Source organism: Mytilus californianus, unplaced genomic scaffold, assembly GCF_021869535.1.
Source record: "Mytilus californianus isolate M0D057914Y unplaced genomic scaffold, xbMytCali1.0.p SCAF_4, whole genome shotgun sequence".
NCBI classification, from domain to species: Eukaryota; Metazoa; Mollusca; class Bivalvia; order Mytilida; family Mytilidae; genus Mytilus; species Mytilus californianus.
In genome coordinates this window covers 94422071-94563081 of record NW_026262690.1, presented here as the reverse complement: position 1 = coordinate 94563081, position 141011 = coordinate 94422071, and the positions used below count along the sequence as shown (strand labels likewise).

Below are 141011 nucleotides of genomic sequence, written 5' to 3'. Positions count from 1 at the left end.
CCCAAGCAAATGAGACCCATAATATTGAATATGGTATAGAAATATGGTAATCACTGGATTTTCATATATTTGTAAACAAATGCTTAAGAGAGGGGTGTGGCTTTGCAGGATGTATAAGTACGCAGCCACGTTTGCACGGATGCCTCTTGTATAAAGATCTCCATGTTCTGTGAATGTTAAAAAAAACCTTGCAGCACCTCTTTGCTGGTTTCGTAGATGGCCTGTTGTAAAGCAAAATTTCTGTCCCTATTTTTGTGGTGGCATTTGTAATTAATTCCTGCCGGATTTATTGTGAACTTGTACTCGTCCTGAATATGTATGAAATATTTGCAACTGGACGTCAAGCAAACGACAGTTAATCACTTAATAATAAACTCATCATAGATACCTGGATTGAAATTTTGTATTTGCGCCAGACGCGCGTTTCGTCTACAAAAGACTCATCAGTGAATAAGCATATGCTTTGATTTTAATTACTCTTTTTTGAACGTACGTCAGATGGTTTGAAAATGAATACTAAATGATATCAACGAATGTTCATAGCAACAGAAGCAAACTATTTCTTAACCTTGAGATAGTAATCCTGTCACCAGGCTTTAATATTGACAACTGTACTTCGAAGAAGATTTCATACAGCAATTTTTTGAAAAGCACTACCTAAAGACACGATGCAGCGTCCAATGTAAATTCGTACATAATTTCAAAACAGATGAAAATAAAAGACTGTGCGAATTTTGTTCATTAAAAACTAACACAATAATTCAACAACAGCGGTATCTGTGTAAATTCTATAAATAAGCATATTGAGTTATAAATACAAATTTGAAGAACATTACCTATATTCTTTATATTAATTGCCCCACATCAGTTCGTCTGTGCTTCCGTCAATTCGTCCGTTTATCCTAACTACGTCTGCTCGTATATCCGTCTACATGTATATGGTATAAGGTTTGTCTGCCGACCTTCTCATACATGCATATTCAGGACGACAAGACAGTTACAATATGTGGGTTCTGCAAAGTAGTTTGACCGGGATGGACGGCGATAAATTTAAACCTGCAGTTGAACGTTTCTTGCAACAGGCAAACTCTGTATCTGTTAAGAATTGCAAGTGTTCTTAAACGTGCAAAGTGTGTGGCATTAATCCAACTCGAGGCATCGGATTTAATGCCTCGATATCGACCTGGCGTGGCTGCGTTTTTATACATCCCACAAAGCTTAACGGACTTTACGGCGGATTTAAGGGCAGGACGAGAGAATTAAAATATTTCTATACTCCAGTCAAGCCTTTTGGTTTCTGAAATATAAAGTTTTATACAAAATGCTATCGTAGGCGCCGGATAAGCATCCGTATTTCTCGCTCGCATTCCCAGACGAGACAAAACCACAATCTATTTCAAATCAACTATACCAGCTCTCTCGTCTTGTTTGAAGGCTCAATTTTTTGTTTTTTTTCTTCTTCCTTTTTCCCAGGTTTATCAGCTCACACAATTTAATAAAAAAAAAAATTATTTCTCTCAAATTTTGATTTCTCAATTTATATGTTAAAACAAAGTATTGACATGTTCCACGTCCTTGAATGTCTATTGACCTCCAAAGTAACATGGCCTCGTGTGCGAGTACTTTGGTGATCTTTTAATATTGTGTCATATTTATAACTGAAATTTACATTTCATTTTGCTGATATTTGTTTAATGAAGAGTCTTTTCATCTAAATATAAGGAAATATGGTTGCCAATGAGAGAACTATCCACAAAAGTCAAAATGACGTGAATGTAAGCACCTATATGTCACTTTTAGCCTTAAACAATAGGCAAAACCCATACCGTATAGTCAGCTAAAAAGGCCCCAACATGACAAAATGTGAACAAAATGTGAAACAGTTCAAAAGAAAAAACAAACAACGTTCTGATTTATAACAGATAACAACCAACAACGACCATTTAATAACAAGCTTCTGGTTTGACACAGACACATAGAAAACAAGGCGGAGTTAAATATGATTTTGAGCGCTCAACAACCCCTAACCTTGGATAATGGTGTAACAGCAAACATAAAAACACACTGGTATAATTAGTTGGACCTATCATAATGGCAAGAAACACAGCTAAAATAAAGACAAATGACACCAAGAACCGACCTAAGAGTATGCGCATCTCAGGCCTTTCTCTAGTTCTTTGTTAGAATAAAATACTATAAAAATCATCTACCTTAGATTATATGTGTTATTGAAAAAATATATGGAAAAGGAGATTCTTTCATAAGCCTTTTCAAATTGAAGTATATCTAGATGTAGTGATTTTAAAATTGCAGTTTAGTAATTTTTGTGTGTATATTTTCGTTTTCCAGATGGTGATGTACAGGTGGCTCTGTTTTAATGAGAATATCTTATATAATTGTTTCAACATACGATTATTTGCAGTCACGTCTCAGATTTCAAAGAACCGTTCTTTATATTTTCATTATTTACCTTTTTAGCAGAGACAAATATGTCATAAATTGGTCAACATTTGACTCAAGATTTTCACAAATATAAAGATTTATTTCCTAAGAATAAATCCACCATTCGGAATTGAATAAAACGGAGTATATCAATGTGTTTACGTTTTTAATATTTGTAAAACTAAAAAAGTTAAATCCTTCTTTTTGACATAATAGTCTTAAAGTAGTAATAAAAGTCCTAATCATATTTTTGTTTTTCAATTATCGAGTCTGGTATTTCGGACAAAGACTAAAACTATCCGTGTATTTTCGAGTGTCGGTTTTGTCAGATTACCATAATATCAAATCACCACTCTATAGAATAAAATAATCCTTATAACAACAAAATTTATTCATAAAGATTGTAACCTACAGTTTGAAAGTATATTGCGAAAGTTCGAATAAAATGAGGATTAGTTTGTAAAAATTATAACAAGACAAAAAAATGAAGATTTTGTTTACCGATTTATTTCAAGAACTAAGAAATATTCCATCATAAACTCTCGTCTAATGGTAATAATCTAACAGGATATTTTATGCGTCTGATAGGCGTAGGTTTTCCATAGTTTGTTTCCCATAGAGGAGGTTTCTGTTTTTGTTGTTCAATTCGACGCCTTTTCATTTCCTGTTTCAGAATTTCTTCTCGTCTTTCAGTTCGAAGACGAGAAGTTCCAGAATTAAGCAACGTGGAATTTTCCATAGACAACCTAACTACGTCACTTAGTTCCTTTTTCTTCTTTTTCCAAGAAACCCATGTTGTATCTTCAGGTTCCAGTCTAAATCCTATCGTATGGTAAGAATCAGGAGCAGTACAGGGGAAGTGTGGACACTGTCTATCTCTAAGTACTCCATAAACACAAGAAACACTTCTTCGTATACTCTGTCGTGATTCTGGAGTCACTGATAATCTACCGTACATTGAACTGGAAGTTATCCTAGGAAGAGCTACACCGATCCTATTGTTTTCAAATTCCAAATTTTCCAATTGCTTCTTTACTAACTTGATAGAATTGTCCAACTTATCCTTTTGAATATTGCATTTCTTGTCAATCGAATGTAAATTATGTTCCATCTGGTTCTCACAAACTCTACGAATCTTCCTGAATTTCAGTTCAGGACTGATATTCAAAACTCTGTTCTTTTGCTTCATTTTTGTTAATTCTTAATGCGATAAAATCCTTAAATTTATTCAAATTCTCGACCAAACTTCAAAACATTTTTCCCACATGTAACATATTGCAATATCATAACCTTTAAAAAATAGCTTCAAGTTCAAAGCATTTTTGCAGAGTAAAAGTATAAGTTTTCCTGATGCATCCAAGCAAATAAGAATGAAAGTTTTAATTCGCCAATCACTCTCTACCTTTGCTTAGTTTCTTTTACAATAGTCTATCAACTGTCGATAGAAGCAACAATACGTAAGCAAACATTAAACAATTTATATGGTATATACAAACGCAACTGCCAAGTGTGAAAACATGGGGAAATTTATATCTGCATTCTCTATACAAATGTAAATGAACTTGGGCTTTATGCTATTAATCTCTCACTTCAAGGGAATTTATAAAGCTAATAAATTAAATGTAAAATGGAAACTTTGCAAATTAAACATTTGATGGATAATATTGTTTAGTTATGGACATTTTTTGAATATATGTATTGACATAATCTATATAAACCCTGTTTGTATAAAACATTACATCAGAATTTGGTCCTAAATGGTAAACAATATATATAAATTCGATAGTAAATTTAAATATTGAAAATTTGATGCAGAGAGAGAAAAATCAATAAGAGTTTTCTAATAAAATCGTATGTTAAAGGGGAGCACTATTGATTGAGGACAACGAAACAATAGAAATCTATAGTATTGAGACCACGATTCAATAGAGAATTATTACACTCTATTTGAAAATATCATTGAACGTTTGTTGTCTGATGTATACATCACCATAACTTTAACATTATCTTCAGGTTAACTTAAATGAAAGCAGTTAACATGGGGACAATACAAAATAAGGCAAAATTTTATTTGTTTACCCGAAATTTTAAAACAGTTGCCTTATTGTAGGATAAATACAGGTACAGACATTTTTGATATGTTAAATACCATGGAAAAGTGTGGCAAAATGTTTCACAAGTGCTGATACTGTGGATTTAAATTATGTATGCTAATTTTCCCTAATTTTGTAAATTTAAGTATCAAGGTGTCCTGCTTCTATTTCAATTAAGCTGAAATATAGGGGAATTTATGAGTAATGTTTACCCCGGGGTGACAAATTTAATTGTTCATAAATATAAAAGTTTTCTATAGGCTTGTATGAAGCATTTTTTTAAAATCATTAATCGACAAGCAACAATTTTCTCCAATCCAAGAAAATTGTTACCCCCAAAAAACAATGAATTTACAGTATGCAATCAGACAGTAAACTTTAAATGGTATATTTTAACGCGGTGTATTCAAGCTTAGGGTGATTGTTATCGTGAATAATCTATAAGTTTTCTTTAATTTAATTGATATCGTATTTCAGTTGTTGTGGAAGCTGAGCGACCATAGAAAGCAATGTATCCAGGTGTAAATAAGTAATTTGGTGCCAGAATACAATGACTAGAACAATCAATTGAATGTCTTTCTTTCTTTTGTTCATATCCCCTCGCCTATCTGCGAATGATATAAACTACATTATACTAAATAAACTTTTTATCCTATAGATTTATAGAGAAATACTTATTAGATATTTGCTGAGTGAACTTTAAATCTGATTTATAGACTATTGAAAATTTATCTGCACATTTATATACATATATTACTTGTTGAAGTGAGATTGTAAATATTATGACTATTCATCTCCTTGGCGGATGTATGAGAAGGAATGAGGGGTCTGGAACTTTTCCCTTTTCTGGGTAGATTAAAAATAAAAGAAAAAAACTTTAAAAAATAAATAACGCTGGTGCTGACTGTTTCTTCGTGTTAAAACTCCCATAGAAAGTTCCCTTCGAAGTTTGTGAAATCTGCTAATGAAACTGTTCCATAGATTATTTATTCGAACATGGTCATATCATAGATGCATAAACCCATCTATGTCATATCTTCACATTTAAAGAAATCAATTCCTACACCAAAGTTTAAATAAAAGAAAGCATAGACGTGAATAAATGAGAAGTGTCAATGGGAAAGCACCCCCCCCCAAAAAAAAAACAAAAAAAAAAAACTAATAATACAAAGATATTTATTGTTTACGGTCTTCAAGAATTATGCATTCGGTAACAACAATCTCTAAATCACATCGCGTCTAAAAGTTGTGCATACATTTAACCATAGATGTATAGTTTTTTACATCTATGATTTAACAAAGACTTTCAAAGAGTATATGAAAAGAATAACAGAAATAAACAAACAGCTGCGCCATTAGCGTATGATACGCCCGTCGCTTTTTCAAAGAATAAAGTTCAATAACTTCGCAATGTCATATCAGAAATTTATGAACAACTAAAGGTAGATATAACCGGTGTAGATATACACCAGTCACCAATGAAAACTGCTCAGAGCACTTTAAAGATATTGTCCGAAAACTGGAAAATCACCCCCTTTTTATGAATAAAATCCCATAACTCGGAAACGTAAAATCTAAAATTTATAAAAATCGAAAGGGAGCTTACGTCAATAGATATAAACAATTCACCAAAGTTTCTTGCAAATTGGTGAAAGTGTTTTTGAGTTATTGTCCGAAAACTGGAAAATCTCCCTTTTTTAATGAATCTAACCCCATAACTCGGTAACTAAAAATCTAAAATTATAAAAAAAAACGAAAGGAAGCTCACGTCAATAAATATAAACAATTCACCAAAGTTTCATGAAAACTGCTGAAAGCATTTTTGAGTTATTGTCCGAATACTGGAAAATTCCTCTTTATTTAATGAATAAAGCCTAATAACTCGTAAACTTAAAATCTAAAATTTATACAAATCGAAAAGGAGCTCATGTCAATAGATATAAACAATTCACCAAAGTTTCTTGCAAATTGGTGAAAGTGTTTTTGAGTTATTGTCCGAAAACTGGAAAATCTCCCTTTTTTAATGAATCTAACCCCATAACTCGGTAACTAAAAATCTAAAATTATAAAAAAAAACGAAAGGAAGCTCACGTCAATAAATATAAACAATTCACCAAAGTTTCATGCAGTTTGGTTAAAGCGTTTTTGAGTTATTGTCCGACATATTGACGACGGACAGACAGAGGACAGAGGACAGACGGACGGATAACGGTATACCATAATACGTCCCGTAAACGGGCGTATGAAAATAGTCTTCTGAAATTAATATTTGATACAAAAATATAAACTGTCAAAGTTGGCAAGAAGATAATTGTCAATTGAATGAGATGCCTACATTACAGAAAAGATCAAGCCATTATATCCTGGCATCCAATTGATTGAATACATTGTTTTGTACAATGGTTTCTTAGCTTCCACAATACAAAAAAAAAAACGACATAATTTAAATTAAAAAAAATAAATAGATTAATCACGATATAACAACAGCCACGTCAACCACCAACAACCAGCATCTGCAAGTTCACAACAAATTGAGATGATTTGAGATCTGGAGAATAGGTGCTTTGGTTCTATTCGTATTTCCACCCAAGGGTGATTGATGAATAGAAATATGGTCACCATTGGTCTACCTCCGACCGGCAGTAAAACCCTCGCTATAGTGGGGCGTACGTTTGGCTGTGCAAGATGTACAAGTTCGCAGCCACGTCCGGTCAGAATGGGAATTGGGGACGTTAAATCCGATGCCTCGTGTAAAGAGAGTGTCTTGCAACAACTCTTTGGGGGTCCGTAGGTGGCCTGTTGCAAGGCTAAATTTCTTTCCCTATCCAATATACCCGCATTAATTCGTGGCAGTCCAAATTTCCCCGACCTTCATCCTGGACGTCCTCTCTTACATTGACCTATTGCATTTATTGTTAATTTGTTCTTGTTCTGAACATGCATGAATAATTGCCACTGGACGTTAAGTAACCAACAAGCAATCAATCAATCAAACTATTCGTATTTGTATAGTTACTAAAAAACTAAAAATCAACATTTTGTATTACTCGTGACATGTATACTATACTTTCTGTATCTGTATGAATACGTTGTTGATATATAGTTTATTTGAAAAAAAAGTAGAGAGAGGCCTCGGTTGCCAAGTGGTCTAAGTAGTTCCACAACTGTATCGCTAGCCGAACTCGGGTGTGTTCGAGTCCGATCATAATTGACTAGGATTGACAGTTTTCCTGCTGAAGGTCGATGGTTCTCTGAGTCTCTGAATTCCTCCTCAAATAAGAACTGACCACCAGGAAATAGCCAATAGTGCTGACAGTGGCGTTAAACACTATAGACATGCATCTGTGATCTAGAGGTCGTAATTCTGTCTAAATGATGCATGGAAACTTTCCTCAGCATTTAGGATTATAAAAAAAAAACATATATATATTTTAATTGAATTTTGCTTTTAATTTTATCCTGCTGATCATAACATATTTACACTCTACTCAAGGTCACATAAAATGCAGCCAGTGTATGGCGTGACTACAAAACATAATAATTCATTACGAATTTTATTTTTTTCTTTATTGCTTAGTACATTCTATTTGCATCGATTTCCGACCAGTCAATGAATAATTTACTTCGACATAATAGGTAATTCACATTAAATTATCACATTTAGTTTTTCTATAAATTAAATGTAATGTCATAATAATCATCATTAAATTTTATATTCATCTCACATGCATCAATTCTTCAGTAAACTGTCAATTACTTGAATATCTGTATTGATTAATTGGGTGTAGTAAATTTTCAAGTCAATAGTTCGAATGAAAACAGACTTAATAAAAATTTAATTCATGTGTATATATAATTGTATAGGGTAACCAACGTACGTTTGGAAATATAAATAATGAGGGGAGTGTTTGGGTAGGGATAGCACTAGCATAAAAGTTCAAAAGGTGATTTCTATTTCGAAAGATGAAGTATCTTCCAATTGTCTTATAGGAACCGCAAGCACTCTTGATTATTATTTTATTTTATTGTACTGGTACCTGTGATTTGACTGCTATAATACCGTTATAAAAATTAAGTGCTTTTTCTGACCCGATTCTTATTATACGTTCTCCTAAAAACCTTTTTTATTCTAATGATTGTATTAACAACCCGGGAGGGTCGAGTTTAAAAATCTAGTTAAAATCCCGCATCTCGTAACATTGGTTGACCTCTGTGGTAATTCGTGTATCTAGTTTGCCAAACCCTATCCCCTACCAGCCACTCAGTGGCAGCAGCATGTTCAATGTTGTGTTGACCAAGACCATCATTTCTTCGTTCTGAATTCCAACAATTGTCGATCTTTTTTCGTTTGTACAACTGTACATGTTGAGTTAAGTGCCAATCTGCCTAAGAATCAGGCAGTGGTGAAAACATGACAATCAAAAACCCACTCTAGTTGACATTAATGTATGTTCAAATTGTATAATGGTGCATGAATATAACATTCGTTTCCTTTTCTGTTCTGGTAATTCAAGATATAATTTGGTTGAAATGCACTAGAAATTAACAATTAAGGGGAGCTAACTCAGTAATTTGCTATCATTCTAACCAAAAGTTATCTAGAGATTTCTCGAATTACCAGACAAGCAGAAACGAAAGACCTACCGTTTCTAACTCATGATGAGATTAACTTCAAAATAGGATGGTTAGATCGGTGGTTTTTTTTATGTCATGTTTTGAAATTTTTCTAAATTACCTGATTCTTACAAAGACTGGCACTTTAAAAGTTTTGGTTCAGAAGATACAATTCTGTCACTAGATCTTTTATGTGACATGCATCCTGTCTTGCGATTTAATGGTACCAGTGCTATATATTCACACATGCTGCAGGTGAACATTGTATGTTTTATTCTTTTGAAATTGAAATTAAGAATGAGCTGAATCTTGTTTCCATTCTTTTCACTCACAGCTTTTGACAACGGAACTCCTTCCTAAACAGCTTGGTGTTCGTTTTAGGGGAAAATACAAACCATACTACAGAATCCTAAAGCAAAAGCAACACCCTCCCAAACCCCAAAAAGCTGATGATCAGGAAAGTTGTACAGATCCTACTCCAGTAGTAGCAAACTGTATTTGACTTTAGGACGCAATTAATTATATAAAATATAGAAAATTATTTGAAATTTAAAACAGTATTTGGTGAGCTTGTTAACTTTGTTCCTTGTAATTCAAATAACTTAAGATATTATAGTATCAAAGAAATGACTTAAAACCAAATTAAGTGACCACTAAAAATAATCAAAATAGTTCTAGTTGTGTCTTGATCACGGCCTGTTTATCAAAATGCACATGTAATAACAAATATTATGATGCAGGTATTCTCTCCTTTTACCCCTACTTCATCTTTATTATTTAAATGTTTTGGTGTTTGGTGGGTGTAAATTACTTTATCCATACAGTTCAAGACTAAATACAGTGGCAGATCCAAAAATTTTCATAAGGGGGGAGGGGGGGGGGGGGGGGACAAAAGTCAATCGGTTCTTTCTTAGGGTTTAGGATTCATATGGCCCAAAATGTTAAAATCCTAGACGTCTTCCAAAATTGCACACATTTAAATGATGATCGCGGGCAAGATTGTAAATTCTATCATTAATGAAAAGTTTTTGGAAAACGGTATCTCAATTTAACAAAAAAATCTAATGGATTAAACTAAAGTAAAACCCTGTTGTTAATGTTCTTCAACTTTCAACTTTGTATTTGATTCGACTTTCTTTCTGTTTTGATTGATGTGCCACTGTTGAGTTTTATGTAGCATTTCTAGCGTACCAAATTATAAGTTCCATACATTTTTGTACATGAGATTTTGCTACTCATGCTTCTGTATTTTCTGTCAGTATGAAATAATCAACCTTTTTCTTCTGATGCATTTCTTGATTATGTCCACTGTTCATTTAATACATTAAACATGTTTAAGGAAATTTTGATGACTGAGAAATACTAGCTTTTCATTGATGTCTTGTTAAAAAAAAAAGCTATTCATCATGTTCATTGATGTCTAAATTACTTTCCCCCATTACAAATAACTGAGTACATTTTAATTTTTCAGTAAAATACTAAAAAAAATACATTAAAATTAGTTTTTCCTTCAAAATTTAGCCCTTTTGAACAAATTTACCCAATCCAGGTAGTACAATAAAATTCCATGATATTTGGAAAATTCAAATTAATGGAGTGATCGAAGCGATCGTAATATAATGACTGGATTATTAGGGATGCCCTGTATGACATTATGGCACTTCTTACTGCAAACAAAACATTCTTGTTCAAAACCATCATGCAGTTCAACACCACCGTAAATTGACTTCAAAATTTCTACTAGTTATATCGATTTCACCGTGAATCTTCTGAATATTTCGTCTGCATTCCTTCGCTAAATTCTTCTGTTCAAACACGTGTGTACATTGAAAACACGTTTCGTGGAGGGGCGTAAAAGGGGAGGGGGGTGTATCTGCACGGAAGAACGCGAAATAGAATTGCCATTTCACGATGAACGAACAATTAAAAATTTCTTGCACGTTGATCTTTTTATCGATTTCACGAAACACGGTGAATAACGAACCTTTTTCACGGCTGCACGTGAAATAATCAAAGAGCTGAAAGCTCTGAGGAAAAATGACGCCACTGTCTCTAATATTGTGATATTTTTTATGCAAGTCTTGATTTTCACATACCGTAATTAGTTTAACATTCCAACATGTCTCATAAGCATATAATTGATATTCGTATATGTGTGTGTTATGTGAAGATGACAACTGGCTGTTTTTTTAGTACAAATGTATAGGTCAAGACTACCTGAATGATCTACAGTATCCAATGACTACTGGCTGTTTTTTTCTATAAATAAATAGGTCAAGACTACCACAATGATCTACAATATCCAATGACTACTGGCTGTTCTTTTGTACTAATAAACAGGTCAAGATTATTTGAATGATCTACAATATCCAATGACTACTGGCTGTTCTTTTGTACATATAAATAAAGACTACCTGAATGATCTAAAGTATTCTAAGTAATGTGATTTTTGTCTTGCAATAACATTTTTCTAAATCAAGAATATAGACTACTAGTAACCTTTTCAAACCAAATGATTATGAAGAGCCTGTTGTTATCAAGCTCTTATACCCCACATACTCATTAAATAAGTTACTAGTGACCTAGTTATTTCTGTTACTTGAAGCAAATTATATTTCTGTAGATTTAGACAATAGTATAATATTGTTTTACTAGTTTTATTTCACCTTGAAGATTAGACAAATAGGGATACTCCTTTGATTTTTTATTTCATGTCAGTCAGGTCGCTTTATATGAAACTTGAAACCACTTCTCTGCCATATTGTTATTTCATAACAACTCTGCCCTTGACCATGTTGACCCATGTAATTGATATTCATTCTTTAACCATATATCATAGTCAGTTAGTTTTTGATTTTGCACTCCCACACCACCTTTCAGGTCAAATGTCTGTCTCCATTTAAGTTAATGACATTGAACAATCATGGTATTAAACACAATTCCAATAGTGATAATGCTGTTCTAGTAGGTCACCATATATTCAACTTGGGTAGCATTCCAGTTATTGAAATTTGTGTCAGATTAGAACAATGATCTAGACCTTTAGGAATGGATCTTACAATTTAATATGGAGCCATAGTATGGGACCCCTACACGGTAACAAAAAAAAACAAGCTTGAAAAGATACAACGTGAAGCGGCAAAATCTATCACCAGAAATTACAAGTCAAGAGAGGATGGACGGGATACGTCTCTAAAATGCTTGCCTAACTGGAACTACAACAAGATCTCCAGACAAGACGAACAAGGAGTTGAAGCCAGAAGTTAATATTTATGTAAAAAGTAGTTGAGGGGCTGATTCCCGCTATTGAACCATACTGTCATTCTATAATATTATTGCGTAAGTATTTCTGTATTGTCCTTGTTATTGGTCCATGTCTTGGTGTATTGGTCTGAGGCGAAGCCGAAGGCCAATACTGCTGGCCGAGGACCAACAATAAGGCCAATACAGAAATACATGTAAATAGTATCTTTATTAATTAACTACAGTGTTACAATATTTTTTTATTTCATTTCACAAGAGATAAACATTTTTACCTTGAAGTGGAACTATCCAAATCTCAGTTTCTTTTTATAAGATGCAATATCTAATGATTTGGTGCCGTTTCCATGCATCTTCAGCCTTTTCTCATCTGATGAATTTTTCTACCCTTTCCAGTCACTATAAAGTGTTACAACTTTAATTTAGACACAACACATAAATAGTAATTGGAAAGGTACTGCCATTGCATGTGTAATGCAAATATATTTAAAAAAAAAATAATGTAAGAGTTGAAATTGATACAACTATCCATAAGCCAATTGACCAAAGAACGAATATTTGCGCAATTACAGAATGCATATGCCTGGTTCGGGTTTAAAAATAAAAGACCGTTTACAAAACATGAGAAGCGAAAGTGAACAGTAAAAATCGACATGATGAAATTATGAGGTCGTCAAGAAATGAACTTTGTGATAATTTACTCGTTCCCTAAACCTGAAATAATTCCATCGTCTACTTTCAAAATGCTTTTCAAATGAATGGGACCGTCTTTAACCTAAAATATATGCCATACTGAACGTTTCAGCTTGTTTATGGTGAGTAAATAAAAACTGCGTCGTACAAACAACTGTTTACTTTCAGTTTGAGTTTATCGTGACTTACGATCTAAAAACTAGAGACGTTCCGAAATCCTGTTTTGGCCGGATCAGAACTCGGCCAATACGGAAAAAAAAATCTGTATTGGCCGAGTTGACATCTTATATTGCATATGCAGTTTTCATCATTTTAAGTACAATAACAGTGTAGTTAATTTATAATGATACAGTTACAGACTCTGCTGCTGTAACTTTGTGAACAAAGATTCATACGCACCGCGTGGGTATAACCGTATTACTAATTTCCGATTATTAAAATCTTCGTAAATCTTGATAAAGACCAGTTTCTATCCAATGGATATCAAAATGATTCCGATTATTACTTTTTTAATGATTGTAAAGTTGAAATGGCATGAAAGGCTGACATTATTTAGGAGAACTATTTTGTCTAGCGATTGCTGATCATTGGAGGGTAAAAAGTCCAACACCATAACAAAACGGATCTATTTATCATGTATACATACCGATTGTTTACGATTGTAATTAAGACATGTGCATAAAAGTGAAAGCTCGAATAAATATGAAAAATATAACAAAGGGATAGCTCCAAATACCATTTAATAACAAAAAACATATGGACAGGTCAAGATATCTTTTTGGTAAATAAAATAACGTATGTAAACTGGTTCCCGTCCGACTACAACACTTTAACAAAGACTTTGTTCGAGTGTAGCGTAATACAAGCAGATTCCAGTTAGTATGTAAAATAGTAAATATGAAACCGAGTGCGGTAGGCGGAGGCATAATCAACTTCCGTTAGTTCTGGTCAATGGTATCGGAAACATGCCGCTCATAGCGTCATTTTCCAAAAATGGCAAAACACGTTGCACGAAAATAACCCTTTACTACCCTCTTCGTGCTCCATTGCACATGTTAACAAACAATTTTAAACTCCTCCTTTTTTCGCGCCATACGTCAGGATACATTGATCCCATGATGCAGCTTATTTTTAATTTCCGGTTGACCGGCGTTAATGGAGTGATCGAAGTGATCGTAATATGACGACTGGATTATTCGGGTTACTGAATTCCCTCTCTGACGTGATTCTAATATATAAAACCCTAAAAATAAATACTGCTTAATTCTGATTTTCCGTATTGGAAAATAAACGCAAATGAAAAAGGGAGATATCAAAACAGGAGGATTATGAGAAGAAATAAACAGAATGTTGTTTAAATTCAATCTTTTTGTTTGTTTTTACTTTAATTTTATTACAGGACAATCTTAAGAATCTGAGTTGTTCCTACTAATGTAAACACAAAACGGTTGACGTGAGAGTCTGTTTGAAGGGAGTCAATAGTAAAAGTCTACAGATTGCCTGACGGCACTCGTATCCCAACAAATTGCCCCCCACAATTTTTTTCACCTCCGGCCCCTTTAAAAAAAATAAATGTGGATAGTGTCCACATGTGGACACAGATGATGCCCCCGCTTGCATATCATACAGTTATAAAGGGACATAACTGAAGAACGGTAAAAGTGACGCTACCCAAATTTGAACTTGATCTGAGTTTTGTGGTAATAAGCATTGTGTGTACGCCTCATAACATTTGGTTGAGGATAACTTAAGTAGAGAACAGAAACTAAAAATTCAGCAATTTTTCTATTTGGTTGTGTATAAGTTTTATAACATTTGGTTGAGACAAACTAAAGTTAGAGAACGGAAACGAAAAATTCAGCAATTTTTATGTTTATTAAGGGACATAACTCAAGAATGGTAAAAGTGTCGCCACCAAATTTCGTACTTAATCTGTATTATGTAGTAATAAGCATTGTGTATAAGTTTCATAACATTTGGTTGAGGCAAACTAAAGTTTAAAAAACGGAAACAAAAAAATTGTACTTGATCTTAGTTTTGTGGTAATGAATATTGTGTATAGGTTTCATAATGTTTGGTTGGGGCAAACTTAAGTTACAGAATGGAAACTAAAAATTTTGCAATTTTCGATTTATATAGGGGCATAACTCAATAATGGTTAAAGTGACACTACCCAAATTCAACTTGATCTGTGTTTTATCAGTGGAAGTCAAAATTTAACATTGCATTGTATAAAGCATTGATTGTAGTTGATTAAACTATAATCATGGACAAAGGAAGATAACTCCAATTTTAAAAATTACTTGATATTTAGAAGAAAATAAAAATTTTGCAATTTTTCCATTCATAAAGGGGCATAACTCTAGAACGGTTAGAGTGACGCCACCAAAATTCAGACTGGATCTGTGTTTTGTGGTAATAAGCATTGTGTATAAGTTTCATAACATTTAGTTGAGGCAAACTTAAGTTAGAGAACGGAAACTAAAAAAATTGCAATTTTTTCATTTATAAAGGAGCATAACTCTAGAACGGTTAAAGTGACGCCACCAAAATTCAGACTTGGTCTGTGTTTTGTGGTAATAAGCATTGTGCATAAGTTTCATAACATTTGGTTGAGGCAAACTTAAGTTAGAGAACGGAAACTAAAAATTTTGCAATTTATCCATTTATAAAGGGGCATAACTCTAGGACGGTTAAAGTGACGCCACCAAAATTCAAACTCGATCTGTGTTCTGTGGTAATAAGCATTGTGTATAAGTTTCATAACATTTAGTTGATGCAAACTTAAGTTAGAGAACGGAAACTAAAAATTTTGCAATTTTTCCATTTATAAAGGGGCCCAACTCTAGAACGGTTAAAGTGACGCCACCAAAATTCAAACTCGATCTGTGTTCTGTGGTAATAAGCATTGTGTATAAGTTTAACAACATTTGGTTGAGGAAAACTAAAGTTAGAGAACGGAAACCAACTTTGGGACGTACGGACGTACGTACAGACGGACAAGGGTAAAACTTAATGCCCCCTCCGCTACGGCGGAGGCATAAAAATCTTTCCCTCAAGATTAGGTCATAATCTCAATTCAAATTTCCAATGGAGTTTGCAACCATAATTACCCATTTAATTACATCATAAAAGTCTTAAAATAGAAAATGACATACATAATCATGGCTAAAATTAATATTCCTTATACGGTAATCAGCATTTTTAATAGTAACTTCTAAAAATAAATTGACAACTTATCACCTCAAGACAATACAACATTTCTTTATACATAATTTAAAAGCAGTGTAAGGGAGGTAATCCAAACATAATATTGCACTTTTAAGTAATTGTCCATTAACCAGGAAACCCTTGTTTCCCCCCTTTTTTGTCCCTCATTCCTAAATGGTTTGTGCTATAACCCCCCAAACCCAATCCTAGCCTTCCCTTTGTGGTAAGGAAACTTGTGGTCTAATTTCAGAGAGATCCATACACCTTTCCACAAGTTATTGTCTGAAAACTAGAAAAATGCTTACTTGGGCCCCTTTTTGGCCCCTAATTCCTAAACTGTTAAGATCATAAACCCCATAATCATTCCCAACCTTCCTTTTGTGGTTATAAACCTTGTGTTTAAATGTCATAGATTTCTATTTACATATACTAAAGTTATTGTCCGGAAACCAAATGTCTACGGACAACGCAGACGTGATACCAATATACGACCACAAAATTTTTTCCGGTCGTATAAAAACCTGGATACTCCATTTCTTGTATGCAGATGCCTTATGGTCTGAAGTTTCCGTCTGGCATGTGCCCATAGTCCATGACTACATTTTTATGGTTCAAAGGCATGTATTCAGCTATTTAAAGAAAAAAAAATTCAACATTGAAAATGAAACAAGGATGAATCATTTGGTTGACTGAATACACAAAAAAATCTTTCTTCAACAGGTAAAAAAGATGATAAACATACTTCGTAACCTACAATATGAAATCAAACAGACCTAGAAAATCCAATTGCATGTGGTCGCTATCTATTTTATTTATTTATATTTATGTTTATATAGGCTTAAGTGACTGTCAGCATTCTTCGGAGGCCATCTCGATGGTTAACTAGATGGCTTCTAGACAAAAATAAACAAAATGATGATACATATTATCGAGTCCGTGCATTGTCAATTGTTAATCTAAACTTTTTGTAATTTGGATATAAATACATTTTAGAATGTTATAAATCAAATATGAAAATTTGAGTCAAATTGGTGAACATGAAATTGATGAATTTGACAGCTAATGCCGCTTTAAGTTTCAGGATTTGGTCATTTCTTCAGTCACTTTCAGTAATACAATGTAGGTCCTAAGAAATGTTCATTGTAAGATGTACAAGTAATACGATGTATATTACACATTTACATGTACTTCTTTTCATGGACCAATGGTTAGCGCTAAGTTTTTTGAGGCTTGTTCAGTTTCTCAGATATACTGTGAGTAGAAGGTCAACTATGTATATGTAAGAGAATGATTGGAGGTGTAAATATCCGTCTGACAGTGCTCATCTGATCTTGACAACATGTTAATGGTTCATTGTTTGAGTTAAGTTTTCATGATTAGCCTAATAGGTAATTTGTTCAGATAATATAACTAATAGATCAACTATTCTTGGTATATAGAATGAATTTAAGATGTACATGTCGGTCTTACAGGGTTCTTCTGACTTTGACCTCAATTACATATATAACTAAGGTCTGTTTCTCAGACACTAAAATAATAGGTAACTTAAATTTGGTGTATAAAATGATTGTAAGGTGTACATGTCCTGTCTGAGATTGTTACCTGACCTTGACCTCATTTGATGATTCTCAGTTTGATCAATATTATTTTTTATTGGATTTGACAGATTCTTAGTAATGTACAAATGTATAGAATCATTGTAAGTCTCACAGCGGGCTGTCTTATAGGATTCATATGACCTTGACCTCACTTCCATGGTCCATTGATAATACTGTTTTTATGATACTTGTACCGTACACGACGTATAAAATTCAAGCGAATGGTACATGTATACCTAAACTTAACTCAACAGATCGATACAAAGCGCAACTCAAAGTGCTTGTGAGCGATGAAGGGTACAGATTGCTTCAATTTTGCAATTTTTTGAATTTTCAAATAAAACATTGAATCTTATTTTGCTAGGCAAATTATATATGGCATATATTTGTGCTGAAGTTATCGTCCTTACTTTATATGATTGTACATTTGTAGTTGAACCTATTGTTACAACAGATTCATACACCATGCATTACTTACAAATGTATGTAATTTTTAAAAAAGAAATGTTTTCTTGACAAGTATGGTAATTCAAATACACATCATATTATAACTTAAATATCTAAGTATAGCATATTAATCAATAAATTGCATGGAATTCTAAATAATGATCACTTCGGAATTCACTGCCCTTTTTTGTTTAAACTATCAAAGGAAGTGATAAACTTTGGAAGCTAAAGATATCAAGTCAGTACCATAGGGTTTTGATTGCATTTTATGCAATCTTTACCCGAAAACTAACAAAAACACAAAAGACACAAAGTATAGATCTGAGAGTACTCCTACTTTCTGAAAGCTAGTGCATAGCCAATAACAACTAATAAAAAATCATGTACATGTATCTAAGACTGAAATTAGATGAGTTGATACATGAATGTTATTTCTCATGAATGGCTTACTGCATACATGTATCTACTCAAGAATATCACTTGGATTATCGTAATTTTGGTTTTATTGACACAAATGATTTAAGACTTCATGCTCAACATTGTACTATGATCGTTTTGTATTTGCTAGGTGCACTAATATACTCTTAATATCTAATTATACAATGGTATTTCAGTCATTTGTCGTTAAAAACAAAGAACAAAATAAAAGGAAATCATATTATGTTCAAGAAACCAAAATAAATAAACTATACACATGTGATAGACAGTTTATGGATTTTACAACCATCACAGGCAACAAAATATAGATCTTTCACAACATTTTGTAAGCAGTCAATATTTTCTAAATCAATTGATTTCCTATAAGCAAGATTGCCGTCTTGACACAATACTAGCAAAGTTTTATCAGTAAGTATGAGTACATGGCCACTATCCGCACAAGCTATGGCATCTGGACAAAAAATCTCATCGGGTTCATCAAATGGTCCATAATACATCCAATGAACGTTCCCAGTTTTAGATAAACCCACAACTCGATTTGAAACTTCACAATTCCAGTCTAATATTATAATATCTCCATTCAATGGATTTACAGTAATTTCTTGAGGCAAAGCATCAATAAAGTCGGGCGTATCAACAATATTATATTGGAAAGAATTCGTCAATTCACCATTTTTGTTGTACATAACAATCTTATGGAATGGTTCTGCATCAGTCTCATTTTCTATAACCCCAACCACAATATCTCCTGAATCATATGCGTAAATTCCACAACATCCAAGAGGAGACTCGTCTGCAAACTTTTCATATTTTCCTTTTAAATTAATTCGTCCTATTTTGCCATTTTGAGTAAGGTAAAGAAATCCAGCTTTAGAATACGAAATTTCAAAAATTCTGTCAGCATTATAGACACGTTTTACTTTAAAATCCTCTCCCAAAGTAATATAAAAGACAGTTGCATTACCTAACGCCCATAGAGTATGTTCATCAATGGCACAAATAGTTTCGAGTCTTACGTGTTTTTCATCTTCTTTGATTATTTCCTTGTCAGCTAGTGCTGAAAATAAGTCACATATTTTCAACGTGTTTACATTTGCATTTTCTTCTGCGTTTCTTGGTTTATCTGCTGCCGCTTCACGCCGGGCAACCTCGTTTTCACTAAATTCTATTTTGTGGTCATAATGACTTAGATTGCGACATTTTGGACAAAAAAGACTTTTAGGTTTACATGTTGTACACTTGAAACGAACATCGTAACCTGACAAACAGCCTGAACACACCACGCTTTGCATTTGGTTATAACTTATACACATAAAACCAACTATCAACTTAATTCAGTGTAAGCTTCTTTAATTAACCACGGTCGAAATCTTCTTCTTCGGGCGCCTGTGCATTGCTTGAAACTCGAAACTTTTATTTCACAACGTTTGTTTGTTACTGGTATCTGGGAACAGTATATCTAACTATCAATATTTACCTGCTGGTATCCACCACTGCTGGATAACTCGGCCTAAAACAAACTCGGCCTATCACAAACTCGGCCTAACATTATTTATATGAAGAAATAAAGTGAACAAACTCGGACTATGATTTGTAGATTGAGTTGTTAACTGTTTTTTTTTTTACTTTTTAAAAATTTACTTAATTTATAAAAAAATTCTATACGAATTCATGAGATAATGATAAATATTTTTGAAAAAAAACATATAAGAAATCAGGGACTTTCTATACTAACAGTATAGAAAGTCCCTGAAGAAATGTATTAAAATAAATTAAGATCCATCAGATAAAATATGTGTTTATATGAGATACAGTTTAAGGATTTTAAGTGAAATATAAGTTTGAATTTAATACTTTTAAAAGAGGATAATTAACTTCTATTTTAAATATTATTGTGAATTTCTCTATTGTACTTTTATGTTTAGAGTATGTTTTTTTTTATATTGGTAAATGGTGTTTTAATGATTGTATTACAAATAAATCACAATGAGATACAATCAATAGAAGCATGACCAGATACACATCATTGTCACTACATTGCCTTATAATTTCATAAGAATTGTAATCAAAGTAAAAAAGGACATAATTCAAACGTCAGTTATACACATATCGACCCAAGCCGTTACTGTGAAGTCGCTGGGTATTTGGTGTTTCATGTAATTATATATAATTACAGGTAGTTTTGATTTCACTGGTGTCCACAATACAAGTGCCTGTTATTATTTTGAATTAAGGTGATTAAAAAGGTGGCAACAATACATTCAATCAAATAAGTCATGCATATGATGAATTATTTTGAAAAGGACATAACAATAATATAAAAGAAAAGACAAATAAGTAGTAGCTTTTCATTGCTAACTGAATTTAGTCTTACTTCTCTTTTTTATATCTTGTTAACGTAATTTATATTTCTTGCTTGTAAAATGTTCAAAATAAATTATGTAATTATTCTAACTAAATGATATATTTAAAAAAAAGTACTGATAATTAATTTCAAATAAAGAAAATATCATCCATCATCAAACTTATATTCTTCTAGTAGTCCGAGATTGTTATAGTCCGATTTTGTCCAAAATAGGTCGGATCCGGGTTCGCCCTAATACCTGTTCGCACTGGGTCCGTTCGCTCCGATTCTTATTTTTATTTTGATCATGATGTCTAGTTGTATTATGCCATGATGGTTAGTCCTATATAAGACTTCGTAGGTCCATATCGTTAGTATTTAACGTTTTCTATTGGATATTTTTTTACTATCAAAGAGGTGGTTCATCATTAATTTGATACCATTGATTGTGACGGAGAGCCTATGTTTTGTAACTGAATATTACTTCCCTTTATAATGAACTGTTGTAAAATTAACAAATATTAGTATTACTGTTTATATAGATTATGGATACAAATGATTGCATGACATGTCAAAATGAGTATCCTTATCTGTTTATTGTGCTATAATCTGGGAACAGTATATCTATATATGTCAATATGAAATAAACAGCTGCGCCATGAGCACATGATACGCCCGTCGTCTTGTGTGTGAATTTTTATGCAATAATCATAAATTGTTTCTGACATACGGCGCGACATGCGAAAACCCCCGTTTTTTTTACAAAAAACTCAATATCTCTAAAATAAAATTTTGAATCAAAACCAAAAGTATACAGATCTTTAGATTAATATAACTAAGAAGTGTGTAAAATTTTAAGCAATAATCATAAATCGTTTTTGAGATACGGCGCGACATGTGAAAACCCCCCTTTTAAAAAAAAAAAATCAATATCTCTTAAATAAAATTTTGAATCAAAACCAAAAAGTATACAGATCTTTAGATTAATATAACTAAGAAGTGTGTAAAATTTTAAGCAATAATCGTAAATCGTTTTTGAGATACGGCGCGACATATGAAAAACCCCTCCCCCTTTTTTTACAAAATACTCAATAACTCAAAAATAAAATTTTGAATCATCACCAAAAAGTATACAGATCTTAAGATTAATATAACTAAGAAGTGTGTAAAGTTTTAAGCAATAATCATAAATTGTTTTTGAGATACGTCGCGACATGTAAAAAAAACACACACCTGTTTTAGTTACTAAGTCCCGTAACTTAAAAAGTTTTAATCTTATTTTCACCAAAATGTATACAGATCGTTTGACCATCATAAGAAACAACTATGTTAAGTTTCATGAAATTTGGATAAGTCGTTCTCAAGTTACGGTGCGACATGTTTACGCCGGACAGACAGACGGACAGACGGACAGACGAAATTTGTATACCATAATACGTTCCGTCAAAATTTTGACGGGCGTATAAAAACAGAATGAGTCCCTACCATCACTTGTTTCCAGTAACTCAGGCTTCAGTACATGACTCTTACAGTTTTAAGGAATTTAATCGCTGAGAAACTGAGATGATATTGTGATATAACCAGCAGACAAGGGAAGTGCCGTTGTCATAATGGACAAAGCTAACTACATCCCGGAAGCAGAGCGTCAGCTCTCTGATGAGAGATTTTATTAGAAGCTTGACCATGACCCTACTTCCGAGTTTAGTACCAAAATCATTACTGCGTTACAAACCATGCACAATGACGGTCACATAGATGAGGAACAATCGGATATTTAAAACCAAAGAACGCCAAGCCTGATCGATTGTATGTTCTTCCCAAAATGCACAAGGTTAACAACCCTGGTAGACCCATTGTATCCACAAACGGCCACCCGACCTTCCATTTAAGATCTCATGTAGAAAATCTTCCTTCTCACATTCAAGACGCCACAGATTATACCTTCGTAAACTGGAATCTATGAACCTCTCCCTCCGGAAACTCTCCTTGTCACTTTGGATGTCACCTCATTGTATACCAACATACCTCATGATGACGGAATACAATCGTGCAAGGAAATATGGGACTCGCGCAACATTTTAGAACCAGCCACCGAACGTTTAGTCCAGCTGCTAATGCTCTAGTTCTGAAATGCAACAATTTCACCTTCAATGGTGAATATTACCGTCAGATAAACGGGACAGCGATGGGGACGAAAGTGGCACCGTCTTACGCAAATATTTTCATGGGCAAATTAGAGAAACAAATCATTTCAACATCTTTATTTAAACCTCTGCCTTGGTTCCGTTTCAACGCCCACCAGTCAATTAAATACACATATGAAATTTCCGACTCTAAAATATCTTTCTTGGACACAACTACATCTATAAAGGACGGTGTCATATCAACAGACCTCTACTGTAAACCTACAGATAAACATCAGTACCTTTCTCCCTAAAGCTGTCACCCCCAAACACTGTACAAAAAGTATCCCGTACAGTCAAGCTCTCAGAGTAAAGAGGATTTGCTCCTCTGAGGAAGCTGTCACTAAACGGTTACAGGAACTTCGCGGATTTTTGACCAGAAGAGGTTATAAGAAATGGGACATAGATAAGGGGTTTGTGCGTGCTAACAATAACAGCCGCAATGACCTATCACAGTACAAACAGAAAAGGCGAAGCGAAATAGTTCCGTTTGTTTTAACATACAATCCCGCCTTTACTAATCTCTCCCGTTTGATCCGTGGCAATTGGCAGATTATTCCCAAACATCCTGTCTTAGCTTTTCGGTGACCAGCAAGTCTGAAAGACTTATTTGTGATGAAAAAACATAGAATGAGTCCCTATCATCACTTGTTTCCAGTAACTCAGGCTTCAGTACAGGACTCTTACAGTTTTAAGGAATCTATTCCTCCTCCAAAACATCAATATTGAAAAAAAATACCAGCGTATTGATTCGTGATAATTTGTATAACGTTCAAGATTACTATTGCAGTGTGACTACCATATGTCAAGATAAGAATCATTTGACATCTTACTGATGAAGGATATTAGTTATCCGAAATATTTAATATTTAACATTTGTTCATGATTTTTTTTTTGTGATGTACCCTTTTAGACTTGCTTATTATATATGTCAATTGAATATATATGTTCCTGTTATAATTCAATGAATATATCCACAGATCGATTTTGTTAAATTTGCAACTTATTATTTAGTTATCAACAAAAATACCGAACTCCAAGGAAAATTCACAACGGAAAGTCCCTTAACAAGTGGCAAAATCAAAAGCTCAAACACATCAAACGAATGGAAAACAACTGTCATATTCCTGACTTGCCACGGTACAGTCATTTCCTAATGTAGAAAATGGTGGATTAAACCATAATAAATAGAAAAAACATAAAAAAAAAATAAAAGAACACTATAACACGTATATAATTAAGATGATATTCAACGTCAGTACCTAGAATCTATATACATCAATACAATCACGTGTTAATTGTGAAGTTGCTACGGAATATTTATCAACAAGGTCTTGGTATCTTCCGATGAACTTTTTTTTAGAAAAAGGACGAGCCGTTCTTTGACATAACCCTGGTTCATCAACTTTCTGCTCAGACATTGGTGACGTTTTACAAAGTCAGAGTAGCAGTTGCAAGCTCTTGAATACCGAATGAATTGGGGAAATGTATATCACATATGCAGGTGAAGTTTGTAAACCCACTATGGGTTTATATATCTATGGTTATATAGTGTTTCTATTCAGCTAGCTTTTTGTTAAATAAGTTTTCGAGATTAATAATTGAACTAGGATTAAACCATGAAGCCACTTGGTCAAGATAAAAAAAAATCACAGAATGTGTGCTACTATTTATAGAGAAGAAATGACTAGCTTTTTATGAAAGTCTTACTGGTCTTTGCACAGACCTGACTGTTTACACCATATAGAAGATGACATTGTTTTGCATTTTAATGCATCTAGACAAAATGTCATTCTTCTGTTATACATTATTATTAGGGATGTCAACTCGGTGAAGATTTATTAATCGAGTACTCGTTGGATTTACCGAGCGATCGTGACTCGAGTACTCGCTCGGAAAAAACATCTACATAATATTGAAAAACAAAATTATACCCATTTAACGTATAGTCCCAGTAATTTTATACCATAATTATTAGCTCATTTACCACATATGTAAACTGGCAATAACCTAATCAATTAATTAATAAACATCTATAGAAAAATTATTAGTCAAACAATAGTATTTAGGAATCGTTAAAAAACTCATGTAATGATCAACAAAAGGGTAACACGTGATGATTAGGTAACCATGTTCTGAGGGTCGACACAGGGTGCAACGAATTTTTTCTTATTTAGAAATATTATCTTGTCAACTTTTTCTGTGAGGAGTTGATTTCTCAACTTTGTTACGGAGCTAACAGTCCTGCTGATGAAAATATTTGCTCTGACGGTAAGGAGGTGGTAGAATGACTAAGACACGATTAGCTAAAAGTGCAAGTCTTGGAAAGGTGCTCTTGTTCATAGCCTACCTATGTTCGGAGGAATTTAAATGACAATTAAACGCAAACATTCGAAACGTATTTTGATTTTGATTAATATTTAATTTCCCGGGAGGCGCTCTTAAGGAAAATATTATTTCTTCAAGAAGGCAACAACATTCTAACGGGAAACCGATTAGTCGAGTATCATTTTGGTATTCGATACTCGGTACTACCGAGCGATAATGGAGTACTCGAGTACTCGTTGACATCCCTAATTATTATGCATCTAGACAAGAGTTAGAATGACAAATTAAATATTGTTATTTTCATGTGAATTTTTAACTGCTTTACTTTTGAATACATGTATCTCTACAAAATGGTTCAAGTGTTATTTGTCAAATTATTATTCATTAATAAACTTAAAACTTTGCTGGTGTTAAGTCTGCAAAGCCAAATATGAAGGACCAGAGATTCAGGTTCTGGGTTCGAACTCTTTATGCAGACAGGGACACAGATTTGGATAAAATATGTCGAAAATGGCACAGACAACACAAAACGTAAAAACCACTCCTGTGAAACTGAGACTACTATAACAGTAGTCTCAGTGTTAAATAAAAAAAAATCCGATAAAAAACGTTGAATGCAAACGATATTGACATACGAAGTCTTACATTATAGGACTAGTATAATGGTATAATATATATGCTCTTATGATTGTGTCCTGTTATCTATTTCTTGTTTGCAGAGATATTTCTCGTATCACACTGCACGGATACGAAAACTGCGTTGATTTTGATTGGCTTATTCAGCATCAGGAGACAATATTACGACATTTCCATTGGCTATTAAGAATGTATCCCCAATATGTACATTGTGTAATACAGCAGATGAAGACCTAGAACACTTCATACTCTCATGCAGTAGACATAAGCATACACGTGAAAGGCACCTACAGAAAATAAAATCATACCTGGAAAACTTAAAGAATGGGCTCTATCAGAACTTAGTTGACTGTGACATGCTTATACAAATTGTGATGGACTGACTGTACTCACAAAAGCATTAACTATGGATTCCATATGAAACAACAACACTACACAGAGCTAGAAAACCTCACACGGCTGTTCTGCTACGATATGCATACCAGTAGAATGAGACAGATGGCAGGGTAGGGGAGAGGGCGCAGTGACGGCATATGTAGAAGCATTTTATCTTTTCTAAAAGAACAACAACCTGCTTGAGAAGTGCTTTTATATATTTATATAGAACATATCTCAATCTATCATCCATCTTAACCGATATTGCACTAAACATATATATTGTAAATGACAACACAGTATTTGTACAGCACGCCAAGACGGGTCTAGATCACCTATCTGCTGATTTTGCACCATTAATCTGCCAATTTGGCCCCTATGTAGAACAACTAAAGTTGCTTCCCTCTGTACATTAACCGATTTTAAATTGAAAATAAATGTCATGTTACTTTATTAATTAAATCAAGATAAATACTAGCTAGATTCAGAAATTAATTATGTAAGATCGCAGGAAAGTATAATTTAAATGATTTATAAAATTTGAATACACTGTTTAAAGTTTTGTCTTTTTTATAGTTCACAATAAGAATATATAAATTAATTGGGAAAACAATGGTGTATAAATCTTGCAAAGTTAAAAAAAAAAGTGAAATAAAATAATTTGAACTTATAGCAGGAAATAAACTTATATTCCTTTAAAAATATGACTGTTAGATTTGTTTTTGTCAAAAAAATATTGTTTGGACACCACCAAAAGAAGTTAATTATACAAATAATATAATTTACACAATGATTTTATGATAAAAGCAAAACGATAGATTTCAGTAATTGACGAGGGGGGTCGTTCTAAAATTTGACCATGTTTATGGTGATCATGATTATCATGATAAATATAGGGTATCCTTTTACTTTCAATGTCATCATGGTGCAAATGTATTTTATAATTTGTATAAATACCTACAATTATTACTTTTTTTCATTACATAGATATATTTTCTAAAGTTTGCTTCAGACATAATCTCTAAATCATAAAATTTTGTATGAAGGTTTGACAAAGTAATTGATGTGAAACAAACTTTGTCCCCAGACTGTATCTACCTGTTAACAGTAATAAAAACGAAGTCTATAACTGGATACTATATTTTGGTCATAAACAAGCTTCAGTCCAAATTCCATAAAATTCCATGAAAGTTTAACAAAGTTATTGATGACTGAAATCCTCAGATTAAAATTGAAAGTTAAGTGTAAAAAATCTAAGCCCATTTATTAGTAAAATACGGAAAAATGAAAATAAATATTTTCAAAATTTTGCTCTGGATACAATTTTTTGGTCATAAACAATTATATTTCTATCATAATTTCATAAAATTCCTTGTAGGTTTGACAAAGTTATTGATGTCTCCCCCCCAAAAAAAAATTCAACCACAGACTGAACCTAAATGTTGACGACGCCAACACCAACTCTGACACCAACGATGGAATCCAGGATAGCTATGTTTTGCTTTCACGACATAAATATTACAGGCTTGACAAAAATGCCTCGAACAACTCCATAATATCATGTGCATAACTTCAATATGTGTGCAATTGTTCTGTAAGCTTTCAAGGGTCTTGGTTAATAGTTGGAAGGAAAAGTTGATAACATAAAATTGGTACAGCCTTTTAAAAATTTTGCAGAAAATGACAATGATCCTAGTCTGCAAAATGGACAAATTTTCCTTAACCAATTCCTTAATAGATGTTCCAGGGATCTGGGTTGCAGATTGTAGGAAAAGAAAAATTGGTGCTATCTTCTGAATTAAAGCCCGACCATCCGCCTGACATTGCCAGATTATAAGCCGGTTTTGTACTTTGTGCAACCCACCAAAAAAGGAAGGAAAATCCAGAAAGCAACTACACAAAATATATCTCTTACTTTTTATTAATAATATAATATACATGTAAATAGCACATTGTAAAAATATCAGTAAAATATCACAGAATATTCATATCTAAGATCCACTTTAACCTACAACCTAACAATACATTATTTCAACCTATGTTTAACCTGAATTGTCAAATATCATAACTGCTTTTACACTAATACACTTTTAATCAATTGAATTGTAACATTTAAATTCATCAAATGTTATTTCTTCTTTCGTTGCAATATCATAATATTCAGGATTTTTTTTATAAAATGGAAAATTGATTCATTTATTAATTATTAATATAATTAAAAACACAAATAAAATTTAACCTCTACTTTTCTGATAAAGGTATTTTACAGGTAGTAATCATTTTTTAAGTTCTAATTCTATACTAAATATTCTTACATGAAAAGTTGCATTTAGTATTCAAAATTACAAAATGTATATATACCACAATTACTGCTTGAGCTGAACCTGCTAGAACTAAAAACTCTTTTTAGATTTCAAGGCAGAATCACTTCCTTTTAAAGCCTAAATGCACTTTAACAAAAGTCATTTACTTTCAAACAATTATGTTTGTCCCCTAAGGATGTCATGTTTTTACAGATTCATCAAAATGTACACGTTCCTTTGGACCTGAGAAATAAGCCTCCTTTTCCTCTGAATTTACCGTTGATATAATTTCATCTACTAAAGGTTTGTTCGATGATAAAAATTTGTTAAGATCTTCTTCATTTGATTTGGCGATTTCCTTGCGTAAAAATTCCACTTCTCTAACAAGTAACTGTCTGTCTTTCATCAGACGACTTTGACAGGCTATAAGCTCTAAAATCTGCAAAAAAATTTGAGTTCATATAAAGATAAAAATATAAAGAGATTAGAAATTCTTATGCAATTGGTTTTGATAATTTTCATTGGACATTGACAAATATTTTAAAGGGTTAGATTCCACGTTCTATCAGTGCGTAACTAAAGAAAGCCACCATTTTGAATTCTGATTTTTTTTGGTAAGTAATTTCTCAAATAATAAACATAAAAGTCACATTTTGTGCCTCAAAATCTTCTTTTTGTCAATATTTAAACCATTCAGAAGCATACTAAAAGTATAAATATGTCTCATGTTTATGTTTGACATCGGGAGTATACCTATAACATGACATTGTTTTATATAATGGTCTGTCAAATCCAATCCCATTTGTTTTTGTAGGTTTTGAGTAGAATATTGTATTGTAAAGATATACAGTAAAACAAAATGAGTCAAAATAATGAGTAACAAGAACTTAAACATATGAAAGAATCTTGTAACTGGAATTTCTTCAAACAATATTAAGAATGTACTTAGGTAAGGTTTAGGAATTTTTGTCAGATGTTTGGACTCCTTGGTTTTTTCCTACAATATAGGGTAAAATATTTTGCCCCATAACACCCATTTTTCTTTTCATATAACACTTCAATAGCTCATAAAGGTCATTTACCAAAATTTAAGCAGGTTATAGATTTCTTTTCTTTCGATTTGAGACTCAAATAATACCAATGCAAATATAAGGTAAAAGTCAGAGTCAGCCTTTTCTAGCCATTTTAAAAGAATAAAATATCTCGGAAAGGAGTTCCATTACCAATCGATATTTTTAGCTTATTTTGTTCCTTAACTAATGCTCTTCTGACTTATAGTATCAATTTTAAATTCTAGATTTTTTTAATTTCACCTAAATACATCCTTAAAACATAAACTATGTAACAAATTGTAAATACCAAACAAATGCTAAATTATACCAACTGTGCTATAGTACAATGTATCAAAAAAGATATGGAATTGAGTTTAAATAATGTTAAAGGTTGCAACAATTATATAACACCTTTTAAAAAAATATTGACAATCAATTGTCAGTTCTTGTAAAACTACAAACCACTGTGTGTACATCTAAAATGTAATCTTTATGCATTTTTTTCTATTTAGTTATCTCCCCTTAATGAAATGATTATGAATACCATAAAAAAGACAATGAATAAATGCAAACATAGCTCCATCCATATTTTTTCAGTTTTATGAGGTCTCATTCATAGAATTTTAATGATTTTTTTCAACTTTTCTTTTATTCAAATACTGCTGTAGTGCTCACTTTTGGGTAAATCAAACAGCTGCAGGGGAGATAATTAATTCAAGTTTTCCTGAAGATTGAATAAACAATTGTTTGTCCAGATAACATTGCACATCTAATTTGAACTTATAAAGAATGTTACTATTTTTCTGTAATTTTCTCAGATTCGAAATAAGGGAACTGGGTAAATCATCAATTTTTTCTTCTTCTTGAAAATGTAAAACCTGACATCTAGTAGCATACATACCTGTTGTGACTGATTTTGACCATGGTCATCCAACATTTTTAACCTCTCTGTCATTTTCTTGTGTACTCTGTCATGTTGTTCACTCTGTTCTTCTAAAGTGGTCATATGTGTTACAGCTCGTTCTAATCGATGTCGTAACTCATCATTTTGTTTTCGTAAATTACCACACTCACTCCTGTAAAGTAAATACATTATAAAATAACTGCCTTCAAACATATGCCAAAAAAAAAAATTGTATATCAAATGTATTCTTTGCGTTAAATTCAGGTTATAATTGTTTTTAAATGCTCGATTCTACAGAGAATTATATGAGAAAAATGTTGATGATACTACCCGTAGCATCCTTTGAAATGTACAAATCTACAGAAAAATGCATTACAAATTTTTATTAGATTTAATCCTTTAGTTTTCTCTCTTGATTCATTTCACATGCTGTTATCCAAGTACCTATTACAGCTTACTATAGGGTATGGGTTTTGTCCATTGTTGAAGGCATGTACTGTAGTTGTTTACATCTGTGTCCTTAGCTCTTTGGTGGATAGTTGTCTCATTGGCAAAAATACCACTTCTATTTTTTATATATTACAAACAAACCTATTTTTCTTGACTAGTTTTTCTACTTGTGCTGCCTGTCGTTTACATTCCTCCCTCAACTTTCCAATCAGCCGATTTTGTTTCTTTAACATTACATCCATGTCATGTGTTGTTCTGGCTACAATTAAAAAAAATTAGTTACACGTCCTAAATTCATTTACTTTGGATGATAAAAGTAAAAGCAGAGCTTTTGTATTCTCTTTTTAATTGTTTTCACAGCTTGTCTAGACTTTGGGTAATTTAAAGTTTAACACTTGTCCATTGTTGCAAATCCTTTGTTGACCACTAAATGGTTTAATTGTGTCGATTGGTTAATGACACATTGATATACACACCTACATCTCCTTTTATTCAAACAATTGAATGTGGTTCTAAAGCAATAATTTCTACAACATTTTGTTTTAGATAAAATTAGGGAGAGCAATCACTATTTCTTCTGTCCTTTTCTTACATTCTTTCACTTCAACATAGTTTTCCATCTTAGTACATGTACCATATATGTTTACAAAATTTTCTATGTTATTCGACAGATATGACAATACATATAATACCATTCAAAACATGATTTTTGTCGAGCCTTCGACTTTAGTCGAAAAAGCGAGACATAGCGATCCTACATTCCGTCGGCGTCGGTGTCGGTGGCGTCCACAAATATTCACTCTGTGGTTAAAGTTTTTGAAATTTTAATAACTTTCTTAACTATCCTGGATTTCTACCAAACTTGGACAGAAGCTTGTTTATGATCATAAGATAGTATCCAGAAGTAAATTTTGTAAAAATAAAATTCCATTTTTTCCATATTTTACTTATAAATGGACTTAGTTTTTCTGCCTGGAAATATTACATTCACTCTGTGGTTAAAGTTTTTAAAATTTTAATAACTTTCTTAAACTATCCTGGGTTTGTACCAAACTTGGACAGAAGCTTGTTTATGATCATAAGATAGTATCCAGAAGTAAATTTTGTAAAAAAATAAATCCATTTTTTCCTTATCTTACTTTTAAATGGACTTAGATTTTCTGCCAGGAAACAACACATTCACTCTGTGGTTAAAGTTTTTAAAATTTTAATAACTTTCTTATACCATTTTAGATTTGTACCAAACTTGGAGAGAAGCTTGTTTATGATCAAAAGCTAGTATCTAGGAGGAAATTTTGTTAAAAAATAAATCCATTTTTTCCGTATTTTACTTTTAAATGGACTTAGATTTTCTGCCAGGAAACAACACATTCACTCTGTGGTTAAAGTTTTTAAAATTTTAATAACTTTCTTATACTATTTTGGATTTGTACCAAACTTGGACAGAAGCTTGTTTATGATCAAATGCTAGTATCTAGAAGGAAATTTTGTTTTCTTCCAGTTAACATTACATTCAGTCTGCAGTTAAAGTTTTTAAACATTTATTAGATTCATAAACTAATTAAAACTATCCTGGATTTTTACCAAACTTGGACAGAAGCTTCTTACAATCAAAAGATAGTATCAAGAGGAATATTTTTATTGATTTACTTCCTCATTTTTGTTGAGCCTGCGATTAACAGAAAAAGTAGGCGAGACACTGGGTTCCGTGGAACCCTTACGAATTTTTCTTCATGTAAACTCTGCTCAAATTAGCCTAGACTAAAGGGGTTCAAATACTGAAAGACATAAATCTTTTAAAATCACATTTTCAAAATAGAAGAATCATCATCTTTATCAGATCAAAAGAGTAACATACCATTTTTCTCCTCAACATCTTCTATAAAACTGCCCAACTGTTCTTCTCTCTGTTTGGCACGGATAGAAACAGCTTTCATATCTTCATTTCGGCCCCTTTCTATACTGTCTCTGGCTAACTTAGCCAGATGCAGCTAAATATAAATATCAGAATAATTTTAATATATGTAATAGAAAAAAGGTTATTGAAATTTAAACTCTGTTAAAGTATAATTTCTAATCATGCAAGAATAAAATTAACAGTACCGGTATTATGGAATAAAAATTTGCTAAGATATACACTAACATTTCTTTTGACTGCATATAATTATCTATTTTCTTTCATTCATTTAATTGGTAAACTTTTATTTCTATACATTACTAAAAACACCTTCATTTTAAATCAAAACATTATTTGGAATTACAAATAATAATGCCAGTTTAACTTTCAATAAAACAAAGTTTAAAGGACATGCCTAAGGTTTCTGAGATTTCATTTAAGGTGTAGAATACTGTCCAAAATTATGAATTTAGTTAAAACCTACGGACATTTAGCTCCTTTTTTCTTTTAATTTATTTTTGACACAAGAAAATTATAATGTGTAAAGTGTTCAAACTAAGATGATTCCTATAGATAGTTACAAGTAGTGAGCTCAACAGTTCTTCGGTGAGGGTTTTCTAGCGTCCTCTAGATAAAAAACAGCGCTAAAGATCCTATTCCTTTGAAAAGATAAATGGGTTCTTTTCCAGTACTTCATAAGATTGTTGTCTCATGTTTGTTTGTCCCATATCGTTCTTTTCCGATCAACAATCGTTATTAAAAACACTGTACAGTACACAAAAAGTGATTCTGTAATAAATCACTCTAAAAATTTTATAAAAATGCTAAAATTTTATGTCACTGAATTATTGACACGTTTTCAACAATTTATATTCCCATTATTTTTCTACAGAAAAGCACATAAATAAAGCATTCACAAAATCATTTGGTATACCGGTACAGTATCTTCTCATGTAAAATTTGAATTAAGCTGTTGTATCAGAATCTAATTAATCTATTTACCTCTCTTTCTAATGCCTGTGTATTTGAAGTTAGATGAATACATTCTTCTTTACTGTTTACTAAATCTCTTTCTGCTTTTTTCAACCTTCTCCTTAAATCTTCAATTTCCATTGACATTCTGCTCTTTTCCTAAAAGTACATATATGCAAACTTATATGTCACAAATAATTATAGATTCCACAACAGACAAAGCAATGAAATTGTGTAAATGTGGTAACTTCTATTCAACCTCGTTTAGGTCATTATTAGTAAAACACAGTAGTTTCAAAATGATCTTGGGGGTCATTACGGAAGAATCCTGTAATAAAGGAATTATTTTTGGAAAAAAAAGATTATGGCAGGTAGGTCTATGATAATACAATGATAACACATTTCACTTTCTCAAATACAATCAACCGGTGTCACTTTTTAAATATAGTGTTTTGTTACTTTTGAAATATATATAAAATTCTGTATTTTTCATCATTATACATATTGTGCCCCATATTACTTATTTTTACCATATTTCTTTATTTATTTCCTTATGCAATGCATGTATAAATTTGATTAATAAATTATGTTGCAATAAAAGAAAACTTTATCATGTACATGTATTGGTGTATTTATATCATAACCATTTAGAAACTGATGAATTATTAAGACAATTTTATAAATGAATGTCATTGTTTTGTCATTAGTTGTATGTTAAATGAATCGATTGAATTGATATTAAATTATTGAAAATAAAACCACTTGATTTATTTAATAATATCTTTATAAATAAAAATGAAACTACAAAATGATAAATATACAGAAAAGACAGATAAACTATATACCTATAAAGTTGGAACAAACTATACAATTGTATCGGCGTTTTGCATTTGCGCCGATTTTTTCTTTCATTTGCGCTGATTTTTTTACAGGTAAATTACAGGTAAATTACAGGTGAATGTTATTTTTTATTTATCATTATAGACCTCTTCCGTTCGCCAGTTGTACAAATGTTATGATTTGTCAATCATAACATGTATATAACTTTTGTCCTCTGCTCACCACGGGGAGGTGGAAGTAGGATTTTGAGCAGGATAAGTCAATTTAAAAGCACTGTGTTCACATACTTTAAAATCAAGAAGTAAAAACCTAGTAAGATAAAAGCACTGTGTTTTTACTCTGTTTACACTAAAATGACGAATTAAAAATCTATTTACAACATTAAAATCCATAAAAACGGAATACATTAAAATCATAAATCTGTTCTTGCCGAGTATTTATAGGCAACACATCTAATATATTCCTTTCTTGTGATTTCGTCTCTATATTTGTCGAAATTGTCAATAACGAAGTCCATCTTTTCTTTCTCTGGCTAACGTACTGATGCGGGCATTTCTAGAGTTCGCATTTTAACATACGTAACGGCCTGGATTTTCTTAACTTAAACATATTAAGTGAACAACGTTTATAACCAGATTTTACCAATATACATTCAAGGTTTAGAATATAGCAAAGTGCTCTCGACCAATGAAATTGTAGGATTTGATGTCTCTTAATTGTGAAGAATGAGTGTAATTCATGTTCTTAGTAAGGGATTATCCTATTGTTTAGGCCTATTTACAGTTCAAAACAAAAGAGTTTCTATAAATGAGTAACAACTGCCCCCGAAGCACATTTATCAGATTGAAAGGATTTATCACCAGTGATTGAAACTGACTGGTGCAGTAAAATTGGTAACTTTAATGTTATTATGAAATATTTATAACTTCAAATTACTAAAAAAATAAACAATATTAAAGCAATGCATTAAAAGAAAAAAAAAAAAAGTTTTAAAATAAAAAAAAAACTAAATCTTTAGATTTCCAAAACTCTGGACCAGCGGTTGTGAAGAATCATTATAGTTATTTCCAATATTCTGATAAAATAAAACAACAAAAACAAGAATTTAATTTAAGTTTTGAATATATTTAAACTTTTAAAGGCATTTTATTTTGACAATCCCCTATCATAGTGAAATAGTATTTGATTCAAAAAGCCGGACCAAAATATTGGATGTGAAATGAAAGTAGTTATAACTCAAATGTATTTATTGATTTAAACTGTCAATAAAAAAAAGGATAATTCCTTACTAAAATATTACATAATTTACATTCATACTCACAATCAGGAAACATATACAATTCCTACCTTTTCTTTGTACTGTTGTGTCACCTAATGTCTATAACGCATTTTTTTTTAATATTTCCCAAATTATAAGAAAGTCCTTACATCACTAAAACTAATCCATAAATGAAATGCCGAAAAAGGAAGTCATGCATCAATTAGAAACATTGCACTGACAATGAAGCTAATTCTTGAATAGTCAACCAATCAAGAGATTATTTGAGCCTTGAGCACTTTACAATATTCTAAGTTTGTAAGAGAATGATAATCCCTTACTTCATGATAAGTACTCGCTAACGCTCGTACTTAATCATGAAGAAAGGGATTATCATTCTCTTACCATATACATAGTACATGTACAAATATTTACTCACCTGTGTTAAACTGTAAATGCAATTAGGAGCAAATATAAAATCGGCGCAAATGAAAAAATGAAATCGGCGCAAATGAAAGAATGAAAATTTTAAAAATCGGCGCAAATGTCATACGCCCAATTGTATGCTTATTAACCCTTTTGTCTTTTTTGTTTTCTTTACTAATAGATAATTGGTATAATTAAATGTGGGTAAACCAATCAACCAGGCCTCAGCTATTCAGAAGCAAAATATCAACATTATCTTTATTTCATTTAAAGGTCAATAATCCTGACATTGGCATTACATGTAACGAAGGATTTTAAAGATAGTGGCCATTTCAACGTTAAGGTTAAATAATTTATAAAGGGTTCCATAAACCTCCTATTAGCTCCTGTAATTGCTGCTGTCAGTGTAAAAGTAAAAAGCTAATTGCCAAAAAACAAAGTCCGATCATTTGTAAATTACAAATAAAAAAAAAACCCATTTAGAAGCTATTTCTTGATCATGAAGAAACTTGTGTTAAAATTTTTAACATTCCATGAAGATTTTTCTTAGTTATTTATGTCTTGCTAAAATAAAAATTTAACTCAGACTGTATGTATATATTAACTGCAAAAAAAAAAAGCTACGCCCATTTAAAAGTAAAATTCTAAAAAATGAAAAAATATGTTTTCATAATTTTGCTTCAGATGTTATCTCTAACATTAAATAAGTTATTCATCTCTAAAAAACTTTAATCACATACTAAACCTAAAATGGTGACAATACTGAAAATGGAATGAAAAATCTTTAGGTCTTGTTTTGCCACTTTTGTTGCAGGCAAGACAAAAAGTCTTATCATATGTCATATTCCAGGCATATGCCTCAACTTTCTCACAGGTCACTTAAGCAAATGAAATAATTCTAACAGATATCCACCTAAAACATTCAACCACTTTTCTGTTTTGACCCCTCAACCTGCTGTAAAGGTATGGTTAGATGATATTACCTATCGGTATATATGAGGGTCTGGATGGGGTTTACAGAATAGAGAATAATGGACAAAAACGTGCAGAATAAAAAGCCAAAAAAAATAAAGAATAGTGAAAAATGAACCAAAAGAATAAAGAATGGAGAATAATCAGGTGCTAAAATACAAAGAATAGAGAATGGGCCAAAAATACAAAGAATAGAGAAACATGTGCAAAATTTTAAAGAATACAGAAATCTAGGGCCCCCATCCACACCCTCATATATTAATATTTTCTGCAAATGATGTGTTGTTGATCACAACTATGGTAACTATTTGACATAATCATGTGACTACTGGTAGTGTGTGAAAAATTAGATCAGATCTATAGAAATGAACAGTCTCAGAAGCATTGTATTTCAGTCATTCAGCCTTAAATTAGACCATAAGACATATATTAAAATATGATTTTTTTTTGTTAAAATGAACTCCGTTTGTATTACTAGTTTCAAGACTCCTGATTGCACTAGGCTACTAGTCTTTTGTTTAATTATAAATGTTTTGTTACTAACCTGTTTTGTCTCTACTGCAAGTTCATCAAATGCCTTCTTTGTTTTGCTAAGTTCTAGTACAGCATGACTCTTTTGGATACTAGCATGAGTTGATTCTTGTCTGAATGTGTCATGAGCCTTGGAATTTAAAGAAATACAAATCATTCATACTTATATATATATATATCCTTTTTGCTTGTAAAAGGCTATTAAGAAAGTCACTTGAGAAATTTCTTTACTTTTTCAATATGGATTGAATTTCACTTAGTCAATGTTATCTTTCTTTTAAGAGACATATCATAGACAAAAATATCATGTTACATGTGTACATTTGAGTTTTTGTTTCAGCAATAAAAGATGACATCAAATGCGCAAGCTTCTATTTCAAATCATTCACATAAAACAAAATGAAATAAATGGAAAATGTGTCCATGGGACACAGATGATGCCCCCGCTTGCACATCATATAAATTTATAATAGGACAAAACTGAAGAACGTTAAAAGTCAAGCTACCCAAATTTGTACTTGATCTGAGTTTTGTGGTAATAAGTATTGTGTATAAGTTTCATAACATTTGGTTGAGGCAAACTTAAGTAAGCATGGTTTGAGAATGAAAACGAAAAATTCAGCAATTTTTCCATTTGTAAAGGGGCATAACTCTAGAACGGTTAAAGTGACCCCACCAAAATTCGAAATTGATCTGTGTTTTGAGGTAATAAGCATTGTGTACAAGTTTCATAACATTTGGTTGAGGCAAACTAAAGTTAGAGAACGGAAACGAAAAATTCAGCAATTTTTCCATTTGTAAAGGGGCATAACTCTAGAAAGGTTAAAGTGACACCACCAAAATTCAATCTGTGTTTTGTGGTAATAAGCATTGTGTATAAGTTTCATAACAAATGTTTGAGGCAAACTAAAGTTAGAGAACAGAAACCAACTTTGGGATGTACGGACAGACATACGTACAGACGGACAAGGGTAAAACTTAATGCCCCCTCCACTACGGCAGGGGCATAAAAAAACCAAAATACTACAACAATTTAAAACTAAATTGTTGTCAAATCGTAACTGCAACATTTTTTTTCCATAGATAAATTGAGCGCATTTATTTTTATGATACTAATTAAAATAAAACCTGTTACAATTTCATTTCAAATGTTTAAGAATTTCGATTCTAAAAATTAGCACTGAAGAAACTTTTTTCTAAATTCATCAAGAAACCATCATTTATTCCTTTAAATTTTTTATCAACTCTGTGTGTGAGGTAAATGATAAGTAACTTCTAGGCGAGAGGCATGGATTTTTGTATCACAATCTTTATTTTCAGAATATCAATAACTTACAATAGACGATTCTTTGTCAAATCTTTTAAGTTGTAACTTTGTTTCATCTAATTCTCCAATCAATGCCACTTTGTCTCGAGATAACTTCTCTAACTCTGCGGACCATGCTGCATTCTTTTCTAAAGTCTCCCTCAGCTGTAAAATAACAAAACTTTACAACTTCCTTATACTGCAATTTAATTTCGTTCAAGACCTTTTTTTTGATAAGGGTAAAAGCTGTCAAAAGGTGTTTTGAGGCTGTTATTTGGGAGAAAATTATCATTATATCATGTGTATTTCAATAAAATATGCTGTACCTCTGCTCTTAATTTCATCATAGCTTTATTCAAACTTTTTCATGGAAATTTCAGGATTTTAAGTCATTTCTTTAGATTATTATTTTGCCCTTTTCGAATTAAATTCATAAGGATTTTTAGGATATCAATTTACATCTAAAAATTGAAAACACAGCATATTATTACTTTAATATTCTCTTTTCTTGATTGCTCTATTTTTTCTATGCTAAATAATAAAATTAAAACCAATCACAACTTGTTACTTTAAAAAAATAAATAAATTCAACATTACTTAAATTATTTCATAAATAAATAATCAATACCTTAGCATTCAGTTCGTCTACCAGAAGTTTATTTTCTCTACGGACAGATTCTCTTTCTTCATGCAGTCTAGCCTGAGTATCAAGAATACTTCTGTCAAATCTCTCCTTCATATTATTTAATTCTTCAGCTAATTGCTCCTTCTGTACTAATGCCTGAAATATAATATAACTCAAATATCACATCAACATTGCTTACAATGAAATCATACACACACTCACTAGTTTTCTTGCATCTAGTCAGTTCCATTTGAATAAAATCAAAACTGATTAGTGTTCAATTTTCAAATTAATTTTCTTATAGGTTCAGGGTAAACATTTTATTTAGCCGTTTGTGATTTTGCGCAGCTCTGCTGGTTTGCTGTCTCATCGAAGTATACACTACATCTTTTTTTTAATAAATAATTACTTGTCTCCAAACATCTGGGAAGGTATCATAGATAATAAAATATCTGCAAACAAACATAATTAATGTTAATGAAATATTATGATTTCCCAGTAAAATAAAAACTGGTAATTTCACTCCTCTGATGTCATTTAACAATGGGTGTTGATGAGACAATGTTGATGACCTTGCATCAAAACAAATATTCAAAATGCATAGAAAAAGATATAGTTTCTTTCATTTTCTATATTATTTCCGTTAAAAAAGTCCATGGTCAATGTAATAAAAAAATAACTAATCCAAGAATTCAAGTATTGATAAATATTCTCCTGCTGACCGAGCAACACAGATAATTAAATCATGCACTACATGCATTTGTGAATAAATGTGTTGTTTTTGTCACTTGTTAAAATATTATTCTATTTTTTTAATTCTTGGACGATTTATTCTATAAGTATCATAAGTAATGTGACATTACTTGTGTTTGTTCAAGTTGAGCTTGTTCTACCAGTTCAATGCCTTTCTTCATTTGCCCATAAGCTTCATCCTCTCTATGGCTCATCTCATGTACACGAGTTTTTAAACTGGTAACCTGATCCATTAATTCATCTCGCTCCCTGTATAATATCCAAAATAAAACACATGATATATCTTGGTAGTTTAGAATAAATATAGAATATTCTGCCATGTCTCAATGTAATAACCTTCATTCAATGTTGATACTTAATTTTGAAACCACCACTATGAAATGAATTTAGTACGTATAGTTGTCTGCAAACTAAAATCTATTGTGTTTTAAAGGGGCATTAGCTACGAGATATAAAAAAATATTAAAATATGATTTTTTTTTGTACAATCATTAATGAAAGTGAAATAGTGAAATAATGATTCGCTTTTAGCAGCCAGTTTGGTTCAATTTTGTCAAAATAAGATAAGAAACATCGCTGATGAATTATTAACTTGCAAGAGAATAATTTGACCTCATTGAATCCGTATTTATGTGATCTTCAATTTAACCCCTTAGCTAGAGATGGGGTTTACGCATGAATTAGGCGTGTTTAGTTATTAAAAGAAAAAGAATGTCAACATTGAAAGTGAAACAAGGGTAAACCATTTGATTGGCTGATTCGATCCACAAAAATTCATTCTTATACAGGTAAAAATGATGATTAACATATATTTTTAACTTATAACAGAAAAATCCAATTGCACGAGTTTACTATCTATGTATATCTATATTTATGTTTATATTGGTTTAAATGACAGTCTACAGTCTTCGGAGGTCACCTCAATGGTTAATTAGATGGCGTCTAGACTAAAATACACACGAAATGCTGATACATATTATCGAACCCATGTATTGTAAATTGTTTATTTTAGACTTTTTATAGTTTAGATATATGTTTTAGTATGTTATAAATCAAATATGAAAATTTGAGTCAAATCTGTGAACATGAATTTGACAGCTAATGCTCCTTTAAGTATCTGATACAGAAAAACTTTTACTTCTACAAATTTAGTAAATTTTCTTTTTGCATTCTAAACTTGTTTAACTAATCTTTTTTATAAATACTTTTTATCCTTGCATATTTAACCATTGCACCAAAATATATATTAAAACTTATAAAACTATACATAACAAAATTTATCAATTTACATGATTTCAATATTTCTGCTCATATAATATGTGTCTTCAAAACATTTGGTTTGAGTTTTTTACTCATCACGGAAAAAATTTCAAAGATTAAAATCAGCAATAAAAGGTCTTTTCACATGCTGGTCTTGCTAAATACATTGTGTGGGTGTTGCTATCTCATGTGACTTTATTCTATTTTCTTAACATAATGATTGGTTAAGTTCAATAAAAGACAAATGCTAAGAGCATGCTGAACTTGTTTTTGTCCTGAATATGCTTGAAATATTTGCCATTGGAGGTTAAACACCCAACAATAAATCAATCATTGATAAAATTATATATTCACCCAGTTTTTATTGGGATTAAAAGTAGATGATTCTTTGTCATTATATTCACTCCAAATTTTAGTAGGTTGTAAGTTTTCTGTGTAGTGTTTTTAATGTTGTTTTCTGTAATTGTGATTTTTTCATCATTTTGTTAAAATCGAAAAATGCAGACGCAGAAAGCAACTCATGTGAATATCCAGGCAACTAGAATTCCCTTTTGATGGTCAGAAAAGGGAAGTGATGGACAGGAAAGGGACTTCCTAGCCCATGTCGCCCGGTAGGGTGAGCCCTGGTGAATTTTAATTGTCCCCTAGGTATCTTCTCCAATATTCAAAGTAAAATAACTACCTTGTTAACGAGTTTATAGTATGTACATGGAAAGAGTTGTGTCCATCAGCATATGGTAAGAATCCATTATCTCTCGTTGGTATGGAGTCATGAACACGGAGTTGTGATTTGTAATCTTCTATCATCTGTTCATATTTCTGTATTTCTGATCTATAAGAAAAATAATGAGTTTGATAGTACTCACACATTTCAGCTATTATGTTTTGTTAAATACCAAAGGTATTGGCATTCTTTCATAAAATGATTGAAAAATCTGAAATCTTGCTTAATTTTTGAGAATCTTATTTTTTATTTTAAATGTTTATCTACGCTTAATAATATTATTACATAACAAATTTGGAACAACTCAAAATATTCATGGACAGTTTAAAAGTGGTTTGCTTTCTTAATACATTTTCATACACAGGTATTCTAAGGTTTCATAAATCAAAATGTTTCAATTTAAAACTGGGTTTCTATTTGTAGCACAATACATCACAATTCCTTCTGACCAAATAAATGTTTCTTTTAGTTTTAACCTATAAGGAATGCACTGTTGTTTTCTATTAAAATAATTTTTAGCACTAATTCATTAAAGATGATAACTGAACAATCAGTTGTAATGATGTCTGACCTTACGTAAAATCAAGAGGAAAGGAACATTCAAGCAACAAATACACACCCTTATAGTTAACCGCTCTTTGGGAGGAAAATAAAAAATTTATGAACCAAAGATGTACTCCATTGCTGTTTAGACTAGAGAGCTTTGTCATATCTATGATTGGTTAAAATTTAAACTACTGTAGATTCATTATTATTAGTGGGAAACCAATTTTTGTGAATTTGGTGAGGAAAGGGTAAACGCCAAATTCAAATGTTCAACAAAATACAAATTTGCTATAGATTTGTATGCAGATTTTGTCAAAACCACGAAATTGAATATCCACAAAACTATAATTTTTCTTCAATCCACAAAATTTGATACACACGAAAATAAATGAATCCACAGTATACACCTTAAGAGTTTATCACTCTTTTGGAGGAAAATAAAAAATTTAAGAACAAAAGACGTACTCATAATCTATTGCTATTCAGACTAGCGAGCTTTGTTTATAAACAATAGATTGGTTAAATCATGAACTATTCTATAGTAGTAAACAATAACCAGAAACCACACCTTGAATGTTCTAACTGTGCTTCCAATCTGTTACATTTAGCTGCATGTAGAGAATTTAATCTTTCCTACAACATACAAACATACTGGAACTTGAATAAAAGTTTTCTTTTATTTGTAAAATCATTGAGCCTTGCCTACAGGTAAAAAGGAACACAAATATATACGTTGGATCTCTGTATTTGTTAAATTTCAAATCAACTATCATCATTTTCATAATATAAGTTTATTTTGTCCAATAATTAAACTGACTAAAATTTAAATGTAAACTGTAATTAGCATTGTTGGTTCAAGAGACATTTGTATAAATTCAATTATCATATTAATCCAATAAAAATAAAACTTTATAAATCTTTTGTATTTGAATAATTTCTAAAGTCATCAACAAAAAATTAAAAAAAAGCTATAAATCATGTCAATGGTGATGCAATGACGTTATAGTTGATTTAACAGTCCACAAGCAGCAGTATTGACCAAGTGCTAACTAGAACTGTGAATGATCCCACAAAGGATACCAATAAATTTGATTATCTCCCCTTACACATGTTCGACTGAGATAATATTCCTTTATGCATATTCTCAGGCAGGGTTCTCCAACTTAGTAAAGTTTCATCAATTCAGTTCTTAAGAGAGGCTTTAACCACACATTGAAGTAAGTTTGCTCATCTCCCCTTAACATTTATGATCTGGATGATATTCCTTACTGAACATCCTCAGGTAGTGGTAGCATCTACAACCGTGTGTAACTGTTTAAGAGAAATTGTAATTACCATGCAAATGGACAGATGGACTGAGGGAAGGACCATGTGATTCCTATATACCCCAAACTGTGTTGGGGTATAATAAATAAAAATTTGTAAGGGTTCCGCGGAACCCAGTGTCTCGCCTACTTTTTCTGTTAATCGCAGGCTCAACAAAAATGAGGAAGTAAATCAATAAAAATATTCCTCTTGATAATATCTTTTGATTGTAAGAAGCTTCTGTCCAAGTTTGGTAAAAATCCAGGATAGTTTATGAATCTAATAAATGTTTAAAAACTTTAACTGCAGACTGAATGTAATGTTAACTGGAAGAAAACAAAATTTCCTTCTAGATACTAGCATTTGATCATAAACAAGCTTCTGTCCAAGTTTGGTACAAATCCAAAATAGTATAAGAAAGTTATTAAAATTTTTAAAACTTTAACCACAGAGTGAATGTGTTGTTTCCTGGCAGAAAATCTAAGTCCATTTAAAAGTAAAATACGGAAAAAATGGATTTATTTTTTTACAAAATTTCCTTCTAGATACTAGCTTTTGTTCATAAACAAGCTTCTGTCCAAGTTTGGTACAAATCCAAAATAGTATAAGAAAGTTATTAAAATTTTAAAAACTTAAACCACAGAGTGAATGTGTTGTTTCCTGGCAGAAAATCTAAGTCCATTTAAAAGTAAAATACGGAAAAAATGGATTTTTTTTTACAAAATTTACTTCTGGATACTATCTTATGATCATAAACAAGCTTCTGTCCAAGTTTGGTAGAAATCCAGGATAGTTTAAGAAAGTTATTAAAATTTCAAAAACTTTAACCACAGAGTAAATATTTGTGGACGCCGCCGACGACGCCGACGGAATGTAGGATCGCTATGTCTCGCTTTTTCGACTAAAGTCGAAGGCTCGACAAAAACAACATTTTGTAAATTTCTTGTGTCTGAATTATAAATTAGAATCTCAGTAAAAATTTAGGTTATGAATGACAAACATCTGAAAGCACACAAAATGATATTTATTCTTTTATCATATCTTACCATCTCAACTTGTATGTTTTTTAATTCTCTCTGCTGAAAGATTCTTCCTCCTGTTTCTTCCATGAACAAATCATCCAACTATAAAATTAAAAGAAATTTAGTTGAAATCAGAACTTTTTCTAAATGACTTTTGGATTTTTTTTTTATGCGTGATTGAGTTGCTGGCTCAAGGGCATATACCTCCATCTCTTTTAATTCATACTTTCAAGCCAATTGCAGACCTGCATTTGGACTCAAGATTTTTTTATTATCTGTTTATTTTAGTTGGTTTGGTATTTTCACCTATTATTTGTTATATATTCATGATTCCTTGATTTAAAGTTATTTCTTTAAACCAACCTAGCACAAGTGTAAGCTTAGTATGAAATTCTTTACAATGGTTTTTTAGACTACAAATTCATTTGTAACAGAAAAGAAGAATTACAGTGTATTAATTTATGACACAAAATCCCTTCAACAAATCAATATTTTTGTGCAATGTAATCCATAAAATAGGTTGTTTGAACATTTATGTAACCTGTTATTCATTATAATGCACAATTGACATATGTTATGTAAAACTAACAAAAATTTATTCCCTCCATTTTGTGTTATACCTTGTTTATTTCTTTCTCGTCTCCCATGATTTCTTGTAAAACACTTGACTTCAGTTCTTCATGAAGACGTTTATTTTCTTCAATCAGCTCACTCAATCTAGCTCTCATTGCAAACAGCTCATCCTGAATAAAACAAATTTTTAACAGTATAGTACAAACTCAAAAAGACTTTTTCTATATTTCTTTTGTTTCTTTTTTTAGTGTCATTGAGTTTGATATTGATTTTTTTCATAAAGATCTGTTTGCAATAAATATTTCCATATTATCAACATTATTGATATTTTTTTACTTTTATAACAAATTTGATGCTTTGGTTCTCTCATAAATACTTGGTAGCTGATGAGACCTCAGATAGACAGGACAACCATTGTATTCCTTATTGTCGGTGGTAAAGGGTTATTTGCATGTAACATGTATGCATTTTTTATTTCGTCTGTTTTCATGCTTGAACCTCTTATTCACTGTGCTTCATGCAAATTGGTAAGAAAGCAAAGTGTTGACAATTTTTTTTATTTTTCCTTCAACATGTACAGAATTTCTGGATGCATGTTTAGGCTATATGTTTATCAAATCCAAATCTTTTTTTTTTAAATCCCTTTATCCAGAATGGAACTGTGTAAAATATATTTAAGCATGAATATGATAATAAATGTTACATACTCATAATGCTATACAAATTTTCAATGTGAGTTTATATTTCTACAAACCATATCCCATAAAAACTTGTGCAATAATATAAACATTGAAAAAATTTTAATTTACAATACAGAATTGTTCTAAAACTGATTTTTAAATTTCTCAGTCAAAAGTATGCTGTCAGTTTTTGCATTTGATGCTAAACAGAAATTTTGCATAGATTGTCTCCAAAATTTAGATCCTGAATGAAGATTATCAAGGTTATTCTATAATCATAGTGTTGCACACAGTTATTTGTATCATATTTTATCATTACAATTCGTAGTTTTACCTTGCAGTATCTATTTTCGGCTTCTAGTTGGTACATATAATCTGTTTGTGTCTGCACAATAACAGCCAACTCTTCTGGTGATGGCAAGCCTGACCTCTGACCTGGACTGCCTGATGGTGGCAACCTCTATAAATTATAATGAACATCTTTTTTCTTACATAGAAAAAGTTATCAAATTCAATTATTGTACTTGTATGAAAATATCAGCTTCTAGATTTCAGACATTTTTTATACAAAGTTTACATAAAATTAAAATGTAGTGATTGAAATAGAAGTCATATTAAATTGGGCTACTGTTCCACTTATATTCATGGATGGCAGATCTTTAATAGTCTATATAAAATAAAATGACTAATTTTCTTGACTTGGTTTGAAAAGTTAGAAGTCAGTCGATTCTTGTGCAATTAAAACAGATTTTAATCTGCATTCAAAATGCAAGTTTGACAGTTACCTGTAGACCTATTATACATGGAATATAATTATGTAGTTGTGTTTACATAATTTGTTTTTGAACAAATGACTTGCCTTTTCACAATATTTCAGTACCAAACAAAAAATTAACAATGCTTAAAATGAAGTTTATAAAAATAAGGAGATGTGGTATGATTGCCAATGAGACAACTATCCACCAAAATTCAAATGAAGAGGATGTAAGCAATTATAGGCAACTGTACGGCCTTCAACAATGAGAAAAAAATGAAACTGTACAGTCTGCTATTAAAGGCCCTGACATGAAAAATATGAAACTATTCAATTGAGAAAACTAATGGCCTAATTTATAACGAAACAATTTACGAAAAACAAATATGACAGACATGAACCAACCACAACCACTAAACTACAGGCTCCTGACTTGGGTTAAACCTGTTTGTGAGCACTGAACTCTCCCCTACCTGGGACAGTGGTGTTACAGCACAACATAAGAACAAAATTTAAACATCAGTTGAAAATGGCTTAACTCATCAGATCGATACAAAGCAGAAAAACATCTAACAAAAACACAGACCAGACGTACTTGTACCAACATACCTGTGGTTCATGACCCAAGATTTGGTTGAGTTGACTAGCTGCATCTTTATACTTTGTGGGGCGATTATTTTCTTCATACCATTTCAAAGTCCGAGGATGTAACACAGATTCTAGCTGGTGTTTAGCTTGAGATTGCAGAGTTGTATGTGGTGAAGTTCCTTGTAAAATATCCTCTAGTTCGTGCAGACTTGCATTTGCTCTGTCTAAAAACATATATATATATATTTATATGTGTGTGTAGTTCACTCATGTACAAACTGTTTTTTCTTTTCTTTGTATGTATATTTAACTATTTTTTGTTTTGTTTGATGTTGTCTTATTAATGTCTTAATATATCTAAGAATTGAATGCTTCTTTCTGTAAATTTATTAGGGTGTAAAAGCATTGACCGAAGTACATTTTGTATGAAGCGCAGAACTTCATTCTAAAAATGTGCACACGGTCAACGTTTTTACAACCCTATAAAATTACTAAAAGAAGCATTCAATACTTATAATTACATTTTTTTGCTAGGATCATGAAAACACGATTTCTATCAAGTTTTTCTTTTATTTACCTGTGCACTTTATTGTGGAAGCTTGTGTCATCATGAATGTTACATTTCATTTTGAAATGAAGGTTAATTTCAGAATGACGCGAGATTGCTGTTAGCCAATCAAAATAACATATTATAATGAAACATACATGTAATGTAATTATTGTATTATGGTTTTTGTGAGCCCATTTAATGGAAATAAAACATCTTCTTCTTCTACTATATACAATAACATGTATTTGTATGACACTTGTACCTCTCTAGCAGCATCACTGTAAGCTGGGAAATCTTTGAAAAGGGTCTATTTTCTTTAATTTCATGACTATGAAAAACTTTGAAAAATATCCAGATCGGCTTCTGTAAATTTGATCTTTGAGTAAATCAGAATAAGGGACAACAAAAGGAGAATAAGATAAAAAAAAAATGATAGGTTTAGTCAGACATTTCACGAAATTCAAATTTAAACTCTGCAGAAATAAATTAATTTACAAATTACAATACTGCTTTTGATTCCAGGGATCTTGGTATATGTAAGTTAAAAAAAAACCTCTGATAATTTTCTGAATTTACAGTAGAAAGGAGGATTGAAATTGACATTGTGTGGACAGTTGTAATATGGGAAATATGTTGCTGCCACAGGAATCTTTCAAGATTTCCATTCATTCGTCTTATTTATCTTTTGGTTTGACTGTTTATCAGTATAAATCTTCTTACTCTTATATTTTTGCATTTTGTAGTGTAAGTTATTTGACAATTGTGAGCGTTGAAAATGACTCTGCTATTTCTAACTGTGCCATCTTCAATCATGATCCCTTGATGACCGACTATTCTTTTAGAAAAATGTTTGATTTTACAAATTTGTGTTATTTCATTTTAAAAGACTAACCTAAAATTAAATAAACTGTTGACACAGTGATATGTCTCAACTATCGGCATAAGATTCAGAAAAAGACAATCTGATGGACAGCATCATTACTTATCAATTTAGTAATTTGACCATGATCTAGTGGGCAGGGCCTCAAAATAGTCGTCAAACTGATATGTACTGATAGTAATATTAATGCAACTTCATACAAAATATTATTGATCTATCACAAGTAGATCCTATCAAACTGACTTAAGCAGAAAGCTTAACAATTGTTGATGCCGTCACTGGAAAAGCAATCCCTATGTCTCACTTCCGCGACTTACAGAGACAAAAAAAATCATTTCAACTCCTGCAACTTTTTACTCAAATAAGGTGTTAATTGTTGCTAATGTGAGGAGTTGTTCTCCATATGGTCAGTTGTGTCCAACCAGTTAAAATATTATGAATTGTCTAATAAAAAAAAATTTATGAAATTAAAATGTTTGAATGCACGTGTACTAAAGAAATAATGGCAAATCTATTATAGCTGTTATTGTTGTTCATCAAAATGAGTGTTTCAGAATGGTCATCAATGAACTCATTAAGGTGCTACATTCGGGTGATTTCAGCATAAAAACATATTTATGTTATCAAATTAATACATATAATGTCATGAAATCTGGGAACAGTATACATGTAAGTACCAAGTATTTGACCGGGATGAAATTGAACTGAAAAAATGTGTTTACGAGTGGGTTGCCTATGATATTTTGCATAAAGAGTAGAAGTGTCAACGTATATTAGTACCGCCTAACAGAAGTTCCACTGGAAACTTTGTTATAAACAATGTCATAATATCTGTTCCTGTTGGAAAAAATATTCTATACCATTTATTCCGTTAGGAACATTTACTGTAATATTTATTCCAGTGGAAATAATATTCCAGAATATTGTTTCCATTTGGAACTTATATTATGAAGGAACTTCTATTCCGTGACACAAATTCTTATGACAAGAGAGATTCAACTCTTTCCTACTATATATATATCTTTGTTATGACTTTAATGAAACATGTTCATACATGTCAGATTTTTAAAAAAAGGTTATAAATTTGCAAATTGTTGTGGATATCTGCATGAATGCTGTTTATTTATGTTAAGCACTATGATAATGAAATGCCCCCAGAAATAAGGACAGCACAGTATTGTTATTACTGAATTTTTTATTTTTGTTTCCATGAGAGGTAAACACCTTGCAGTAGTGGTCAACCTAAATTTACTGAATTGCAGACAATATTTTAAAGACTCAAGCATAGAACTTTTAAATTTGCACCTCTCACTGATCTATGATAATTTTCTACGGCATTTTCATCTGTATATGCATACATTTTCACAAATGTAACATGAGTGTGGTTTTCGTTTGTTTTCTTTTTACCGGAAGTTGTCGGCCTGAAATAAATAATCCAATCAACGACCTCGTTACATTTGGTAATACATTAATGCATTTCCTGTGTATTCAATGAACTATTGAAGCGTGATGAAATGATAAGTCACTGTCATATTTTCTGCATAGTGAGCAATGCAGTTATTATTTCTTGAAAATATGTAGCAGGAATATTTTCCTCGTCAAACTGAGATATAATGACATCGGTAAGAAATTAGTATTGACTGTATAAACATCAACAATGCTGCTGAAGTTCAACTTCGTCTGCTATAATTTTAAATGAGTCATTAGTCTGCAGTCAATTTTTTGTCAATTCAGTTATGACAATACAATTATATATGAAATTGTTCTATTGGCATTGAAATTTACATATATATTTGAGTCAGTTTCCTATCAAAAAATTGCAGCTTTGGTTTTGTTTGACTCCTTATCAAAAGTATCACTTACAATGTAAACAAATAAATTTATGTATAAACAAGTTGTGTAATTTGTGTACTTATCAAAGGGAAAACTACCCAACAAAGTCTACTGGTAAAAAAATGTAAACACGAGCTTATGTTAAGCATCCAAAGAATGAACAGCACATAACATCATCCCATTATATCATATCTACCTATACATCTGTACAGATCAGTTAAACTAAAAGTACATGAAGTAATACATGTACCCGGTGATGATAATATGGTTTGAGATGAATGATCCAGTTTTGAAAGTAGAAATGGCTTAGAAAAGCTATCTGTTATATCATGTATATTATTTAAACATATCAATAAATAGTAACATAGTAAGATTCTTTAAAAATAAGGAAGAAGACATCCACAAAACAATAATTTTACTAATTATATGATAAATAAATGATGGTCTTTGATACTTGTACACTGTCAATACCATTTATTATTATTTTTGTAACTGATTAGGTATTTAAGTTGTAAACTATTCATTCTTGTGATTGGAAATCACTACACAACATACTTGTAAACATAACAAGAGTAAAATTTTTATGTTGAACTCCTCAGTCTTCTGAAAGGAGGGATCTTGGTGGCAGAGTGGTCTATAATAAATACATGTAGTTTGTTTTCTGTCTCACTAACCAGTCAACACTAAGGTTGTGAGTTCGAATCCTGCATGTGGCATGTGCATTCTGTTTAACACCAATCTTAATTGCAAGTTTTCCTGCAGAAGGTCATGGTTCTCTACAGGCACTCTGGCTTTCTCCACCAATAAAAGCTTGCCTCAACTATATAGCCTATAGTGCTAAAAGTGGTGTTAATAGCCATCAATCAATCTTCTGAAATATTAAAGACTTTATATAGTTGAAACTTTCTCTGAATGATGAGAAGGACATTTCTATTACAAAAATTTCTACAACATGACCACAGTAATTAAACATCTAACCTGAGACAGATGTTTGTTTTCTTCACTAACCATTCAACACTAAGGTTGTGAGTTCGAATCCTGCATGTGGCATTCGTGCGTTCTGTTCAACACCAATCTTAATTGCAAGTTTTCCTGCAGAAGGTCATGGTTCTCTACAGGCACTCTGGCTTTCTCCACCAATAAAAGCTTGCCGCAACTATATAGCCTATAGTGCTAAAAATGGTGTTAATAGCCATCAATCAATCTTTTGAAATATTAAAGACTTTATAGAATTTATCTAAGCAGTTGAAACTTGTTCTGAATGATGAAAAGGACATTTTTATTATAAACTTTTTACATGACCACAGTAATTACACATCTAACATGTCTTAGGTTTTTACTTTACGTTGAATCTTTGAGTGACCACTTTTGCATAAATATTTGTGATAGCCTGAACTGTACTTCACAAATGCTATCATATGGGTACTGACATTTCCTGAGAACACTCAGCACTGAAGTCCAATTAGTCCATACTGTCACTTCCTAACTACAGAGGAATATAAACTGTAGTCTGTACAAGGTTGCTCCAAAGCTAAATAGATGATTCTGTACCCTTTTGTGTATATTACATGTAATTGCTGTCACATGTTATAACAAAATTTGTTATATGGTTCCCTGTATTTATTTAGAAGGATTAGGTACTGTAAAACCAAGTCCAACCCATTAATTAGTTGATACGTCCTTGGTGTAAAGTACATTTTTCACTGTTTGTTGTTGCATGTTCTTATCTTGAGAAATATAATCATGTTTATTATTGGATCAAAGATTGTGTTGAATACTTGTAAATTTACATATACTTAGTCAGGCTAGTAGAGAAAATCTTGGAACAATACCTGTACCTTGGTTAGCCTAGATACTCTTTCATTTTGAACCTTTTTGTACAACTATATTATAAATTAAAAGGATACTTGTAGTGTTTTAATTGTTTTAGTCCATTAACCCATAGTAAAATTGAATTTTGGCCCAATTTAGAGATCAGAACTTTGAAGATTTTTGGGAGTGTCAAATTAGAATTAGTCAAAGTCCTGGAAACTGGAAACTCAGCTACATGTATGCCATAGTACATGTACCATAAATACAACTGCAAACATATTTATAAAAAATCTCTTACATAACATTGGAAAAAATCCAGCTTCCTCACGGTTGGTAGGTTATTGGCTGTCTACTGGGAAAAGACAACGGCTGTAGAAGATTTCTTTGTACTTGACATTCCGTGAGTGTACATTACTTACAAATAAAAACATGTTATTGCTGTCATACAGGATCACATTTAAAAACTTGTCAGTTTTAAACCCCAAAAGACTGTTATATAACAAGGATGTTGAAAACCTGCATGAGGTTATTGGCTGTCTTGATTTCAAAGAATTTTTTTGTACTTTACCTGTTCTCAGTGTATATTATTCAATAAAAAAGCATATTATTGTTGGCATACAATGTACTACTTGATCAATTCAAGACGGAAGAATTTTGTCAGTTTTTAATCTAAGTGACGGTGTTCTAAAAAAGACTTTCAAAACCTGCCAGAGGTCAACAGTATTTCAGTCTTATTTGAAAAAAGTTTGTTGCATACATCACTAAAGAGTTCTTTTCTGCTGACCAGTTTATCTAATCTAAAAAGATCCATGTACAAAGCATCACTTAATGATTGATTTGCTGCATTCTAAAGATACTTAAATATATTTTTAAATGGTCTACGGGACACAGTAGGTATTTATTCCCCTATTTCTTATAATGTAATAATTATTAAAAAGTAATACATATGTTTTTGAAGTACAGATTTAAGGAAACTCATATGTGCTTCATATAGATTTGTCCTCTTTAAAATGTTCAAGAAAAATTGAAGGAAAATCTTATGTTTTTTAAATACTCTTCTTCATTTTACATGTTTTAGGGTTCATTAACTCTTTGAAAAAAAAACACAAATTTACTTATGTAAAAGTCAAAGTTTTAATCCATTGACAACATCAGAAAAAACATTGGAATAAAAAAGGAAGAAATTTTATTTCTAATTCTGACATCATACACAATTTGTTTCAGTATTTGTATATAAACTTAACAGTTCACTCAAGGCAAACTCTTGCTGGTGGGACTGTTGATTATGAATCTTATTGAAATGTGATTGGAGGTGACAACACTCTGAATTACGACCTTAATGTTTTTTAAATACACAGAGATAAATATTTCAGAATGAATAACCGCAAATCACCTGCATTTACTGTGAGAAAACCACAAGAGTGATTTTTAATGGAATTAACTTATGTACACTGTATTGTGTGATTAAATTCATGTTCTCTGATATTACATAATATTTTATCTTCAAATCAGTAAATGAATGAATTTATTTTGTAAGTGAAAGAGGAACAAAATTGTTCAAACTAAGATATGAAAGATCAAATAAATTTTATGTATTGCACAAATCTATGCATATATTAGTACATATATATGTATATTGAGGGTTTAAAGATAAATAAATATCCAACATGTCCAAGGTATGGGACTGTTGAATATTGCAAATGTTGTAGCAGTTTTAAAATTGAAGTCAAATTGATTTTTGTTGATGGATAATTTTTTTGGGGTTTTTCATTTTAATTCCAAAATGTTCTAGAAACTTTTCATGAACCAAGGAAGACATCTAAGAATCTGTTACCTTTCATGAGCAGAAAAAAATATATACTCATAGTCTAGACTATCACTTAGGATAGATTTTGTAGATGTGTGTGTGTTACTTACAAATATCTCATTATGATAGTGACTTTTTTAAATATATACAGTAGAACTTCCATTTCTATAATGCCATTAACTAAAATGCCCTTTCCTATAACCCCAATAACCAAAAAGCCCTTTCCTATAACACCAATTACCAAATTATCCTTTCCTATAACCCCAATAACCAAAAAGCCCTTTCCTATAACCCCAATAACCAAAAAGCCCTTTCCTATAACCCCAATAACCAAAATACCCTTTCCTATAACCTCAATAACCAAAATACCCTTTTCTATAACCCCAATAACCAAAAAGCCCTTTCCTATAACCCCAATAACCAAAATACCCTTTCCTATAACCTCAATAACCAAAATACCCTTTTCTATAACCCCAATAACCAAAAAGCCCTTTCCTATAACCCCAATAACCAAAATACCCTTTCCTATAACCTCAACAACCAAAATACCCTTTCCTATAACCCCAATAACCAAAAAGCCCTTTCCTATAACACCAATAACCAAAAAGCCCTTATCTATAACCCCAATAACCAAAATACCCTGAGTACACAATATGTCTTCCACCTTTTATGATTATAAAAAGGAAAACTTTTCTGAACATGAATAGTGCATCAAATAAGCTTCGAAGACCATGAAATGACCTATAAAGCTTACATCCATATCATTTGAACTCGGGTGGTTAGTTATTTCATTGGCACTCATACCACATCTCCTTATTTTCATTTTTAGTACTTTTCAATTTTACAATTTTAATAGTCCATTTAGTGTTTCTTATAAGTCAAAATCAAAAGATTTGGGTATCTTAATGCTAAAATGTCTGTATACAAATGTATAAAAAATACACTGCTATGATTTGTTAATTGATGTTCTAGCAATTTCTACTGTAGTGAACATAGATGAATGAATCTACGTGTTCACCACATGTATGACGGCTGTCACATTATGATCACATGTCAAATTTATCAAGAAATTGTGGTATTCTTTTATCTTATTAATTGAAAAATTATGTTTATCGAAACTATGTCATACTGCACTACATAATTTTATTCATCATACATATGTATTTATTCCTGCTCATATGGTTTTGTAATGAAATGTAAAACATTTCCTTGGGGACTGACATATGAAATTACCTATATCAATGCTGGCGAGTTTAAGATATGATTTAGATGAAATATTCTTTTCATGTGAATATCAACAACCTCAAACATTAAACATAGATATGATTACATCATGGTAATAATCTCTTTTGTCTATATGCATTGTGTGCTTTGTATTGGAAGATCTAAATGTTCAGTGAAGTGGATAGGTAATTGCCGGATAAGAAAAAGAACATAATGTTGATAGTATACTTGTGTTAAATCTGATAATCTTGACAATTATAAAGATTAATGAATGGTAGAGTATTTCTGTGTCGGAAGGTCAGACTTTTTGTTGGTATTGAAAAGGCAGAATTAATGTGTTGAATTTACCTATATATATATGTAAAAAAAAAGTCCTGTTTCCAGAACAATTTTATGAAAATACAAAAATACTGTAGTTACAATTGCGGCATGGGTTTTGCTCATTGTTGAAGGCCCTATGCTGACCTATATATATAGTTGCTAACCTTCTACGTCATTTGGTCTCTGGTGGCGAGTTGTCTCATTGGCAATCATACCATACATGTATCTTCTTATTATTACTTGATACTAGCAGTTCATTTTGGGGTATAAAAGTTTTGCTTGATTTTTTTGGTAACAGGGCATAAGCTTCTTTTGAAATCAAAGCTGAGTTGATGAAATTAACATTAAAAGGAAGGATATACAATTACATCATGTACTGTACAAGTTGACATTGAAATTAATGATGTCTCTCCCCCACCACCACATGTCTTCCAGCTATAAATTATGATTATGGAATTGAGTCATGATACATGTACATTGAAGTTACACCTGTATTGTTTTAAACTACTTTTTAGTTTGTCAAGTTGAGAGAAAATGTATATACTTGACAACGTAATCATAGATCTGGAACTTTAGTACATATTTATTAGTCACAGCCTAGATTAAACTTTTTATCCATGTTGACTCTGAGTTGAAAAACATCACCAAAAGAGTTGTTCCCCTTTGCTTTTGCTTTTTTATGACTGTGTAAAGCTTTTATGTCATGCTTTGATACACCATAATATCCTTTATTTTTCATAACTTCAGATAATACATCTTTCTTTAAATCTCAAATGTAACAGGTTTCAGATTTATATTTCTTGTATCTGGCATGATGTCTGCACTTCCAAATGTTCATTTGTTGTGATAGGTAAAACATGAAATATACCCAAAAAAATTTAGACCATTTTGAATTAGAATTTAGGCTTTAATAAATATAATTGCACACTTTTGAGCAACAGTTAAGAAGAGCAACAGCAATACAAAACTGTTCTTGTGATATATACATAGTACTAGTATTTCGTGAGATTTTTATGTCCCCGCCGTCACCAGAGGTGACATTAAGTGTTACCCTTTTTTTGTCCATCCCAAAATTTGTTTCCATTCTCTAACTTTAGTTTGCCTCAACCAAATGTTATGAAACTTACACACATTGCTTATTACTACAAAACACAGATCAATTACGAATTTTGGTGGCATCACTTTTACTGTTATCGATTAATGCCTCCTTATAATGGTATATGCAAGCATGGGCATCATCTGTGTCCCATGGACACATTCTCCATTTATTTTTTCATGAACATGAATCAACAGTTCAAAACTGGACCTCTACGGTAAAAGAGTGAACTATCATGAAAGTTGAATGTTAATTTCTCATGTATACTTAATAAATTACAAAATCTGAATTATTAAGACTAGAGAGCTGATTCTAGACTTCATTATACCTGTACAATAAAAGTACTGTCCAAATTTTGATTAACTGTTTATTTGGGCTTATTGTGTGTTAAAAACAATCACTGAAAAGTGTTACGTTCTTTTCTTGAATATAAATATTTCTGTAATGTTGCAAACTGGAGTACAAATTTGTACTGTTAAAAATCTTTCAGTCATAAATTTTCATCCACTTTTATGAAATAAAACTGACTCCTGTAATTTTCATCAACATGATATTTCATTATCAACTGATGTCAGCACATAGTTAGAATACCTTTACAGCATAAGTGCAAGCTGTTACTCTAATATTTTGAAGATTTGTGATTCTGACATTTTTACATACGAAAATAAGTCACATACTTATATTTACTCTTCATAACTCATTTGGTAATTAGGACAAACCATTCAAACAGTATATGATGATAAAAGCATATCTGATTATTTACTGAATTCAGAAAATTCTACCGGTTTCATTATCTTTCATGGGATACTAATTATTGTGGAATTTTTTCGATAATGATTACTGACGAATTTAAGTGTTCAACAAAATACATGTTGACTGAAGGCTTGCATGCAGAAGTAGTTAAAACAGTGAAAACAAAATTCCGCTAATTTCCAAAAAATCAACGTAAAATTAGAACCCACAAAAATTAAAGAATAATGTTGTAAGAACATTTTGATATTTTTTACAGTTACAAGATGCATTGTGCAAAAAGCCATAGAAATATAGAAACTTTCCATGTTTTTAATATTTATAAGCACCTGTATCAAAGCAAAAAGTTAAAAAGTTAAAAAAAGAGGCAAAAGTTGGTAATACTTCATTATTCAGTATTAAATTACGTATTTTTTGCTAATCTGTTCTTAAATCAAACGAAAGTACATAAAAACTGTATGACATGTGCACTGTATATAATGACCCAGGGCATATTTAGCTATAGTATATCCATAAATTTACTTTACAGGTATATTCGTATTACAACCCTTTTAAGTGTCAGGTCTTTATTACAAACCTTTCAATGGAAAGGACAGAGATGTAGGATGAAAAATGTAATTAAATATGTTTTTAAAAAGTTGCATTTAAGTTTTTAAATAAATTGAATTACATATATGAAAACTTATCATATTGTATTTGAGAAATTGAGCTGCATGTTATATTTGTTAGTTTTTTATGGAATTTTTAGGGAATCTTTGCATAGAATGTATGTGTAAATGTGAGATTTCCTACAAATATTAAGGCTACTGAAAACCAAACTTTGTCATATCAATCAGGTAGCAAAAATACCAGGATGTCAAGGGAGAAAAATAAACACATAAGGGTTAGTTTTTTTAATTGTTGATATATTTTTCATATTTTAGTTCTCTATAGGTGATATGTAGGAAGCATTATCAATTGAAATTGTTTTGAATTTGAAACAATTTTCAGTTTTGTTGAACAATTAATTAATTTTAAAGAGTTACTTATCTGCAAACAATATGAGAAAATGAAATGGAAAATTATTGGGAACAATAAAAAAGACCTTATGGAAAATGCTTGGGGAAAATTGTACATGTATATTTGTCAGTTGAAGGGAGGGGCACTTTTTTACGATTTTTATGTAATTCAACACATTGTACTAATATTTTGATTAGGACAAAAGTTTGATATATAATTCTATGGTCTGTGTAAATATGTGGAAAAGTATGTTTACTGGAAGTTTTTATTCTTCAGGAAAACGATATAGAAATGGTGACCACTTCATTCTAATTAAATAATGACCTTATATTTACTCAATTATTTTGTTCAAATACTTCATGTCAGAAAGTCTCTTTGTGTCCAGACAAGAATTGAATGAAGAAGGAATTATGATATAATTTAATTTTACGCATGCCAGTTTACTTTTTGTTGTATCTAAGTGTTGGTAGATGACGAAAGTGATTTTACATTTCATTTCAAACTCATTATCATAATACAAATTTAAATGATGACCTTTATCTCTTTAATTGAAATTCCATAAATTTAAAATCGGTGCCAATCGTAAAGGATTGTATACTACTTACCTTAAATCTGGTAGAGTATTACAAAGTGAAATTTTATACAAGTTGAATGATAATACTATCAGTGATTTTGCCACGGGGTGAAGAGCCCGCCCTCGGACCATGACAATAACAACAGTGTTTTGATTAATTAAGGTGTTCATCAGATTACTATTATCCCACTGTTAGTTTTGGACAGTGACGTTGATTAGCTTACATGCAGCATCAGGATTTAATTTACTGGATTTAAAAAAAAACGAAAGGATTATTTCGTGTTGGGATATAAATCGTGCGTTTTTTTAACAGCCACCTGTGAGAAATTTCTTTTGTATTGTTTATGAGAATTTAATTAATTGGCAATTTGGCAGTTATTCTTTCTTCGTAGATTAAAAATAATCAAATTTCAAAACTATTTGCAAAATCAAGGACTTTTGTATATATGAATATATACAGAAGTTTTTGGTTAGAATTTCGTCTTGTATATTTGATATGATAATTAGTGTCCTCTATGTATATGCCTTGGTATATATATATATATTCATTTGACTTATCAAATTACGGTGATTGTATAAAGCTTCTGTACAAATTATAAAGACATCTGATAGTTTATACAGTGAATCTAATCCATTAACACCTAACTAATGTACATTAATCTGAATTAATGTGAAGAAATGTGTGGGATTAATAATATGGATAAAGCATTATCTAAAGCTCATATGCTCATCTCCAAACTTCAGAAAAAATATGGATTTAAGTACAAATCGAGGAATTATTTGTCTTCAGATTTGTCTACAGAAGTCATCAGCGACCAAAAGGTAGGATGCTTAGTGTTAAACAAAAATTTCAATCGGGAATTTATGATCTAAAGAAAAATCATCAAACCTGTATATAAAGGTTACCTTTAGGACCAGAAAAAATTGAGACCTTACAAAAGAGGTTACCTTTGAATTGAGGTTAAAAAACACAGGCATTACTACAATGGGACAAGAAGAGGGTGACCTGCCAAGTCAATTTTTGCTGAATAGAGGTGATCTGTATAGCAGGTTTGACTGTAAAAGCATGTACATTTGTCGGAATTATTTCATAAGAAATGACAATTTTTTTGTAAAAAGTTTGTAGTTTTAAAAGTTTACACACAAATTTGACGAGTCCTGGTGACCTAGATGACAAATGTTTCAGTTGTTTTGGAAGTTTTTTACCTTGGTCACCAGGTTAAAAAGATTTTATGAATGATTATATTGTATTACTTCATTATAATGCATTTAGAATAGAGTTATGTCCCTTGAAGTAAATTTTTTTGTGGTATATGCAGATGTCTGGCAGTAATATTTATTGAAAGTGATGTGACATGCTTTTATTACACAACTTGAGCATATGTTGGAAACTGATTACAAAAGTTTTTATATTTGTATGTAAAAACTGTTACATTGATGATGATGCTGTGAGAAATTACATGAATATCTGTTTTAAAAGGGTCTGTTATAGTAGTTATTGAAAATTAAAGAAAATGCTTGCTGAGTGCGGGTGGAAATTTTATTTTACCAATATATTTTTTTTTTTAGTTGCGAATACTTTCTGTTAGTAAAGTACATTGATATCACTATGTATTTGGTTTTAAAAGTCTACATAAACTTATGGAATCTTACTATAGAAACAAGTCTGTACAGAAAAACCTCTAATTCAATCCTTGTTTTTTTTCCCATATCTGCTGTTGTAAGGCTCACTAGTGGACAGTTTGGTGTCTGGGTTTGGCTTTCTTTTGTATTAGGTTTTTGATTTTCAATTTTGATATATCTTGCATCACCGAAGAGACATTATTTGGTGAAATGTGCATTTGGTACAGTAAATTTGATACTGTTAATGTTATTAGATGACCATGTACAAAATGTATCTAGGTTTAGAATTATCAGGTGCTCACGTTAGTATTTTAAATGTTTGAAATGCTTTTGTCTTTTGCAAGTTGAAAGCCGAAATTCTAAATTGCATAAGATCATGACTGGTTTGATTACACATTTATGCTACCCTGCATCCCATATTTTGAAAACCGTTGTAATTAGAATAGTCAATCTTAAAAATAAGGACCAAGATTTTTATAACTAAAAAAAATCAATAAAAAAGATTTGTACAAGTAATTGATATGGTAATTTTTTTAGAAATCGTAAAATTGTAAAAATTATCTTGTAAAGATTCAGAAGACAAAGGGGTCCTACTGTTGAATAAAGGCTAAAATTGGACCAGAGAAATATATAATGTCACAGTTATGGTAACTAGATATCAAGTTCCAGAATTGAAATAGTTTGTAAAGCATTTTTTTCTTCACTAAAATATAAGGCCATTGGCTACAATTCATGCTTTTGAATAATTCTGTGAGAAAATGTGAAGTTAAATAAATAAGATACAGTAGGTTTATAGGAATTACTACTAATAGGAGGGGTGGTTTGTCCTAGACTTTAAAGGATTATTCAGATTTGAGTATTGATATAGTTTGGTCCACTTTTCTGTGATAATGTGCCAAGGGACTATTGTTTTTATTAAATCAGCAGTTCTTTATAAATCATTACAGATCTGGGGGGCCGGTCTATAAATTGCCATGGGAGAAGCAAAAAGGAGTTCACAAGTACATTTGTAATATTGAGCTGTTAGGGAAACGTGAGGATTGGTGTTTTAACAATTGTATCTTTATTAAAATTCATTACATAATTAAAAATAAAGGTAAAAAACGACAACGTTAACATCAATACTGAGTCATTGGTGCAAGCTGTTTACATCTAACAAACAGCTGTACAGGTAATCTGTAGTTAGTTATTGCTTCAGGTATATGGCAGTTTCTACCTGTCCGTTCAACGAAACATCCCTCAATGAATTCTCAGGATAATATCGATATAGATCATCTTGTCAACAAAAATGTGGTCAGTTTGGAAAGATACTGAAAAAGACTTTTATTATATACTAAATATACTATGATTGACATGATTTATTGGACAGAATGTCATATTTGGAAAAATTAATGATGAAAAACAATGAATTTTAAACATACAAATAGCCATTCCAATATTTTTGCCATACATGGTCATTTACAATTCAAATTGTTGACCAGGATTTATTTTGGTGGAGATTCAGAATTTTCTTCAGAGGTGAGAATATATTTTTCTTTCTGTTCTTTGGTTTATTTTTTATTGATTTGAAGAAACATGTGCTTTGTGCCAAGAGTATGTCACATACTTAATTTTATAAGAGTATTGGAAATATATTAAGTTTTCCTGTTTTTAAAGTTTTTATGTGAATTTCATCTTTGCATGAAAAAATATAAGGTTAGACAACTAGAATAGTTCATAGTGATATGCCACACAGCACAGATTTCAACTTGGAACAAAGGACAACTAGCCAAAATCACAACATATTAACAATAGGGTGGGAGAAGTCTTGTCTGTAATAGAAACTTAAAGGGTGCTTGAGTTATCTGGTTTATTAAACATGGTGGCAGCAGTGGAACTAAAGTTCCTATTGGTTTATCAAACATAGTGGATGCAGTGGCACATATGTTCCTGTTGAACCAAACATTTATAGATTGACAAATCTAATTTGTGATATTGATACAAAAGAGCCACTTGAACTGATTGGAGGGACGTTGAATTATTTTTCTTTTTATTCTAATGGAAAGCATTTTCTTGAACATTCAATTTTGAAAGAAAACTAACAATTTCCACAGAATTATTTCTAGTTTTTTGCTGACTCAGCTTATAGTGGTAATATATGTAAAAACAGTTTCAATTTTTACAGAAATTTAAAACATATACATTAAACATAATGTAACACTATATCCTGGATCAGTTACAAAAAGATTTCATTTAGTAAAGACATACTCATACCTAAGGCTAAGATAAGATGACCCTAGCAAAAATGTAAAAGAACAATATATTTTTTTTTTAGACAGCAACCCTGAAAGTAAATACAAGAAGAAGAAGAAATAATGTCTTCAAAAGAATAGACAATTTTCTGAACCATATAATATGCCAAGCTCTTAATGTAGAGAGTTCATACAAGCTATCAATAAATTAAAAAGAGACTACCACACATTTGTAATCAACCACAAATTCAGAAACACTAAAATATAGAAAAGAAACTGCACCTACAAAGTTCTCAACTTGTTACATATGCATAGACATGGGGTCATGGGGTTAGATTATTTATTTAGTACTTAACCCTCCATCTTTTTGTTTTGAATTTTTCTTTTTTTCCACTTGACTGTCCCAATCTTTGCTGTGCCTTTTAACATCAGGAGAATCATTTTAGATGAAGCTTTAAGATAGCAAATATCACAAGGGTACAAAATGTTAAAAATAAACATGTAGCTTTTAATCATATTTTTAAGAACTCTCAATTTACTAGCTAGTATTAAAGCAAGCTATTTATTGATTCCATGCTGCTAAAGACAGGAAGTTCATTGTAATGTGAATACTACATGTAATGGCATACTAATATGAACTTATGAAGAGGAATATGATTTATGGGACTTATTTTCAGTGTTAATAACCTTTAGTACCATACTTTGGTAGATAGCTAGGACAGTTCCATTCTGGAAATGCAGCTATGCATAAAATTATAACCATTTCCTTGCAATAAATAGTTATGATCCTTAAAATTCCAGTTTTCCAATCAATATTCTATTAGGTTCTTTATATAAATCTAGACAGTAAGAGTCGAGTTCAGGATTGTCATTTTAACCAATTGTCGATAAAAATATGTTGTTGGAATATCTTTGTATTGCTTAATTATTTATGTCCTTAAAATTACAACTTCTAAACATCAATTTAGGTATATTTCCTTGTCAGTAACTTATCCTATTAAAAAGTAATTTCAATTGTTGTTTTAAACTATATGAATACTGAAAAATCAATTTTTATGTTTTTTTTTTTTGTGCATCCGTGGAATTGGGTTGCTGTCTTATTGACAGATTGATTGAAATACATGTTCCAATTAACCCAACAGCCAAGGATGTGTAAGTTTCAGACTGATATAAAAATTGCTTTTGATTATGCATAAATGTGTATTAATTTGTTTGGGAGGAACAAATTATATTTGATGACAAGATAATGGTATCCTTGAAATCTTCTAAATATAAATATTCAGGTTGTTAAATTACTATGACATAATATTTGAAGCCTGAAGATCAATGTTGTTCATTGAAGGATGACACCTAAATAGATAGTTTTTGTCAGTATCTTTTTTTTTTTCTTTTCATTCATGACCTTGTAAGGTCACAACAGTCTTAAAAATTCAAATTATAAGGTTGCGGGAATACAGTAAGATATAAAATTAAAATTCTAGACAGGAAATCTTCGTGTCTAGTCTCTGGTGCAATCTCTTTTTAAAAGGTTTTGATGTAAATATTCTAGTACATCACATGCATCACTTATTATTTAAGCATATGACCAAAAGCAGGCTTATCCTGTACATTTATATATGATCATCAAGAAACCGAACATTTTCATGCCATCAATTTATGCATAATTGGATTTCTACAGTGTTAAAAATATTGTTAAGTTTACTTGATATGTGGTTAAGCTGTCAACATATAGATATATAAATATAGGTTACTCATGTTGGGGGAGAACAATCCATCTCAAATGGGAGTCAGATATATAATTAACTTACAGGTAATCCTGGAAAGTTGTAGTGGGAATATTTAGATATTTAGAAAAATGGTTAATAGGCTCAGACCAAGTCACTTTGACATAATTCAAAGCCAAATATTTTTATACAATCCATGGTAAGTATCTTGTTGAAGGTAAATTTGTTTGTACAAGTTTATTTATATAAAATTTATGGAGCAATTGCTCAAGATAAACGTAGAAAGTTTTTCACAAATTTAATAAAATAAGTGTGGACACTACAAAATACCTGGGTGTTTTAATTGATTATGTTACATGTTATAGCCTGATGTCAAGTTCAAATTTTAATTCTTAGTTTTACCATTTGTGTATTTACAGGACCCAGAAACAAGTACAGATGACTGGGGTCTGGTGGACGAATGTGGTCAGAGGTACCTCCTACCCAAGACCATGCTGTTTATGGGGAGAGAGGAGTGTGATATAGTTGTCAAGGTAACATAATATAGTATATATCCTATATAGAACTGATGATGTAGTGCGCAAAATGTCAAAATTGAGCACAAATACAAAAGTTTTTATTTCTTCTGAATTGACAGGTATCTACTAAAATTAAAAAGTGTCTAATGCTATCGAAAAATTGATGACACCAGGATACAATTGCTCTAACGTCTGACAGCCCCCATCAAGTCCTAAAAAAAGCGTTCAGACATCAGAGCAATTTTGGACTAAGTAGAATAAAGATGTTAATTGTTATAATACTAAACTTCAAAACATTGAAGAAAAGTGTATCAATATATACTAGTATACCACAGACCATACATATGTGTACCAACTATCTTGCAACGGGTTAGTTCAGTTTGAATTTGATGTAGAACGGTTTACACAATTGCTAGGTATTGAAATCACTAGTAAGTTAATAGGGTGATGTCTTGATTCTGGTTACCTTACCATAGGTTTTTCGGAGTTCCACTTCAGCATATTTCACTCCCACTCCTAGAGGGGCTATATTGCTCGGAGTTCCACTTCAGCATATTTCACTCCCACTCCTAGTGGGGCTATATTGCAATCACTTTGTCTGTTCATCCATTCTTCACTCAGTTCATCCAACAAATATTTTTGGCAGACTTTTCTTAGAAACTACAAAATTTGGTCAGCAGCTTGATAGTGATGAGTTGTAATGTGTGTGTTATTGTATCTGTCAGAACCTACTTCCTGTTTTCCGATACTGTGACATTAGGAGTGGAGGTATACTTAGCACATCAGCACATGCATTCATCTTTGGTTTTACATTGTAATTCCTTATAATTTTTCAAAACAACTCAATAAAATGGAAAAAGAATGGATATCTTGCAGGAGAACTGTTTAAAGACCAGTATATGGTTTTAAGATATTTATGCAACAACATTTTGAATATTTAACAAGGCACAGTAGCACATTTACTCTGAATGTGATTAAATTCTAAATTTCATCATGGTGTATTGACAAAACAATGGTTTGTGGCCATATACTTTGCATATCCTGTACACACAAGGTGAAAATCTGTCATGCTGTTGGTTTTTCACAGTGTATTTTGTTGATTTGGCTTTTACATAATCAATAGAAACTGTACAAATATAAATCAGAGTGTTACCACTCCAGTTCACCAACAGTCTCTGTTAGTTATTGTGAACCACTCAACATTTCCAAGCATTAATATTTGCCACTGAATGTAAGACACCAATCTATCATCATCCTCATCATCAACACCTTCAAGGATAATCATCAACACCTTCAAGGATAATTGTTTTAAGTGAATCGCTATGTTTGACCTAAAGTCAACATAAAATATTACCACAAAATACATGAGAACTGAAGCCCTTTCAATACAGTGGTACTTTGAATTTTTGATCAGAATATCTTTTTGGGTCCAAGTAGGGATTGAAATATCTTGGCTGCTACTAACGATTTTTTTGAGTTTTTTATCAATTTTTTTTTACTTTCACCAAGCAGTTGTCTTAGCCGTCAAAATTCTTCAGTAGTTGTGATTTTTCTATTGTGATGACGCATTCCTGAAACTTTTCATTCTGTTTTGTATTTTTTAGTTCAATATTATTTTGAATTACATTGCTAGTCTAATGAAAATAAAATAAAAATCAAAGCAACACACAAATTTCACAGATCTAATTAAAGATGATAATACTGAATCTGGTTAGAGTAACTTGCAGTGTTTAGGAATGAAAACTTTATGTTTCAATAAACTGATAATAAATTTCACAGATTTTATTAGCAATATGATTTGTTGTATGCATCTACACATTGATGGAATGTTCATTTGACATGTCTCCAAAATATTGCCAATATTAACACTTTCTTCATTTAGGAAGTAAAGGTAAATTAGAGTTATTCCCCTTTAAATGATCATATGACCTGACTGTTTTTGTGAATTTAATGTTATGTTTGTGATGGAAACCTGTTAGACCACATGTTCCATTTAAACCTTTAATATTGTTAAAAAAATATCGGGAGGATATATTGGCTAAATATCTGTTGAAAGGATAAAAAAGTCAAAATTTAAATGTAAGTACACTAAGGAATTCATTATATTGATTTTCTTCTTCTATGGTTCCAGGATATAAATTATATAGTCAGAGACCTGATATTGGTTTTGAATAAAACGTGTTTATTTTTGCATTTACTTCTGTAACATGTGAAAGTGGAAACAATATTCTTATTGCTTGAGGTCAAGTACCATTATTGTAATATTTGATAGATTTTTCATTAAAGAAAACTTAAAGAAGACGTTGTACCTTAGCATGTATTCATTAGAGTGAAATTTAAAATTTAGATGTAAGGTTTTATGACATAAGTAAGATCCTGCTGTGAAAAAATATTAAGTTACTTTGTGTAAACTTATCATAGAATGAATCAGCTTAGTATGTTCCACATAGATTTTGTCTTTTCATAAAGATCATTCAATATTCAAGTGAGAAAAAAGAGTTTTATGTTCAGTCTTGTAAATTTTTCGTGATTACAATGAATATATTTGTACAAACAAACTGCAGTTATTTGAGTAAGGTATACATTTTTTTTCTATATCAGAATTCATTTGGACACAAATCATTTTCAAGTGTAAACTTGTATATAATAAATTATTCCATTCATAAAAGGATAGAGATCTTATCAGTTTTTGGATCAAAATTCCTATTTTATTTAGATTGCAAGGTACTTTTAGAGTCAGGAGATTGGAAACTTAAGTAAATTTGTGGTTGATTTGTAAGTTAAATGTTCAAAACTAAACAGTAAAAATAGACTAAGGTACAAGTACATATCAAATAAAGGAGGGTGGAAATGGGTATCTGATATGATGACTCGTGTTGTAAATTTAACATGTTCCTGTGCCTCAGTTCCAAGTTAGGAGCCTCATCAGTATTAGATGTTTTGAGAATTCTTTGTTGATTGAAGATCTTTGATAATCTCTGTTAAATTTATTAACTTTCTGTCTAGACTAGGAATGATTTAGAGCTTGACATATTGTATAGACACCCCCACACCCCTGTGGTAGGACATCCTGGTACTTGGTCAAGTAAGAGCAAGCAAAAAAAGTAAAATCAAACACATAAATGGTGCAATTTGGGGGGAAAGTTTACTGTTTTCTGAAGATTTTGTCGTGTATAGAAAACATAAAACAGTTAATTTCCCCCCCTAAATTGTATCAATCGTAAGCTTGATTTTACTTTTTTATGTTGCTCCTACTTAACCGACTACCAGGATGTCCTACCACTGTTTCCAGTAAGAGAAGGTAACCTGTCGAAAAAATATAAACTCCGGAGTCAAAAGTCGGTAATATGAAAAAAGTCTATTGAGGTATACACCAGTAAGATAGTAAGAACCACATCTTCTTTTATAAATATTACACGTGCCATGAGTCCTTTTCTTAGTACCATTTTCTTCTTTGTTTTTTTTTTTGTTTTTCGATAAAACTATTAGAAAATGGAATGTATTGTGACAGAAGAAGTTCATTTTAATTACTTTATATTAACAGCTGTAACGCTGACAGTACAAACTTTCTCTAAAAAAAATATTGACTAATATCAGGTGCTTTGGAAATGCTATTTGTTCAAGCCAAATATTCTCAATAAAACTTTTTATAGAGTTCCACACGAACCCAAACCCATCCAGTCCAGAATAGGCTGTATGAAGCCATGTTTCAAGTCTAAATTGCCCACAAAGTTTGGTCAGAACAATTAAAACGAATGAATTACTATTTACAGATACTTGTATTTTCACACAAGATTCAAGAGCGTTCCATTCATAGTGTTAAAGTACATGTATAGAAACGTGTATTATAATTCCGTAACTGTCTACCCCACCCATTACTACTGTTTGTGTAAGACCGTGTATTGAAATAATTTATTTCCTAAGTCAAACTTGTTGGATAAACATACATGGTTTTCATGTTATGTATATGTATATATCTTTAAGACCATTTAAATTATTGTTAATTTATTTATCAAGGAAAGTTTTTTTATTATTCAAATTAAATAAGCATAAAGCATACAAAGGAAAGGTTAATATTAATGTATTCCATTTAAGCCAGCTTTAAACTTCCATTATGGTGTCTTTGTGCCAAGTAGTTAATGGTGTCAGTATGATTAAATAGAAAGATACCTTGAGGAACTGTTAGGAGTGTATCATCTGATTTTATTATTTGAACTTTATATGCAAATATAGAACAGTAATAAAAGCTCTTTTCTTTTGCCTTGGGGTTTGTTGGTGCATGTATGGATTTTTTGTCATGAATTAATAAATTTTATCCATTATTTTCCATTTATTTTTAAACCCTTGTTTTTTTTCAGTCCTATTGTCTTATACCCTAGGTATATGAATATGCATGAAATATGTGCTGCTGGAAGTTAAAGCACATTTTTGTTTATTGGCTATTTTCTTTTTAATTTATTTTGAAACAGCTTTTATTATTTCAATCATATTGTCTCATACAATAGATATATGAATATGCATGAAATATTTGCCACTGGAGGTTAAACAAACAACATTTAATCATACTCCTGATTTCATTTGATTGGTCATTTTCTTTTCCATTTATTTTGGAAAAGCTTTCTTTTATTTCTATCATATTGTCTTGTACTGTAAGAACATGAATATGCATAAAATATTTGCCACTGGAGGTTAAGCTAACAACAATCAATCACACTCCTGATTTTATTTGATTTGTCATTTAACTGGATTACCTTCTCATCTATTAAGGTCATCAAGTTTTCTACTTGTCTGTCTTTGCATTAGTTTGTCTGGCTCTGAGTATTATCCCTGTATTCTTGTCTACTTAGCATATTCATTGCTTGTACATCTTCACAAGTCCTTAATGGATTGTAAGTACATAATTGGATTACAAGGTACTAAAAAATTTAGTACTTGCTGTATGAAATGTGTTGCTTTCAGTAGGAGACTTAGAATTGGTTTGTCTCTTTTAATTATGTGGTCATTTCTTAAGAAATCAGATATTATAATGTCAAAACTTCAATTTGATACACACATGGCGCTGTGATACTGTAAATTTTAGGTTCTGACTCTTCTCAGATTATTAATTTGGCTATTTTTATTTTAACCATTTTTGTTTTACAGCTCACTTAGTATTCAAGTATTTTTACTCCATTGGCTTGTAAATATTTGGGTTTGAAATTTTGAATATTCATGATAAAAGTAATATTCAGAAAAGTGCTCTAGACACTCTAAAATTCAAGTGTTATTTTCACTTTACTGACAGACATTTGGAATTGCTTGGTAGATAGACAGCTGTATGTTGCCAATGTCAATCAAACTTTTGGTTGTTGCAAATTGAGTTTTAATAGAAATGCACTCGTAGGACAAGTAAAGTATAAAAAAAATTAATTAATGCTGAAACTTTAAGAAAATATTACTACTAAAATCTTATTTACCATTGTCAGATATGGCATTAAGAAGATGAATTACGCTGTGTCAGCATTTTGTATAATAAATCAAAATCAATATTACAATAGAATTCATTTCATTTTACTCTAAATTCAACACATTTTTCATCTCTAATCCATAGAAATTAATTTCATACATTTATCTTTTGAAACCTACAAACGTCATTTCCATGACAGAACTGACAGCAAGAGGAACTGCCGAGTTTACTACAGGTGTTAACCATTCTTGTTTTTTTGTTCAGATCTGTCTGTTCTGACAGTTATATTTTAAAAATACATTAAAAGTTCTTTAAAAAGTTTAAAATAGTGAAAAGGAAACCATCAATTGTCATTAGTTCACTTTAGATGTTTGTTTTTAGGGTCAGAGTTTGAGTTCATATTCTGAATTTTGCAAAAAGTTTGATGAAGACTTTTGATTAAGAAAATAGAAAATAAGTTAGACATATGGCCAATCTAATTAGATTGATTCGTTGATATGATCTTACATATTTCTCGAAGTAGGGGATTTATTATTTCTTTATTTTAGCCTTGATTGATTAAAATTTGAAAAAGTTTTTTTTTGTAAGTCTAATCATTACTTAATCATTGTTGATAAAGTACATCATGCATTAATACAAACAATATAGGACACACATAAACCATCATGGACAAAGGACAATGAAAACACACAATTGACAGTTATTTGTAATGACTAACAAAAGCAGTTCAAATGAGAACAACTACTGACATCAATCTGAAATTCTTTGTTTTTTTTTTCAAACTGTCTTTTTAGTATTTGCTTAGCAGTAGGACAATGGAGAACACTCCATTCATAAAACCTTGAAATTGATGTATCTTTCCAGAATTGTCACTAACCAATGTTTTACAGCTTTCACATTTATTTTCTAGGAGAACTATATGTTTCTCATTTCAGTATCATATCAACTATAGGTTACAATACAACATTAGATTTTATGGGCGCAGCCATTTTATGAGCATAACATGGTATTCAGAATTAAGAGTATAGCTAATCCTGATTGGTTGATATATGCGCCCGTTATTTTTTGTAATTAGAGACTTCGTGCATTCTACATTATACCAAAGGCCAAATAAATTATTTTCCTTAGCCCTAACGGAACTGAGATGTCTTTTAAACGCTAGGATGAGACACGTATTTTTAAGTGCAAAATTGATAGGCATGGGAGATAAGTACAAATTACGCTAAGAAAAGCAACGCGAACCTATATTTTTTGGACCAAAAAATACTGTCCTAATAACTTTTCTTTAATTCTAGCAAGGTTTCGTTAAAAAAATCAGCTTTCTAAAGTCTGTATCTCAAAAAGGGCTTTCATTGTCGCCTATGGGGAAATTAATTGTTTATTATACTCTATACAGCGTCGACATTTCTTTATCATAGTGCTCAAAAAGTGTCAAAAACAGTAATTTTACTTGATATTTGATGTGAAACCGTATTTTTTGGTGACAAATGAATTATTGATTAACTAGTATTTAAGCTATAGTCTGTTTCATATTTGTATAGCGTTTTACCTTAGAAACAAGGGTGGGTTCGACGTTTGACTTACTGTGGAGAGAATATGTCATTTTCTGAACTTCTGCTGATTTGTTTGAAAAAAGCACATACACGTCTAGAGTTTGGATATACAAATCGATTTTTAAACATGACAATCTCGATCCAAGTGCTGTTATCGAAATTACCAAATTCAGTGAAAATGTACAGAAATGGTCCCCTTCGAACATTGAAATGTTCACTCGAATGGCAGACTATAAAAATTAGAATAGGCATGACATTTTGTAGTTAACGAATAGTTTTCGATGTTTCAACACAAATATTTATACATTTTTCATATTTTGAAATGCTATAGTCTGTTTCAAAAATGTACTTTTATACGAAAATGGTTTCATTTAAAACTGTTGTTCAAAATTCACCGTAGTAGTTACATATTGGATCGGTTTTGGTATCAATATAATCAGTACTTGATGACATATAAAGAATCATTGGAGAAAGTGGACATTATCTTCAGGCCCTTTTTAGCAGTACCGCATTTACTAAAAAAATCAGAAATTTTTTTTTCACATTTTTTGACTGGGGTTACCTCTGATAAAAAATTGTGAAAATTCAGAGAGTAATGCCAGAACGTTTTGAAGATGATTTTTGTGTGGCATATATATTTATGCATCTAACGAACTATGAATTGCATGATTCTAGAAAGTATTAAATAGCGTATAGGTTACAATACACCATTAGATTTTATGGGCGCAGCCATTTTATGAGCATAACATGGTATTCAGAATTAAGAGTATAGCTAATCCTGATTGGTTGATATATGCGCCCGTTATTTTTTGTAATTAGAGACTTCGTGCATTCTACATTATACCAAAGGCCAAATAAATTATTTTCCTTAGCCCTAACGGAACTGAGATGTCTTTTAAACGCTAGGATGAGACACGTATTTTTAAGTGCAAAATTGATAGGCATGGGAGATAAGTACAAATTACGCTAAGAAAAGCAACGCGAACCTATATTTTTTGGACCAAAAAATACTGTCCTAATAACTTTTCTTTAATTCTAGCAAGGTTTCGTTAAAAAAATCAGCTTTCTAAAGTCTGTATCTCAAAAAGGGCTTTCATTGTCGCCTATGGGGAAATTAATTGTTTATTATACTCTTAAAGACACCTCTGGGAATCTGAAATATTTATAAGCTTAACTAAACCTCCTGCTACAAAACATATGTATAAATTTTGTCCTTATGGAACTCTACCACTAATAAACATGTTCATGTTACATAATGTTTTGTTGTTGCAGGGAGAATTTTTGGATTTAGATCAAAACTACTTAAACTTGTGAATTTGCCTAAAATACAGAGAGAAAATTCCAAGCTGCAGTAAGGTGGTTCACATATACACTTGTATACAATATTAATTATCAGTCGAGCACTGACCTCTGATCTAACAACTATCGTATACTACATGTTTATTACTTGTTTACTATCTAGTTATTATTGCATGACATAGTTATTCCATTTTCTTTTCGGCATGTTTTTTTTTTATTCTGAAATTTGGCAGTACTTTCTTGAACCTTATCTTTATGAGATAAGACTTTGTTTTTTTTTTAAAGTCTGATTCTGTTTTCACTTTTTTATGCATCTTGAAAAATATATACAGTAAGTCTTTGTCAATTTTTGTTTATATCTATTTGAAATAAACCCAAAACAAGTGCAAAGAGTTTCTTCTCTTTTCTAAAGTATTTGTGTAAAATTTAGGGCATAATTTAAGTAGAGGTCTAATGAAGACATCATTAAGCAAGTACTGAGCATTGTAATTTTACACATGACCAACTTAATTGGGGCCTTGAGGTAAAATTAGATTTTCATGAAAAGTTTGATAATGAGTTACAATTTAACCTTACATGTGTCTTGCAAGTGGTGAGTTTGGGTTAATTCATCAAGAACTATTTATACAAAACTTTAGAAGACTAACTTTGATATGTATTAAATGAAGATAGATTTCACAACTTGCAAGAAAATTGTTGACACGTATATCATTAATGCTGTAAAGATAGTGATCTTTGGAATTCAAGAAAAGAAATTGCAAAATTAGCTAACTAAATCAGTCAGTGTGACTCCATAGTGACATTTAATAAAAACTTATTTTGTTACATTTATTACATTGCATATAAAGTTGCATTTTCAATGATTTTGCATTCTTCACTGTATATATTATAAAAGGCTTACTTGTATATAGGTCACTGTGATCATTATAAAATTTACTTGTAACTAACATCACTTCAACATTCTATTACATTGACATTCTTAGTATAGCATCTTCCAATGTGTAATATTTAGTTAATATGGAAACTCCAAACTTTTACAGATTCCTTTTACTTCGCTTTAGTATTTTTGAATTTTGACTTTTATCTAAATCGAAAAAAAAAACAAAAAAAACCACAGACATACATCAAATTACATTAGTTAAGTAGACAAATACAAATACAAAGCATATTACAAAAAGCTTACTCAAATATAGGATAAAATAGAATGATACCAATTAATGACTTAACCTCTAAGTATTTGATTGATTGATTGTTAGTTGTTGAATGTCCAGCAGCCAGTATTTCAAATGATGAACAAGAACAAGTTAACAATGTATCAACTTGTATTAAAGTTGGGTAGACAGATAATATTGACTAAAAAAAAAAGTTGTATTGGGTTGGATCTGTAAAGATACTTACATCAGGCTAACTACTGTAAATTCAGAAATTATTGCGTGCATTTATTATTGCGATTTTTTAAGAATGGACAAAAATGCGAGATTAATTAATGCGATTTCAGGAAAATCCCCATACATTTATATGTATTGGATATCAGAATGTGAGTTCTAATTATTGCTATTCTCACCCAGTCGCATTATTCGCATTAAAAACCTCCCAATAATTTCTGAATTTACAGTATGATATCCCACCCAAGAGTTGTTGCTCTTGTTCTTGAACTTGCCAAGAGTGAGAAAGTGACATTCTTTCAACACAATCTTCAGTAATGAAAAACTGAAGGTGGTTGATTAGGTATTAAACAGTAAACATGAAATTCCTTCATCAGACTTTGGTAGAGCCAGTGAATTTTATCTGATTATTCTTCAAACATTTAACTCTCACTACAGGTGATCTATGTAATAGAGAGAATACATGTTTAATCATATTTATAATCATGACGGAAATAATTGCAGTGCAGTGGTTGGATAAAGTAGAAATAGCAAGTAACATGATCAATGCCAGGCTTTGATGTGCGATATTCGAAGAAATTGTGTTAGATTTATAAGATCTACTATTAATTTATCGAAGCTTACAGGTACATACGGACTCATATTTATGTAAAATGAAAAGCATATTTTAATTTTCTGTATATCTTGTGTCTGCCAGGGATGGCTATAGTGTGTATTTTAGTACCTGATGTCACGATGAATGGGTGGATTAAAATTGTAGACTAGTAATTGTGACATTTTTCTTTTCAGTCACAATCCGTGGACAAGAGACATGCTGTGATAACGTTCGACCACTACCTGAACAGGTTTAAGATTAAGGATCTTAGTACAGTTAACGGGGTAAGATTTTTGTTCAGTAAATATTTTTTTGTTTGAATAGTGATGATAAATCTTAGTTTGACATATGAATGTTTAATTTGTATTTTCTAGTATTAGAAATTGTCAAAAAAAATAAATGAATTTTGTTAATACCCTTCTATAAAACTTTCAGATTTACTTATTCTGCATAATATTATCTTTTTTCATGACAATTATTTCCTTTTGATACTATGGAATGTACCTTAGGAAATTGTCCCTTCTTTCTTTTTCAATTTATTTGAATTTTGAAATAATCTGCCTGTAAAGCCCTATTCAGAAGTATATGATTTTTATAAGAAGTAGGAAGAAAAGAAGATGTTGTTTATATATGCCAATGAAACTGCTACCCTAAAACACAATAAAACCTAAAAAACATCTAGACATGCAAGAGGGCAATATATAGAAGTCTGTTCCATATAACAAACTAAACTGTCCCTAGTCTTAACAAAATGTCAATCAAACCAATCAGAGACTATCAACAAATTCTATTTCATCTACCTTCCTACCCAGTACATGAAACCAGTTGTATATAAAATTGAGGGGGGTCTGTCTTACTGTTAGGGAGGGTTTGAAAAATCGTCAATCCAGAATAAAGTCTGTTGTCTATTTGAAAATTATGGGAAAAGGCTGTAATTTTTAGACTATCATAAGCTCAGTATTTAACCCACTAGGAAGTTTTCAGAGATGAATAAGCAAATTGAGAAAAACCTGATAACAGACAGCAGCACTTTAAATACACCACAACTTAAGCATGGAGTTTTATGTATATATCCTTGAAAATTGCAGTATTTATTTTATATCTTTATGTATAAATATTCATGACAACAAAGTGTTTTATATATCCAAAAGAAAGCAAAACAGATTTAAAAAGATTTATGTTTTTCAAAATTTCATTTTTTTCAATACATTAATTATAAAGGTGTATAATTCACAAACAGTTATAAATATGTTTGAAGAATAAAACTTAATAGCTTTTTACAGTTTTTTGCAGTTTTATGTATGGTAAAGATATTTAATGAACCATGAATGTATAAAATTATGAACAATATTCTTTTGCAGTTTTTTACTTGGTGTAAGATTTTAAATGAACCACTAATGTACAACTACAAACAACTTTCTTGTCAAATTTAAATGAATATGCAATTTATTAAAATGTTTATGTTTTTTCAAGATAAAGTGTTTATTTTTTGTAGACCTATGTGAATAACATAAGGATTCAAGACCAAGAATATGTCACCTTAAAACATATGGACTCTGTCAGACTTGGAACTGATATCCTTTTTTAAAACATATGTCATTGTTTCCATGACATTGGAAAACAATGAATCATGGGATTTTATATCAAAGTATACAGGTAAATAGCAAACTTTGCTTAAAACAGTTGGGAATAAATCTGAATCATAGTAAATATAGGACAAGAGAATTTCATAGAGTTCATTTATTTTATGTAAATGGGGAGCAAAAAGGGGAAAAAGTGTATGAATTTAGAAATCAATTTCCATGGATTTATATGGATAAAATAAGATATTGGAGTAATTAGACTAGGGGGATTGCCTATAGCAAGTTTTAGGATAAATTTGCTGGCTTACACATGTATCAGAAAAGATGCTTACTGGTTCATGTTTTATTTAAGCTAAAAGACAAATGTTAAAATATTTTAATTAATTCAAGATGCATTCTATTGTTTGCTGACTTGAAAGCTGAAAATTATGTATAACACTAAGCACCTACTTCAGTGGATTCAGAATTCTGTTGAGTATTTCCTATGTCACTTTATTTTTAGTACCTCATTAAGCCTAAGTGAAAACATAATAGTTAATTTGAATTTTAATATGATATCATGTGGTGTTCTAATGATGTATGTAGCGAAAAATGTTAGTTCTGAATAAGATTCACTATAGAAATATTGATGTTTTTCAAATGAACCGTGATTAGTTCATTCTGCAATGATATTTTGCGCCTGACACACTTTTTAACGGTCATTACGATACTACCTTGCCCTTATTGAAGAAGTGTAGCAAGTATTTGAGGCGTTTTTCCTGTATCTATTGTCATTTTATGTCACTAAATTGAAAATCATTTGCAGCTTATGTTATGGTAATGACCACTAAAAATGATGTCAGCTGGAAAAATTAAATTCCCAACTATGATGTCATTTCATTTGTCATAAAAAACAGATGTCACCACGTTAATGTTTTCAAACTGATTGTTGTAAAACTTAGAAAGAAATAAAAGTGACTAATTCTTCATATTTATTTTGTATCCATGTGTTTCGTGTAATTTTCGGCCAAAAATGGATATTTTCCTCCTTAACACTAACTTACATTCTATGGTTTACTACATGGAACAGATTGAAGAGAAATCAGCAATTAATTTGGATGATGACATCAACATTCCTCCCCCTCCTACAATGCCAGCCTGGGCGACAAGAGAATTAGCATCCTTAGCCGAATGTGAGGTAATTTATATTCATAAGGTGAAGGTCACAACCCAGTTTCACAGACATTTCAGCCAGGGCTTAGATTATTCTTTTTGTTAAATACATATTAAAATTGTTTTTAAATTTACTCACTGGTTTAATCAAATGTAAATTTTGTATACTGAACCTATTGTTAAATTTATCCTGTTGGCAATTTGTATTAAACACCTGGGTCCAGATCATTTACTGGCTCCTTATTCTTACGTAATACAAGTTTTAATATACATGTATTAGGAATTACAAATGTAAGTCTTATATAATGTTAGCTACATAACTGGGTTACTATGTTGAGAACATTAACGTAGTAAACATCATTAAGTACCAGGTGTTGTTGCAGATAGCTAATACACTCTCCCACCCTTTTATGATTTTGGAACTTATGGGGACAAAGATTTTGGGGGGGAGGTATGCCCCCTTCCCCATAACTGAAATTCTTGATCTACCCCCTAATGCTTTTCATTGTGCTTGGGGAAAAGTAATACACTGTAAATTTACTTCTATTTCTGGATCCCAGTTTTCATGGATTGCTGTTATTAGATGACAGGTTCCCGATTTATCTAGACTTTAGGGTTTACAGCTTCTACACCTGATACAAACCTAGGTACTAGACAGATTTTACCTCCTATTGCTTTAAGGTTTGAATTTGTTAGTTTTAAAAAAAGATATGGGTCTGTTCACTTCATAATATTTTGATGCTGTTGAAACTGCACAATTAATTGATGAAATATTTTGTAATTGTCTCTTGACATTAAAAAATAAGTCAATCAACCAATCAAGTAATCAAACAAGTAATCGATCTGCTGGGATCTTCTTCATTATTATCAGCAGCAGTCATACCTAACTAAACTCAAAGTCTGCAAATATTTGAGTAATTGTCGATGACAGATCAGAATTACATGTCGAAATGAGTAAGACTATGGATGTATGGACTGACTTACAAAAACAGGTGAAAATTTTCTTTTTTCTAAAGAATATCAGAACTAATAACAGAATGACATATATCAAAGATGAAGAAGATTCCCCCTATCTTATCTTTTGATGTTTATCAAGACAATTAGTATGAAATATAGTTATTTTTATTGACATCTGAACAGGAAGTTTGATAGCATGCAACATTGCAAGATTGAATACATTACAATCCTAAGATATATTTGGCAAGAGGTTAAAGTATAAACATATTATATAACTTGTTGTAAAAAACATTCATAAAAGAAGATTAAGTACTTTTTTAGAAACGATTAAGTACTTTCAGCTTACTTTCATTAACTGGGAGTATTCTTTCATTGATATTATATTATACAGTATTAATCTGTGGCTGTACATTTAATGGGGTGTTTTTTTTCTGTACCTTTTTCATTCGACAGATCGAGGGAATCATGGGAAAGGGGAGGGGAGTGGGGGGGAAACTTGAGAAAATATTCAACCTGTCACATCTTCCTGTGTCAGGAACCGCGTCAGTTTTGTTGGGTTTTTTTTTCACAGAATTTTTGGCCATTCAAGAATTTCATGTTGATAGCTGATAATTAGCTGTCTCTGTTGAATCATCCACAACTTCCCCTTACTCTCAGCATTTTTAAGTAAACACTCATTTATTTTCTTAACTTATATGTTGACCTCTAGATGTCTTTTATGTTGAATTATGTTGTAAGGTTGTTACATCTTTTGCACTTCCCCTTTTTAATAGGCTACAGTGACCTTTAGTTGCTTAAATCCATTTCATTGTGACTCTGTTGGATAGAGTTGTCTCATTGACAATCATACCACATCTCCTTATATTTAATTAACAGAAATTCTTCAACCAGAGTAAAGCCTTTGTCAAGAGATTGAATTCCTCTAAATTATGCAGTTTTTGATGCTAGTGATGAACACAAAAGAGGGCGAAATAGATTCTAATTAATATGTATACAATTATAATGTACATAATTCAACAATTTTGAGTTATGGAATACTGGTTTGTCTCTGACTGGTATAAGTAGAACACTGAATAACCACATGTTTAATTTATAGAAGTATATAACCACAAAGTAATGTAGACATAGGTTTTACCTGTCTGATGTATTATTGATCAAGGATTATTTACCTGCCTTTTGATTAAAGGTATTCAGGTGTAAATTTTCTGAGGCCGAACTCTAGTTCTGCATGAGAGTAAGATTGACATGGATGAAAGAGGTGCTGTTGTTCGTACTTGAAATAGATTCTTCATTCTATTCTATTGTGAATTATCTAAAAATCTTTTGGGATGAATAGAGCTTTGTAAATATTTTATCAGTTTATAGTATTCTTTATAATCGGGACACATGAAAAACAAATACTGTGAGAAGATGACATTTCTGAGTACACATGACCTTCATATTTTTGTGGGTGAAAATTATGGTTTAGAAATTTTGTATAGAAAACTTTTCAAAAGCTGCTATGACCATCCCAGTAAAAAAAATAAAAAAAAAAAAGATCAAAAGATAGCATAAGATGATTTAAAGTACAGAAGTTTAATTCTGTCCTACAAAAAATGGAGAGTACAGTAAAAAAAAAACCTTGCTCCACATCCCAGTACATGTACCTCTTTTCACAAGAAAGTAAACCATTATAGGTCAAAGTACGGATTTCAACATGGAGCCTTGCTTCATACAAGAACAAAAACAAGTCGGCCAGGGTAGTGCACAATTAGTTCCCATTTAGAATTAAAATATCAATCCTCAAATTGATGTCATGTCGATCAAGAGGTCCTGTATTTGTATGATATCATATTCGGTGCAGTTGTTGTTGGAATAAATTGAAATAAGAAGATGTAGTATGAGTGCCTATGAGACAACTCTCATCCAAGTCACAATGTGTAAAAAGTAAACCATTATAGGTCAAAGTACAGCCTTCAACACGGAGGCTTGGCTCACACCGCACAGCAAGTTATAAAGGGCCCCAAAAATGACTAGTGTAAAACCATTCAAACAGGAAAACCAATGGTCTAATCTTTATAAAAAACGAGAAACGAGAAACACTTATGAACCACATCAACAAACGACAACCACTGAACATCAGGTTCCTGACTTAGGACAGGTGCAAACATATGCAGCGGGTTTAAACGTTTTAATAGGTGCCAACCTTCACCCTCCCTGAAACAATAGTGTAACATCACAACACAGAAAGACACACTATAAGATATCAATTGAAATGGCTTAACTCAATCAAAAGACATATAAACAAAAACATGTTCATGACTTACAAGTAATTTTTTTTGTAAGATTTTTTCTGAAATTAATTGCTGTTCAGTAAAAGTATTCTGATGGTCAGTATAAATTATATTACATGAACTTGGTGTTATGGTGTCAGACTTGTCTGACCTCAAGCTTCAGTTATTTGTTTTTATTATTTATCTCATGGACATCTACCCCATATATTTTTATTCTCTAGGCTAAAAACTGCATCATAAATACTAATTTCAATTAGATGACAATTCAGCTTAACCCCAAGGTGGATAAAAATGAAATAAGTGGACATATGGAATAAAAAAAAATTCAGTATTCTAGGTGTATAATGGTACTTGTACCAACAGTTTTTTTTATGGATGGTTGATGGGACAAAGTTTCAAGATTGTATACAAAGTGGGAGAATTTAATCTGTATACATCTATGAAATTTATTTAACTAGTATACATTTACTAGATTGACTTGATTATTTTGTAGTTTTACATTCTTGTATAGATGAATAAATTTACATAGAAAGTTCAAGGTGGACGTTATATAGGCAAACTAAACCATTGTCAAACAACTTTTAAAGGATATTGCTTATCTGTAAAACTAATACCTATGTATTGAACATATTAAAGACAACCATTGTATCAACAAACAATTTTATTTGTAGATCATTTTAGGATTTATCAATGTAGAATAATTGCCTTCTGAGCTAAAAATTTTAAGAATATTAAATTTAAAATTCTTGAGATTTTAAATATGTGAATTTGGCAAGCTTTCTTATTTCTTACTACAACAATTAGATAATGGTTATCATTATCTGAAAAAGTAGGTAAAGCTGAAGTTAAGTGCATACTTCTGAAAGGGGTTGATTCTCTTGAGAGCGAAACATGTAATTTTAAAGAAAAAATTTCAAGCAGCATTTGATGTGAATGGTCTTTCATAAAAGTTGATACTGTTTCAAGGGGGATAACTAACAACACAATAATTTTATTCTTTTATTGTGGAAAGTTGCATATTTAGAGAGAGAGAGAAAAAAATTTTCAGACAAGTTCAATGAATTTACAAAAAATCCAATTTTGAGCACTCAAAAAGGGAATAAATGAAAATGAATCAAAAAGAAGATAGTTTCTATTCCTTTCTTATATAACAAACCTTCCTATATGGCCCCAATGGGTGAGTGGTCTAAGTAGTTCATCTACTAGCATGTCAACACTGAGGCTGTGAATTCATAACAAGCATTTGATAGGTGCGTTTGACTCGTAGCTTTATTGACTAGGGTTGTAAGTTTTCTTGCTGAAAGTCGGTGGTTCTCTCTTGTTTTTTCAGCTTCCTCCACAAAAAAAACTGGTCACCATGTTATAACCAAGAGTGTTCAAAGTGGTGTAAAGAACCAACAATCAATATTCATTCGTAGTATATTACAGTCCTGCTTATTGCATTTCATTCATCCTTTATTTTATAAATCTGCCTATATGCTTTTAATATGAAGTATTTTTTCCCTTATGTAGTAAGTCTGCACATTTAAAATCGTTCCTTTCTTATATTACAAACCTTCTCATATGCCATTAATCATTCTGCATATTTACAAGCCTGCTATTTTAGGACATTATAGATTCCTTACATTGCAAATCTGCTGGTATAATGACATTTTTCATTTCTGATGTTAAAAACTTTTTAAAAGCTTTGCTTATCTAATGATCATTCCTTTTATTACAAGCCTGCTTTTGAAGGAGTGTATATTCCCATACAACCAATTATGGTAGGTATATTACACAACCAATAATTCTCATTTATTGTTTCTAAGTATTTTGTATTTGAAAAAAGCAAAAAGTGCTTAAGTGGTTTACCAATCATAGGAGAATTTAAAAAAATAAAAATGACACAAGCTTGAAATTTTGTCTGGGAACTGATCAAAATTCATTGGTTGATGTTGATCAAATTAATAATGACTTCTAGATTATGAAAAGATAGTAAATTAGCATGTCAGAGGCAGAGTCATATTAAACATTCAGAAGCAAATGTCTAGAATGAAGATTTAAGTTGTACTTTAATTTGATAAGCTTAATGATTCCTACGAGATATTTCCAAATATGCATTATTCAACCGAAATATTACAGTCTGTTACATCTTATTCCCCCCCGTCCTGGTAACCTGCATTACACCTCTGGTGCATTGTCAAAGGCTATGGTGATGGTTGCCTAATTTTCTTTTCAATCTACTTCCTTCTGCCTACTGCCATGCAAAACATTTTCTTAAATTTGTAAAAAAGTATACTACAATTTACTGCAGTTTAATATTTTTTTTTTTTTTACTTACTGATTTAAACACATGACGTATTAATATATTTACAAATTGACATATCCAACCAATTTTTATACGCCTGTTTACGGGACGTATTATGGTATACCATGTCGGACAATAACGCAAAAATGCTTTAACCAATTTGCATAAAACTTTGGTGAAGTGTTAATATCTATTGATGTGAGCTCCCTTTTGATTTTTATAAATTTCAGATTTTATGTTTCCGGATCATTAAAAAAAGGGGGATTTTCCAGTTTTCAGACAATAACTCAAAAACACTTTAACCAATTTGCATTAAACTTTGGTGAATTGTTTATATCTATTGACGTAAGCTCCCTTTAGATTTATACAAATTTTAGATTTGACGTTTCCGAGTTATGGGATTTTATTCATAAAAAAGGGGGGATTTTCCAGTTTTCCGACAATAACTCAAAAGTGCTTTGAGCCATTTTCATGAAACTTTTGTGACTGGTTTATATCTATTAAAATATCCTTCCTTTAGTTTTTTATAAATTTCTGATATGACATTGAGGAGTTATGGAACTTAATTCTTTGAAAAAGCAACTGGCGTATCATGCGCTCATGGCGCAGCTCTTTATTTTGGAATGGTTTACCAGGGTCTATCTATGGTCATAAAACTTTACTAGGTGCTCAGTGTTGGAGTAAAAATTTGTTCTCAAAACACCAAATCCAGTATTTTGATTTTACTGAGAAAGATAATCGTACGGGGACTGGAAATGTTTATGATTGCTAGGCCAGAGGTCATTATGGGGACTGACAAATGCAATATTTGCTGACTGTCTAATTAGCACACATCTTGTGTTTTCATAAATTTAGTACAAAATATTTGGTTGGACATTGTTAATGTATGAGAGTCATTATAGAGTGTGTTCTTGTTTCCAGTTAACAAGTATGGTTGAGAATATAATTGTTACATTTGACTTTGTTATTTCAGGGCTGTATAGCAGAACAGAAATTATGTCACACATGTGGAGGAGAGAGAAAGGACGTTTATCTAGAGGAAGACGCTGAAGATGAAGTACACATTCACACAAGTCATCACAGAGACAAGACCAAAGATTCCAACACATGGCCTCGAAAGAGGGTCAGAAATACTCAAAACATTGCCACTTTCTTCCCGGATAATAGTAGTTTTGATGATTCTGAAAGTGGTCACAGAATATTAAGGGGTGAAGGCAGCATACCCGAAAATCTTCCTCCAGGTTAGATATTATCTCTGTCTTCTATCTATCGATTTTGATTTTCATACCCCCGCTTTAAAAAAGTGGGGGTATACTGTTTACCTCTGTCTGTTCGTCCATCCGTCAGTCTGTCCATCGTCAATCTGTCCATCCGTCCCATGAATATTTTTGTCGCATCTTTCTCAGGAACTACATAATAAGGATTTCTGAAATTTGGTTTCAGGGTTTATATAAGTCAGCTTTACAGTGTGATGCATTTTCAGATTTATCACTCAACAACTTCCTGGGCAGGCGGGGGTATCATCAGTGAGTAGTAGCTCACAGTTTCACTTGTTTTTTCAGTTGAAACCTTCGTTGTGGCAATTTTAACACTTGCTTGAGACATTGAAGATAGGATGAAACAGTAGTTTATCTTAAGAAGTAATGAAAACTATAGATTTCTAGAGATGATTGTATGAGCTTTAAACAAAAGACAGTGTCTGTTCATAAGCTTATTTAGCTCTATACAATATGTTGCAAATAATCTTTCCATCCCAGATGTGATTTTCCAGAACATCACCTTCCAGTTCTATTTTCCGGAACTATGCCTGGGTTGAGAACTCTATAGACTAGTATATGTACTTTCTAATAAATTGATCAAAGGAAATTTTTGATGAAGTAAAATGTCAGCCATTTCCATTTAAAAATGTGCTTGGTTAAACAGATAGTAGCTACGATTTTCATTAAAATTATTTTTCTAATCTATATGCTGGATTTTGTACGCAATCGCAAGTTGTCCCTCGAAGGGAAAATGTCGAACAGAGGAATGTTATCGCAGAAATGGAACGTGTGTTTACAGTTTCTGCGAGAAAAAGAAACAGTAAAGAGGTGCAGACAAGTTATTGTAAATTGAAAATAAATAACAGCGTTGAGATTGGTCATTAGAATCATTTACAAACACCCGTCACGCAGATAAAGTCATTATATAAACAGTCGACATTACGACGGTTTGCGAAATGTAAAAGACATTTCTGAACTTTTCGAATCCAGATCACATGAAAATAAATCGCGACGTGTTCAAATCATTATTGTCCAAAATATCTTTATAAATTTAAGAGCAGTGATCTCACAACTTAGAAGACATTAAAAATCAACTTCTTACAATTTAATATTATTCTTCCTGTGTACCCTGCATGAAGGCCCCAATTCAATTCACAAACACGTGTATACGTTATCGGCATTGTTTTGTCATACAAATATAAAACAAGTGTATAATATCGCCATTGTTGGAGAACCTTGGGTTCGAATAATATGCAGTCATTTGGTATATTTTGTTGTTTACATAATTTGATAAATGGTTTCAAATATGTACGTTTAATCTAAAGAAATTGTCAAATACGTAAGAAAACAAAAGCACATGTCCATATTTATTTATATCTTGGTCATCTCACTCGCTGTGTCGGCAAAGTTCGGGAAGTAAACCCAATGCATAATTAATGAGATGAAAAGGCACGCTACATGATATTAATTATCAATTATTAACATTTTTGTACTTTATATAAACAATCCAGCGATCTTATAGTTAATTTAAAGTACATATCTTTGATTTTAGCAGCTTTAAAACTTGGTCATAATTTTGTCAAAATCGTAGCTACTATCCCTTTAAGTAGATAATAGATACAACTATCTCAACATTTATTCTTGTGCACTGAATATTTACACTGCTTTCACCAGTTCTTTATGAGGGGAAGTAATAAAGTTTTTTTTCTAGCAAAATTCACAAGCTTAAGAATCATTTTCCTGTGAGAGTTTGAAGTTTAAATCCAGAAATATATCTGCAATCAACTTGAGATATAGTTTATTTTAATACTCCCTAAAATTTGCAGATAACTCTTGATAAAAGAAGTGTATAATTGACAACTTACAGGAAAATAAATTAACATAAGTCTAAATGCCTGGTGTCTTTTGGTTATTTATGTCTTTGGGTTTCTGTATGATTGATGTATCCTATTCACAAATAAATGATTACTGGTATAAGATAGTGCAGTAGAAAAAAATGAGGCAGACAATACCAAAGGGGCAATAAATATTATTAGTAAAAGAAAACAGACACTTCCATGGCAAAAAACAAAAACTATGAAAAGACAAACAGCAGCCTAAAAAACTTTATATACAAAACTAAAGACAGAACAACGCCAACCCCACCAAAAATGAGGTTGATCTTAGCTGTCTTTTGTCAAATAAATTGTGTACAGATATTAGAATTTATTTCTATAGCGCTATGTAATTTATTACTGAACATTATCATTTAATTTTTTGTACTTTGACAGATTTAAGCTTTATCAGTTTAAGAAATGGTGCATCTAATTTTATATCACTTTACATTCCTAAAAGTCATCGTTTTGCCAATTTTATCTTTGTAATTTGCATGTATGCCAAATAGAATGTTTGCTCAACATGCATGTTTTGATATTTTGAATTCATTACAAGGCATATTCTTTAAACTAAGCAATACCTAGACATGTCCATATTTATCTCTTGGTGATAAGTGAAGTCTGGTGAACAAAGGAGCAAGGGCAAGACCTTGACTGCAACTTTGCAGATTGGTTAGTTTTAGAAGTTGAATTTCAATACACAAATGGGATTATTTAAAGCTGTTCATTCAAGATTTATGTCATTGATGTATTGAAGAATGCGTCATTGATTACTCATTAAATGAGCTAAAGAAAGTTTTGGAAAGGGATAGGGGTTTTTGTTAGGCAAAATTGTATTAGATTCTAAGTTTTGACATGTGTATGAGTCACTATGAGAAATTGTATGTATTTGTACTTTGCACCAAAATCAGTTCTTTGTATTTTCTTCAATTATATTTTATCTATTATCATGAAATCTGCTATAGATAGAGAAAATCTGATGGGGGCATCAGACATATTCAAAATGTTGAGATCTACCCTCAAAACCGACGGTTCTCTAAAAGAATTTCATTTTAAAATGTGTTTGTTATTTAAAGAGGTACTTTCATACCTCCCGTTCCCATCTAGGAACAGGTTTGACCTTGAACCACTCTGGATATTTCTTTGATGAAAAGTAAAGTCAAAATATCACAGATGGTGTACATAAGCCATTTTTATCTGTCATAATTTTTTATATCCTCGTAAAAATTTTATTGCAAAAATGACAAATTTGGTCAAGTTATGGATCTTGGTAGATATAATCCTCTGTAGTATGTTACAGGAGAATCAATATAGCCCATCAATAGGAAATAAATGGTATATAATAAAACGCTGTGTTGTAATGATACTGCCATCTATAGAATCCCTTCTTATGTTGATACCGTAGGACATTTCGTTGATTACTTAGATTTAACAGGAAATTTCGTCTTTCAGGGTAGGTTATTTCATCCTTTACTGTTATATTCTTAGGAAGTTGTCTTTGAAGACGTGTTAATTAGTGATTTATGGAGTTTTTCATTCAAACATTTTCCAGAGGCGAGATGAGAAAAACAATCTTCAATTTATGTTAATGCATAGCATAATTTAATAATTTTTCAAAAGAAAATAGTCTTATATTATCGTGAATATGAACTATTTTTCATAAAATGTTATCTTCTATAGTATGCATATTAATGGATTAACCTTTTTTATGAAATATATTGTCTTAAAGGAATTTTAGATCAATTCTTGGTTCAAGACATTTTTTCATAAGAAAATTGTCTGTGAAGGAATAATGGATGAATAGATGATTAATGTCCAGCTGCAAATATAACATGCATATTAAGGAAGAAAATATAGTAATGCAATATGACTATGAACCATGCTTAGTCAGTGCTAAAAATTTTAATGCTTTCAGAATAAGCTGCTGTTTTGATATTGCTTAAACTTTATTTTGTGTAACCTAACATGTTCATGTGCCTAGCCTGAGTCAATCTTTAGTTACCAGTATATCTTAATGTTTTTAAGTCTCTCTTATATTCATGTACAGTTCTAATTGACTAAGTGCAGATTTATAGCTTGACATACTGTTAAAATTGAGAATGGAAATGGGGAATGTGTCCAAGAGACAACAACCTGACCAAAGAGCAGAAAAGCCCAAGGCCACTAATGGGTCTCCAACACAGGGAGAAAATCCCGCACCCGGAGGCAGGCCTCAGCTGGCCCCCAGACAAAAATGTGCACCATCCCAGCGAAAATGGACGTCACACTAAACTTTGAAACATATAAATGAACTAAAATTAAAAAAGCATACAAGACTAACAAAGGCCAGAGGCTCCTGACTTGGAACTGGCGCAAACATGTGGCAGGGTTAAACATGTTTTGTGAGATCTCAACCCTCCCCCTATATCTCTAAGACACTTATCTATTATTGAAGACTATATGCTGACATCAATGGGTTTTTTTTTGGGGGGGGGGGGGGGGGGGTGGAAGGGGGATGGTGTCACATTGATGTATTTCTCACATCTCATTTTATTCATAAAATACTTTTTTCCATGAAGGATCATGATTTTTCTACCTTGCAAGTCCACAAAACTAGTATAGCCTGCATTTAAGTGACTCTATGTGGATATAAAATGTGGCAGTATTGTGTTTAAACTAAGGGGACATAAATCAGCGATTTTAATGTTCCTGCATTTTTTTATGATGACACATGATTACCTCGAGTTTTTGTTCAATATTGGTGTACTTGAGCATTTCTTTCTCAATAAATATCCCTCTAAAAAACTACTTAATCATATAATTTTATAAAGTTCGTAAAGTTTTCAGACTTTTAAAGTATTATTGAACTTTGTGATGTAATTTTGATTGTTTGTATTTACCATACATGTAAACAAACATCTTCATAGTCATTCAGAAGACCTACCTGGCAACTATATATGTACTTAATCTAAAAGGATAAAGTTTCAGGGTCAAAGGTTTGAATTTCATTATCGATCACGTCCCATTATTGGTACCGTTCATTCTGAAATGAACACACATTGAATGTGATATTTGAGTAGTCAGCTGATAATTTATTAACTGTCTATTGATAAATATTTTAGTTACCTACTTAATTTAGGATCAGGATAGTTCTTGTCTATTAATCATAGCTCCTTGAACACTTGACAAAAGGGGCCTCCTGCTAATGTGTAATGTAACTACTCTATAGAACGGTCAAATAACCTATGACAACATTATGTTTCATAACTTGTTAATAAAAGAAATTAAATACTATTTTATGTTTGAATATTATATTTGATGTGATTTGTTAATTATGGATCTATTATACTTCAATCAATCATGAAACTTACATACACATAAAATTTCATTCATAATGTACGTTTAAAGAAAATTTCAATAAGTTTTATCAATGAAACATATTATAATTTGTAATTTATTTGTATGAAAGATGAGAATATACATTAAAGATTATGGGAATATAAACTTTGATTTGTAACCTTTTTAAAACCTAGACAACTGACCGATCATGCATAAACAATAAAAAGCCATTTGAACTTTAAAATCTGACAAGAATTATTGATATTTAAATAGAATCACTATCTATATTAGATTTCGACCTAGACTTATTATTTATACTTATTGTGTATTTCCTATGACAAGTTGGCTATCGTCCATACGGTCTCAACCTTGATTGTATGCCTACTACTTTGTACATTTGCTATAATTTGTGATCAAGGACAAGAATAACAATGGATTATGTGTGATAAGGAGGGCAATTATTGACAGAAAATGGACTACTTTTAGGCATTATTACAGCCCATTATTTAACTCATTAGGGTAAGTTATGGTGGTTTTAGATAATGTAGGAAATGTCATTTGTGGGAAAAAGTGTTACTGACAAGGGCATAGTAAACATACGGGAAGATAACTTTGTGTCCTGGCTAATGGCTGAATCGTAGAGAACAGTTTTCAAAATTTGGGGTAAGATGAATGTCAATATTCAAAAGAGAGTACATTTAATAGACACTTTCGGCATATTATGTAGACATACACAGTGCTGTTTGTTTCTTAATTATTGTGTGAATAATACCGTTTCCTGTAAAAATCAATATATTCTATAGGAATATTAAACAGTAAAAATATTCAATCTGTTCTATACTGAAATTATACAGGAAAATCATTTACAGTTACAGCAATGATATCAAAAATCTAGTTTTATAGCCTTTAATATTCCATTCTAAAGTGATCTTAAAAAAAATAAAAGGGTGTCAGTATGAAATTCATGTTTGGGGAGCAAAAAATAAATGATGTGATGAGACGACCTCCACTTTTGATTATGCTGTGTTGAACCATATCTGTTCAAAGCATTCCATCTCTAACATTCAACCCAAAAAATGAAGAAAATGTTAAAAGATACTTAAAATTGATAAGTACTGGTGAGCAGAACAAAAATCAAAATGTTACTGATACGAATATATGAATTTTCATGTGATAGACACGTTTCATTACAACCAAACATATGTTAACCAGTTTTCTTGATTCTGGTCAAGTTCAATTTGAATTTGCTTTCTAGCTATTTAGAAATTGATAGACCTGAAAATCGATATTGCTGATGAGAAATATTTTGTTTCAATTGATTTTACTTTATCCTGAGTTCAACCAGTGCAGTTTTAGGTTCTGATTCTATGGAAACAGAATAGTCTGTATTGTTTTGGTTGTAACCATAGAAATGAAATTAACTGCATAATGATAAATACTTATAGATTGTAAATTAAGATGTCAAAAAATCATTTTCATGTTTAACGTATGAATTCTCAAAATCCAAGATCTAAACAAAAATGAAAATTAGCATAGAGTCAGCTAAAATGTCTCTGGATAATATTAAAATATTTCATGAAAATCAAGTTCAAAGTATATGTTCATTATCAAGACCTCTAATAACTATCTAAACCCTGCTACCAGTTCATGTGCCTGTATCAAAGTCCAGAACTTTGTCAGTTATTGTTTTTATGCCCCTGTCGTAGCGGAGGGGGCATTAAGTTTTACCCTTGTCTGTCTGTATGTACGTCCGTCCGTACGTCCCGAAGTTGGTTTCCGTTCTCTAACTTTAGTTTGCCTCAACCAAATGTTGTGAAACTTATACACAATGCTTATTACCACAAAACACAGATCAAGTTTGAATTTTAATGGGGTCATTTTAACCATTCTAGAGTTATGCCCCTTTACAAATGGATAAATTGATGAATTTTTCGTTTCCGTTCTCTAACTTAAGTTAGCCTCAACCAAATGTTATGAAACTTATACACAATGCTTATTACCAAAAAATACAGATCAAGTTTGAATTTTGGGGGTGTCACTTTAATTGATTTAGAGTTATTCCCCTTTACAAATGGAAAAATTGCTGAATTTTTCGTTTCCGTTCTCTTACTAAAGTTTGCCTCAACCAAATTTTATGAAACTTATACACAATACTTATTTCTACAAAACTTAGATCAAGTACAAATTTGGGAAGCATCATTTTTACTGTTATTCAGTTATGTCCCTTTATAACTTTATATGATATGCAAGCGGGGGCATCATCTGTGTCCCATGGACACATTCCCCATTTATTTGATCATATATCATATCTTAGGGAACAACCATTTAACTTCAAGAGGGGGGGAGGTTTATGGTTTTTTCCTAAAAAAATATTCTGATCCCCAATTTGATGGAAAAAAATATTGTGGTCAAGCAGATGACCAAAAAAAATATTCTGAATCCAGATTTTCCCCATACCTTATAGTGTTAAATTTTGAAAAAAATTATTTGATTGATAGCGTCGAAAAACTAAAAAAAAATGTTTGTGCTTTGCGCACAAAATTTTTTTTGACTCAGACAAAAAACCATAAACCCCCCCCCCCCCCTTTTGAAGTTAAATGGTTGCTCCCTTATATTTTTTGTCATTTGGGATAAGTTAAATGGTTGCTCCCTTATATTTTTTGTCATTTGGGATATTTATACTGTTGATTGCAGATCTTGGATAGTTCCTGATAAATTTATTCCACAACCTTTTTATACTCAAGGTGATTAAGAAACTGACATTGTATAGACACATTGTTGAAGACTGTATGTGGAACTTTAAACGTCTTTGTTCTCTTTGTAAGGTTGCTGTCACATTGCCATCTATCAAAATCTCCTTTTTCTCATACCGGAATGTAAATGAGAGAGAAAAAACAATTGGATTGTGTTTTTATATAACTTTCAAGCACTTAATTCAATTTTTCACCTTATAAGTATACTGAAAAACCTTGCCAGTGTTACATGAAATATGAAAAATTTTCAAGCACTTAATTAATTGTTTGAATATACCAAATTAGTATTTTTGATTTAAGTTTCATTGCTTTGAAGTGTTGATTACCACAACAAAAGAAGGTATGAATATCAAATTTTATTGTTTAAAATTATTCACAGCCTTTCACTTCTGTAGAAAGTTATTGGAGCATAGATTTCTAGCTGTTAGATTATATATAATATGGGATAATTTTAGAAGTTTAAACTTGAATAATAGGATTCAGTTATACTCTATTATTTCAAAATAAACATGGTTGTTTAGGATTTAAAAATAAACACTGGCAGATATTATTTCAATTTCAAAACAGATATATGGATATGAATTTCAGATACAGGTCTGAATATGAAATTTGGTAAGAAGAACCTGTTTTCAACTAGCATATCTTGTTTTGTATTTGCAACACATACTATTTTTTTAATATAACACAGAACTGACTCTTTATCTGATTCCAGTAGGTCAATAATTTTGCCAAAGTTCGTAGTTCACATACAAATATGAAAATTCCTACATGACCTTTTGATTACTCTTTAGTTTCCTGTAAAAAAAACATTTCAGTTTGTTTTATGGGGAAATTATACAGGAAAGTGTTTCAGAGTTTTTATACATATTTGTAATGATACTTTCATCTTTTTGAGAAATACAGATTGCTACCGTGATTAGTGTATTCATCATACAGCGGAACTGATGGAATACATGTAATAATTGATTGTGAATTACTGTTGACTTTTATCAGTACAGATGTACCTGTTAGAAGTGTACTCCTCTTTATGGAATGCTAGACTTTGTATTACTAATAACTTACACATTATTTATGTTTTGGAAAGAACAAGTGACTGTTAAGAAGCGTATTTCTCAGTTTTTACAGAATTAGAGACTGTTAAGAAGTGTACTCCTCTGTATGGGCAGCCTGACTGGTGGGGAGAGGAGGAGGCTTATGACAAGAGTAAGTATTTAAAATCTCAGCAAATAAAGGGCAATAAAAAGTACATTAGTCATAGACAACACCATGGCCTTAAGAAAAGTGTTGAATACTGTGGATTCATTATTATTCGTTGGATACCAATTTTCGTGCATTTCGTGGTCAGAGGGGAACCACGAATTTAAATGTTCAACAAATTACTAATTTTCTGAAGGAGTGTATGCAGATCTATGCAAAACCACGAAATTAAATATCCACGAAAATGCAAGTTTTCTTCAATCCACGAAAATTGATACCCTCGAAAATAAATGAATCCACAGCAGACAAAACACTCAAAAAAATGACCGTAAGCTAACTAACTTTCCAGTTTGTTGCGGACGTTTACAGGATCGTGACATTGATAAAATGCAGAATCATGCAGCACACGAAAATTAAGTGAATTAAAAGAGTGATTTAATATTTTTTCAAATTTTACATGCTTTCCAATTTGTTTATTTAAACTTTTCCATAACAGTTGTTAAATGATTTGGTGTATTTAATTTGTTCTTTACGAATCAATTATTACTATTTACCTTCCAGTGCATGTTTGTTTACTTTCTATTATCATGGTTTTCCTTTGCACTTGCGCTATGCAGTGGCCAAAGTTATAATGAGAGGTCTCGTAGTTAAGGTCACTACATACGGAAAAACATTGGCGAATTGGAGTACTGGAAGACAATAATTCAATAGCAGTACATTTCTGAAGATTTTGATAAGTTAAAGGATTTTCTTTTACAAGAAAGTCCATATACACTTGTTTTATAGTAAAACTTAGCCATTCAAGTATACAAAACATATTCAACTCTTTCTTAATTTGTATCATATGACTTTAATAGCAATATAAAGGAAAATCAACAACAATTTGAACAAATAATAATCACCTTTTCTACCCATATTTTTGTGAAAGAATAATGCTGATATGTTTCTAAAAAAGATTTAGACCATTTTGCTAATTGATTTATTCCTTTCTGAGTATTGGGGGAAAATGGAACAAAATAATGAAATCAGTAATTTTCCAACAGCCAAATACAAATAAACAAGATTTTGTCTGTATGATTGAAGGTTGACCATTTTCTTTAATGTTCTCTAGTTTTCAGTTGTAATATATGGATTATATTCTCCTAGAAATTGAATGTTATGAGACATAAAGCAATTTTCCAAGGCTGAATTACACATAACAAAAACATCCAGTATATTATAATTTCTGGTTTCAATATCTAACTATGTAAATCAGTTTTACATCCACTTGTAAGAGAAAAAAAAATGACTTTCATTAACATACATAAAGTATATTTTAAAAATATGAATATTATGCAATTAAATTTATTTTGTAATAGCACAATATATTTCATAACAATTTATGAAGTAATTTATTTTATCTTTTGTTTATTTCCAGATTCCAATTCTGAAAAACCATCCAATTTAAGTCTTCAGAACAATGTAGGAATAAGTGAAAATAGTCCTCCTAGTGAAATTGACAATAGCAAAGCATCAATTTTGTCAAAAGACAGTTTAATATCTCATAAATCCGGTGAAATGGACACACCTGAGTCTCCTGAAAAAAATTCTGTCTCAACTTGTGCTCCCAAACCAGCAGATGGCAGCATTAGTATGGCTTTTACTGTTGAATTTGACGAAGAATCACCTAAAATGAATATTAGTGGGAAACTGGAAGATTTCATGCCATCCAAAGTTAGAAGAAGTTTCAGAGGTCGTACTGATAAGAGAGCTTCTAAATCATCAGAGGACTCTTTTAAAGAAGAGGTATATATTTTAGACTGTGTTACTAGATCTATGTAGCTAATGAAGATTTCAGTGAAAAAAAAAAGTTTTTCCCCTTTTAAATGAATTTCATATTTTTTTTTTCATAAGGGTATTGATGGCCAATTGGAAATGTACAGTCAGTTGTTCAAAGAATCCCTGATTTACATTTTTTATTGGGTTATCTATATAGACATATTTTACATGAAAAAAAAAAATTATTCCAAAAAATATTGCTGAAACTGGTCTTCACAGGGAGATTTTCAGGTTAAAAAAAATATTGTTTGGTCTAAGAATTGATACATACAGACTTGCCCTGTATATTTACAAAAATGGCTACTCTGGCACACTCAACCTGTGTAGTAACATTGTCAATTATTTGCTGAAGGTCATTGGTTTACCTATGCACTTTTTATTCCTGCATGGTTACTAAATGTTTGAATGTACATAAAAATTAGAACTTGACCGCATCAAACAAAGGTGCATACAATAAATAGGGCTAACACAGAATTTAAAATTATGTAAAAAAATTTACATACAGTTATTTCCCTTTGATTGAGAAAATCAAATTTATTTTATTCCCAGAAAAGTTCATCTCGGGGATCTTCACCAACAAGGAAGAGCTCATCAAGAGGATCATCACCTGCTCGACAGAAAAAGATAGATGAATTGTGGGAATCCTCGGAAAAGTCCAGAAAACCTATGCGACGAAATTCCAGTGGTGCTAGTGATTACAGAGAGGAATCTAAAACTAGTCATTCAATAAAAGGTGATATAATAATTCTTGTTTCCTAATAATTATTGCTTATTTTTAATATATATATTATGATATTTCTAAATGTGAATAAATGGAGATGTGTGATGTATGTCAATGAGACAGCAATCTTACATCACAACACAATTCAAAAGACATTAATTGGTCAAACTATGGTCTTCAACATTTGACAATGTCTATTTCATATGTAAAGCTTTTCATAGTTTTCAATTTAGAGAAGTTGTGAATATATTCAACTGAGACTTTCAAATATCTACCATCAAGACCAGATTCTTTCAAAGGACATTTTTCACAAAATTTTCTAAGAAGACTTTTGTGATACAAGAAATATTTGTTGTGTAAAAAATTTAGAAAACAAATAATTAATTTTTATCTTATTTAGAGAAACAAAGTTGTTGACGACATGCACTTTTCAGTTTGCCGTACTTAATTTGTGCAATGACTAAATGTAAAATGATGTGTTCTGTTCTTATAAATGTAAAGCAGTTCCACAATGTGACAACTAGTTCATGTTTAAGTATTTTATGTAAAATTATATTTTGATATCTTTAAAGATCTTTCAGCCATGCCATTAGGACTGAATTTTACTTTATTCTTTGTTTTATATTTTTTTTAGAGCTTAATAATCAGAAGAGAAAGCTTTCGTCGGGAGGATTAACAAGGGGGAAATCTTTAAAAACCAAAGAAAGTGAAGTAAAACTTGAACCTGAGGTGAACGAAAGTGCTTCATATTTGATAGATAAAATGTTTTCTTCTGGTACAACTAAATCACCATTGAAATCGCCTAAAAGTGATAGATTCAGTGAGCATGCTCTATATAGAGAAGCTAAACTGTATGAATTTGGCAAAGATAGTGCCAAGGATACCGGTACTCCCAAAAAAATTACACGTCAGCCTCTTCTTAAAAAAATACCAACAGAAGAGGAGGAGTCTGTTCCTGCTAAAATCATCCCTGTTGAGGCCCCTAAAAAACAAGAAGACAATGTTAGTGAATCAGGGACGTATACTATTGAGGCTGACGCTAAACCAAAAGAAGAGGAGGAAAAGGCTCGGGAAGATATTGACAAAGCATTCGGTATTACGGATAATTATCTATCTCAGACCAGTGCTGAATCTGGTATAAAAATTCAGGATACTGTAGAAAATGGTGATGTAAAATTAGAAGATATAGAAGACCAGATTGATGAGTTAGAGAAAGTTAGAACACGTGGACCAGAGGCTGAAAGCCTTGATGTCGAAGTCGGCAGTGATATTTTGACAGAACTCAAAATAGTTGAAGATGGGGTTAGTATATTTTGAAACTAGATGGAGCCCATACTTTTTTTTTCTCATCTCAACTGCTCTATACAAGGATTTTTTTCTCCACTTTCAAATTTAATTTTATGATTTTGAATATTTCATTTATATTTTAGCATTAGTTAATATCTACAAAAGATAAATAAAATCCTCCTTTCTTTACATAAGAACGAGTATCTAGAACTTTAATTTTGTTTGGCTTAATCTATTGATAACTGCACAAACTTACTTGCACTATCATGTATTTTCAACAAATTACCTTTACAAAGGTTACAGGTTTGTAATACGCTTTACAAACAAATCTGGGCAAATTTTGCACTGCATTTCTAAAAGTTCATTTCAGTCCTTATTTAAATCTAACAAGGACTTTGCATGAATCTGGCATTTTAAGTGTAAAATGAAGACATCCTTACGCATTAAGGTAGAGAGAAGTATGTTATTGGTCTAGATCAAAGTGTTATTTCAGAACATCTCTCCCGCTACTTGAACTTTTAGAAATAGTCGTAATGTGTATTTTTAGTAACTTTATCACATCTTAAACTTGATATTATTATTTCCTTAAAAATAAGCTTTTGATATTTAAGATCCGAATTCGTAGGCGAGCCAAGAGGCCAACATCATGGAAGGTATTATATGTACTTCTTTAGATTCTTTCCTTTCTCATTCTGTTATTTTGAGAAATTACAATATCCCTTCACATTTTGTTTAGTTTGGACAGGTTTTTACATCCAAATTTGATTTTTGGAAAAGGCTTCCAAGGATTTTTAGTTCATTTTATTCTGGTGAAGATTTTTTTTATATATTTAATGGTGATTTATGTTAATGCTAATCAAAGGTTACATAGGGTCAGATTAATTTTTATAAATACATCAGAATCTGATACAGATATATAGATATGGGTAAAGTATTGTACATGTACATGTACATGTACATGTACATGTACATGTAGTTAATCAAATGGTTTGTGAATGACTTTTATGGCCATACATTTTAAGTTCATCAATTTAATTTTGATTAGAAAATGATAGTCCTAAGCCCACTCAGAGTCAGATGATGTCTAGCTAGCTTAACTGACAGAGAATTTTTGCAATGTATGAAAATAGATATATTGGCAATGGCAAGAAAATATAGGCACAGTACAGTCCTGTTTTAGGACTTTTTAGAGATCATTGGACGCACAGTAGAAGATATATGTGATAGACTTGCAGGAAAAAATTAACGCTTAGTCATTGTCATAAGACAGAAAATGGAATTCTTTACAGGTGACAGAAGCCCATATTGCCAAGACCAATAGTATTTACCTGACCATTTAAAACTGTCCCCTACTGCAGCAAGCAAAAATTTATTTTTCAAATACACCTTTAAATTGTCAATTTATACTAGTGAGAGAAAAAAGTGTAATAATTGGCCTAGTAGTCTATCAGTATGTGTAACGTCAGGTTAAGTAAAGGTACTTAGCAACCCTATGTTTAAAGACCTTTAAATCTGTAGTATCACCGTTCTCATTGTACTACTTTGATCAATACTATCAATAAAACCTGATAAAATTAGAACTTATTTGTCATGTTAGATTTATTAAACTGGTAGATTTGTACCTACATAAGTAGTTCCTTGTATGTACCAAGTAACAAAATTACCTTTTCTTCAATAGAAGATTTGTAATCTAACCATGTAGTTTTTAGATAGGTGTTTAAAATGTTTACGTTCTTTTTTCAACTTGAAATTTTAATTTTAAAAGGGAAAAAACTTGATGTATGATATAGGCACTTGTCTACTATGTGTTTGTGGTTTTTTTCTGTTGGTGTGTTTGGTTGCTGTCTCATTAACAAATACAACACATTTCTTTTTTTTTTCATCTTGATCCCTGAAAGATAAGAAATTGTAGAAAAGTAAAGGTTCATATAAATATTGCAGAACAAAATTCTAATCTCTATGGTTGAAGCCTTTTGAATCTAATGCTTGCTCAGATGATGACTGCATACATAAGAAAAATGATGAGACTTAACTTTTCATAAAAAATCAAAGCCACCCTGAAGAATAATTTATTGACCCCCTTGAGGTTGACACCTTAAACTACCAACTTTCAAGCTGTCATACATTGTGGGTTAATGTAGTAGAGTAAATCATTCAAGGGGTAAAATAATTCTGATCACAGGTTTTGTATATCTACCAATCTTACTGTATATACCTATATTTATTATATATTATTCAGTAATTCAAAGTAACTTCCCCTGGCTACAAACATTATGCCTTCGTATACAGCATTTATAAGTACACCACAGCCAATGTAGATTTTGCTTTTTCCACTCGTCAACATTGCAAGTGGTTATAGGGTAGAGAAAATATGTACTAAACTTGTTCACCTTGCCTGCCTTTTGGGAGAAACACATTGTTTCTTTTGTTTTATTTTGGAAAACAATCTATTTTATACTGCAACTAGTTGTGTTTATTTCCTATATGTAGTAACAAAGTTATATTTTGTGCAATTTCAATTTCATCATGGATCACTTTTTCCACAATCAGGGGTTCATTTAAGGATGAAGATAAGTTTGAAATTTGTATTAAAATTTACATAGCTATCACTGTATTAATTTAAGTTGCAGTATAAAAACAATATTAGTCAATGTCAGAAAAATTTTAACTTTTTTGTATTCGGCACAAAACTGGGGAAGGGCTCGGTAAAACCTCGCCTTTCCCCAGTTTCTCATCCTCATACAAAAAAGTTTATATTTTTCTGACATTGACCTAATATTGTATATATAAATGTATGCCAAAACACATCAAAGCTATCAGGCCTATAAGCATGCAGATAAGCATTTACCTTCAATATTTGAAGAAAATAATATGAGTGGAGATGTGTTTACTACCTACTGTGAAAGATGAAAAAAGCAAACTCTATATGACCTGTAATGTAGATTGTAAAGAGTTCTATTTGCTAGTTCATTAAAAAGTATAGGTCATGTATGTCTGAATAGCCTTATACAATTATATATACCATGTAAACAAATTATATATAATAAGACAAATATCCACCAAAGATCAAAAGGATGAGACAGTGAATAGCCACTTAAATACAGGTTGTAAAATCATATAAGGTCAAATTGAAACCCTACATGTGTTAACCTATTTTCTTGTTAGTGTTCAGTTCCACTTGAATTAAATCAAGAGGTATTTAAATAGTTGTTAGGCATAAAAATCATTATTTCTTTGATGAAATGGCTGGCTTCATGTTACTTTATAGATATAAGAAGATGTGGACTTTACCCATATATTTATCCAATTTCCTCCTGAGAAATTTTCTTTTCACCACTTTACATTGTTTGATAGCTCTCCACTTGATAAAATTATATATTTGTGATAAAATTGACTACTTTCAAAGAAATCAGATGACACATGTTAGATTTCAGTTGTAACTCTTGTTTTTATTTGTTTCATGAGCTTAGAGCGCATTTGTTTCTAACCTAAACGATGTAAACAATTACGCGCGTACTCGTTTAATCCATTCGTTTCTGTCATTTTTGGTCAATGTTGACATCGTTCACATAAACGATGTACGCGCAAAATAGTAGCGTAGTTGTTGATCGTTTATCGTTGAGTCGTGTAAATGATACATTTGTTTTTGCATCTGTCGTTTAAATAATTACGAGCATGTGTTGTTTTCGCAAAGTTCTGGTCATTCATTTCCCGCACTTTTACCTGTTTGTTTACAGTGCGTGTATGTAATCTTTTTCTGTCTTACTACGCATGGTCGATAAAGTTCATTAAACGATGTATTTGTTTCTAGCAGCTTAACATTTACTAAACGATAGTCATCAATGACAAAATTTCGGGTTAGAACAAATGCACTCTTTTCTTAGTCACTTGAATAACATTTCTTTACACACAGAAAGATGTTACCATTGCAAACTTCTGTGTTGAAACCTGAGGAAGCTGATGACATTATCATACCATCTTAACATGTATCATGTCCTGTTATTACAATCAAATTCACCCTCTGGTTGGTCATTATGTAGCCATTAAAGTGTAGTCCTGTTCTTTTGTCATCTTTTATATTTAAATATCTGACAATTATAGTACAATTTACAGGTATATGGTTATAGTCCATAAAATTCTACACGAGAGTTTATAACAATATGGGTGTACAATAGATGTGTATTCAACTTAACTGGTGTTTATGAGTAGATATTTACTGTGGATTTAAACGTTTGATTTTTTCGATCACGAGCCATGTCAGTGAATTTTACTGTTTGTTTCTGCTAATGTCAACTAGTGTGGTTTTCTCCTTTGTCGTACAATTCCCAAATTGCCAACTTGATGTTTTCTGGAACTATGTTTATAACATAGTATGCAGGTAAATAACATTTTGCCCAGGTCAAGTCCCTTGAAAATCTTTCTGGTATTGAAATCATGTAACATAACCAAAAAGCTATTTTATTCTATCAACCATCCCGAATATGTTTGAAATATTTGCCACTGAATGTTATGCAAACAACAAAGAATATTATAAACCTCATTATGACTTAATATAAAGAACAGATATAAAAGGTCTGTTCTATTCCTTTGCTCTTGATTTGTGTCAAGACTCAAGTGCTTGTGTAATAAATTAATACTACATATAACTTCTTCACCAATGAAATTTTTAAAGTGTAATTTATTAGGACACAGAGACTGTACAGCCTAATTAAGGAGGAAGGAAGTTGTAGTTCTAAATTGATCATTACCAGTTATATCTAGTCTACATATTCAATACATTCCTGAGTTACATAGGATCAATATCAGCTGTTGTAGGAATATTTGGTATTTTTTATTATCACCATATTTTTCTCTCAAGTTTGACAGGTTTGTATTGAATTATTGACAAACTTTCTTTTTTTAATAAGCGTAGATTAAATAGGTAAACAATATATCAAGATACATTGGAATTTATTATATTTTACATATGAAGTAAGAAAGATAACTCTTGGTTATGAAATTCAATTGTTTTTAAATTGTAATGTTGAAATAGGGAAGATTGTTTTGAGATTAAGGACTTGGGATTTTCAATTTGTTTAATTTTTCATTTGAAATCTTTAGTGAAAGAGACACCAGGACAGAATATGAATTAAGTGTGGGAACCTTTGAGATTTTCAGAGACAGTCAGACATATTAGTTATACCTCAGCTCACTCGATTTACCCATTTACCGTGGATATGTTTTAGATATATATTTTATAATCTACCTTGGTATTTCCATAACAAAGAACTAGCACACCATGTGGATTTGATACAGTGGTTAATATCTTGCAATTGTAATTTTATCTCAATGCTTTTGTGAACGAGTTTGATGAGAAAAACACTTGAATAAATTTGTTATAGGAAGTGGAGTAACAACAAACTTTTAATGTAAGATAGGTCACCTGTGAATAACGACATTATTCCTCGGGGGAATGATGTTAGGGAAGGCATCATCTACGGCTTATAAGGTAAAATTTTTAATTTGGATAGTGAAAATGTTGAAAATTGAATATTACATAACCTTTTCGGGAAAAGAAACAGATTTAAAATGGTAATTTATAGATATTGATTTAATACAAAGTTAAGCCTCGGTTTTATTGACATTTTCGAGGCGTTCTCTTCTATCTTGAGAATTTAATTTAGAATCATTTAGATTTTTTTTTAATAATAGATTACTTATTTGTTACAAATGTTATGAGTAAGAGAGCATGCATGCGGAATTATAGAAAAACATATATGACAGATGTTACCAAAATGATTATTTTATGCCAGATGTTTGCCTGCAAAAACTATGGCTGCAGACACAACAAAGCGTTCAAAATATAGCTGTATATTTTTCTCCTCACAGATTTGGAATTTACTTATTATGTGTATTTGGTGTTTTACATACATGTATTAATGTTTGATGGATGACCTACAAACTAATGATTGATTGCTATAAAACATATCTCCATGACAGGAGAACATTAGTCATTCTCTCAAGTGTTAATTCATTATTATCACTTTGTCATAACTATATAATTGTTGTATTATTGTGATTGCAGACAGGGAAATAGACTTTCTATTAACCTGTAAAATATTGTGACTTTAGTCATTACTTTGACGTTACTTTGACCTGCAAAATATTGTGACTTTAGTCTTTACTTTGACCTATAAAATAGTGTGACTTGATAGTCTTTATATATTTTGACCTGTAAAATATTGTGACTTATCTTTACTTTGACCTATAAAATTTGTGGCTTTAAACCATGATATAGTCATCACACTGAAGACATGTAGATTTTTGTTTTCTGGTGTCATGACTTTTGTCTTTGGTCAGATTGGTAGTTATTTTCTTCGTTAATGATTCAAGAAAGAGTTTGTTTTGGAATTATGGAAAAGGTATATGAAAAAGTCAACTTTCAAATTCATGCATTTTCCTGTACATTTCCTTTGTCACAATGCTTATGTTGTTAAGTCACAGTAAGAACCTATTGTTCAATGACGTCATTTATGCCAGTTGACCTTGGGTCAACAAGTGTAACTCATTCATAGAAAACAACTTGAGATTGGTCTATAATTGTAGTCCCCTTGGCTCAAAATATAATCTGTTTTAAGTTTAATCTGTTTTAAAAATGTATTTAAGTAGAAAAGATTGCAGTATACTTTATCTTTATATGTTTAGAAGAAAACACTGATAACTGAGTTGATTTCTAAACATTATTGCCCAACATGCAATAGGGTAGGGTCATCATGTTTTTTCTGTCTTTGTGTAATTGCATCTGTCCGTCCGTCCCATATCAGTTTAAAGTTTTGGTAAAAGGTATTTTGCGGTCACATCAACTTGAAATTTTGTACACATGTTCATCATGGAGTGAACTGTTTGATATATATGCCAAATTTGGGTGTTGACCTAGATTTCACAGTTCAATGAACATTGAAAAGGAATAGTGATAGCAGGGCACACACATTCTTGTTAAGAGTATTTTTCTACAAGTATTAGGCTAAGTGTCATATCTGTCCAAAGATATGAATCTGACATTAATGTGAACTTACTAATAAATTATTACACCAGGGTTTATCACAAACTTGTCAAAACATTTACTAAATTTTATCATCGGTACAAGGACATCCTTCCTAAAAATAAATCAAAGTGCAGACATCTTATACGTTCAGGTATTTCACATCCCATCTTTTATGGTAATATTATATACAAAGCACAAAAATGTCATCATTCACCTCTAAAGCTAACCAAATCTTTAAACAGACTTAGTCAGAAAGGATATAGTTACGATACTGTTGTCAAGTCATTAAAGATGGCATTTTTTGGAATTATATTGATTCACTCTTAAGGTCTTTGCATCGGAAATAAACACATTTAATCTTTCAATCAGTTTAATCGAGGTCTGGAGCTGGCATGTCAGTAACTGCTAGTAGTCTTTTGTTAATTTATGTTCATGATTGTCATTTTGCTCAGTTTCTTCTATTACCTATTCTAATATCAGACTCGGACTTCTTTTGAACTGAATTTTACTGTGGGTATTGCTCTGTGTTTGTGTATTCCACATTGGCTAGAGGTATAGGGGAGGGTTGAGATCTCTAAAACATGTTTAACCCTGCTGCATTTTTGCGCCTGTCCCAAGTCAGGAACCTCTGGCCTTTGTAAGTCTTGTATTTTTTTTTAAATTTGGTTCATTTATATGTTTTGGAGTTTAATGTGACGTCCATTTTCACTGAACTAGTATACATTATTGATTTGGGGCCAGCTGAAGCCCGCCTCAGGGTTCGGGATTTTCTTGCTGTGTTGAAAACACATTGGTACGTGGCCTTGAGCTTTTTTCTGCTCTTTGGTCGGGTTGTTTTCTCTTTGACGCATTCACTGTTTCCATTATCAATGTTACTAATAATTGTCATTTCTGCGTTAATTGTGTTATTGGGTTGCTGTCTCATCGATTAATACCTACATATTTGTTAGATAAGATTAGGTCAAACATAACCAAGTTTTAAAACTAGCTTTGCTGGTAGAAGTTTAATTGATTAACGTGGTTTGGTTATTGCTAAATATGCTTATTACTGTATTTTTTACAATATTTGGTCCAAAAGATTAATCTAATTAATCTATAACTGTTTAGTTTAAGCTCCTCAAAAGGGCTAAACCCATCAAATGAAATGTTACCATAAATTAAGTAATCACCTTTTTATTTGATTTTGACAGATGAGATTATAATTAATATTTATCAAGGTATTAATCAATTGTTTACCTGTACTGTGAGGTATGTAGGGAACATGTAATACCTGAACACAAATCTTTGATCGTTTTTACATTTTTCTACCACTAAGGATTCTTATCGAACTAAAAACAAACTGGCAAAATAAATAATATAGATTTATTTGTATTACCACATTTTTTGGCATACCTGTATGTGTTTTTTATGATTAGATAAATAGATGTGTAATTATATGATCTACCTGACAGGTAAATTTCGCTAATTAATATCATGGTTGAGTGATTAGTTATGACAGACAACAGTTTATACATGTCCTGACTACCAGTAGTGATCGTTTAAACCCATATTGACATACCAAACATACTGTAAACCTTTAACATGTTCAGTTCATGAGAGAAGGAATATTCAACAATTATTTAGTGTTAACTATGGACAATAATATAGTGCTAGAATCTTTTTTCTGTGGAGGTAGAAATTTTCAGGTGAGTTCTGTTGCAATATTGATATTTTTTATGGATAGTGGTCGTTGCATGTATTGATCTGTTCTCGGCCTATAATTTCACTGGTGTATTTAAATTGAAATGTACACTTGTATTACACACTATAGAAATTCTATATTTTTGCCTGGAGGAGGTAATGGTTTATGGCCATGGAGATATATAGTCTTTAAAAATAATAATCCATAAATATATAAAGAGTTCAAGAAAGAAGTTTATGTTGTAGTTAATAACTTTTTAAAAGCTGTGTTTTAGAGCTTACTTTAATTGCTGCCCTCACTGACAGTTTTTGTAAGGGTCCTTAGTAAAGAATATTGATGATGTTTATTATGTTTGTGTGTGACTGTTGATTGAATGGAGTAAACATCCTTGTAACAGCAACCCCATTATCCGGTAGTTGATCTTTCTTATCTTTAGTTGTTCAATTTTATGTGGTTAATACTGTGTGTATTCATTTGTGAAACTAGAAAAGTTTGTGCAGTTCAATCACAAATTCCAAATTTGGATAATGAGCAGAGAATTGCCACTGGAAAAATTAGAATTTTGGACAAGATTAGTCATTTTGCCTTGCAACAAGTCACCTACAGACCCCCTGTAAAGATTTGTAACAGTTCTTTTAAACAGGATTCTATGACACTTGGTTACAGGTTAAAGATCCAGTTTCACACCTCAGGGTGTCACTCGGTGTATTGATAGATGGTAATTTCCTGGTATACCTTGATTTAATAAAAAAAGGAATGAATTATACTTTATATAATGCGGTATGTGTTTTGCTCAATTTTGAAGGCCCTTACAGTAACCTATGATTGTTAATTAACTTCTATGTCATTTGGTCTCTGGTGGAGAGTTGTCTCATTAGCAATTATACCACATCTTCTTATAAATCTAGAAATACTTATGTTCTGCATTTTATTTCTTCCATACATTTTTGTTTTGGTGCTCTTTAATGGTGGATTACATATGTTTCACCTATAAATGATACTACCTTGGGAGTTTAGCCAAAACATGATCATAACAACCAACAATTGTTAATAGGTAGAAGGTGAATGGCTCATTAAAACTTTTCAGGATGATAAGATGATAGGCTGTTTAAATTATGTGACTCACATTTTGCTTCATGTGAAAAAAGGTGATAGGTGGAGGAAAATAAAATAGCTGTTGCATAACATCTCTATGAATAATTTCTTTTTCCTAGTGCCTTGAATGATGAATTAATGATGATATTTTTCTTTGGGTTTATTATGGCATAAATCAGTCATGTGTTAACCAATTATTTTGTGAATTGTTAATTCTGTATTAACTGATCAAGAGCTATTTAAAAAAAAAATGTTATGACTAAAGAAAAAATTGTTTAAGGCATTGAAATCAATACTGCTTACAAACATTGACAAAATTTGTAGCTTCTATTCGATTTTGCAAGTTTTCAATTTCTTATCTTAATTGACATTGGGTGTTGGGTCCAAGTTGTTGCAAAGCCTGATTCAAATGACTTGATCTGAAATCAACCATACTTTTTTACAAGATAAGTTTTACTTTTAACACCCTTTATCAATAGTATTCTTTGAAAACATTAAAAGAATTGAACAACTGCTAGAAAAAATGGTTTAACATGTGCATGGTTATGTTTGTAATTGTTGTAGCTGTCAGTAAAGCTTTCATTGCTGGAGGGAACAGAAAAATTGCACATAAAATAGGATATTCAAATTGTTTTTGAGAGGTATTATTTCTGCCTTGATTGGTGTTACTGTTGGTCCATTTAAAATTCTTGTGACCCTAGCTTTGCAAGGTTGAGAAAAAGAATAGCTGTTTCAAGTTAGATCAGAGGAACCAGGAATTTGTTTGTTACTGACTCATTTTTTGATTAGCCTTAATATAAACACCAGCATTTTGTGAATAAATAATAGTGCCAAAGTTTTGTCACTTAGATAACCTGTGATGTATAAACATTAGCAAGATGTAGGAATAAACCTGATATGTTTCTTTCTTCATGTACTTTGTTATGAATTCCCATCAGCTGTGTTATGATTCGAAATCTACATTTCTACATTAGAATGTACAAGGGAATACATTTCATGTGTATCACATGGTAAGACTTTTTGTATACAGTGAAATACATCTTTATAATAAGTATCAGCTGGGATAGAAAGGTTGAATGACACATGATGAATTAAACGTGTTCTGAGGCAAGATTAAGTGGAAAGGAAAACACCATTAGAGGATAATATATATGGACGATAAAATCATGCCCATTTACGCTTTAATTTTGTCAAGTTTGATCTAATTCATTTAACTGTTCAACGAAAGGAAAATTTAATGTAATGAAGGCAACTTTGAAGAGATGTGACATTATATTGAACCTAACAATACTGGAAATAGCAGAAGTTCTATGTGGGATTAATTTTAAAGGATGTTTATTTAGTTGAATGATTGTGACAACTGTTTAAAATTGATGATTATTTTTGCAATATAAGGACATTATTATTACTTCCTTGGTAGCATCACATAAAAATGATTCATTAAGTAATTTGAAGTGTTGTTAACACTTTAGAGTGGTTCAAGTAGATGTTTTTCAGCATTTATACTATTTGGAGTTATTCATTGTTGAATATTCAAGTTTGTTATGGAAGGTAAAATAAGAAACATACTTTTTTTGCTTGATACTGTACAATTGTCTAATGAAAAAGATGATTTTATAGTAGTTATGATTTTTATACAAAAAATGTCATGTTCACAAATAATGTCGCATATTTTCATAAAGTAGTGTGACATATTTATTTGACATCTTTTTATAGAGTTTGACGAATCCCCATAGTAAATACACTTACAATTTCAAGTAGTTTATTTGAAATTGATGTAGGGAAAACTAAGTCAAGCATTGTAAATCCATAAGTTCCATTGTCAACAATTTAAATTTTTGTGAAATACCGATAATTCTGTTGTGTGATAGATCCTTTTCACAGGTTTCCAAAACTAATATCAACAACATGAAATTCTGTTGACATTTATCATTAGTTGTCATACAGCTGTTATTTTTAGTTTATTCAATGTAAAGGTACATTTTTCTACTGGTGTATTGAATATGCAGTTTGGATTTAGATAATTTCTAAGAGACATGGTAGGTGAGATATTGTATGATGAAATTTCCTCAGTTTTAGAACTTTTATAAGTTTTTGGATCATTGAAACTTCGGACCAAAGAAAATTTCTTTCCATATAGTGAGTACTGATGTTAAAATTTTGTACTTTTTGTTTTTTTTAGGATGACATGAAATCGAGGGAGCATTCGAAGTGGATGTCTCAGTTGGAAGCATTGACCAGTAAACCAAAGTCACCATCGCATGATTTGGCTAGTCCACGATCTAATCCTGGTAAGACCTAATGAAAATATTTTCATAAAGAGAAAACACAAATCTCAATTACAAATACCAATCGTTACTGTAATTTTTCTTTGATGAAAATTCAGAAGAAAATAAAAACAGTTGTAGTTAATTTGATGTTTGTTGGCAAAACAGTTTAGCAGAAAAGTCAGATTAAATACGAGGCTTAATTCAGAGGATTATCTACAAATCATTTTAAGAATACAGTCTTGTCGTCTTTATGTATTTGTGTCATTGTGTTTTTGTCTCATGACTTAAACCCAAAATCTTGTTTTTAATCTTTTAAAAAACTGTTATTTAGGGGTAGAAAGGTATGTAACAGTTGTCTTCTCCTGTTCATTTGTTTTTAGCTAAGAACAAGAATTCAGTATTCACAACCAAAAGTTCGTTTGACATATGTTTAATGCCTTTCAGTGGTTCATCTATATATCATATATCAAATGAAAACAGAGCTTTCTAAAAATTAACAACTGTAGGTCACTGTACAGCCTTCAACAATGAGCAATGTAAGCTATAAAAGACCCTGAAATGACAAATGTAAAGCAATTCAAACGAGAAAACCAATGGCCTGATTTATGCACAAAACAATATATGAAAAAAACGGATATTATATACAGCAACAAACGACAACCATTGAATTACAGACTCCTGACTTAGGACAGGCACATACAGAATGTGGCGGGGTTAACAATGTTTGCTGTTCCCTAACACTCCCCAAACCTGGGACAGTGGTGTAACAGTACAACATAAGAACAAACTATAAAAAAAATTTTTGAGAAAGTAATTGTTTTTGAAATGAAAAGTGCAAATTGGATAAGAATCACTTGTATTTTGTAAACCAGGCTTTGCAGGATCACTTCTATTCGTTCATGTCTTGATTTTTTTCTTTTACGAATCATTTGAAATTCTGTTACTCAGATGCTCAGGTTATGAAATAGACCACCATTGTGAATCTTGTTTTTCAGTATATCACCTTCTATTTAAGTTTTAGTTTATTCTTTGTATAAAGATAAGAATTGTAAATATGTTACTTGATAGTACATAATATTGCCATAAATGTTTTCTTTACATCTCTTGTTTGTTGGTTGTAGGTCACATTATTGACATTTACCCCATTTCTCTTTCTTATTGTGTTCATATTAGTTAAACACAGCATGCAAGGTTGATATTCGTTCAAGGACAGAGGGAGTTGACATGAAAATTGGGGGGAATATTGGGCTGAAATACCTGAAAAAGTTCAAATCTATAAGTTGCTGTAGTTCATCTTGATAATGAAAATTTTTTTGTTTTGTCTGATTATGCCTAAATTTTGAAATTTTTGTTTCATACAAGATTGTCTTCACAAACACATGATAATGGTGAGGATGTGTAATTTTACAGATATGTCCATTTCTTTATCATATTATTTTGATTGAACAGCAGAAAAAAATACCATATCAAAACAGTAAACTTGGCTGAAATCTGGTTCAAAATACTTAAATATAAATATTGTATTATACAAACAGAATGTATAATGATTTGTTTTTCTTTGCAGATTTTAGAATATAAGAATTCATTTTTAGTCAAATTTTAGAGCCAAATTTAGGTTTAAATGGTCCTGTTTCTTGATGGGAGGAGGGCAAAAAGGGAAAGATTGATATCAAAATTGAAAAAAAAATGTACAAAGTTATGGGATGATCTGATCAAGCTAGTAAATCAGGAAACAGTTAATAGTAAATGTATGATGTCAAACTGTTTATAGCACAGGATTTTCCAATATGCATCTACATGAAAAATTTAGTGTTTGTAGCCATTTTGTGAAATATATAAAACCCTTCTACCCCCTGCACATTAAGATTTTTTTTTCCTTACAGCCAATACAAATATAATAGCAGTTCTTTACATTTGCCTTAATAAACATAAAACATTCCTGTGTATTATGGTTGATACAGTAAATGTTTTGTTTTGTTTCACAGAAATGGGTCTTTTGCCCAATAGTAACGTGAACCTGTCATGTTTTTGACAAGTTATACTTAAAGATAATTATACCCAAAAAAATCTAAAGGTTTAAATAAATAATTAGGTAAATTTATAGTTTTATTATGCTGACTTGCATATTTTAGGAGATTTTGAATTCCTGGCACAGAGTTTGGTTTGATCATTAGATGATTAAGGTTTTAGAAGTATAAGTAGTAACAATTTTAGTTAAAGGATATTGCTTAATGTAAATTTTAAAACAGAAAATAATGTAATATTTTTTATTTATGTGAAAATAAAACTGTATTCAGGTTAAATTATCAAATATTGCCTTTGAAAATTTTTAAAAACTAATGTCGATAAAAATTTCTTTTCAAGTTTTGTTTGAGTCGCATTAAGACTTAGGTCTTCTAGAAAATTTGATGTTGATGGCAGGTCTTCGATAAACTCTGTTTAATTTCCCAAATTGTTAGATCTGGGTTTAAAAAAAATTGAACTTCACTTACCAAATACACATGTGTACTTTTCTATTGTTGAAATCTTAATGTTGACTTTTAAAAGTCTAGGTTTCTGGTGTTGTTGGTTTGCTGTCTGATTGACATGTACCCTACATATTAACAGTACCAATTTACATTGCATGTATAACTTATCAAACAGAACTACAAATTTTTCAAACCAAGCAAACTGGCCAGCTGAAGCCTGCCTCTGGTTGCTGGATTTTCTCACAGCATTGAAGACCCATTGGTGGTCTTGGGCTGTTTTCTGTTCTTTGGTGGGTTGTTGTCTCTTTGACATATTACTTGTTTCTATTCCATACTCTATGGTTATTTTTAATACCTCTGAAGACTGATTATATGTGCAAACCTTGAAATGAACTCAAACACACACCAAAAAAAAATAAAACAATGAAGAAGAGAGGCGAAAGATACCAAAGGGACATTCGAACTCATAAGTTGAAAATAAACTGGCAATGCCATGGCTAAAAAAGAAAAGACCAACAGAGAAATAACAGTACACAAAACACAACATTGCAAACTAAAGACTGAGCAACACGAACCCCACCAGAAACTGGGGGTGATCTCAGGTGCTCCGGAAGGGTAAGCAGATCCTGATTATAATTATAAATTTGATTGATTGATTGTTGCTTGCTTAACATCCAGTAGCATATAGATATTAATGTATATGTGTAAAAAATACTTCACATATGGTACAAAGTCTATAAATGTATTCTGTGAAAGGTTGAGTCAATACATCCATAAACAAATGTGCTTCATGACAAGTGTGCACTCGTGCACACAGATGTTTAATTAAATCAATGGCATATATGTTAGTCAAAATAAATGAAGTTTATTGGCAATTTTTTAGCTCTCTCAAATCTTCTTTTCTTATTGTTTTATATATAAACTTATTTACTTTCAGATGAAATGCAAGGCACTAGAAAACCACCATCTGGATCTAAAAAGAGGCCAGGTACTGGCAGAAAATTACCCAGACTTCCAAATGATAAAGGAAGTCCATCAGGAAGTGAAACTAGTTCCAGGATGAGTGAACGTAGCTCAAAATTAAGTGAATGTACAACTAGTCCAAGATGTCTGTCAACTCCGAATGAGTTGAAAAGGAATGTGACAATTTCCGACAAGGTTATAAATAGATATGATGACACTGATACAGAAACGGTATCAAAAACTAAATTTGAGACTGATTCTGAAAGTAACTTTACAAGGATAGAATCTGATACTGAAAAAACTCCACTTAGTTCAAGATCATCAGGGGCTAGTATTGATACAGATATTTTATTGCAGGACACAGAAGATGTCGTAGCTGCAGTAGGAAATAAGAAATCCATGAAATCTTCCTCTAAATCTTTACAAAATGGACATGATTATTCTTATATGAATGGCAAAAGTCTTTTGAATGGCAAAAGTCATGTGAATGGAGATTATCACGATTCTGAAAGTATGGTAGCTTATATAAATGGTGATGAAGAATTTGACAAGCCTTCTGATTATGGAAGTCCAAGAGAAAACTTGGCAAAAAGTACAAAAGCAAAAGCTACCACTAATAAGAAACCACTAACTAGAGTTTACTCAACTAGTTCTGCCCAAAGACTTCAAAAGTTCAAGGAGACTAATTTAAAACGGACTATGAGCACTGGGGATCAGTCTGCTGTTTCGGATGTTTTAAGTGAGAGTGACACTTCTACTGCCGATTTATCCTTGGACCTCTCTACCTTTGAAGATAACAATACAGAGATAAATAGGAAAGGTTCCAAAGGTAAAGGAACTATTTCTATGACCAGGCCAAATCGTGCATTCCAATTACGCCGTCAGAGAGCAGATGGCGATGCGCCCACTACTCCAGGTTCTGATATTTCTGATAGCTCATTCACAAGTGTAACAAAAACACCAACTAGAAATGCAAGAACCCCTACAACAACTTCTTCCAGGACTTCTAAAACTCCTACTAGTTCACTGAGGGGCTTAGGCTCAAGGACTCCTACAGGTGTGTCAAGTAACTCTTCATTAAGCTTTTCAAAATCTGTTGGATCTCGACAAAGCTGGCATGGATCATCGTCAAGGACAGATTTGACTGTAACTGGCATTTCAAAGGGACGTTCTGGGAAAATATCTGATCGCAGTGATGTCAGTTTAGGTGCTCAAATTCAGCGTAAGGGTGAAGACAATGCTCGGACTTCAAATTTAGCACGGACAGAAACTGGTAGACATAGTTTAAAACTAAATAAATCCCTTAGTACTTTAGACAATTCTTCTTCAGATGTTAGGAAATCAGATTTAAAATCATTCAAAAATAGATTAAAAACAACTCAGTCATATGGATTAAGTGTTTCTGGAGTAGGAAATAAAACTCAATCTCAAACACAAAGTGGAACCAGTGCAACCAGGTCTGCTGAAGAAGCAGCATGGAAAAGGAGAAAGGAATATGATCCTCGGAGAGCAGTTGCTGAAGCTAAAACTAAATCTAAAGAAAAACAAAGTACTACTTCATCATCATCATTAACTTCAATGAAACGGATGACACGGTCATCATCCTTCACAAACTCTTCCGAACTTGGACGAAATCGTAAAGACAAAAATGACTCTCTTTCTAGTGCGGAAGGAACTGACACATTTGATGATAGTAGTATAGCATCCTCTCATCGAGGATTTATTCCTTATTCGGGAAGATCTCAGTCTAGTCACCTCTATAAAACTTCGTCAGAAGATGAAGAATTAAGTCTTGTAGCAAAATCGGGTCAGGTTAGTATTTTGTATTTGATAGTTGATAGTAAGTTTTATGTATTGTGTGATGAAAGATACTTCTTGTCATTTTTGCTTCCATTCTTGCACATAAAAATTAATCATACCAGTAAAATATACATACACGAACAGGTAATTGTTTAAAATTTAAGTTTCAAAATTATCTGTTTAGTGCCATAGTGAAATGTTTTATTAGCCATTACAATAAATTACAATAATTGTATATTGTTAATTGTGGCTAATTATATAAATATTAGGGCAAATTAGAAATTTATTAGTCAGATGTTTCTAGCTGTAACACAGTTTATTACAGACATGTTAGAACTTTTTTTTAAGTCAGTGACTCAGATTTTTGAGACCAGACAAGTTTAATAATAAGTTACATAATATATCTTATAATTTTTAGTCCCAGGATGCATCATGTTCTGAGGTATGCATGATATATAACATTCTTGTGCATATTGTGATTCTTATAATGCATGACAAATACAGTGAAAATTGCATGAAATTTTAGACGAAATTAGGGTTAAGTTTTGTTTTGTTTTTCTGAAGTTCTGTAACTTAAAAGGAAAAAAAGTGTTTAAAAAAAGTCTACATGCTAAACATATCTGAACTATTTTAAAGTAATTTTTAGGCTTTAAGATTTTTTGGGTCCATTGAATCAATAGGAAAAACAAATTTCCAGTTTTGCTTTGTGATTATAAAACATGAATGGACTAAATCATGTAAATCATCAACTATTTTATAATCAATGTACTGTAGGGACATGTTGTAATATTTTTGAAACAAATTTTCTGGTCCCATATTTTGATGATTTCATTTGTTATGCTCCAGTTAGGAATAACATTGTTGTAGATTATTCCAATGCTACCATGTTTTGAAATGCTTTTGACTCTAGGAAAAAGATAAATAACATCTATATAACCTTAGTTCTATATAGATAGTTTTTGTTGGAAAAACATGGTGTTTATCAGCTAAATATGTAGTTCAGGTCAAGTCAAGTTTTTGTATTTTTACATTTTGCTGAAATGAAAATAGACAACTATGACTTATTAAGATTTTTTTCTTATATATGGCAAGACTTTTAAAAAAAGGGGTGTATATATGGGAATGAGCAGGAACAAGGTTCAAAGAAGTAATTTCATGTGGCCTAAACAAAAGTTCAAGTACATGTACTGTTACATGTAGCACGAACTTCAGATTATAATGTATAATAGCTTTTCGTGTGCTTCACTTTTCATTTTGTTTAAGTTCAGTTTAATGTCATTTCAGTTTTATTTTTGCTCTAGGTGTACATTTGTGTTGCAGATTACTTTCATGATTTATATGCTTCATTTGTATTAATTTCTGCACCACTGAATTCTTATTTTTAGGATTTAAGTCGGTGTTTACTTGGTAGTAAACCACATTTGTCAGCATTCACACCACCACCTCCTAAACTTGCTTCTCCTTTACCACGACCTCGTTCTCTTTACAACAAACGTCATTCCGTAACAGGAGATACTACAGATTTTTCCGATATCATCAGACAATATCATAATAACGTGTTATCTCAGGTTTGTGCTTCCGTGTCGCTGATATCATTGTGGTGGGAGTAACTGCATGCTCGGCTATATAATTGCTGATGGCTACATGAATAATGTTTAATTGCTAAAAATAACCATGTCATGTATCTTAATTTACATACACATTATGGTAATTTGTAAAAAAGTTATCTTTTTAAAGTTGACTGAAAAATCTGTTACAATTCGAAAAAAAAAATGAAATACTACCATGTTCTTTTTTAATTGGTGGGAAAATAAAGGAGTTAATTTTTTTTTCTGTTCAGCACAGAAATATCAAACAGGTGTTTAGTAAAATTCATGCTCTGAAAGAAATTAGCACAATATTTGTTGGCATATTTATTCTTATGACATGGTTAGAGCAGAAATTTGCCAGCCTTAAGATATTTTCTTGTACTTTGTTTTTGTAGTTAGATGCATTTGGGTTTCAATAAACACTGTTTATTAATTGATAGTGGCTGAAATCAAACTTGCCATGAAATTCTGGAAAAATACACAAATTATGTTACCCAAATTTAACAGGTGTCTTGTTTTTGAAATAGCATTTACTGAAATTAAATTACATTCCTATATATTTACAAGAAAATTTGGATAAGGTGGGAATAACTCCAGCTATGATTTGTCTCAATGCTAAATGTGTTGTCTGTTTTTTTTGTAGCAATCAAAAATTTTGTCATATCTTATTACATTTTCAGTTAATCAGGATAACATTAATTACATTTATAAAGCATATTTTTAAACCATTTAAAAAAAAAAAAGATATCTTTAATTGCATGGCATACATTAACCATGCCTTCATATAAAAAACAAAAACAAAAGAAAATCTGAAATATTCTTTAATTTTATAATTAGTTGGTAGAATTTTAGTCCAAGACTCAAAATTTCTATGTAAAACTTTAACATGTTTAATGTAATGTAAACCTTCCTATTTCCATTTATCATCTTTACATCAAAGATCATTGATGATTGCCAATTATTATATATAAAACAGAAAGCCTGAGGCAAGGTGTACGTCTTTATTATCTTATTATATATAATAAATATATACTATATCCAGAGAAGGTGAGAGGAGGCCTGCATGCTTTAATGTATTGACCTTTGTTAATATTAAAATTCAGGAAATTTATCTTGTAAATCTAACAAATTTATACCTTGAAGTTATACATGTAAAAGTAATAATACTTATATTTGTACCTGAAGTAATATGTGACGATTATAATATTTACATAATATTTATTAAAACTGATGGTGTATATTGATGCATGTATAACTTTATTTACAAAACTTGTTTAAGGAGGTCATTGTCTTGTGTTTGACCTTTGAGGAGAGAAATTATAGAAGTCCAAGTACTATTTTCATTAATGATGTAGGTCTAGGGCATTTTAAAAGCTTTTCTTTCTATTTTGGATATCTATGTACTTTCACAGAAAAAATGTTCTTTTCCTTTTCCATTGGAAAAAATATATATAGATGCAACTTTAAAACATAAAAGATGATTTGGGGTACATGTAGTGTATGTCAATGAGACAACAATACAAAAAGAAAAAAAAACATTATTAATGTATCAGTTACTCCCCAAAAGTTGATGTTATACAAATGAAAGGACAACAGAATTAGTTAATGTTAATTATGTTATCTACATTTTGTGGTTTCTTAGGACTTTAGTTTTTTCAATAACAAAACAAATATGTGAAAAATTGTATGGATGTCATGAAAAGGCATTAAACCATATGATAAATAGCAGATGTAAGGTATACATAAGTGAGACAGCAACCCAAAAAACATAATTTGTAAAAAAAAAACAAGATGTCAAGAAGTCTACATAAAGCTTTTAACAACAGATAAGTGTCTATTCCATATATGTATGTGAAGAACTTACTTGTCCTGTGTCTAGAAAAAAATGTATATTGACATCAAATTTTATCAAATATACAATTTTCAAATTATCAGATTGGTAGGTATTGCTTTAATAGTGATTTACTTCGTTTAAAACTATCATGCAACTAAAATTTTAAACATGTCATCATCTTTTATAAATGTACATAGTAAATAGAAGGCACATAGATTAGATAAACACATTGCAAAGTTACATGCACTTTCAAATGCTGTTAATAAAATATGCACTAAGAATACAACATGTGTACATTCTTTGTCATTTGAATTGACAGACCGCTATTGTTACTTTTGATATAGTATTCATTTGTTATGTTTATCTATTTCAGTCATATGACAACATTTTAGTATCCTCTATATACCAGCTGTCACATAAACTCAAGTCAAAGACCAATCATGTAGTCCATAGATTAAGGTTAGTAGACACAGCAATCATCCTCAGTTGCTGTACTGTGGCAACTTTTCTTTTCAAAGGAATGCAACTTTGTTCAAAGTAACCTTGCTATTTGTGTATAAAGATTCTTTATAGCAGATTTACTTGAGTGTGTACAAATAACAATGAAGTTACTGTATTATGGAAAAAAGAAGATGTGGTATGACTGCCAATTAATCAGACTAACTATTCACCCGAGACCAAACCAGACTTTCTTGATGTAAATAACAATAGGTTACTGAACAGCCATAAAAAAAATAAGCAAAACCCATACTGTACAGTAATCTATGAAAGGCCCTGACATGACAAAATATAAAACAATTCAAACGAAAAAAAAACAACTAGAAAACATTAGTTATCAAAAAAAAGTTTCCTTGTTTGCTAGGTAGACCATGAAATCAACATTTTATGTTTGTCTATTACCTACTGAAAGAGTAACAATACGTTTTACTAAGTAATCAAATGATGGGAAGGTAATAATAGGATGACTGGAAACCTGTTGGACTAGTTGTTTCTCTTGAATTACAATAGCTAAAGAATTCATGGTTCACCTAGCTAACTAGCAAAAGTTAAATGTTATTCTCGAAGAACACACTGAAGTTGTTCAGCTGTAAATAGATAAGAAGGGATATGGTATATTAATTCATGACATAAAAGTCCTACACACATTTGAAAAAAAAAAAGCAAAGGAACTGCTTTTATTGTTCTTCATCTAGATATTCAGCACATGTCCAGGGGTTGACTGTTGGCCTTTTATAATAAAAGCTATAAAAATAAGAATGCATATGTGCCACAAAAACATACATCAGTTACATAACTTCATGTAAATTTAGCCGTGGCAACTCGAGGCAGTCCATAGATTGAAGTTAGGAGATAGCTGTTGAATTATTCTACAGTGACTATTTTTACTATACTAGTAGAAGAAGTCAAAACAGTTTTGTTTATTCAACATTTTTAATAGCAACTTATTCCGTTTTGTAAGTACAATGCAAATTATCAATATTTCACTGAAACCTTTCTAAGTAGTTATGAAAAAAGTGAAAAAAACAAAAATACTGAACTCCAAGGGAAATTCAAAATGGAAAGTTCTTTATAAAATGCCAAAATCAAAAGCTCAAACACATCAAACAAATGGAAAACAACTGTCATATAAAGTGGCATATCAAACTGATCTCGTAAATCTGGAAATTATAACCATGCTCTCTGTAATGACAGAACAAAAACAAATGCTTGACTGAATGTGGGAATAAATGTATCCCAAAAAAAATATATTGTAAAAGACAGCACATATTTTTTTCATGCATGTTTGTGACTATATTCGATACATGCAGTATTATCCTATAGTTAAAAAAGATTGATATTGACCAAAGGGAGATAATCTTTTAACACCTATCACCATATATTTCAAATATGCATAATGTATTATATAAGTGACTTTTAATCAATATAAATAAAATATTGTTTGATGCAAAAATAAATAAGACAACAAATTAATAACAATAGAGATCTAGAGGTTTTTATTACATAAAACATATTGATGAAAAATTTTGATATTTGATATCTGTTTTTTGTTTGTTGCAGAGATGAAGATAGATTATTGGTTAATTCTCCTTCACCAATAGATGACATCATAGATCAATCCATGAACAGTGAAATGCCAGCTTGGAAATCAGCAAATCAAGAGCTGGCAGGAATTCTTAGTAATTTACGGAAAATTGAACACCATTTACGATGTAAGATTTGAAATCAAGATTAGAAAATCAAAAGTTAAATGAAAGATATCAAACTAAAATTTAGAAATATTATTTTTGGTTTTATGATTTTATTTAGGATCAATGTTCTTTATATTAAAATTTAATACTGGAAATGAGCTCTTATACAGTACAGTATAAATAGAACCATTGCCTACTTCAGTAAAGACATCAGACACCAGAGACCTCTCATTATTAGGTTAAAGTAAAAAGTATCAGAAGCATTTTTGCAATGCAATCTTATAAATGTATTATTTACATTTAAAATTTACTGCTCTTTCATCAGTAGTATTTTCAAGAACATATAAAAATGAATTAATAAAAAATATTTTTTTCTGATTTCAGGTTTAAATAGAGTTTTATTCCCAGGAGAAGTGAGTCCATCCGATTCTGCAATGTCAGGGAGAGAAAAACAAGAATATTTACAGGAAATAGAAAGAATACGGGGTGAATTAGCAGGATTCCAACCTATTGCAAACAAAGAAGACACCTGGAAATTAAGACATGATGATGAATCTGTTGAATCTGATTGTGAAGAACTCGGTGGTGCGGAGGAATTCTTCTGATTTTTGTTAATTATATTTACAAGCGCTTTGTGATATTAGAAATTGTTGTAGAATTCCAACAGTGCTTTTAATGCTGCCAAATATATCTGCTGAAGTCTCAGACTTAATAAAAGTGTTGTCTAATGCTCTGTGTTGAGGTAATATTTCGAGGTCACAGGTTATCAATGGATTCCTTTTAAAGGTCACAAGCAGTTAATCTAGATGGAATCTACAGACCATGTTTTAATGGTTTCCTGTTTTATTCCACAATGTTTTTTATTTAGATTGGATGAACAGTCAAACTATGTGGTTAATATTTCTGTAGAAGCAGGAAGTTGATATCATTTCAAAATAACTGCTTTATAAGATAAATTATATTTATTTTATTCCAAATACCAGAGGTACTCTGTTTTTTTTTATATTGAAAGAAAAATGTTTTCTTAATTTCTAAACTTATCTTTGAAGAATAAAGATGGATTTTTTTTAAGGATTTAGAGATAAAATAATGCTACAATGTATATCAACCCAAAAAATTGTTATCAAAAGACAAAACAATATATCAGGAATCTGGGAAAAATCTATGTTGAAAGATAACATAATTATTTGTCCATTCTAAATAATTCTAATGCATTAAAACAAATACTTTAAAAACCAACTTTTTCTATAGAAACTTTTTATCTGTTGTTAAGAGTGTTCAAAAGATTGTTTGTGATACTGATGAATGATATTATTTTTATGAGGGTCATCCATTGAAGCAAGGTTTCTTCCTTTTTTAAAAAGTAACAATATAAATTCACCATTTTAGAATCTAAAGAATTATGGGCCATTGTATTGTTCCAACAGGAAATGGAAATAATGCCATGCCATTGGTTGAATTTCCATTGTTTAGAACGATGTGTACCAATCACAACGCTTTGGTGTAACCTTTTGAAAATATTACCTATGATGCATTAGATTCTAAAATGGTGAATTGGTAATGTAGAAACTGCCTTTTCTATGTTATAAATTATTAAGATCAAACCTTTTTCGCAATCCCTCTTCTTTTTATTTTATCTAAAGAGATGAAATTTTAACTAAAAAGGTTACAAGAGTTCTGAATTTTCTGTTATAATTGCTTATAAAACATCATAAGAAAGAAGATTCAGATTTCTAACATGAATGTTGTGTTGTAATCATTTTTTTAGAATAAGAGGAATCCAATAAAAGGGAAGTAACTTATATTTGATGGATGATCCAGAACTTCTGTGATATGATTTCTCTATTGTATGTTGTATTTTTTTTTACAATTTTTAATGGTAAAGGCAGTGCCAATATGAATTTTATTTCATAACATATTTAGATTTTTATTTCTTTTACAAATTAATCTTTATGAAACTTTTGGAGAGTAACTATAAGAAAAGTTTTATTAAGATAAAAATGAGCAATGTTTGAAAGTATGTTAGATTTTGTTGTCTGTAAAAAATGCACAACCATTACTTCTGAAGTACTTTTTTATGCAGACTTACTTAAAAAAAAATATTTTAAAATAAAACAGTTAAGAAAGAAAAATATCTGTAAAGCTAAGCTTATGATTGTATATTCGTTTGGCTATTGTGAAATCCAAGATACTGATGTTGTAGCGAAGTCTCACACTTTCAAAGTTCAATGAACTAAGGCTTGTTTGTGAAATGTAAGAATGGCAGATAGTAACAAAATATACCTAACCTAATCATGTCATGTTTCTAATACAAACTTACGAAATTTTATTAATGCAAATCTGGTATTCTTGTTAAGAATGTTGATTGTGGTTGTTAATCTTGTTGTTTGTATTTCAATATAAATACAGAAATGTTAATATGGTGCCATTTAACCAACCAATACACAACACTTAGCAAATGAACAAATTTTACGTCTTTGATACAAATTATTTATGAAGATGATGATGATGATAAAAGTAGAATATCTTTTTTTAGTTGTGTTGTTATTTGTATTTAAGTTACCAATTATAAAAGCCCCACATTCCATAAACATGTACAATGGACAGTTTTAGATTAACCCCCTATCCTTGATAAAAGGAAAGTTTGAAAAAAAGATATATTGTCTGAAAGAGGGGCAAGCTGCAGGTCTTTTGCTATTGAGATTCCCACCATCTGTTTATACAAGTAACATTTATGCTTTAAACAATACATGTATTATGTGTCCATAGAACACCATGCCAGGCTTGCATTATCACATTTCCATGTTCAGTGAAAGAAACTACCGTAACCAAAGATACTACACTTACAGTCAATATCTGTGAACCCCAAAATCTGGTCCAAGCTCTTATTTAGCAAATATTTAAAAAGTGCACACCTAATGAACATGTGTACTAAGTTTCAAGTTGATATGACAACAACTTTTTTGTAAGCTATATCATGAAAACATACTTTTAACCTGTTATGGTACATGTACTTATAAACTGACAGAGGGGCACAGATTGAAAAATATTAACCCTTTCTATTGCTGGCAAGGCATAAGAGCATGGGGTTTATAATAAGAAACTGTTCATCATCTTGCTGTTAATGAAAATTGAAACCAATGGTGAATATTTAAAATGAGAAGAGGAAAATCAAGGTGATAAAAAACCACAAGTAAGACTGACAGCACCACGATAAAAACAAAAAGAACAAAAAAACAAAAACAGACAGACAGACAGAAAAATTAGGATTGATATACCTGAAATCCTACCAAAAAATGGAGTTGAACTCCAGTATATGTCTTGACAGGTAAGCAGTTCCTGTCCTGCTATGCTAGTGGCACTTTTTGGTACAGTCTAGAAAGAAGAATGGTGGTATTGTTTGTATGATTAAAGGAACATACATTTGTATTGTAAATATGAGGAAATCGTTGCAGGAAAACTTCATTAGTTAAGTGGTATTGACTTGACACACTATTTGGTGTACAAGTTGTAATTTAAAGTTAGACCCTGCAATAAAAAAAATCCTGAACATCGAAGTATAGTATGGATTAGCATTAACAAATTTTCAGGCATTTAATTTATTCCCATGCAAAACTTGAAAATGAAAACTAATTACAGTGACTTGATTATAAGTGGTGCTCTCCACCTATTGCAGTTCATTTAAGAAATGTGTCCAAATTGCAATTTGTTTCATCAAATCAAACTGTTCAACTGGTCAGAAATTTTAACCTACTGCTGAAAAGAAACAAAGTCAAAGTGCAGTGTTAAAATATAGCATACTTATGATGCTTTAAGTTCTGAATTCCTTTTCATGGCTTTTACTTGAGTGTTGCCTTAAATTTCCATACACATATTTTTGTAGTGAGTCATCTGACGGATAGTAATTTTTGAATTGCTAAAAAAATGTCCAAACTAAGTTTTTAGATTTTTTTCTAAAAGTATATGTCACTGAGTATTTTAGATTTTTATGTCAAGACAGCTTTGAAACATGTATGGAAAAACAACATTTAAATGAATTTATTCAAAATCGTAAATTGGTTCTTTTATGCAATTTAAAAATTACTATCTTACCTTCAGATGACCTATTCAATAAATATATCCTTCAAAATAGTAGGCCGCACTATCATTGAAACCATGAAGTGAAATTAAAATCTTGTAGGATTGTAGTCATGCTTTATTTTATCACTTTGCACTTTGGTGACTTGACTGGTTATTCTACAACAATTGGTTAAAAATGCTGACCTTTTGGAACAGTTTGATTTGATGAAACAGAGAGCAACACTTAAAATCAAGTCACTTTAAATGCAGCATCTACAGATAAAAAGAACTTAAAAAATGCACAGACCGGATCATACTGATGGCTTTTGGAAGTTAACATCTACACAAACCAAGATTGTATATTATTATTTTACAATTAAATCCAGTAGAAAATTTAAGCATGTTCTATTGCTAACCTCTTATCATTATGAGATAAATATTGGTCTAAGAATTGTGCAACAAGAAAAAAATGCCATAATGCAAAAAATCGAAAACCCAGTATTAATTTTCTAGATACATGGTGTAAATAGTTATCAAAAGTACAGGTAAGAGTGTAACCAATATCCTCTGCTTGCAAAAAGCAAAAGGATTCATTTTATAAAGCAGGTTTATTAAAGATAACCAAACCATTTTATTTGTATTATGTTAACAAGATTTCTTCAAGATCCTTTGACCTGTGACCTTGGAAAACGACTGTAGAAATCTTTTTTGTGAATTTAATGTATTCAAGTTTGATGCTAATTGATTAGATTCTCTAATCCATCCGATTATAAAGTTGACTACATGAAGGGTTGGCATCTGCTTAATTGTGGCATGAATGTTTGGCAAGTGGTGTGATATTAACTTAGTGCTTTAACCCAGTTAAAAGGTTTGACTTGAATCATTTGTATTAGCCTCTAAGTTTGTGAAAAAACAAGGAAGTTGCAAAGTCTTTATTGTATCCACTTCAGTAATAGAAGATTAAAATCAATGACAAACTTTGTTTAGAAAATTTGACTTTGACATAGTTGATGCACCTCTATTGATTTAAAAATGAAGGACTCTAAGAGACAACTGTTTTTCGATTGTTATGGACCACGGAAACAAAGTAGAAAAACTGGTAAAGTACCAATTATAGAAGTGTGTGTAAGAACAAAAATGTTGAAACAAATAAATACTGGAAAGGTATTTCCAAGAGAAATAAAAGAATCTACGACCCTGTTAAAATAAATAAAATAATATTGTTTCCATTGAGATGAATAGACAAAGCCACTGAAGTCAGATAAGATTTAAAAAGGTTTTGACGAGTATACTATGTAAATCATCACCAACAATACAATTCTCTAGTTTAATGAGTGTTTGCATCTCATATATCCCAGTGCACTTGAAATTCAGGATACTACCATTTAATCAAGACTTTAAACTAAGATATACAACAAATTTGTGACGATTTCAGTTCAGCTTTCCCATTATAACTTTCCCCTTTCTCAACAGTATCATACCATCTGTCCATTGTATGGCGTTTACATATCTCAATTGAAAGTTTACGTCGGGGCATTTTCTCATCATGCGGACTTTATTGTCGGGTACGTGCTCCTGACACAAAAACTGCTCCAGCAGGGTTATGAGGAAGAACGACTGATATAGCCACAAGTTTTTCGGTTACCATCAAGAATTGGTTGACTGAACGATGTGTCTGTGTCTCACCTCACAAATGACATGTTTCGTAGTCTTATATCTTTAAAATCAGTATAAAATCGAGAATGGAAACGGGGAATGTGTCAAAAAGACAACAACCCGTCCAAAGAGTAGAAACACCCCAAGTATAATGGTCTTATAAATGAATTCACCGATTGTGTCATATTCCATATGGTGACATCTTGTATGTGTGTTAATTCGCATAGCAAGTGGTGCATGCGTTTCAGGAGATGCTTATCCTGTTGACGCTCTGGTTTTTTTTTTTTTTTTTTTGGAGTTTATGCGATTCATTCAGGGTTTGTTATTATCTTGTTTTGCGTGTTCTGAATAGATTTACGAGATTTAACATCGGTTAACTATTGTTGCCTTCTATAAACAACTCATGGCAGGTAAAATCTCAGACAGACATGGTTGAGTATACTAATGGCTTCAGTCATATCATTCCATTCAATGGGAAAACGTGAAAACGAAGTCATTTAAGATATTTGTTTTCAGAATGAGGAAAACTGCGATGTCGTGGATACAAATTTTGGTCTATAAACATCTACATGTATTTATCTTACAAGACCAAATGTTGCTGCGCACATTTCCTTCTTCCATGACAAAGCAGATATTGCCCCGCAGACACAGCCTTTAAACAGCTTTTAAATTTTGAGGCAAATCACATATGAACTGCTTGATCAGGACTTAGATATTTAACTTGGAAACCAAAATTATACCCTTACGATAATTCATGAGCGATCATATATCTACGATACTTGAAGAACTGAATTTTCCTCAAGTATTTTACTTAACCCAAATTTTCCTCAAGTATTTTACTTAACCCCAAAACAACATAAGCGTCCTTACAAATAGTGTTATTTTCTTGTCTCTGCCAAATGCTCCACGAAGAAAACTCTTTCTTACTTTTTTATCAGCAATTATAAACTGGTTTCAGATTTCCTATGAAACGACATACTCTACGGGAATGTGCAAATCAGATAAGAATACTAAAAGGTTCCTATGTTCTGTTGAATTACATACGATGTTTGTCTCTCAGCTCGTGCAAAAGTATGAAAACGTTACTTTTCTACCATTTAAACAGGTGATTTAAACAAAAAGTTATTAATCTAAAACTAACATCATCAAGATGGTGAATTTGTTTATCTTTTGTTTGTTTGGAAGACATGCTTTTCAGACAGTCGGCATTGTTATGGAAACCAATTTTGTCTCTTCTTGTTCACTTGTTTCTATATTCGTATGAGACGGACATCATGCAGGACCTTCTCAAGAACTTTACGTTCCACTATTTAGATAACATCCTTTTACTGAATAAGTTGGTGACTGTTGGTCGCCTCTTTCCCATATTACTTGAAATAAAACATTGATACTAGTACCACAGATACACAGTGTGTTTCATATGGTGATGCATCTTCAAATTGACAACGGAGTTTTCCAACAGACAATCGGCATTCATATGGGAACAAATTGTGTTCCTCTTCTTCAGACTTGTTTTTTTGTTCATATGAGGTAGATTCATACAGGATTTTTTCAAGAAGAATGAAAAGATGCTAGCATTATCCTTTAACTTCACAGTCCGCTATATAGATGATGTCCTCTCACAAGTTGGTATATGTTGAACGCATCTATCCCATTGAACTATAAATGAAGGGCTCATATCTAGAATTTGACAATGACGGTCGATTTAGAACTTGGCATTATTATAGAGATTATTTCATTTACCAATAGTGAACTTCCAATTATATGTAGCAGCATTTCAGCAATGTCTGCATACGGTAAACAAATATCCCGGTCGAATTGATATTCCATATTCAAACTTTTAGAGCCTTTGTTAAAAAAATATCTACAAAGGGTTGAGATCTGGTACGGTGTCGCTAACCTTGTATAATAAAGATTTACTCTCAATCTGCTAAAGTACGTCTGGCCTTTTCTGTGAATTTTTGGTGATCATGTAGTGGTTCTAAGTTCACAGTTGGCGGACATTCTCTAATTAATTCATGATCAGCAGGATGTCTATGCGTGAATCATGGCTTATTTATGTCATAAACTTCTGAATACTTCGTTGTACCATCACTGTAAAGTATCTCTGTGCATTTCCTGTTTTGGTACGACCGGGCAGTCTACAAGTCCTATACATTCCTTCGCTTTGCTGCTGACCTTCTTTTATCTCGTTGTTATGTCATATACGCCTCGGTGGTCTCTCTGTCCTGTGTATACTGCTCCCTAATTAGTTTTATTTTCTGTTTATTTGATGTGCTGATTGCATCCTGTTGGACCCTCGTGGTGTGGTCGTTGGATCGCCGAGTCTACCAATTCAATGAATGTTATGGCTGTGCTGGCTCCACAGCAGCAAATGTCCCTATCTCCCTCCAGCAAGTGTCAACCATTTCGAGTGCAGCTGTGACAGTGCTGGTTGACTACAGCAAATTTTCTTTTCTCCATGAAATGGTCGAGATGCTGAGTGTTTCTTCTCCTTAGGCTGTGTTGGGTTGTTCCGGTTTATTTGTCTGGTTCCTCGACTTGCCCTTCATTAATTTGACTGTAATAGCTCTGGTATTAACTTGGAGACCCAATTATCTTTCCCTCTAGATCAATTTTTGCAAGCCATTATGTCAGGGCAACTGGGATTTCCTCATTGTTGAAATGTTAAGCAGTGAAAACAAAGCTTTATTCAATATTCAGTATGAGCATGTGCATAATTTTCTTTCACAGTTGTCATTATCTACCATTAAACTATTGCAGTTTTTACGTTTAAAAATCATACATTTATCTATAGACATGTTTTATTTTTTTTTCTATTGGACCATTTCACAGACCATCGGCATTCATATGGCAACAAACTGTGCTACTCTTCTTGTTAAATTGTTCCTTTATTCATTTGAGGCAGACTTTCCGACGGTACAGGCGCTTCTCAGAAAAAAAATGAACAGACACTATCATCGTTCCATTATATAGATGATCTCCACTCACTAGATAAATAAAATAACATCAATGATACCAATTTTACTGCACCTGATGCGCATTTTGACAATCAGTAACCAAACTATTTTAAAGTCCAAAACCTGATACAATCGTTGAGGGGTTTAAACACAAAAGTCTAAAAGTAAAGCCATCCCTGGACAAGGAATATAAGCTATGCGCGAATGAGATAAAAGGAAATGCCTATACCAAGTCAGGAATATGACAGTTGTTTTCCTTCCGTTTGATGTGTTTGATTATTTGATTTTGCCATTTGATAAGGGACTTTCCGATTTGAGTTTTCCTTGGAGTTCGGTATTTTTGTTATTGTACTTTTTACAAATATTTTGTAGTGGCGAATTTCCATAAAACAATATCCGTATTTTCATCCGAGCATTGAAGTTCTGACTACAAAGTTTGGTGACTATTTTCAATTCATACCTACTCGAAATTGAAATAAAGGATACCACAGCGCGGACACATACGCCTTTCTCGCATCTTACTTACCTTTGGCAAAGTATTAGATGGAACTGGCTATTACCTTTAGCTCCTAAAGAAGTGTACATTTTAATCCTTAGCTATCAAATGTTTAGGTTTAAGTGTTCTGGTGAAGGTAAATCCAGAAAAGAGCTTCGAACGCACGAAATTTAAAAGTGGTATCTTCATTTACTTCTACAGGGTCGTTACCACTGTTGGTTGATTGTTAGTTGTCAGGGATATTACCAGTTCCAGTATAGCCAGTGTTTCGGTATTGACATGATTTATAACATACTTTTTTTCTTAAATTCACTGTTGACAAATTTAGAAATTATAACAAAACCAATATTGCAACTCCCTCAGGCAATGTTCGCACTCGTTGAATTCGGTTATACTCGTTAGGTTCCTTCTAGTCATACAGCTCCTAAAGTTTTTAGTATATTTCAAAATTTTATAAATTTGAGAGTGTCTGGTAAAGGTAAATCTAGAAAAAAGGGTTCGCATGCACGAAATTCATAAAGCAATATCTTCATTTCAATTAGGTGTTGATAATTAACTTGGAAACCCAACATATACTCTCACGACACTTACAATAAATGACATTTCTTCACTCTACTGGACACTCAAGTTACATAAGTGTCCTTACAAACAACTTTATATTGCTGGGTCTGCCAAATGGTCCACTCTTTCCAAATCATTAACATCTATCCTATCAACAATCAAAAAACCTCTTGGTATTTGTTTGCCTCCCTTTTCAGCCTCTTAAAAGATTCGAGAGTACTGAATAGGGTAAAGACGTTCCAATCCCTGGTTAGTTTTGTCAAGAACGATCCCTTCCTTGTCGTAGTGTTACATGCTGGGATCTGGAAAGAGTTTTTATTCATATTTCTTGAGATCATGCGTGGTGGTATAAGCTTCTGTCATACATTGATGTTTACTTCATGGTTGCTATTCTTTTATGGCTTCGTACTAAGTTATACGTTTTTCTTCTTTCCTCTAATGATATCCAATTTAGTTGTTCTATCATATCATTTGCAATTGTGAACTTTCCATTCCTATATAGGAACATTCCATAGAGCCTACATATGACGTATATATCACCCAGTTGATACGATATTCCAGGGCTTACAGTTCCCATCACGATTTCCTTGATAGAGGGTTGCTGCTCACAAGAAACTATTAAAACACGAGTTCAAAGTGGTGAAGTTGAATTCATACATTCAAAAATTTACAGACGCCATCTTGAGTTGTTTGATCGTTATGAATGTCTGTTTCACAGATGACGAGGAAATGTTCCAATTTTCGTAACCACAATCCCGTCTTCTTTTCCCCGAATGTGACCTACCGAATAAGACTTATCAACAGATTTGTACTTACATGAGCAACAAGACGGGTGCCACATTCGGAGCAGGATCTGCTTATCCTTCTGGAGCACCTGAGATGCTCACCCGTTTTATGAGGACTCGTGTTGCTCAGTCTTTAGTTTTCTATGTTGTGTTTTGTACACTGTTGTTTGTCTTTTGGTCCTTTTCGATTTTTGTAATGGCGTTGTTTATTTTCGACTTGTGAGTTTAAATGTACCGTCGGTATCTTTCGCTTCTCTTTTGCAGATAATCAATTACTGTACCAGTTTGTTACGTTTCCCGCTGATCTTCTTTGTACCATTTCCAATATGTATTTATACTTTTTAAGGTGCGGATCTTATACTGTGCGAGCATATTCAATTGTTGGTCTTACAATTTTGAGGGAGATGTAGTCTTTTTCTTGCTATGGCTGATCATCTCGAGATGTAAGAATTTCCACTGAGCAATCCGCTGGTTTTGTAAGCTTATTGCCAGATGTTGGTGATATTATTTTCCCGCGTCAGATCTGATTTTATTATCTATGCCAAGGTATTTAGTAAGGGATAAACGTTTCAGGGTGTGGCCGTGGAAAATGTACTTCTTTGGAATTGTTGTTAGTGTTTTATTCTATGTGATAGAGAGTACTTGATATTTATCGGGATGCTATTTGATCATCAACTTTTCTTCCCAGATAGCTATTTTATTCAGATCTTCCTGGAGAAGATTGTTCTTCGATGTATGCAATGGTCTCATATGCAAAATTTTCAAATTTATTTAATGTTCCCTGGCATGTCATTTATATGAGGAGACTTGGATACAAATCTTCATGGTACTCATGACTCGACATGCTGCAAATATGTTTCATATGTAATTTACAGAGACACTCTCGTCGTAAAACTGTGTCATGTGTAGTATATATATAGATATAAGAAGATGTGGTATGAGTGCCAATGAGACAACACTCCATCCAAATCACAATTTGTAAAAGTAAACCATTAGTCTTTTTATGCAATATGATCTTTTTTGGCTACTGGTATTCTGTTCACTGTGGGGCTATTATACTATAATATATTATGTCCCAGGTTCACTTCAGTATAAATAATGCCGTGGTCAGATGAACCGGGTATCACTTTTATCCAATTAAAGCCAAGTGAATAATGTGTTCGTATTAAGTCTAAGGTGTTACGTCCTCTTAATTATACTTTCACCAACCTCTTGCAATTACACATGATCATCTAAAATGTTTGTAAATGAGCGTATAAAGCAAACATCACCACTGCCCCAGGTTAGGGAGACGGTTAATTGGCGCCTTCAAACGTGTCTAACCCCGCCATATTCTTTATATGCCTGTCCCAAGTCAGGGGTCTGTATATAATAGAGTTGTTGTCGATCTTTTTTTTTTTTTTTTTTACTGTTTCTCATATTTGTTTTTCGTTAATGTTTTGAATAGTTTGCACTTGTGTTGTGCCGTTACACTACTGTCCCAGGTTAGGGGAGGGTTGGCGCCTTCAAACATGTTTAACCCCGCCACATTCTTTATGTGCCTGTCCCAAGTCATGCAGGAGCCTGTAGTTCAGTGGTTGTCGTTAGTTCATGTCAGTCATATTTGTTTTTCGTAAATTGTTTTGTAACAAATTACCCGTTAATTTTCTTATTTGAATTGTTTCATATTTTTCGTGTCGCGGCCTTTTACAACTGACTACACGGTATGGATTTTTCTCGTTGTTGAAGGCCTTATGGTTGCCTATATTGCTTCCATCCACTTCATTTGAACTTTGATGGATAGTTGTCACATTGGCAATCATACCAAACCTCCTTATTTTTATATCAGTCAAACCGAAATCTGAAGACTGAGGGAGTAGTCTCAAATGAAGCCTAGATATTATGTTTAAATTAGTCTGCACGCTGTGGTTTTGCTGAAAAATATAACAGGTCGAGAAAATATTACAAATCACAGATATTTCTATATAAAAAAAAGAGAAAAAATATGGCCAAAAAAAGCACTTTTTAAAAGCAAAATCACGTGCGCTTAGGGCATTGATTTTCCTTTTTTTCAGTGGTTTTTTTTAGTTAATTTAACTTATATATAATTTCAATTTTTTCACTTATTTGATAACATATTCTTGTTGGTTTATTCGTACTGCCCCTCTATGATTATTTCCCTGCCGGTAAAAAAAATATATTAAAAGGAAAATGTAAACATCGCGGAAAAAACAGTGTGCATGCCCCAACTTGACTAATGTGAGCAAAATAGAAGAATATATAACTTGATTTTGTTGGAAATTTCTACCTGGACGGATTTTTGTCATCTCATTCCAAACAGTATTCGGGTCTCTCGAAGCTTGTCATGCGGTATGGGTTTTGCTCATTGTTGAAGGCCGTACGGACCGTGAACCTGGGCGGCTACAGTTGCTAGCATCTTTACGTCATTTTGTCTTTATCCTGATCAGTCATTTGAAATTAGTATGATAGTTGTGTGAGAGGATGAATGAAAGTAGTTATCTGTGTTAAATTGTTATGATATATATGTCTGTCTTTGTGTCCTGTGAATAGGAGGCCATAACTTAGCATTGGCAATCATTATTCATACCACATCTACTTATTTTATACAGGTTTCTTGCAAATATTCATTAGTTTGAAAATAATCCATGTCATCTGAAAAGAGCAGCAGTTTAATTTGATCCACAAAAGGTAATTGTTTCGTTGTTCGTGTCCGTTGTTGTCTGCTTCTCTTTTTAACGTTGATTGTGTAATAAGATGTTCTGTTTTCACCGGAAGTAAGCAAATAAATGGATTATGGGGGATTAAAGAGTGTCAGAATATTTTTCCTGCTGACAAACCACAAATGTTTCAAGATTGTACAGCTGTTCTAGTATTTTTCGATCGTAAACTGGGATAGATACTACCTTATTTAAGTAGTGAAATTAGTTTTCTGTAAGTGTGTGCCATTCTTTGTCGAAAGACCTTCTTTTTGTAGTCTCAAAACGTAAATAATTTCTTACCACAGGTGTGTCGGAAAATAACTTTTGCATTTAAAATATATCATTAATGTTGAAATATGGAACGTGAAACATACATTTGAACCTTCCTTTTCCATAGGGTAGACAGCAGAAAAAGTAGTACAAACCGAGAATTGCCTACAAAGCTAAGCTATATTTAAAACTGGTTGTGGAAGATCCTCATCCAAATGGGTATTCCCTAATTCTTACCTGATTTATACTTTCTCTTACCAGTTGATTATTTTATTATGAGGGGGCATTAAGTTTTATCCTTGTCCGTCTGTACGTCCCAAAATTGGTTTCCGTTTTCTAACTTTAGTTTGCCTCAATCAATTGCAAATGTTATGAAACTTATACACAATGCTTAATACCACTAAACACAGATCTTCTTCTTCTTCTTATGGTATCCAGTTATCCATCAGATTTTTGATGATTACTAACTGTAAAAAGAATTTCAAATTACCTATTGTGGATCAAATTAAACTGCAAGATCAAGTTTGAATTTTGGTGGCGGTACTTATAGGGTCGGTCTTTTCACCACCGGACACCTCCGCACACCGCCGAACACCCAAAAAGACCACTAACCCTTAAGAAAAACAGAAATGTTACACAATAAAACAATAAAATCGATTAAATTACGTAAAATTTAATCCTATTCTCATGTTTTTCACATTTTTATGTGCATTAGTGATGTTAAAGTTGAGAATCAAATAAAAAAAAACCGCTTCCGGATCCAGCAATATTTTTTCCGGATTTACATTGTATATTATCAGAGACATACATGACATATAATATAACGTATTACATGTCTCTGATATTATCTTATGGTCTTTACTTTTCAATTATTAGAAATAAATTGTTCAAATAAGTTAAAACATTTTATTTAATGTGAAATTATCACAATAATTGTATTTAAAAAAATGTTAAGATTTGAAAGTGTACTGTTCTGACAACAGCCCTGCAAGACTGTTCTTTTTGGTTCTCTTGTTATCATTTCTTATTAATTTGTGTATATATATATGTATAAACATACATGTACTCATCCTCGTTCAGAAGGTAAGTCAAATATATAAAAAAGATGAAAACAATATATTTAGGTGTGTTAATTGGTATTTTAATGTGTTCGGTGGTGAAAAGACCAACCAGTACTTTTACCCTTCTAGAGTTATGCCCTTTACAAATGGAAAAATTGCTGAATTTTTCATTTCTGTTCTCTAACTTTAGTTTTCCTCAACCAAATGTTTATGAAACTTATACACAGATACACAATGCTTATTACCACTAAACACAGATCAAGTTTGAATTTTGGTTGCGTCACTTTTATCGTTCTAGAGTTATGCCCCTTTACAAATGGAAAAATTGCTGAATTTTTCATTTCCGTTCTTTAACTTTAGTTTGCCTCAACCAAATGTTATGAAACTTACACACAATGCTTAGCTTATTACCACAAAACTCAGATCAAGTACAAATTTGGGTAGTGTCACTTTTACCGTTCTTGAGTTATGTCCGTTTATACTGTTATATGCAAGTGGGGGCATCATCTGTGTCCAATGGACACATTCCGCATTTATTTATAATCCATTTGAGGTACATTTAATCTCAGTTGTTCTTCTGTAAAAATTCTGTTATGACATCAAATTTTCTTGCTTCTGAATACCTATGAATCCATGACAACTCGCCCCACTGCCAAATTGCCCCACTTATGGAAAAGGGTAATATCCTGTTGAATTTACTCCTGCCAACTGGCCCCACTTATGAAAAAGGGTAAAATCCTTATGAATAAAGGTCTGCAAACTCGCCCTACTGATGAAAAAGGATAATATCTCGTTGAATTTACTCCTGCCAACTCGCCCCACTTATGAAAAAGGGTTATATCCCGTTGAATATTGGTCTGCCAACTGGCCCCACTTATGAAAAAAAGAATAAAATCTTGCTGCATTAAGGACTACCAACTCGTCTCGCTTCTGAATGGAGTTTAATCCCATTGAATAAAGGTCTGCCAACTCGCCCCACTATTGAAAAAAAAAGAATAAAACCGTACTGAATTAAGGCCTACCAACTCACCACACTTATGTATTAAATGAATACTGATGAAAACCTTGAGAAATGCATCTTGTATTTTTTTATTTCTTTTCTTTTGGTTGAAATAAATCAGAAAAAAAGTAAGGATCAGCATTTCTGTGATGTACGATGTTATTGACCATTGTAACTGTTTATGACGTTTGTTTTCTGGTAAATATAAAACAGTGTTTTACAAGATAAGTCAAGAATCATGGGTGTTTATGTAATTTTATTCTCAGATGATAGGTTTGCACATGTACATATAATGTAAGTATGCATAACAATAACACTTTTAAAACACAAACATACAATAAATCAATTATGACAAGCACTAGCATGTTTACACAAAACGATGTACTAGATGAAATGTCAGCACTAGATACAAGAACATGAATAACAAAGATGGCATACTAGATTGTCATTAAAACTGTTCAGTAGCTTTCGGCCCTCATGACTGGACCGTTGACATGACCACACTGACGTAAGAGTCTAGATGTAAAGAGGGATTTTACTCTTTTCATAAGAGGACTGAATTCATCGTGATTTTACTATTTTTAATAAGTGGGGCGAGTTGGCAGACCTTCATTCATCAGAATTTTACCCTTTTTCATATTTTCATAAATGGGGCAAGTTGGCGGGAGTAAATTTAACAAGATTTAACCCTTTTTCATAAGTGGGGCGAGTTGGTGAAAAAGGGGGGCATTTGACAGTGGGGTGACTTGTCTTGCTTCCATACCTATTATGACATCACTCTAAAGGAGACTAATGACATTACATGAATTTTGTACATGTACAAATTAGAGAACACATATTTTTGCTGATCATTGAAAAACAAAGATAAAATTTATCTGCAAATCATCTAAAAATCATCAGACAAACAGATTCCAACAGTGAATCTCGTGCATTACAATATTTACTCAATGAAATTACTGGCTACAATGTACAATTATATATATATATTTTAAATATTTGAAATAATTGGCAATAGGGTTTCCGCTGGCGGTCGCCATTTTCGCGTTTTGCAAAAAAATAAAAATTGTGGCGATTAAAATTCATCATTGGCGAAAGAAATATAACGGTTAGATTTTATTCATCTTGTTTACTTTTTTGGGGTTTCTCTGACTTTACCTGATCAGAAAATACTGGGAATTCACCTTGAACTCATTACAATTTTGACAGAAAATCAATAATGATCAGCTAATTGCATTTTATAGCTTTATGCAAGAAAGGACTAATTAATAAATATGTTGATTGTATTGTTTAATGAAACGGTGCGGTTAAATGGCATCACATGTAACCTAACGTTTATTTACAACATTTTTTTGATTGAAATAATTGTTTTGAAGTGGGTACTTCACAATCGTTTTAGCGACACATGTGTTTGAAGCATATTTTTACAACTCCTCTTTTTCATTTAATGGTGGTCCAGAAAAGAAAACTGTTGTTATTACAAAAAATGTTAAAAAGCAAGAAACTTTCTGACTTTAAACTTTATCCTTTAACTTTGATAGAAATAATTGATTTGAAGTGGGTACTTTACAATCGTTATGGTAACGCACGTGTTTGAAACATAATTTTTTGTCTCGACTTATTCTTTTTACGATGGTCTGGAAAAGAAAACTGTTGTTATGAAGAAATATATTCAAAAGTAAGAAAAATATTTGACTTTAGTCTCTATTCTTCAAATAGACGGGAAGTATATATCCGATAAACTTATTGAAGATGAATCTCGTGATGATTTCATGATCTATATTGCAATTTTACATAAAGTAAATGTTAAGTGTTTATTTATTACAATGTAGATTAAAAAATAGATTGGTAAAATTATCATAGACAACAATAGCAAACTGAATTGTTTTTTTGTTAGTTAGAAAGAAGGAAAATTTTAATCGAAAAATATGTTTATGTTAATTGGCCAAAAAATGGAAAGTGGCGAAAATATATTGTTTATGGCGAAAGAGGTGGCGAAAAAGAAAATTGACCCAGGGAAAACCCTGATTGGCTAGCCTCATGTTTTAATTATATTTGAAAATTTAACTATCGTGAGATGAGTAATATCACATCACATTCGAAGCAGTGTAGAATCTTTATTTATCCATATTAATGGATAAATATATTATACCCAATCAATTTACTGCAATCTTTGGATATCATGATATTTCTGTCATGGTACCAACATTCATGCAAAAGTTTGCCCTAAAATACCATAATTGAAAGATCATTTTGTTAAAAGCAGAGCTGTCAAGTTTTCATGAAGCAAATGCGTGAGATTTGGCAAAATTTGTAAAGATCAAAGAGAAAAAAACAATAGATCAAAGGAAAATAAAGCCAAATAAGCATGAAAATGCGTGAGTCTCATGCACATTGCGTGAGACTTAACAGCACTGTAAAAGTTTAATGCCTTCAAGGTAGTGAATTTTTGTAGGCCACTAACTTTAAATCAGTTCTCATTTGAAAATGCATGGTATTGAAGTGGAAAAATATTGTCATTTACATGAATATGTGTGCAATGACAGTAATTATGAAAGATAAATAACTGGAATTTGATACTCAATTTTTGGGATTATATCCATTTTTACTGTACAGTCATATTATTTATAGGGTTAAACAATTCATTTCGTGTACGTTTCTGGTCAGAGAGTAATACTGCAGGGTTTGAAATTAGCGGTCACCATTGTGAGCAAATTCCAGTGTGGGCAAATAAAAATCTAATCTCTGTCGCCAACTTTTTCAGTGTAAATAAAAATTTAAAAAACAGACATTTTAACAATATATTTCTAATGACAAAGTCTCTGACTTGTTTAATAAGTTTTAGCGTATGCTTCTTAAACTGGTCACCCACTGATTGACGCTCCCCCACAAACGTTTTGGTAAGATCGAAACACGGGTCCAGTTGAATATTTCTTCTTCGTGTTATGGAAATAGTACTCCTGTATCTGGAACACTTCTTTTGGTGTCGTTCTGTCCGTTCTGTTTAACCCGTGACAGGTTAAATGGAACAGCGAACGACACAAAACAGAAGTGCGGCATGATTTTTAATTTTAATAATTCACCTTGCGTAATTAAACCTCTGTGATTATTCTATTTTTAAAAGATGATGAATTAAGTTAAGCTTTGATCGATCTGAAGATGAAAATTTCTCTGTCACTGTTGTTTTTCTCGTAAGGAAATTTATACACCCTTCTTCCACCTTTGCGATTATTATATTTCAATCATAATAATCAGTCAGTGAAATGGTCTCACCAGACCAATTTGAACACACTCTTTACCAACCCTGCACCGCTTTAAAGGAAAGGCTAACAAGACAGAACAAAGTATTACCAAAGTTACGATCTATCTAAAGGTGTAATACCACCAAATCATAGTACGTCACATCCGGTTGCATACGAAAATAGGTCGAAAAAAAATATTCCCTTGAATTT

The 141011-nt window shown here is 31.5% G+C and overlaps 4 protein-coding genes across 13 annotated transcripts in view; 2 read left to right on the top strand and 2 right to left on the bottom strand.

Annotated features, from left to right (window-relative positions):
• Window positions 1–2900: 2900 nt before the first annotated feature.
• LOC127698905 (uncharacterized) lies at window positions 2901–3915 on the bottom strand. Its single transcript, XM_052202639.1, has one exon. The coding sequence runs from the start codon at window positions 3629–3631 to the stop codon at window positions 2975–2977; it is 657 nt and encodes a 218-aa protein (XP_052058599.1). The 5' UTR covers window positions 3632–3915; the 3' UTR covers window positions 2901–2974.
• A 24650-nt stretch (window positions 3916–28565) lies between these two features.
• LOC127698862 (serologically defined colon cancer antigen 8 homolog) lies at window positions 28566–51272 on the bottom strand. Its single transcript, XM_052202562.1, has 16 exons — window positions 51139–51272; window positions 48425–48627; window positions 47396–47521; window positions 46429–46551; window positions 45833–45910; window positions 44050–44114; window positions 42894–43043; window positions 41062–41200; window positions 40202–40354; window positions 39604–39738; window positions 38281–38397; window positions 34271–34399; window positions 33230–33362; window positions 31513–31630; window positions 30919–31093; window positions 28566–29404 (listed from the first exon to the last, which is right to left on the bottom strand). Exons 1-16 carry the CDS (start codon window positions 51191–51193, stop codon window positions 29165–29167), a joined length of 2139 nt encoding a protein of 712 aa, XP_052058522.1. The 5' UTR covers window positions 51194–51272; the 3' UTR covers window positions 28566–29164.
• A 33-nt stretch (window positions 51273–51305) lies between these two features.
• Window positions 51306–124550, top strand: LOC127698849 (centrosomal protein of 170 kDa protein B-like). 9 transcript variants are annotated; one of them, XM_052202540.1, is made up of 19 exons: window positions 51306–51455; window positions 66247–66360; window positions 76818–76907; window positions 78119–78199; window positions 79252–79383; window positions 84310–84351; window positions 85849–86116; window positions 95205–95282; window positions 96694–97061; window positions 97644–97827; window positions 98450–99117; window positions 99714–99755; window positions 111085–111193; window positions 114578–116415; window positions 116822–116845; window positions 117789–117971; window positions 120200–120285; window positions 121885–122036; window positions 122400–124550. In XM_052202540.1, exons 1-19 carry the CDS (start codon window positions 51447–51449, stop codon window positions 122618–122620), a joined length of 4689 nt encoding a protein of 1562 aa, XP_052058500.1. In that variant the 5' UTR covers window positions 51306–51446; the 3' UTR covers window positions 122621–124550. The 9 variants fall into 9 exon arrangements, with proteins under 9 accessions (XP_052058500.1, XP_052058496.1, XP_052058499.1 ...); XM_052202536.1 differs by lacking the exon at window positions 51306–51455 and adding an exon at window positions 63058–63390; XM_052202539.1 differs by lacking the exons at window positions 51306–51455; window positions 84310–84351 and adding an exon at window positions 63058–63390.
• A 10775-nt stretch (window positions 124551–135325) lies between these two features.
• Window positions 135326–141011, top strand: part of LOC127698854 (aftiphilin-like) — a 538231-nt gene continuing 532545 nt past the window's right edge. For both annotated transcript variants that reach the window (XR_007980971.1, XM_052202550.1), the window contains exon 1: window positions 135326–135463. The gene's annotated coding sequence lies outside the window, so the exon portion shown is untranslated. The remainder of the gene's footprint in view (window positions 135464–141011) is intronic.

What these genes read in the sequence shown, in the direction of transcription:
- LOC127698905 (XM_052202639.1), bottom strand. Translation starts at nt 3,631, where the DNA reads ATGAAGCAAAAGAACAGAGTTTTGAATATCAGTCCTGAACTGAAATTC.
- LOC127698862 (XM_052202562.1), bottom strand. Translation starts at nt 51,193, where the DNA reads ATGTATGCATATACAGATGAAAATGCCGTAGAAAATTATCATAGATCA. An exon ending in ACTATAAACTCGTTAACAAG is followed by an intron (nt 41,201 to 42,893) that starts GTAGTTATTTTA and finishes GATATTATACAG; the next exon opens with GGAGCGAGATGAATTAATGG. An exon ending in CACAGGCATTAGAAAGAGAG is followed by an intron (nt 33,363 to 34,270) that starts GTAAATAGATTA and finishes ATTTATATTTAG; the next exon opens with CTGCATCTGGCTAAGTTAGC.
- LOC127698849 (XM_052202536.1), top strand. Translation starts at nt 63,277, where the DNA reads ATGAATTTTAAACATACAAATAGCCATTCCAATATTTTTGCCATACAT. An exon ending in CATCCTTAGCCGAATGTGAG is followed by an intron (nt 79,384 to 84,309) that starts GTAATTTATATT and finishes TTTTATTACAAG; the next exon opens with CCTGCTTTTGAAGGAGTGTA. An exon ending in TTGTAGCAAAATCGGGTCAG is followed by an intron (nt 116,416 to 116,821) that starts GTTAGTATTTTG and finishes TATAATTTTTAG; the next exon opens with TCCCAGGATGCATCATGTTC.